Below are 143,568 nucleotides of genomic sequence, written 5' to 3' on the forward strand. Positions count from 1 at the left end.
GGTAGGATTACAGGGCAGGGGTGGACTAAACCCAAGTCAGGGCAGGTGTTACAAGAGAGGAGTTGGAAATAAGAGTGTTCTGGAGGAGGAGGAATTAGAGTTGAGCTGTGCTTGGAGAGTTTGAATTATTTTTCCTGGGAGAAGAACAATCTAGGCTGAGCAAACAACTTAACGCATGGACCCCAAAGAATAAGTCATACTAGGGGAAACAATGCTTTGTTCCCTGGGGTTGAAGCATAGGACAAATGGCGAGGGGACCAAAAAGACTGGGAACATGAGGAGGAGCCCATCCAATGTGATGTCTTTTGAGGGACAAAAGCAGCTTCTTATTGGCAGCATATATCCAGGCTTTGGGCACACCTTCATTTCATTCTCCTGTGGTTTATCTCACCCAAGTGTCAGAAACAAGAGGAATGGCCCTACCACCTTTTCTCGAGAATGAACAAGGGCTTTATGAGATGCTAACAGAAGGATTGCAGCAGTAAAGGATAAAGCCCTGTTTTGGCCATTGTCCCATCATATTTCCAGAAGTTGACGTTATAAGGTCTTCCTTGGGCAGACGCTCCTTCCGTGCTCAGCCCAACATCCCAGACTGTAGGCAGGGTGCCATGGGGTGCACGCCTGTGCTTCTGGAACAGGGCCAGGAAAGAGTAAAGCAGGGGAAGGCTGTCTCTCCCGGGTGCCCAGCAAAGGCCCCTGAGTGTCCAGCGGTTTGATTTGCATGTTTTCTGTGATGTTTGATCTTCTTACACCCATCGCTGGCCAGAGCCTAGAACTTAATGAAAGGAGAAAAAAGAAATCCCTTTTTGGTGGTGGGTTTCACCTTGGTCAGCCCTCAAAAGGGGCACAGATGACAGTCAATACCTGTAAATCACTGGCCTAACCACAAATAAAGTTGGGCCAGAAAACCTGGGTGCAGCTGAGAAGTGATAACCCACCATCAGGGGAAGGTAAAACATACCCTTAAGAGAATTAGGGGGGCTTCCCTGGTGGCGCAGTTGTTGAGGGTCCGCCTACCGATGCAGGGGACACAGGTTCGTGCCCTGGTCCGGGAAGATCCCACATGCTGCGGTGCGGCTGGGCCCGTGAGCCATGGCCGCTGAGCCTGAGTGTCTGGAGCCTGTGCTCCGCAGCGGGAGAGGCCACAACAGTGAGAGGCCCGCATACCGCAAAAAAAAAAAAAAAAGAGAATTAGGCTTTGTCTTCCATTGAATAAAATAAACCTTCCCTTGGGTATCAATTTCTAAAGGTCTCCTTTTTCCTAGGCAAAAAGTGAATTCAAGGGCATCCATCCCCTGAGTGAGCAGATAAAATGAAAACCCAAGCCTTCCCTAGGACTATCACAAACACAGACAGCAAATGAGTTTGAGAGCTCTGTGAAGGCATTTGGGCCAACAGAGATTTTGTGCAGAAAGTATCTGAGGTCTGATTTGTGATGGGCGGTGAGAAGAGGTGAGAGGGTGGGCAGACCAACAAGAAGGTGATGCAAATGGATGGTTGAAAGGGCAGCAAGGCTTGACCAGAACAACATGGGAAAGATAGCGAGGGGAGGGTCTGATCCATTACTGCGGAAGCAGGAAGAGCTATGGGGAGAACCGGCTTTCCTACTGATGGGGACTTGATTTCTGGGTGGCCCCCTTGCCTTCCTCAGCACTAGGCACCCCCACACTCTGCTCAGGTCCCAGTCCTCCTTTGACAGAACACACCCCAAGTCCTTCTTCACTCATTGACAAGTGCCTCTCCTTCCACCCACCCTCCAGGTATCACAGTGGGCAATGGGCTAGACATGGGGCCATGGGGGAGAGCCTGGGAGAATGGCGTCCTCTGGTCCTGGCTGGGATCCTGGTGTCTGCTTTCTCCCGGACTACAGCATAAACCATCCACCCCCGCCCACCCCACCACCTTTGAGACTTGTGCCTGGAGCAGCCTTGTGTGTGGCCATATTCCAGCATGGACATCTGGCTTCCTGGCCCCAGATGGTCATGGAGATGACTCTGTGCTCTGTCCCTCCCACCTGCAGATCCTCCCTCCAGGCCGTGGGTCAGCCTCGGTGGCCTTGTCCCCTGGCTGACTGCTGTCATGTCTCCTCTCCAACCACTGGCTCTGGTCCCATTTCCCTCCAACCCACTGTCCGTGCCCTTTTATCTCAAACTCTGCTCCATTCACATCAGGCCTCTTCTCAAAAGCTCCAGTGGCTCCTCAACACCTGAGAAAGTGAACCTGCTCCAGTGGGGTACGTCTGCTTCACCTGGGACACTTTCAAAACCAGACCCATTTCGTCTGATTGTGAGTCTCTTGTCCAGCACTGAGATGGTCTGCGTGGGATGTGTCCAGCACTGAGATGGTCTAGAGTGGGACCAGACTGGGAAGGATGCAGTCTGGCTTGGGCTGGTCTCTCTCATATTTCCCAGGCTGTATACACCCCCACACTGACCTTGTGAGACAAGTCCTATTGCCTGTTGATGTTCAGAGGAAAAGCGCCAGGTGTGACACTTCTTGCCCCACCAAGACCCATGGGTGTCTCTGCTCCACACACCCTGCAGCCTGCCTTGAACTGGCTGTTAGTTGGGCAGAACTCCATGTTGCCTCCTGCCCTCTCTCCCAGCCCACCTCCTTCCATGCCTGTTTCCTGTGTCATTGATTCCAGAATGAGATGTTCATTTGCTCTTTGAAAATAATATTCAGAACATTTGAACAAACCCCTTCGGCTCAGATGAACCACAGGAGACAGAATGCGAGCTCAGAGCTGTATTTCATTTACAGGAGCCCCACTTTCCCAGAAAGCACCCAGGGCTTCCCAATTGAAATACAGCTTCCTCCCTAATTTCTTTCCACAAGCCCCCTGCCCACTGCCAGCTTGATTTAAGCATTAATTCTGTCCCAAAGTGAGCAGCATCTGTCAATCGTTCTCATTATTTTTCTGCATAATGTTATCATATATAAGGAATTGGCTGAGGGATGCTCATAGCCTAACCGTTACTCACCACAGCACAAGGTCTAGAAGCCCAGCCAGAGTATGTGCTATAGAGTCAGGTGTCTGCTGCATTCTTGGAGTGATTGTGGTGTGATTTCTTCTCTCCCAGGGAGAACAAAACTCAACCAGATGCCCATGATAATGCTTCCTTATTATTATTTTTTCTCCACGACCCAAAGCAATCTAGTATAATGGAGGGGGGTCCCTTGCTGTTGTGGGGAGGATGTGAAGTAACTCAGTTCACAGGCTGAACAATATCAATGCACGACTTCAACAGCATAAATGTGAAGTGTTCTCAAAACGCTTGGGTACTCTCCTGACTCAGCTACTTTCAGTGATGACAGCCCCAGGAAGCCTGCTGGTATTAATAAGATGAACTGGAGGTGATTTGAGGTCCTAGGAAGGTCTAGCCTATGTCTATAGCTCAGTTAGTGTCATTATCAAAAAAAAAAAAGTGCAATACCTTGTAGTTTTCCAGTTCTAGTTTGTGTAGAATGTTCTCAGCCACTGCACTCTGGGTGATTATCTCTAAAACTACCAGCAGTATGTCTACACACTGCTTCTTCTCAAGATGTGTTATCAAGACAAAGAGAACAAGTGAACTGACCCAGCATCTTAAGCACCAAGGAGAGCTCCGGGGACCTTCTGGGCCGGGGTTTGAGTGGAGCGTCAAGCACCAGCCTAGGACCACTGCAGACCTGCCCTGCACCTCAGCGTCTCCTGAACCTTCTCACCTCTGCTTCCTGCTTTGCCATCTTTGACCGCAAGCCTGGAAAATCACCGCCTCGAAGGCAAGAGATTTTCCTGCCTCATTTCTGCCAAGTTCAAAGCTGAATATTTAGGGAATGCAGAGAGAGCTGTGGAGAAGAGAGAACATAAAGTACTGGGTGCAGACAGATCAGAGGGGAGAGGGGTCCTTTCCAATTCAGGTACTCACATGCCAAAGGTGAGTTCAGGGAGAGATGAAAGGAAGAGCCCACTGGATCACGAGGCAAAGTCGCCCAAAGCTTCTCTTGCCAGGAACGGCGGCTCCCTTCCCCTCACCAATGCAGCAGACATTTACGGGGACACTACAGATGCTGTAGGGTGAACTCTCCATCAGGAGGTGTGGGGCTTCCGGGAAGACGTGAACCAGAAATAAGGAATCACAGACGCAAAAGAAGGAAAAAAGAGGCAACTCTCTGCCTTTGCAACTGCCCTCTGTGCAGGGGGTTATGTATTTAGAATTCCCCTTTTTTCTATGTTTTATTACCACATGTAATCCTGACAGCTGCTTCACCTTTATCTGGCAACCCTAAACCAAAGCAAAACACTATTCTGGGCACGGTCACTTTAAAACGAAGTCACTTCTTTCAAAGGCCAGCTGGGCTTCCAGATGCCTCAGAATTAAAAGTTGATGCCCCCACCAGACTTCTGTCACCAAACCCCCCAGATTATATGGGGGGAGGGGAAACCTGAAACTTCCTTCTGGATTTACCCCTCCCAGCCTCCAGCTCCTCACTCTTTTTAGGTGCAGATACAGGACAGGGAAAAATGGGGCTGGACTCAATCCTAGTGACCACACCTCACTCTGGTCTCCCAGTGCTCTGGGCTGAATTCTGTCTCCCAAGTTCACACACGATGAAGTCCTAACTAACCTCCAGGATGCCAGGATGATACCTTATTTAGAAATAGGATCACCTAAGCTATGATAAGTTAAACTGAGGTCATCCTGGAGCAGGGTGAGGCCCTAATCCAATAGGACTGGTACCTTATAAAATGGGGAAATTTGGACACAAAATCACACACAAGGAGATGCCATGTGAAGACTGGAGTGATGTTTCCACAAGCCAAGGAACAACCAGAAGCCAGGACAGAGGCCTGGGATGTCCTTTTCCAGAGCTTTCTGAGGGAGCATGGCCCTGACAACCCCTTGATTTTAGACTTTCAGCCTCCAGAATGCTGAGACAATAAATTTCTTTTGTTCCAGACCACTCAGTTTGTGTTACTTTGTTCCAGCAGGCAATAACCCAGGTTAAAAAGTAAAAGCCAAGAGAGATTGGTTCAAGATGGCAGAGTAGAAGGACGTGCTCCCACTCCCTCTTGCAAGAGCACCAGAATCACAATTAACTGCTGAACAATCAACAAAAGGAAGACACTGGAACTCACCAAAGAAGATACCCCACATCCAAAGACAAAGGAGAAGCCACAATGAGATGGTAGGAGGGGTGCAATCACAATAAAATCAAATCCCATAACGGCTGGGTGGGTGACTCACAAACTGGAGAACACTTATACCACAGAAGTCTACCCACTGGAGTGAAGGGTCTGAGTCCCACATCAGGCTTCCCAACCTGGGGGTCTGGCAATGGGAGGAGGAATTCCTAGAGAATCAGACTTTGAAGGCTAGAGGGATTTGATTGCAGGAATTTGACAGGACTAGGGGGAACAGACTCTCCAGTTTTGGAGGGCACACATGAAGTAGTATGCACATCGGTACCCAAGGGAAGAAGTGACCACATAGGAGACTGAACCAGACCTACCTGCTAGTGTTGGAGGGTCTCCTGCAGAGGCGGGGGTGGCTATGTCTCACCATGAGGACAAGGACACTGGCAGCAGAAGTTCTAGGAAGTACTCCTTGGTGTGAGCCCTCCCAAAGTCCACCACTAAACCCAACAAAGAGACAAGATAGGCTCCAGTATTGGGTCGCCTCAGGCCAAACAACCAACAGGGAGGGAACACAGCCCCACCCATCAGCACACAAGCAGATTAAAGTTTTACTGAGCTCTGCCCACCACAGCAACAGTCAGCTCTAACCACCACCAGTCCCTCCCATCAGGAAACTTGCACAAGCCTCTTAGATAGGCTCATCCACGAGAGGGCAGACAGCAGAAGCAAGAAGAACTACAATCCTGCAGCCTGTGGAAAAAAACCACTTTCACAGAAAGGTAGACAAGATGAAAGGCAGAGAGCTATGTACCAGATGAAGGAACAAGATAAAAACCCAGAAAAAACACTAAGTGAAATACAGGTAGGCAAACTTCTAGAAAAAGAATTCAGAATAATGATAGTGAAGATGATCCAAGACCTTGGAAAAAGAATACAGGCAAAAATTGAGAAGATGCAAGAAATGTTTAACAAAGATTTAGAAGAATTAAAGAACAAGCAAACAGAGATGAACAATACAATAACTGAAATGAAAAATACACTGGAAGGAATCAATAGCAGAATAACTGAGGCAGAAGAATAGATAAGTGACCTGGAAGACAGAATGGTGGAATTCACTGCCACAGAACAGAATAAAGAAACAAGAATGAAAAGAAATGGAAACAGCCTAAGAGGCAACTGGGCCAACATTAAATGCAACAACATTCACATTATAGGGGTCCCAGAAGGAGAAGAGAGAGAGAAAGGACCCGAGAAAATATTTGAAGAAATTATAGTCAAAAACTTCCCTAACATGGGAAAGAAAATAGCCACCCAAGTCCAGGAAGCACAGAGAGTCTCACACAGGATAAACCCAAGGGGAAACAAGCCAAGACACATAGTAATCAAATAAACAAAAATTAAAGAGAAAGAAAAATTATTGAAAGCAACAAGGAAAAAATGACAAATAAAATACAAGGGAACTCCCATAAAATTAACAGCTGATTTCTCAGCAGAAACTCTACAAGCCAGAAGAGAGTAGCATGATATATTTAAAGTGATGAAAGGGACGAACCTACAACCAAGATTACTCTACCTGGCAAGGATCTCCTTCAGATTTGATTGAGAAATCAAAAGCTTTACAGACAAGTAAAAGCTAAGAGAATTCAGCACCACCAAACCAGCTTTAAAACAAATGCTAAAGGAACTTCTCTAAGTGAAAAACACAAGAGAAGAAAAAGACCTACAAAAACAAACCCAAAACAATGAAGAAAATGGTAATAGGAGCATACATATCGACAATTACCTTAAATATGAATGGATTAAATGCTCCAAACAAAAGACACAGGCTCACTGAATGGATACAAAAGCAAGACCTATATATATGCTGTCTACAAGAGACCCACTTCAGACCTAGGGACACATACAGACTGAAAGAGAGGGGATGAAAAAATATATCCCATGCAAATGGAAATCAAAGAAAGCTGGAGTAGCAATACTCATATCAGATAAAATAGACTCTAAAATAAAGAATGTTACAAGAGACAAGGAACGATACTACATAATGATCAAGGGATCACTCCAAGAAGAAGATATAACAATTATAAATAAATATGCACCCAACATAGGAGCACCTCAATACATAAGGCAACTGCTAACAGCTATAAAAAAGGAAATCGACAGTAACACAATAACGATGGGGGACTTTAACGCCTCACTTACATCAATGGACAGATCATCCAAACAGAAAATTAATAAGGAAACACAAGCTTTAAATAACACAATAGACCAGATAGATTTAATTGTTATTTATATTATAGTCCATCACAAAACAGCAGATTAGACTTTCTTCCCAAGTGCACACAGAACATTCTCCAGGATAGATCAAATCTTGGGTCACAAATCAAGCCTCAGTAAATTTAAGAAGATTGAAATCATATCAAGCAATTTTTCTGACAATAATGCTATGAGATTAGAAATCAATTATAGGGAAAAAATGTAAAAAACACAAACACATGGAGGCTAAACAATACGTTACTAAATAACCAAGAGATCACTCAAGAAATCAAAGAGGAAATCAAAAAATACCGAGAGACAAATGACAATGAAAACACGACGATCCAAAACCTATGGGATGCAGCAAAAGCAGTTCTAAGAGGGAAGTTTATAGCAATACAAGCCTACCTCAAGAAATAAGAAAAATCTCAAATAAACAATCTAAGGTTACACCTAAAGGAGCTAGAGAAAGAACAAACAAAACCCAAAGTTAGCAGAAAGAAGGAAATCATAAAGATCAGAGCAGAAATAAATGAAATAGAAACAAGGAAAACAACAGCAAAGATCAATAAAACTAAAAGCTGGTTCTTTGAGAAGATAAACATAATTGATAAACCTTTAGCCAGACTCATCAAGAAAAAGAGGGAGAGGACTCAAATCAATAAAATTAGAAATGAAAAAGTAGAAGTTACAACAGACACCACAGAATTGCAAAGCACCCTAAGAGACTACTACAGGCAACTCTATGCCAATAAAATGGACAACCTGGAAGAAATGGATAAATTCTTAGAAAGGTATAATCTTACAAGACTGAACCAGGAAGAAATAGAAAATATGAACAGACCAATCACAAGTAATGAAATTGAAACTGTGATTAAAAATCTTCCAACACACAAAAGTCCACGACCAGATGGCTTCACAGGTGAATTCTATCAAACATTTAGAGAAGTGCTAACACCCATCCTTCTCCACTTTTCCAAAAAATTTCAGAGGAAGGAACACTCCCAAACTCATTCTATGAGGCCACCATCACCCTGATACCAAAACCAGACAAAGATAGATACTACAAAAAAAGAAAATTACAGACCAATATCACTGATGATGTAGATGCAGAAATCCTCAACAAAATACTAGCAAACAGAATCCAACAACACATTAAAAGGATCATACACCATGATCAAGTGGGATTTATCCCAGGGATGCAAGGATTCTTCAATATACGTAAATCAATTAATGTGATACACCACATTAACAAATTGAAGAATAAAAACCATATAATCATCTCAATAGATGCAGCAAAAGCTTTTGACAAAATTCAACACCTATTTATGATAAAAACTCTCCAGAAAGTGGAGGCAGAGGGAACTTATCTCAACATAATAAGGGTCATATATGACAACCCCACAGCAAACATCATTCTCAATGGTGAAAAACTGAAAGCATTTCCTCTAAGATCAGGAACAAGAGAAGGATGTCCAATCCCACCACTGTTATTCAACATAGTTTTGGAAGGCCTAGCCATGGCAATAAGAGAAGAAAAAGAAATAAAAGTAATACAAATTGGAAAAGAAGAAGTAAAACTCACACTGTTTGCAGATTACATGGTGTTATACCTAGAGAATCCTAAAGATGCTACCAGAAAACTACTAGTGCTAATCAGTGAATTTGGTAAAGTAGCAGGATACAAAATTAATGCACAGAAATCTCTTTCATTCCTATACACTAATGATGAAAAATCTGAAAGAGAAATTAAGAAAACACTCCCATTTACAATTGCAACAAAAAGAATAAAGTACCTAGGAATAAACCTACCTAGGGAGACAAAAGACTGGTATGCAGAAAACTGTAAGACACTGATGAAAGAAATTAAAGACGATACAAGCAGATGGAGAGATATACCATGTTCTTGGATTGGAAGAATCAATATTGTGAAAATAGCTATACTACCAAAGCAATCTACAGATTCAATGCAATCCCTATAAAATTATCAATGGCATTTTTTACAGAACTAGAGCAAAAAATCTTAAAATTTGTATGGAGGCATAAAAGACCCTGAATAATTAAAGCAGCCTTAAGGGAAAAAATCGGAGCTGGAGGAATCATACTCCCTGAAATCAGACTATACTACAAAGCTACAGTAATCAAGACAATATGGTATTGGCACAAAAACAGAAATAGAGATCAATGGAACAGGATAGAAAGCCCAGAGATAAACCCATGCACCTATGGTCAACTATGGTCAACTATCTATGACAGAGGAGGCAAGGATATACAATGGAGAAAAGTCAGTCTATTCAATAAGTGGTGCTGGGAAAACTGGACAGCTACGTGTAAAAGAATGAAATTAGAACACTACCTAACACCATACACAAAAATAAACTCAAAATGGATTAGAGACCTAAATGTAAGACTGGACACTATAAAACTCTTAGAGGAAAACCTAGGAAGAACACTCTTTGACATAAATCACAGCAAGATATCTTTTGATCCACCTCCTAGAGTAAAGGAAATAAAAAACAAAAATAAAGAAATGGGACCTGGTGAATCTTAAAACCTTTTGCAAAGCAAAGGAAACTACAAAGTAGATGAAAAGACAACCCTCAGAATGGGAGAAAATATTTGCAAACTAATCAACGGAGAAAGGATTAATCTCCAAAATATATAAACAGCTCATTCAGCTGAATATTAAAAAAAAAAAACAAACAACCCAGTACAAAAATGGGCAGAAGACCTAAATAGACATTTCTCCAAAGAAGACATACAGATGGCCAAGAAGCACATGAAACGCTGCTCAACATCACTAATTATTAGAGAAATGAAAATCAAAACTACAATGAGGTATCCCCTCACACCAGTTAGAATGAGCATCATCAGAAAATCTGCAAACAACAAATGCTGGAGAGGGTGTGGAGAAAAGGGAACACTCTTGCACTGTTGGTGGTAAATTGATACAGCCACTATGGAGAACAGTATTGAGGTTCCTTAAAAAACTAAAAATAGAATTACCGTATGACCCAGCAATCCCACTACTGGGCATATATCCAGAGAAAACCATAATTCAAAAAGACACATGCACCCTAATGTTCATTGCAGCACTATTTACAATAGCCAGGTCATGGAAGCAACCTAAATGCCCATCGACAGAGGAATGGATAAAGAAGATGTGGTATATATATACAATGAAATATTACTCAGCCATAAAAAGGAACGAAATTGGGTCATTTGTAGAGATGTGGATGAATCTAGAGACTGTCATACAGAGTGAAGTAAGTCAGAAAGAGAAAAACAAATATCATATATTAACACATATATGTGGAATGTAGAAAAATGGTGCAGATGAACTGGTTTGCAGGGCAGAAATTGAGACACAGATGTACAGAACAAATGTATGGACACCAAGGGGGGAAAGCGGCAGGGGGGTGGTGGTGGTGTCATGAATTGGGAAATTGAACGGGGAAAGGGGAGCCTGCACTTTACTGCCTGGGATGCCGCCGGTGATGCAACCATTGTCTCCTGACAGAGCTGGTGTTTTAAGGAAGACTGTACGGTCAGTCATGGAAGCCAACCAGTGACAGACCAGATGTGTTGGAGAAGCAACACCCAGTCTATTAAAAGTTACCCTCTGCAGAAAGAAGGTCAACTTTAACTCCCCTAAAGCAGGGTTTCTCCGTGTCGGCATTGTTAACATTTGGGTTGGATCATTCTTTGCCATCCTGTACCTGACAAAGGTGTGGCAGCATCTCTGGCCTCCACATGCCAGATGCCAGTAGCACCTCTCCTCTAATTGTGACAACCAACAATGTCTCCAGGCAGCGTCTCTGTAGACCAGGAGACTTGTAGGATCTAGAATCCTGTGGTCTTTTTCAGCCTGGGTGGTTCGTTGAGTTGCTTTTGTGGTGGACAAGTGTTCATCTTTGCTGAATTGACTTCCTCTTGAGGGAAGTGATGTGGGCCCTTAGTTCCCTGTAAACATCTTTCCCTGCCCTCCCTACAGTTAGTGGTGACGGTTGCTGAAGAAACCTTGTGTCACAGGCCATGTCTCTCCAATACTCCGAGAGGGGGAAACATCTTCAGCCTCCCTCCAGCACCAAAAGGTTTCTGCTGGGCTTACACATTTGGACACCCATCATGGTCAGCTCTGCCAAATGTATTCAGCTATACTGAGACCCCATATTTATGTCCTTGGCTTCAGTTCAAAGGCAAGGGCTATACACACTAGCAAATGGACTCTAAAATCCCAATTTCCCTCTCTCACTGGTGAGAAAATTGAATTTATTTTGATGGCATCCAGGCTGTTGATTTGTTTATATCAGTTAAATGACCAAAGTGGTATTGTTTTTTCTGCTTGTTAAAGACAGTTATGTATCCCATTCATCAATGTGTCTCAGGGCATTAAGCCCCTCACAGACTGAGAAGAGGGTCTCCCTGGGGAGTCCTTGGTCACCACAGCCATCTGCAGGCTCACAGCCTCAGAAGCCCACGGAGGCTCCCAGGGTGAGAGAGGAGCAAATGCAAAGGCACCGCTCCGAGAGGAGACGGAGTGGAAGCGCATCTGTCCCCGCTGTGCTGGATGAGGCAACACGTAAATCACCTGTGGGTCCTGCAGTGGGCACAGGGTGTGGGCGGGGGAGGGGTGCCACCTACACTCCGGAGCTAATTAGGGGGGAAGGATGCTCATTCGAACTTGAAAGGAATCCTCTACCCCCTGCTTCCAATCGTTGGCACATCTGCATCCTTGAATGTGTTTTCCTTCTCAGAAAAGATGGCCGAGACCTCGTTTCGCCAACTCTGCAGACCTTCAGCTGGGGTCCTGAGGTGCAGGTCAGCTCTTTTGTGTTGCCTAATCCCTGGGACCCCAGCTCCCTGCCCCCTTCTCTTCTGTCTTCCTGAGGCTGGATGTTGGCCTTGGCAATGGATGTACCTAAAGAGGGGCCAGGAAACTTAGCAGCTGGTGAACTGTGCTGCAGAGATGTTTCTGGAGGTCTGTGAGGCCATGGCTGGAGGTGGGCAGATGGGGTGAGGTACTGGGTTCAGCTCGGCCCCACCCCCTAGGCTAGGGGTCCTGCACAAGCCAGGCGAGCTCCTGGTATCTTGGGACAGCTGATGGTGCATAGGACTTTGGCAGTGTGTTCAAGGGATCCCCAACACTGAGACCACAGCAGGTGTGTGGACAGGCGCTGTCCGAAGAGGAACGCTCTGGGCTGATAGTGTGATTTCCTGAAAAAAGAAGACGGCCTTAATTAAGGTCCCTGCTTTCTCAGACTCAACCAGAGAGCCTGCAGCCCTGGGAGCAGGGAAACCTCTGCCGCTGAGGCAAGGGCATCCTCTTTTAATCCACATCAGTGGAGCAAGGCTCATGCCCACCACCAGAGCAGAGTGCAGCCTGCATCCCCTGAAGGTGAGGACAGGCTTTTCAACCTGGGCGCTGTGGACATCTGGGTCTGACCGTTGCTTTGGGGGCCATCCAGTGTGTTGTAAGATGCTTAGCAACATCCTGGCTTCTACCCACCAGAGTCCAGGAGCAACCCCTCTGCAGCGTGACACCAAAAATGTCTCCAGACATTGCCAGATGTTCCCTGGGGGGGTAAGACTGCCCCTGATGAAGAACCGCTGGGCTGGTGGCAGGGCCTGATCTGAGCCCGTCTTCTGTCTCTGTGAACTACGCGTGCTCTGTGTGTCCCCTGGCTCAAGGATGGGGGCCCTTCCTTGGCACAGATAGGCACAAATATAAGCTTTGTGCCTCTTTTCCTCTCGGGGGCAGTTGAAATCTCTGCAGGTGTGAGCTGGATTCAGACCATCCACAAAAGCGCAATGGGGAACCCCCAGCCTGCTTTTGGGGGTAATTGTGGTCTCGGGTACAGTGCTGTGGGACTGTCCCCGTTGGCACAGACTCGGCTACAAGCAGCCCAGGACCCACACCCGGAGACCCGGAAACGTTTTCTTTGTGGTTGAACTGGGAAAGAATTGGTTTGGAAATAATGAATATACAGGGGGGAAATCTTAGAATATGTGAACCATGACATAGACATGAATACCCATATTCTTAGAGTAAGTTTCATATAATACTGTTAAAAAATAAATAAATAAACAAATAGCATTTAGAAAAAGTCATTCTGAGGTCACGGCCTGAACTAATGGTGATTCTTTTGTCTCTTTTTTTTCATATTATGTTTTCTTTTTTTAATAGCAACATCAGAGTACTAAATATACAAAGCAAAGTTGATATAGGTGCTGCATTGACAATATTTTCCAAATTACATAGTCTTGAAATACAGAAACAACTTAAAAAAATCTGGAATAAAAGTTCACCTGTATGGAAATCACACCCAGCCCCCCAACCCCCACCCCAATATATCATGTAATTTCTGTTTATTAACATAATTATGGGATGCATTTAAAGAAAAACACAACAATAAACTACAATAATTTGTTTCAGGAAGATGATATATAAATATGTCTATAAGGACAGCTGAGGCATAGATATATATGTATAACACTTAGAGAGAGAGGCTTCTGTTTTTCTGTGGAAAAATAACAAGTGATCCATGTAAAAGTATAAATAAACAGTAAACAGTTTATTGTATCAGAAAATAATTTAGGAAAATCAAAATAAACCCAGTGTTTCTATACATGAGTGGGAGGAGGGGAGGAAAATAAAGTTCTAAAACATTCAACTTAACAGCTGTGAAAATGAGCCAGGGTGGCCATCACCATTGACCTTCTTGTCCTGTGGTTCAGGTTCATGGTTTGTGAGTTTCCTAGTTCCACGGGTGAGCTGGGGAAGAAGAGGGAGAAATGGGTCCATGTTTAAATGTATGTACTTAGACCTGGTGAATTCAAGTGTGGTTCAATTACACGAGGGGTATCGCAAAGAACATGGAGCCTTCTGGTTCTCAGGTCTTTGACCCTCAGATAGATGCCCCATGTGAAGAATCCAGCCAAGAGTTTGGATGTTTCTCTGAGTATTGTGTGTATACCCCCCAAACACCCAGATGTGCCCAGGGATCCATGCTTGATGATGGATGTGAAAACAAAACATCCAAATGGTTGACTGCATTTTCCACTTAGTCACAGAGGCATTCTCATGATCAGCAAGGACTTGAGTCCATGACAAGTCAAACCGGCAAAGATGTGCTCAAATGCGAATTGGACTAACTTTTTAAAAAACGTACATTGGAGCCAGCTAGGTCAACCGTGCTTACCATGGACAGATCTCTGCGACTTGCTGTCTCTCGCTCAGCCCTTCATGAACAGGTTCCACTGAATTAGACAGTAACTGAAGGGCTTCCGATGTTTCCCTTCTGTTTGGTTATTGATATTTTCTAAATGTTTTCAGTAAACATTTATTCCTTTTGAAAAAAATATAAAAGACTTTGGAAAGATAATCAATGTGTAGTCTCACATTTCCTCCAATGTCCAGTTTAATGTGTTCTGGGTCTAAGTCATGTTCAAGGGTTTAACTCATGTTCAACAGTGCATGTGTAGAGAGACAGAACATCAGTTAATCTCTTGTCGATCCATGTATCAATCACGAGTTAAGTAAACTTAACAAAGTCATTCAAGGTCAGGTGAGGCTTGGCTGTTGTTCTGTTTTCCTTTAAATAATTTTAGCTAAAGGTTAAGTGTGTTCTGGGCTCCATCGCCCACCATCTTTTTTCTCCAAGGGAGGCAAGAGGAAGAAAGGATTACAATGGGTTTGCCCAAAAAAGGCAGAAAAGAAAAAAAAAAAAACACAACACTCTCTAGTTTTTAAGAAACCAATTATCCAGAATCCCAAACTGATTACAATATTTTCCCGAAATCTCAACGTTTCATTCCCAAACTTTGCAAGTTCCCACATCTCCTCTCCCCACTACTGGAGAACATCTCAGGGAGCAGCAAATGCCATGGACAGTGCTCATCTTCCCACCAAGCAGAACACGTATGCATCTCTGAAACCTTTGCTGAACCCCAAGTCATTCCATGTCATCTTGTGCTGGGAATTCATCAAAGGATCAAATTTATGGTCAGTCGACTGAGAACCGATTTTGTTCAAGTCCTTTCACCCTTCTGGCTTCAGAGGAAGCAACCCAAATACACATGAAAAGCAAAAGAACAAAAGTAATGAAACAAAATGTGTTTTCTGTAGGACATGACAGTTCAACTCAAGGCGTGTGTGGCCACAGGTGGGCTCTGTAAAGCGTGCTGACTTTTCAAAACCAGCCACCCATCCCTGTCTTTAAGGCCCTTGACTGGCAGTTGTGCTTGTATGTGGAAATGGCACAATACTTAACAGTGCCTTAGAAATCTCTCCTTTCCAGAACTTTCATGTCAGTTCATGTCTACTTGCTGTAAGTTCATCATGAAAAAAATACTCACGTTGCCTTGTAGACCTTAAGTTGTAGGCAGTCACAACAACACTTGATGTTAGAAATCCATAAGCCTAAGGGAGAGATAATACAGAGTCCAGCCTAAAATAGCCTTTGGAGGCAGAGGGAGAGAGTTCTTTCTGGTGGTAGCGACTGCCACACGAAACCTTGTCAAGAACGATGCTATTGGTTCACTGCTCTACTGCTATGTGGATTCCAGCAACCTAAAACTTCAGAAAAAACCCTCTCTCCTACTCCAATTAATCCCCCAAAGGCTGGAAATTGGGTTTGGGGTGTCACAATGGCTTTGAAAGTGTCCCTTTTGGCTTGGGACAATGGTGGTCGTTCTTGTAGTTTCCTGCATGGTGACTTGAAACAATTGTATCGGGGGTCCTCAGAGTGTTCCCCATCCCAGACTTTTAGTGGCAACAAGTCTTCGTGGTACATGATGATGCCCAAAACTAGAACTTAAGATTCATTTCTCCCATGAAAAAAGTTCTCCCCACTTCTCTGGAAGCAATAACTTGCCACAGTCAGTAAGACTGGCGTGAACTGCCAGTTCACCAATCCCAAAGCTACAAACATCAACACTGAAGAATCTACTGCAGAATTTCAAAAGTCCGACAGAACCCCACCAGTGTGGACAGTCCACATACGAATGAAGCTTCTGGGGAGTTATTTGGTGTTGCAAATATTTGGGTGTTGATAAGAATCCAGGTCTCCAGGGGATTTTATTTTTAAGACAGAAACCACCTAGGAAAAAATAATTAACTTTATGAAGAAGGGTTTCCTACAACCTGACCTTCTCTGCGACCATTCCATGACTCAGCAGATATTTTACTTTGAGATTCAAGATAGGAGCAAGAGTTAATTCAGCCCCAGGGGATGTCTTAGCAACCCTCTGGGCTTATTCTATTAACCCATTCAATTTATGCGCTCCATGGTACATGTGTGTTCTGATTCCTACCTACATGGAAGAGATAACAGGGCCATTTACAGGTTCACTGACCCTTCCCCCACTACTCACCAGCTATTTACACTCCCCCCACCCTAAGTGCTTATAAAGCTTTGTGTCCCTGATGGCAGGGCTGGCCCAGTTTATACCCCCCTCTTAAGCTGAGGCTGTTCCATATAAGACTTAGATTTATGGATTCATTCAAAACTACCCTCTTGATGCTACGCCCAGTAACTCTTGGAGCATTTAACAGGGAAACCATCAAGTGGGAAACGCAATGGGGCTCCTGGAAGGATTGATGTTAGCATTCCAGCTCCAACACAGACACATATTATAACCCAGATGACCATTCTCTTCAGTTGCCTTTACAGTTGGGTGTGGGCCATGCGTTTACAAGTGTGAAGTGTGGACTTGTCACTGTCGTGGTGTCTGGGAATGCATGGAGAGAAGGCCCTCGCCCCCAACCCCGCTCTGTCCATGTACTACTGCCTTCAAGAGCCCACACAAGCATCTCACCTGCCTTCTCCTTGCCCTTTCATATTCTTGGCCCCGTTGTGTGCACAGCTTTCTCATCAGTGCAGACTAGCTGTTGAACCTACTCAACTACAGTGAAGCAGAGTGGAAGGGGGTACGTGTGAGCCCACCCCCTACCCTGGGAGGCTGGCTGCTCTGGTGGGGCTGCTCCCCTGACAAAGTGCAAATGTTACAGCTGCCCCTTTGGCATAAAGAGAGACTGGCCCATAGTTAAATTTCTTACTTGCATGCTCACATGATGACCGATTTGAACTCTGGAGTTTAGCTATAGTAGGCTTGCTGGCTGGTATCTTTCTAGAATCATTTGCGGTCCAAAGAACTCAATCTTTCTGTTTGTTTAGTGGGTGGGGTGATCTAAAAATATTGCTTCTCTCCCTACACCTCTATTTAGACCACTCTTTACATTCAAATTCAAACTCGAAACCCAGAAATGCAAAACTGCCCAACCATGCCTTACAGTTTTTGGAATGAAGGGCTGGAAGCATATTTCAAAATGGCAATCAATCATTTAAGACCTGGATGGAAGCCCCAGTAATAACGCTGAGTGTAACTAACACAGAGATCTTGGCTCAGAGTAGGCGAAAAAGCACAAGTTGGGAAGAATAATCAAAGATTCTCAGATGGTGAGAGTTTGGCTCATTTATGTAGGCTGTGCTATTTACATTGGAAAACAAACAAACTATCAAAAAACAGTACGGCATAGGAAATTGACAAACTGCACCGAAGTAACCACTCCAAAATTACATGAATCATAGCGTGTTTTGGAATAAAAGCAGATGTTGTTTAAGAAGTATGTTACTGAATATGTTCTGTATTGAGGTTGAACTTTGGAAAAGGCAGCTGCCTTCTCTAATGAGGAGGGGTGGCTCTCCCTGGGGCCCCTGGTGTCCAGTGCGCCTCCTCTTTGTCCTTGAATTCCTTTGTCCTCCTTGAGACCTGGTTGACCTAATGGTGACTTGACAACCTAGGGATGGGGAGGGGACCTGGGAGAGAGGGGGACAGCCATCCAGGAGGAGACCCAGTTCATCACCTGGGTGACATACCTCATCCTGGTCCCATCTCTCTGTTTCCCCTGCCGTGTCACTCCTTGCTAGAATGACTGAGGGGTGGAAGAGCTTGTCATGACTAGGACATCTTATTCCTTGGCACTGCATTTTTATCCAGGAAATAAGAGTAAGGCGTTCTTGCTCCCTCAATCTCAGACCGACCTTCAGGAAGCAAGTGATGATTTCCCAGTTGGAAATGATGGCCAGATGAAGAAACCCAGACAACTCCCATTTCTCTTTCTTACTTTCCTATCATTCTGCTCTGCTGCCTTCCTATCACTCATCGTTCTATCGAAATTATTGTTTGCTCTGTGTCAATTGTCTTCCTCTATCTGGCACAGAAAGTAAAACCCACAGGGGCAGGACCATGTCCATCTTGCTCCTCACTGATCACCAACATGGCAGAAGATCAACAAGTCTTTGCTGAATAAGCAGATGGATGGATTTTCAGCTAATTGCAGGAGGCACAAAGAGATGTTTCTCTCCTAAGTGCATATAGGAGTAGTGCCTTCTTAAAGAACCCCCATGCTGCAGCAAGAATGACAGCTGAATCTCAACAGAACTCAGTATCTTTTCCCATCCTAACTTGTGCAATAGCTCCTTGGAAGAGCCAGGGAAAGAGAGCCCAGTGGAATGTCGAGACTCACTTAGGCTGAGATCTCCCTGATGGAAGAGTGTCAAAATGTAGACAAAGAAAAAGTGTGTACGCATGCCGTTTTGAAATGAAAGGTATGAGAAGATCCAGCCTGACCATAAAAGAGCTGCTGGTCCCAGCCCTGAACCTCAGCCCTGGTTCCTCTTATTATCTTCCAAGATAAGCATCTTGAGCTACTGATCATGCTGAACCATCTGGGAGAAGAAGCGAAAGAGATGGAATATCTCTATGGGCAATAGAGTCAGATAGAGACCACACAGGGCAAAAGGGTCTATTTTCTATTGTGTCCATTTCATGAGCTAACACATGGGAGTGGACATCCACACACAGAATTCCTGAAGACCAAAACCTGTAAGGAAAGTTCTGATTGATGTTGAAATGTGGCCGAGAAAGAGTAACAAACTTGTCCGAAGTAAGAATGTTTGAAGAGGGCAAGGTCCCTGCAGTAATTACTGAATTCCTGGTGGTCAAATTCAGAGAGGTGGCGGGATCTGCTGATGAGTGTAGGCTTCTAAGTTTAAAATGTTCCGTGGAGGACTGAGATGAATGTCTGGGAGTTGAAGGCAACCCAAGAAGTCCACCCGCACTCAGGACTGGGAAGGACTGGAAACACTTCGGAGAAAACATGGCTTCCTAAGTGGCCTCTCCTTTGACACTGCTGGACTCTGAGTCTGGTAGGAAAAGGTCAGGAGGCTTTCCTGATCTTGCCTGGAGCATCTTCCCCATGGCACTCAGAACTTGTAAACGAAAGGAATTACACTTGTTATTTCAACCAGATAAAAATGGCGTCAAGTACACACAGAAGTGATTAAGCCTAAAGATAGACTTGACCACACAGCAGAGAGTTCCTGAAAGCCAAGCCCTGTTGTTTTAAAAGTTTTAAGAGTCGATAGGTAGGCAAGGGACAGAGGTGATGTGCTGCCCAGGGGCTGATGATTGTGGGGTTTCAGACTCCCTGAGGGGATAAGATGGAGGTGGACACGTCTTTGTGGACCTCACCAAACAATATGGTGAGTACCTTCCTTTGAATACCTTTCTTGAAGAAGAAAAAAAAAAAAAGCTAAAGCAAATGTAAGAACTGGGGCCCTGGGGCCTAAGAAGTTACAGCTCTGAGGTTGATCACAGAGGGATCGCTGATGGATTCTGAAATCCAAGGAGCCTAGAAGAGGGAACACTGACTGACCCAGGACAACACCCCAGGGCTGAGGAAGGGTGGCCGGGTCATACTCATCAGACACAGATACATGCAATGCTTGGACACGTGTACACGGGGCCTGATTCAGGAAAAATACCACATTGTATTGTTTCATAGACTTGACTGTGGGTGGAGCTGAGTTTTGTAAGCCTGCTCACTTTCATTTGTTATCTCTTTGTATAGAGATCATGTTTCCAGGTAACCATTAAAAAAATAAAATAAAACATCTCTACACACACTTCCTCAATCATCATGAAATGGTAGCTTTCCCCAAAGTGGATTTGTCTTGACAGATGTTAGACTTCCCGGTGGGGAACTGCAAGTGTGGCTTGTCTGGTGGTCGTATGTGTGTCCCCCAGCCCTGCCCTGGGTGCAAGCCAAGGGGCGTGTGTGTGTGTGTGTGTGTGTGTGTGTGTGTGTGTGTGTGTGTGTGTGTGTTGGGGGCGGGAGGGGGTCGTTATTCTCAGGTTCCTTGCAAAGCTCGGTACCACCTGGTGCTCAGGCATCCCGAGGGCAGCCTGAGGTCCGGGGAAAGGGCCGAGCTGCAGTCAGAGGCGACGCAGTAGTCGCTGAGCTGCATCCCTGCAGGAATTCCAGGCTCTGCTGTCAGTGGTAGAACAGGCCCCTCAGCCACCACCTTCGTCTCAGAGCATCTGACACAGAGCGGCAGGTCCCTCGGCCCTGAAGGATGCTGACAGCCCTCAGCTGGTGCTCACAGCACGCTGTGCTCGCCTGAGTCAGGAAGGCCCCAGAGCCGCCCTCCAGTGGGAGAGTGACCTGAGGATAATGAGAGGTGTGAGCTGGATGCCGGGTAGAGAGTGGAGCGCAGGCTGTGCAGTGAGTCTAGAGCCTGGAGGCGATGGATGTCAGGGATGGATGTTTGCTGCGTCCTGTTCAAGCTTTGCGGGGAGATGGGAAGTGACAAAACGAAAACCAGAAATCCTACTTTTGGAGCAGTTATCACCAATACCGATCTTAATGGGTGTGACAAAAATGAGGTTTTCCCTCCACTGGCATCATTTTACTCTGCCATATTTCAAAAGGTACCAAAGCCAACTTTTCAAGCACATTTCAAGGTGTTGCAGAGGGAGCCTGGTGGAAGAATCAGGTCACCGGCCTGACCAATAAGTGGGAGGGCGGTGGGGGGAGTTAGTTCCCTGCCTGCCAACCTGGTCTGTGGCATTGCAAGCCCTACTGGTGAAATCACTCATAGGAGACAGGCCATGTGCACCGAACCTGGGGTCCCCAGAAGGAGGACACGCCCTCTGTCTAACTGGGAAGCACAAAGCCCAGATAGACACCCCCATCCCTTACAGTGCCCCCCACTAACCACACGATGGGGCATCAGGGCGCCTTTGTAAGGTGAGGGCTGGCAGGGAGTGTTTTCAGTGAAGTGTGTGGTTGGGATCCTCTGTAAGGAGACTCCTGTCTGGGCCCCTATTTCCACTGGGAGGCTCCACAGTAGGATTCTTGATGGTGGAGCACACAGGTTGACCAAGGGAGCCGACAAGAGACAGCATCTTTGCCACCATCCGCACCAAAATTTAAAGTCACTCGTGGGCTCAAGAAAGAGCAGGTGACCTCTGAGTGCCAACATGTGGGAAGAAATGCGGAGCACACTGGCGCTCCTTGCCAAACGAGCGGGGAGCTCACATATTTCTGAGTTCTGCTCTGACATATGCACACACATTACAAGGATCTACTCCTTTAATTTTTGCAACTGGAAAATTTCTTTAATTCGGTCTATGCCTGTATCACACAAAGATGGCCAAGATCCACCAGCCCCCACCAATCTGACGCTCAGGCCCATCTGTAGGTGGCTGGCCACACACGTGTGCACATGGCTATTAGGTAGCTTCTTCAAACAATTCAATGAAAAAAGATCGCATTTATGTGTATATAGATTACGTATATGTATGGATGTATACAAAACCATGGCATTCTTCGTTCTGGCCCAAGATAATAAATCACACATCGCGCCACTCACCAAACGCCTAGCAAACGCAGGACCTGCCATTCAAGGGCCAGTTGGCGTGCATCAAGGCCACCTGGCACGGATGGCAGTGGGACACCAGGTCACCAGGAAGAAGACGCTCGCTCGCGGAACTGCATTTCCGATATATGCATATATATGTGCGTACGTGTGTGTGTATGCACATGTATGCCTGTGTGTGTTTGCGAAGTAGAAAACACCAGTTCGTTCTGTTCATACTAAGCATGTTAAAGAAATCAGATTTTGTGACCGAGAACACATTTTTTCTTTAAAAAGGAACATTGAAGGTCTTCAAAAATTGCTACAGTACAAAAAAGGGGTGTGTGTGTGTGTGTGTGTGTGTGTGTGTGTGTCTTTATATATTTATATATGTACATTAACCAGAAAGAGCAGCTCTGTCGGAAGAGATGCCCGCTCCTGTTTTCTGTAAGATTTCTCCTCGCGGTTTGCTTGGCGTCGGCTTTGTCACCAAGTCTCTCGGGTCAGTACATGGCACATAATGGTATTATTGGCACAGGTTCAAAATCGCAGTACAAATCCCAGCTTCCGGTGTGTCCTCCTGCCCTTTCTCTGTCTCCAGCTCTTTCTCTTGGACCATCTTCTTTCTGTTCCCCAAAGAAGCTCTCGGAGAAGGCAGTTCCCCATAGGCGTCGGCATTTTTATAAAAATATATTTGGCCTATAGCGTCCTGCTCTGTGAGTTCCCCACCGGCAAACAGAAGTGGTAGGTGTGGGGACACTCCCCTTAGATAGTTTAGTTTTAGGTTTTGTGTTTTTTTGTAATTTGTAATTTTTTTTTTTTTTTTTACAGGTTCACCAACGGAATCCTGCATGGAAAGAAAACAAGGAGAGATTAAATGGCAGCGAGCTGAGGGCAGGAGGTGTCTACGCAACTCCTCTGAGCCTCGGTCACCGAGACCCAGGTGCACAGCTCCCTGGCTAATGACACTCAAGTGTCCTGGGGATGCCAAGGCTGTCTCACTGGACGTGGTCACCAGGGGCTGGTACACATGCTAGGAATCCCGGGGGGAACCTCGTGTTAACTACGGTAACTGATGGAGTGGTCCTCCTGCCTATGTGGGAGGGGGTCTGGGCTTCACAAGAGGGTGCCAGGCCCACCCCCAGCATTAACTTACAAGGGGTGTGGCACCCCAGGCCTGCAGGTGACTGAATGCATCCAGCATCCTGCTCGCTCCCTTTCAGCTCCCACCACCACAGGCAGAGGGACCGCCAGCTCCACAGAGGGGCTAATGGGAAGCAATGGAGTCCCTTTCAATCCACTGCTCAGCTGGACGCTCGCTGAGGCTGGGACTCAGGAGAGGCTAATGGATTGCGTCAGAAAAACCACCTCCCGGATCTCCCCAAGAGGTGATCCTGCTGGAGACAGAAAGAACGTGAACCACCATGCTTGCAGGCCAGGTCAGAGGGCTGCAAAGAAGCCAGTGGCTCTTGCCCAGCCTGGGGTGCCACCTCGGAAAATGGGGACGCCAGAGTCATCCTACCTCAGTGACAGACCCCGAAGTCAGCATCCCCCAGGGACTCAGAGAACTACAGCCATCCCAGGCACGGCCAGGTGAGTCGGGACGCCCCACGGCTCGGGCCGGAGGGGCTTTGGCTCAAAGCTGCAGCTCCATTATGAGGATGGGGCCATGCCTCTCTCTGCTGTCACTCAGAGCCCTCACCTGCACCCACACTGCAGGAAACGCGGACCCTCAAATGGTATAAAGAAGAAGGTCATGGCACCCTTCTTGGAAAGAGACTAGGGGGTAGGGTTCTTTCTCCTGAATCAAATAAGCCCCCTGGGTGATCCTCGACAGGACAGAGGGCTGAAGGGCATCCAGGTGGGGGGACACACCTGCAGCCCGCAGGAGAGCATCTGGTCAGCACTGACTCCGTCATCTTCTCCAAGGGCATTGGCATGCCAAAGTCTATTCCACGTGGGGAGGGGGTGGCAGTGCCCATTCCCTCTCCAGGACCCCTCCCAGTCTGGACGAGGAAGGCAGGGCCCCTGCTCATCACCTTGCCTTGCCTTTTACCTCTAAATGACACCTGTTTGGGCAACTCCAGGAGACCAACATGGGGCATCTACTCATCTCCTGTGGGATGGCCTGCCCTGCTGTGAGCAGGGGTGTCATCGCGTGTGATGAAACGGACATCCCGTCAGATGTGTGCTGGACCACTCTCGGCAGCATTATTCCAGCTGTGCCCTGGCTCCTCCCGCCCCCTCCGCTTTCTAGGATTTGGGGGTGGGAGGTGGTTAAAACAGAGAGGAATGTCCCTCTTGTATGTCTGTTTTCTAATCTTTTTTTTTTGCGGTACGCGGGCCTTCCACTGCTGTGGCCTCTCCCGTTGCGGAGCACAGGCTCTGCACGCGCAGTCCCAGAGGCCATGGCTCATGGGCCCAGCCGCTCTGCGGCATGTGGGATCTTCCAGGACCGGGCACGAACCCGTGTCCCCTGCATCGGCAGGCGGACTCTCAACCACTGCGCCACCAGGGAAGCCCCTTTCTAATCTTCTGAAAGTTAAAAAAATGTGGAGACAAATCCTATGTGATACCCCCTTATATGTGGTCCCTAGAGTAGTCATGGAGATGAAGAGTGGAATGCTGGGTGTTAGAGGCTGGAGGAGTTAGTGTTTAAGGGAGACAGAAAATCAGTTTGGGAAAATGAAGAGTTCTGGAGACGGATGGTGGTGATGGCTGTGCAAAGCAATTGTGAATGTACTTAATGCCAGAGAATTGTCCTGTTACAAACAGTTAAAATGATCAATTTTATGTTCTGTATATTTTACTACAATTTTAAAATTTTTAAAAATACATTGAAAAAATATGGGGACACCAAAAGCTGGGCCTAGTGACCATTTGCCCAGTCCTGGGACAGTCTCCGGCTTGAGCTGCTGCCCGCTGTCCCAGCAGCAGGATGACCACTACGCCCCTCTCCACCCTCAGGAGGGTCCAGGGTGGGGCTGTGAGCCACAGGGCCTCCTTCCCTAAGAAGGAAGGTTTCCTTGAGAACTGTAGCCTGGGGCTGCTCTCCTGTCCTTTCTTGTGACCTTAACCAGACAGATCAAGGGAGGTGCCGCTTCTGCTCCTTCCCTGGGGCTAGTGTCTCCTAGGGGTTTTTCCAAACAGATAGTATCTGCCACTTAAAAGTCTTCAGTGCTTCTACAGTGTCTCCTCAGATTCTTCAGGACGAGGTCCCGCCCCCTCTCCCCCCATCCCTCCCTCTCCCTCTCCCTCTCCCCCTTCCGGGTGGCACCCTGGCCTCAAATCGCACATCTCCTACCTGAAGTCCCCCAAGTTTCTGCTGACGGTCACCTCCCTGGGGAGGCCTTTGCGGATACCCTCTCCTTTCCTAAACATGTTCTCTGTTTCATTTCTGTTAAAGCATCGGTTCTATGGCTCCGTAGGCACAGGACGACCTGCACTAGTTTGTATCTGAGCATGTATATGTCACATATCACCCAAGTGTCACAGGGTGCCTGCCAGGTCCACCTAGGTTTGCCCAGGTGACAGCTTGGAGCCTGGCCTGGGGAGAAAAATCAACACTGGATGAAACTCAGAGAAGAGGCATCTCTGTGAAAGGAGCTTTGTCCTTATACCCTTATCTGCCTGGAATGTCCTTCACATGTTGCCTGTCTGGGAGGATGGATGGAGGGGCTCCTGGGCCACCTGGGGGCCAAGCCTCTTCCAAACCTTCCAGCATCTGCTTCTATCTGGCATCTCAGGATGAAAAAAAAGGAAAGAGAGAGAGAGAGAGAGAGAGAGAGAGAGAGAGAGAGAGAGAGAGAGAGAGAGGGAGCGATGGGTCCAACTCTGCGCCTTGAGTTGCCATTGGAACAGCAGTGCTGGCTTCCTGCAGAGGTGACTGTCCCCTGCAAGAAGAAGGAGGGGTCTGAGGCTACCTGGCCATCTTCCAGGCCTGCCCTACATTCCAGCTGAAACCGGGCTGCTACTCAGCTCGTGGAGGAGGGCTCGGGTTTTTCTGCTCCAAAGGCTCAGAGCAAGAGCCTCTCAGCCTGGCAATAACCCTGGAAGGGGTGGGAGGGGGAGGTGCGTCCTGCTTGGAGAAGGGCACCGGCGAGGTTGTGTACCCGGCGAGGGTGTGCATGCAAGACTCTGGGCCAGAAAGCAAAGCTGTGGCTGCCGAGAGATCTGAGCGATCGGATCCGGGATGAATTCTGACTTGGGAGAAACCAGTGCCCTCTGCTGCCCAGAAGGGGATGCTCGGCTCCTGGGCACCCCTGGGCTGCGAACCACACAGGGGGTCCTGGGCTTAAAGATCAGCATCAGCTTTTGCAGAACAAAGAGAGCAGGCAGAAGGCAGCAAGGCCTCCTGGAGCGTGGAGCCTCTAGTTAGTTTCTCCACTTCCCGAAAAAAGCTCCTTCCCCACCGGTTTCCTTGGTGCTGGTTCTCAGCTTGGGGAGAGGATGGTTTCCAGGAGGGTCCGGATGTTGCTTTGAAGAAAATGTTCCTCTGATTTACAGAAGCTGGATATTCTGTTAATGTATTTTTTAGAACACAGTGGGAAGGCTCAGGTGCGTTTCTTGTGTTTTTTTTTTTTATTAGTTATATCTTTGGCGTGTTTTTGAAAATAATAATAACACATGATTTATTTCTCACTTGCTTCAGATGCAAGAGCTTTTATGACTTGTCAGGCTGGGTTCGGAATGAAGTGGCCTTGGCAGACGGAAAGATCTGAACACTGATGAGGTTTCCTGAAGTTTACTCGCTACGTGAAAAATGACAGGAAATTAGCCCAAGAGCCAATGAAAGGTGTGTGTCCAAGGTCCCTTTCCTCGGAGCAGGAAAGGCCACCTCATTTTGTCTTGTCCAGAGCGTTCAATCAGGCTCCACCACGGAGGGGGTTTGAAGCAAGGGTTTGCCGGAATCTCTCGTAGAGGTTGAATCTAGACAAACAGGCTTAACTTCTGCCTAGGCTGGGTCACCCGTGTGCACAAGCCCCAGCACTGGGCGGGGCTCAGGTCCCAGCTGTACGCGTGGGTTAGCGTGCACACGCAAGACGGTGCGGCAACAAACTGCTGTAGCATCATTAAAAATGCATTTGGAGAGGCTTAACAGTTATGCAAGAGATAAATATCTCCGCTGGCTCTTAAACCTTAATTGAATGTTTTAGTATTAATTGCTATTTATTTAAGGGACAATAAGAACCCCAGTAAATCTGAACCGTCTTCCTGGCTCTTCACCACTCCATCTTCATGTCCAGGCACTAATTGTAAGCATCAGGGATACTTTGAATCCAAATGCTTTCCTCCCAGTGAGTGATAAACAGTCCGTCCGAGACACAGCGAAGGGATGTGGAAGCATTTATCAAGGACTAACCAGGCTGCTCGCGGGGTCTTCCTGGTCCGTGTCTGCGGGAGGAGATGGCTGGAGGCAGCTGTTGCCCCGAGTCTGCAGGCACGATGTCTGAGCGTGGCCAAGCTCCCAGTAAGTCCCGTCGCCTCTTCTCACCTCCCCAAACTGCCCACCTGAGATCCACGTGAGTGGGTTGAACTCTTCCAACACAGAGGTGCCCCCTCCTGTAGATGGGGGTGGTCCTGAAATAGCTCCTCGGGCGGAGCTGGGAAGTGGGGTCCAGACACCTTCTGGAGAACATGGTCCCCGGGGCCATCTAGGGTGGCACGTGGGGAGAGCCCACCCCAATCCTTCTGTGTCCCATGCTGCTGGAGACAGAAACAGGCTAATGGGACAGGAAGGTCTTCTGGAGCAAAGACGTGAAGAAAAGCACTTTTCCCCCCAGTCTGATTTTCTTTTAAAGCCGGGGAGGTGGCTCCAATATTCCGATGTGAATGAGGAGGTCCTCGGCCCAGGCGTTTGGAGGCTCGGGGGCTGGCCTCCCACCTGCAATGCCCCTGCCCTGCAGAGTCAGGCTGAGTGTCCCCAGCAGGGATGCCAAGGCAGCTGGAAAGCCCACCCTCATCTCCCACAACCCAAGCCTCTTCCCACTTGGGGTCGGGCCGGGGACAGAATGGGGCAGAGGCGTCCACGGGGGATGGCAGTCAAGGCTCTCTGACCTGTGGTCGGAGCATGGCCCTGGAGCCAGGTGACCTGGGGTCACGTGGCCCTACCACTTACAACCTGCCTGCCCTCAGGCAAGTCACCTCCCCTCGCCGGGCCTCAGTTTCCTCTGTAAGATGCACTGCTGAGAAGACCGAATGAGTCTCTAGACATCAAGAGTGCTCCAGTGAGCTGCCATGTGAATGTCCCATTAGGGAACTGTCCCCACCCCGCCCCAGGTTGGTGCTACCTGGAGTGGAAGGCATGTCCACCTCCAGGGCCGCAGGCCTGCAGCTCTCGGAGGAAGAGAGCAGAGGTCTTTGATGCGCACGGCTGGCATCTCCCAGGTCAATGCCTTATGCGTTTATGCATTTTTGAAATCCCTACAGAGATGCTGGTGCCCACCTGGCCGCCCTGCAGAGGCCTCATCAGGCAGGCAGGAACTCCGCAGCTAACGGGCAGGCTCCCCATCGCTGGCCTGGTCAGAACTCCAAACGGAGCTCACCCGTGGCCTTAATGAGGAATCATATCCAGGCAAAGTCACAAATTTCTTGTGGATGAGCCATGCCCAGGGCATCTGGCCCTTGAATGCTGGGGACAGACCTCCTCTCACCTGCCTCACCTGCACATCTCGGCAAAGGCCTTTGGGTGGGGAGGGTCACTTTCCCTTTTAATCTCATCATAATCCTTCATCCACCAGCTGAACACAGAGCTAAGTGGATCATTTTGGCTTTGGGACAGGAAGTGAGGGCGGCAGATTTGATTTGGAGCAAAGATGCAATTCACTAGGGCTGGGATTAGGAACGGATTGATTCACACCTGCTTCTCAAAGCAGCTGGGCCCCCCGGACCCCAGCTAAGTGTTGCAAGCAGAGCCTCTGAGGGTCCCATGTGCACCCCAAGAAGACACCACCCTCGCCCCAGGCCCTCCCCTGACTCTGACAAGGGCATTTTCCGCTCAGTCCCCGTATCAGAGGATGAGCAAAAGTAAGGAAAAAAAATTTTTAAATATCAATAAGCCTAGAAATTGGGTTCCCTACTCCTGGCAGGGATCTGACATCACACTTAGAAGGAATATCTGGGGGGAAAAAGATGCTCTCTGTGGATAAGCAGATGTCATCCTTTGAAAAACCTATAACATCAGAAGAGAAAATGATAAAAAACCAAAAACCCTGGTCGCCTCTATTGACTGTGCATCCAGAATGTGCAGTCACGGGGTGAGATGCTCTTCCCCCAGCAGCGCGCGGGTTTGGGAGGTTCGGCACAGAAGAAAGCAATTTAACGTGAGCATCAAAGTCAATATCATTGAAAGCAAACCAAATGTTCCTATCCAGCAGAGCGTGGAAAACTCATCCTGTTTTGGTACCTGTCCCTGGCTTCAAATTAGTAGATGTCTCAACTCTTCACTTTCTTTCTTTACCATTGTCTTTCTTATCTCTTATACTTATATTTCAAAATTGTATTTTAATTCCACTCTGTGTTCTCCCACCTCTCCCCGCCATGTAAAGATGTGATGATGGAGGCGTGACGTCTGCCCACTTGGCTGGGGCCCTGAGCTCTTCTCATTGCGGGAAATGAGAGGTATACTTGTAGCTCGTTTCCAGAACCGGTGTTCCCTGCCCTACAGGCCATCCTAGGGGGTGGAACGGCACTGACGGAAATGGGCAGGGTGCCAAGCAGGGGGTTCCTGAGTCTGTTACTCCCTTCCACCAGGACATGGGGCATTTCTAACGAGTGCAGCAGAGAGACCACAATCCCAACCCTCTGGTTTGCATCCAGAACGGTGATGCCCTTGGAATTTCACCTGCCATGTCCAGAAGGGCTCCCAGCTATCCCAGAGGCGAGACGGGGGTGGGAAAGGGGAGGTCAAGGGAAAACCAATCAAGGTCCAATAAAAGAGGTACGTACCATAAAACAGACACATGGCGTCTGCCCTGCCCCCAGGAGGTAAAAAAGCCTTCGGCCAGTCAGCAGGAGATTTCAAACCATTTCTCAGACACAAAGGCCACAGGAATAAGATGCCGATCAGAAGAAGAGGGTCTGCAGTAAGCAGAAAAACGGGCTCACCAGGGCTGGTACATAACACCTGACAACCAGGTCGGCTCAGACCTGTGGCAGAAAACTGGCTTCTCGAGTCGAAAAGAATCCCAGGAAGGTGATGCTCGGCCTGGACCCACTGGCCTCCCCTCCCCACGCTGCCCAGGGCTCCCTTCTACCCTGGAAGGCCTCGGAGGACACGCAGCCTGAGGGATCCACACATGGGAGGAATCTGGTGCTGAGACCCACGGTGGTACCATCTCCAGATTTCAGCGTTTGATTTCCAGGACAAGGCAAAGCTCAGGGTCTCTGCCTCTGAGGGCAGAGATTCTACCCACTTTACTGCACATTCTAGAGAGGGCAGGGCCTGATGACTAAAACGCGCACCCCCCCTGCCACCAGGTGTTTCATCCCCTTTGAGACCGAGCTACCATTTTCCAAGGCCAGTGAGACCCAACAGAGCATCGCCTTCAGCCCCAGGGCAAGAACCTGTTCCATCCAGCGCTTCCACACCAGCCAGCTATGCCCACCCTGCACGTGGACAGGGCTCTCCTATGACATAGGGGCAGAGAGAGACACAGCGAAACACCAAGACCCATCCACTCCCTTCCCCCTCTTCCCCCAAAGCCTGAAGCACTGGTTGGCCGGGATTTACATCCAGACAGGCACACACGCATTCAGTGAAATGGTTTGAAAATCCTTTTGCCAATTCTTTGTGAACTCGTCCTTCTGGAAGGCTGGAGTGCAACCCACGAGCTCCCCAAATGCTGTCGGGTAAAAGCAAAGTCATTTAGAAGGATGGTCCTGAGGTTTCTGCTCTCTGAGGTTTCTCCACCCTCCTCCTCTGGGGAGGGAGCATCTCAGATAGACAATACGGCAGAGTCTGGTGTGGAGACACAAGGAGAGGAGAAGCAGAAGGTGTTTAAGGAACACCCACTCGCTCTCCAGGACAGGACAAAGTGACATTAGCTACGGGTACAACAGCTGAAGGTCCCCCCGAGTCTCCTCGACCTGGGTTCCGGGAGAAGCCCCGTAGGGCACCTTGGGCAGTGTCCCCAGCCGCCACTCCCGCCACTGACTGTGGGCCCCTCAAGTCAGCCTGGTGTCCTGCTCATTTCTTCCTAAGATCTCTAAGTTATCGGAGAATTCTTTTTTCTTTTAATTTACAAAATGATTCATGAGTGTGTGCTCCCTTTAAAAAAAAAATAGCTATTGATGTTTTAATCTAATTCCGGATAAACCTTCAGAAGCTGACTCAAGGGTTTCTTAAATATTCCCAGGGATGGTTTTAGAGGCATGTCTTCTTTGAGGGATTACATATGATTCATAAAAAGGAGTGTTTAATAACCGGGAGTCTGGTTGGTATTTGATATCTTTGCGAGATTTGCTGCTGACATTTTAGCGATGGGGGTTCAGAGATATTGACCGGGGAGGGGACCGATCGTGATTTGTTGACATTTGGGAGGCTTGAGACTGCGAGGCTGGCTTTGGATTCTGCACCATAACGCCCGCTCAGCCTCCGCCATGCGGGATCCAGGGCCGGGTAAGACAAGTCCGTCCACCAAGCGCAGGGGTCTGGAAGTGAACCCTGGGGGCTGGATGTCTTAGCACCATTTTACGTCTACTGTGCCCCTCTGGTCTCATCTCAGCAAACTTAGCTGCCTGCGTTTGCTTGGACCATCACAAAGAGATGGGAAGGCCGCCTGACACAGATGAACAGCCCCTGCATCCCCAGGAGGGGACAGCGGCCGGGTCTGGCCCAAGCCTGTGCTTACCGGTTCCCGTTAAACGTGGATTTGTACTCCCCGGCTGGGTGCAGCGTCTCGTCGGTGTACACGGGCACAGACGCCCGGACACACTCGTGTGAACACTGGAGGGTTTCGTTATAGGCCGTGAAGATGTCCAGGCTGCTGGGCACCCGGGCGGTCGTGAAGTCCGTCAGGTTCTGGCAGCTCTCCTCCTGATGGTTTGCCTTCCGCTGGTGGCTGTTCCTACGAGGGTTCCCGCTCTGGGCGCAGCTGGAGGAGAGAGGAGTCAGGGTGGGGGTGGGGGGATGGGCAGACGCCGAGACCCACAAACACCTCCGGCGCTTACACTTGGAACCTTTATCTCCAGGCATGAATTATACATCATTTAATATTAAATGGTAATTCCTGGCCTCTTCAGAAAGATCAACCACAATCAAGCGATCAGCTCTTTTTTCAAAAAATAAAAATAAAATAAAATTTGAGTTTTAAATGCGGCCATTATTGCTGGGAGGATTAGAAGGTAAGGGGTTGACCTGTGTTATCGGAGAGCGGAGGCCTGGTTTGGCCAAAGAATGTCAGCTTGGGCAGAGGCGCTGACTCAGTTTCCCCAGGAACACCTGGATGGGATGGAAACTGTGATGGGTGCCCATGGGGAAAGCCATGTGCACGGGTCGGGGTGGCCATCGTTCATTTGGAATGGACCATGCAATTATCTTTGGGGAGAGTTAAAACTGGGGAACCCTTATCCTCAGCCCCTCCTCTGCCCAGGCTCACAAGTCGGAAATGAAACTGGACCATCGGGATCGATGGAGAGAACTGTGCTTTGTGCCCCGGGAAGTACCCACCTTAATTCCCTGTTCTTCTGGACCACAGAGGCTTCCAGACGCTGTGTAGACCAGACACGGGGGTCCCACCCTTGTTGGCCAAGGGATTTGATGGAGAAGGTACGCAGGGACCCCTCCCGACCCCCGGAGGGGCAAGTTCACAAGGATGGAAGGAAGCGCTATCCCCACAGAGGAGGGAAGAGAGGAGGAGACGGGGGGCGCCTCATCAGGACACCAGTTCTCCTCCTTTCCCCCCCTTCACGCTCAGAGCCTGTGCGAAGCGAGGGGGCTCTGCAAGGGGCGGGAATGTGAGCCCGTCTCCCCATACATTGTGTTAACTTCCTGCCTTGTCTTCCCAATGAGAGGAATCCTGATTGCTGGTGGGGAAGATCCACCCATAAATGGAGGTAAGAAGATGGATGTGAAAGCCAGGGGACACCCCCAAGGTCATGGAACCACTCATCCACCGCCCTGAGCTGTCCTTCCCAAAGGACTCTTTGAGGGTTTGCTGTAAACCCAAAAGTGTGGGCAAACCAAGAGGAAGCTTGCCTGCCTATTACAAAGTCACAAAGTCCGAGGACTCCTCTGGGGGAGGGGCTTTCCCTCACCAAGATGGCCAGCGGGACTGGACCCGCTAAACATCCCTGTGGTCCAGGGCTCCGGAGCCCCTTCTCTGGACAGCCAGCCTTGCCCAAGATGCCCTGTTGGGAGCTCACAGTTATCCTTGTCATCTGCCCCAGAAAATGCCCCGGGTCCTGGGACTGCCGGCCATCAGGAGCGTCAAGGCCTCGCTGGTCTGTTCTGGGTGATGCCACTCCCCTCCCCACCCTCTCTAATCCTGGAGACTGGCTTTCTCTTGCATTTCCATGCATTTCTGTTACCTGGAGGCTGCAGGTAACAGAAGGATGGGAGGGCAGCTCCCTCCCATCAGCCTGTCTGACTTCCTACCACTGGTCAGCAGGGGGTGATTTGGGCGTATGACTCTACAAGGGCCGTTCAGCTTTGATGTTAACAGGAGCCTCGTTTGCTGGAGGAGTGACTGCAGGCAGACAGGGGCCTGGGAGGCATGCGAGCAGCAGGGTTAGCCAGAAGCTCCCTGATTTTCCCAGGGGTGTAGCAGGTGTGTACACCCAGCCAAGGCCAACCTCAAAGTAGGCCAATTTCCAGGAGGAAATAGGCAAAGACAGGCCGCCTGGAGCAAAGCAGTAACCTAGTTCAGCAGACACAGAACGGCTGTGAGAAGAAGGCAGGAGAAAGAGACCAGGACAGCCCAGGACAAGGAGGGGCAGGCAGGGACCCCACCCAGGCTGCTGGTGGGAAATAAGGATAAACTGCGCTGGGAGGGTGACATTCAAAGGTGCACTGGGATCCAAGGGATGGGCTTTGGGAACAGGACACCTGCTGCCTGAGGAACTAAGTCAAGGAGGCCGGGCTCGTGTCCTGCTGCAGAGAAAGCCACCAGAAGGGCAGTGTCAGGGAGCGACACCCTCACCAGCCAGCCAAGTTGCCCGGGGCAAAGGTGAGCGGGGTTTAGCGGATCAGGAGCTGCATGCTGTTCTCCATCCCAAACAGAGAAACAATTCCCTGGGCTGTGAACCGAGATCGCGTTTGAAAAGTAAGGACTTTTCTGTGCGTGCTTCCCCGGGGACCCCTACTGATCCCCGTTTCCAGGCCAGAAGGGCCGAGGATCCTTACCAGTTTTTTAAGACAAGAGTTGTAATCAGAGCAGCTATGACCATGATGAGGGAGACGGTGATGGTGATGATCTGATGGACCGCCAAACCTGGAAACAGAGAAAGGGGGAGGGGGGCAATGAAACCAGGGGCATGAGATGAAGGGGCCCAGGAAGGGGGGTGTGGCGACCTGTCCCATCAACCCGGCTCTGAATCCCGGGTCCCATCTTGTGCACACACCCTGGCAGGGGGCCCACGTTGACAGGGCCTGCCACATGCTGTGGGTACCGGGGCTGCTCTCACCTGGAGCCCAGGAAGGGAAGCCCCAGCCTGGCCTCTCTCAGTCCCTGAGCTATGACCCGGCCCCTGGGCAGCTGTGTCCTTTCTTGCACCTGCCGAGCCCTTCACCTGGCACAGGTAAGCACTGTCACCCCTCCTTTCTCTCCTCCCAACCTGGGTAAGTTCTGCTCCTCAAGTCTGGGCACCAGGGCAGCTGGCCTGCAAGTGGGAGCAGAGTTTGGCCAGACCCAGGAGGAGCCAGGATGGCCCAGGATTTACTGGGAAGGTGGGGAAGAGAGACATGTATGTTGACACCCTTATAGACTCAGGCACTTGGATCACTGGGGAGCATCTTCCCCTTTCTAGAACACTTTCCAAGAGGTTCACTGCCAGATGAGCTTCCAGGGAATAAAAGATCCAGGCCCAGCCGCAGATGCTTCCCGAAGTCCCAGAAGAGGATCTGCAGTCTGGCCTCGCGGCTCCGTCTCCACTTGTGTGTGTATATACGTGGTGGGGGGAGGGGACAGGGGAAATGGCAGGACAGGGACAGCAGGACTGGCCACTCCAGAAGCAGCCAGAGCCCTGACCGAGAGCTGTCTGCAAACCCCACACGAGGACCAGGATGGTAGAGGACAGGAATTCTCTCCTCTGCCCCCCTCCTCCTGTATCATCTTTCATCAACCACAGATGCAGAGGGAGAGAGAAAAGACAGGCCGATAACACCTCTGGTCCCCTCCCTGGCTAGTTTCCTGACAATTCATCTGTTACATCCTTTCTGGGACGTGGACACTAGGGTTGAATCTGCTGGTCAGTGAGGGACACTTGAAAGGTCCAGGGCTCTGGCCCCACCCTCCTCCCGTCAGCAAGAACCACGCCTGAGGAGCTGGGGGCTAAAGGCTGTGAGGGGCTCTGCAGAGACCCCTGCAAGTGGCAGCACCCTGCCTCCTGGGAGTGCTGACTCCCCATGTTCTTTCACCTCCGCCATTTGAGCGTCTGTCTCTCTCCACTCCAGACATCCATGTGCAGAGGCCTACCCATCACACTTGAGAACCCGGCGTGTCCTGGGGTGAGAACACCGCATGTGCATGGTCCAGTGTGGAGGGTTTCAGAGTGTAAGATTCTTCTGGCGGTCTCTCAAGGACACAGTCTCACAAACAGGTGTTACGTCTCTACCGAATATGATCCTCATGGGGGGAATTGTTAATAAATGATTCAAAGTTGGCATGACCAGAAAACAAGCCTTCTCTTCCTGGCGGCCTCTCTTCCAGGCTATTTCTGTTTGTCCCAAGGAATTCCCTTCCTGAGTCCGCAGGATAGGCACCACTTGGAAAACGAGAAAAATCCATGAATGCCATGGGCCTCCCTTCATTCATTCTTTTATGCATTGATTCAAGAATAATTTACTGAGCACCTATTGCATGCCAGTCAGTGACAGTTTTGACTAACTCAGCCATGGTGTCCACCCTCAGGAACAGATTCTCCGGTGCACATTTTTTTAAGTGGCAATGTTCACTGTTGCTTCTGGCCAATGGCTTCCCATGCACTTGTGCCCAATATGTGGCATGTACTATAAATTTCTGAGCCGGCTTGCCTTCCCTCTAGGACTGCCAAATCAGCTTGCCAGTGGGGCTGAAAGCTAGTTATGCCAATAGGGACCACCCTCAATCTCACCATGAAGTGCCCAGCTGCCTCAGTAATCTCTATGTATTCACCAGCTTCCCTGAGACCCAACTCAGACTTTGTCGGCAGAGGGAGGTTGAAATGGATGTCCAGTTTAACGGACAACCAGGAAAGATGCCTGCTCGGTCTTCCCTCACCCTCCATCTACACAATCCTTCTGGTCCAGTCAAGAGATGGCCATGCTGTCACGAAGAGTACGTGCTCATCCTGTGTCTGTGCTTCCTGTGATGAGAAGGAGGCTGATGATGGTGATGGTGATGGTGATGATGATGGTAGTGATGTTGATGATGGTGGTGATGATTATTATGATGATAATGAAAGTGGTGATGATGATAATGGTGATGGTGCTGTTGCTGATGGTGATATTGATGATGGAGTTGGTGATAGTGGTGATGTTGAGAAAGTGGTGATGATGGTGATGATGGTGATGATGGTGGTGGTGATGATGATGGTGATGATGGTTGATGGTGGTGATGATGGTGATGATGATGATGGTGATGATGGTTGATGGTGGTGACGATGGTGATGATGGTGGTGGTGATGATGGTTGATGGTGGTGATGATGGTGGTGGTGATGATGGTTGATGGTGGTGATGATGGTGATGATGGTGATGATGGTGATGGTGATGATGGTTGATGGTGGTGATGATGGTGATGGTGATGATGGTGATGATGCTTGATGGTGGTGATGATGGTGATGATGATGGTGGTGATGGGTTGATGGTGATGATGATGATGATGATGGTGATGGTGATGATGGTGATGATGGTGATGATGGTGGTGGTGATGATGATGGTGATGATGGTTGATTGTGGTGATGATGGTGATGGTGATGATGGTGATGATGCTTGATGGTGGTGATGATGGTGATGATAATGGTGGTGATGATGGTTGATGGTGGTGATGATGGTGATGATGGTGGTGGTGATGATGGTTGATGGTGGTGACGATGGTGATGATGATGGCAATGACAATACTGATAGTGATTATAATGATGAAAGTGGTGATGATGTTGCTGATGGTGATGATGATAATGGTGATGGTGCTGTTGCTGATAGTGATGATGGAAATGGTGATGGTAATGGTGGTGGTAGTGATGATGGTGGTGATACTGATGGTGATAATGAAGGTGATCGTGATCATATTGATGTTGGTAGTGATGATGGTGATCACAAGTATGCTCAACAAGTATTAGCAATTGTCAGGTGTGTGTTATCCCATTTATTCCTGGCAACAACCCTCAGAGGCAGATACAATCATCATAAATTATGGAAGTGAAAATCATCTGGGCAAGCTTGTGTAAATTCCTTGGGTCATATAGAATGTGCTGGTCCCAAAGCCCATACTAAGAGCAGTAGTATTGTATGATTTTGAGCTCAGACTTTGCTCATCTCAGTTTGGGCTTTGATCTGGGGTCCTTGCATCTTCCAAGAGAGAGGCTGGCACCTCTACCCTCTATATTCTTGAGGAGAATAATCTTCTAAATTATGGAGGCTGGTGCTTGAGCCTAACCACCCCTTCCATGGATCGATCTCTTAAGGAGTGCTCCAGGCTCATTCCAAAAGCCTCTCAGCCATCTTGGCAGGTCACACCCCCAAACTCCATGGCAAGAACTAAACCATTGTTTCTTGGGCTAAACATGCCATCTTCTAGGTCGGAACAATCAACATCTATGGAGTGTAAACGAGCACACTGAATGGGAATGAGCCGACAGGAGTAGTAGGGATTTGTCCAAATTCAGGCCAAGCCCAGCTAGAGGCACTGAGAGTTCCCTTGGAAGAGCAGGGCACTCTGTGGTCCATGCTCTAATGTCTGCAGGGCCAGAGAAGGCCCCAGGCCATCACCAGATTTTTGACCTCACATCATGTTACCCAGGGAATTCTTCTGTTGAGTTGAGTATTTGCAGTGACCAAAGTCCTTGGAAGGGAAGTGTTCCATGAACAGCTGTATCTTAGATGTTTAATTCTCTCCCACTCCCTCTGTGGGTGAGGATGGGAAAGCATTGATTCTCTCCTTCTGGTGGATGAAAGAAACTGAGGCCCAGAGCAGAAGACAGTTGGCTCAAGGGACCCCCTCACTGACAACTGCAAGAATAGAAGACCAGCCCTTTGCCTGAGGTTCTCATGAACCTTTGAGGCCCTTAAGAAAGAGCCAAATCTTCACCATCTTTATATCCACCCCTACATGCCCGCCCCACCACACACATAATGCCTGACACAGTACCTTACAAGAGTAGCTGTGTGGCATATTATTAAATTGATACCTGAAAAGTAGAGAGTAAAAAACTAGGGGAGCAGGGAGAAAGGTAATGACATAATTCCAATATCTGCCTTGTTCTGGAGGTCCTCCTCCTGCCTTCTGTGTGAAATTTCTCCATAGGACTTGCCAAGTTAAAATTTGGAAAAAAAATGATATGTAGGTTAATAACCAGCTAGGATCATCTGGGCAGAAATACAAGAATAATATAACAGCTATGCTCTCTAGAAAGACTTCTCTACGCCTGTCTTCACACCCATGATCAATTTAATCCACTGCCTATCCTGCAGAGCCAGGACACAAGGCAATTCTCTACACTGGAGTTCCAGGGAAAAATCAAACATCGAACTACAGACGAACAAATCTGTAACCACATTCTTGGTAACAAAACTGGTTAGAGGCAAACTCCTTACTGCTCCTCACGTACTTTTCTTGCAAAGCAAACAAACAGCCTTGTGCTTCCACTCCTGGCCCATGTGTTTTGATGGGTCACTGGGCCCCAGACATAAGGAATCGATGGCTACAAGAAGACCCCACAGACCCCACAGTCATGATGGTTGAACAAGGACCGGGTCTTCATGTGGTAAGAACGATATTTGTAGGAAGCAGATTGGAAGATGGAAACCCCGTAGGGATGTCTCATCCTTTTCCTCTCTTTGGGAGGTCACTCCTAAGAAGATAATAGAACCACTCATGAGAAGTTGGGTAGTGTGTCAAGCATCTGTCCTATCCTTCAGGCCTCCCCAAATGCCAGAAGTTGTTTCCCCATCTTTGTAAGTCCCTTAAGTTTGTGTGGATCCCGGGTAGGCAAACCTTGACATGAAGCGCCAGATAGTAAATATTTTAGGCTTTGCGGGTAGTATGGTTTCTGTTGCAACTTCTCAACCCTGCGTAAGAGAAGCCGTGGGTCATAGGCACACCAATAAGCATAGCTGTGTGCCAATAACACTTTATTCACAAAAACAAGCAATGGCCAGATTTGGCTCATGGGCTATAGTTTGCAGACCCTGATTTAGGTGAATAGCTGAAGGTGGTGTGGCTGATCAACTGAATAGAAGTATAGAATCTATTTTGAATGGTTGGCTGAAGTCGGGACTCAAACTCCCAACTTTTGGTTCTGTAGAACCTTCCTGCTCTACAATCAAAGGTCTACAGTCTTCTGAGACCTTCACTGGCCACTGTCAAGGTAATTTCAAAGACAGCCAAGCCTCTGTCTTATCAAGTGGGTCCGTAACAACCAGCAGTGGGCAGTTTCGCCCTACTGGGTATGTCCATGTGAAGCCAGCTTGAGAATAGATCACTCTGTGTGATACTTAATAACAGGATTCTTGATTTTTTGGAGAGTGAAGATCAGTGAGAATCTTACCAAATGAGCCCCTCCAATGGCCCTCAGAAATAATTCAGTTATGTGTCTATCTCAATTTTTCCATTAAGGTTGAAAAGAAACATCATTGTGTAAAACACAGTAAGGACTTACTGTAGAGCACAGGGAACTTCTACTCTGTACTCTGTAATGACCTATATGGGAAAAGAATCTAAAAAAGAGTGGATATACATATATGTATAACTGACTCACTTTGCTGTACAGCAGAAACTAACACAACATTGTAAATCAACTATGCTCCAATAAAAATTTATTTAAAAAAATGTTCAGATCATAGAATCCTTGCATTGAGAGAGACCTTACCCACTGGTCTACGGACAGGGCTTGCCCTGCCACAAATGGGACTGTTCTTAAGACGGCATCCTCCGAACTTCTCTTCTTCTTGAATGATTTCTCTCAACACTCACACCTTCAACACGCACACCAGTTGTTCCCTCTGGTCAGGTCTTTGGTGCTCATTAAATAACCCAGACAGGAACATCTGTGCCATAAGCCTTACTGATCCTGGGCAAGGCCATCCTCAGACAGCCTTGTGCCAGCTGTTGGGTGGGCTGTGATTGGGTTGACAAGGTGGATACGTTAAGGGAACGTGCACTCTAGACCTTAGAAAGGGGAAAAGACAACCCACTTTCTCCTCTCCACCTTCCAAGGTCAATACTGAATTAATCTTCAAACTCTTTGCCATTCAGACATGGTTCCAGAGCACAGAGCAAGCTGTGTGGGGAGTCTTGCTTCCCTGTCCTGACAGGTGTGATTGTTCCTGCTAATTCAGGGGTTCTTTCTGCTCCTGGTAATTGCCACTGTATACTAATGTGCTAGGAATCAGCTGCCATGCAGATAATGAAAAGTTATACCCAGAATAATGGATGACGACAGATGGATTACCAAGCGCTGCATCAATCAATAGGGCTTTTACGGTTATATTTGTGGTGGTTTGTAATAAGATCAGGCCCTGAAGACTGATGGGGAAATTGGTAATCCATCTCTGGTCTGGATGAATTTCTTACTAAATGGAGCCGAATTAACTGTCCATGTGAGGAACCAACCACTGCAGGACCTTCCCTCTAGTCCTGGAGGGGTGGCGTGGGCTCATCTGGTGGTAGGTACCCTTGGATGGAGGGAGGAACAAGAGCCTGGAATTGAGGCAAAGAGATGGCATTTCTGGGTTTATAGTGGCTCATGTACAAAGCAGGGCTCTTGTGCGCCTGCATTATGGAAACAAAGACCCATTGACAAATGCATCCAAGAATGTCTGTCTCCAGGGGTTGGACAGGTGACAGTGATGACAGTGACAGGTGACAGCAATGCCAATTCCACTGCAAAGAGACCATTCCTTTTCCACAAACACTGCAAAATGCTGACTGCACAGGACGTCTTTGACAAATGGTCTCTGGGAACATGGTGAAGCTCTCAGCATCCATGGCGGGACAGGCGAGAGGCCGGCCCCATTTTCTTGAGGAAGAGGCACCCCAAGGATGAGGGGCTCTTTCTGAGGCAGTCGGCCACCTGGGGGGTGGGGGGCAGGCTGTTGAGGGAAAATGTACCTTCTAAAACTGGGGCGTTCACAGAAATACAAGGACACCTGCTTGGTGGCGGGGTCACGAAGACACCATTTTTGGAGTGACCCTGAAGAGCCTTCCACGGGGTGAGTGATGGACATGCTTGAAGCCAAGACTCTGCTGAGATGATGTGTCGACCCATTGGAAGTCCCTCCAGCCTAGGGCAGGACGTCAGTGGAGAGAACACAGGCTCACCCAGGAAACAGCTGGGCTGACACCTCAAGGAATCACCCCATAAGGACCTCAGAGCCAGGCTGCCACCATGGTCCTCAGCCAGAGATGTCTGAACATGTCAGAAGGCACAGGGGATGGGGGTGGTCCCACTGGCATCTAGTGGGTAGAGATCAAAGATGCCGGCAGACATCCTACAATGCACAGGATGGCCCCATAAGAAAGAAAGATCTGGACCCAAACATCAAAGGTGCTGAGGCTGTCTGCTAACAGGAGAAATGCATGAACAACAAGAAACGGGTGTCCACTCCTCAAACCCACGTCGCACCATCTGAACTGACTTCCCCGGACACCATCATTGAGGTAGCATGAGGTTGGTGGGTCAGACACATCCGGAGATGACACCCTCTGTGGCTGTGATGTGAGAAATATGGTCCTTTCCCTGGTATGACCCCTCTTCTCCCTCCAGCCCCATCCTCACTAATAGCAGGGATGGGGCTAAGGGCAGGGGTGCAGGACTGACTCATGGGCCACCGAGCCAATCCATGCAGTGAAGTGACTCTTGTTGGCAGTGATGCCACCCCTGGTTCTCAATGAATTAGTTCACATGTAGCTCAGCACCACCGCATGAAGTGGGCACAAAAATGCTCCCCGTTTCCACAGGGAGGTTGCACAGTGCAGCCTGGGAGGTCTCCAAGGCCACTCTCAGGTTCAATAATTCCCTAGAAGGACCCACAGCATTGAACAAAGCTGTTATACTCCAGGTACGGTTTATTACAGTTAAAGGCTACAGATTAAAGTCAGCAATGGGAAGAGTCCAGGAGAGACCAGGAGCTTCCAGTCATCCTGCCAGTGGAGGCATGGACAGCACTGATTCCTCCCAGTGACCACGGTGACAACATGCCTGGGGTATGGCTGGCCAGTGAAGATCCCCTGAGCCTGGCTGTCCAGATTCTTGGCTGGCGCTTGGTCACGTCCACATGGCTGACTTCCCACATGTGGCTGGCCTTGGTTTCCAGCCCGTCCAGAGGTCAGCTGACACAGTAGCCCAAGGCCCCCACCGTAAATCCCCTTATTAGCATAGACTGTGTGCCCTGTCCAAGGTCCCAGGTAAACAAAGACCCTCTTATCAGGCAGGACATTCCAAGGGTTGAGAGGTGACCTCCCAGGAGGTGGGGTCAAGAAATTTCCTTTGAGGGCTTCCCTGGTGGCGGTGGTTAAGAATCTGCCTGCTAATGCAGGGGACGTGGGTTCGAGCCCTGCTCTGGGAAGATCCCACATACCATGGAGCAACTAAGCCCGTGTGCCACAACTACTGAGCCTGCGCTCTAGAGCCCACGAGCCGCAACTACTGAGCCCACGTGCTGCATCTACTGAAGCCTGTGTGCCTAGAGCCTGTGCTTGGCAACAAGAGAAGCCACCACAAGGAGAAGCCCGCGCACCGCAACGAAGAGCAGCCTCCCCCCACCGCCGCAAATAGAGAAAGCCTGCGTGCAGCAATGAAGACCCAACACAGCCAAAACTAATAAATTAAAATAAATAAATTAAAAAAAAAAGAAATTTCCTTTGAGCAAGCTTAACCCTTTATGCACACACAGCCGAGACTCAGCAAACACGGGACTCGAACCCAAGCAGGCTTTCTTCGGGCCTGTGCTTTAGCTGCTCCCCTGAATAGCCCACTGGAGCACCGCTGTCCTTTCTCTGCATGCACTGGCCAGTGGCCGTGGAACCATGGTCCTGGGATGATGACATGCACTCTGCTCTCTGCAGCCTCCAAAAGGGACTTGACGTTGGATAACGTCTCCTGACATTAGCCTCAACTAACGCTGTCCCATCCCTGGGTTGGCCACATCTGGGGGCAAGTTCCTCAGTTGAGAACTTCCTTTGCTTTGGAGACTTGAACTTGAGAACCCAGTGCTGCAGATGAGGAGACGGAGGGAGACTGAGGCCTACCACGGTCACACGGCAGCCAAATCTAGACCCCAGCGGATGCATCCAGCTACCTTCACTCTTCTCAGCACCGTCTTCTCAGCCAAATCCCAGCTCTGTCCCTCCTCAACCTGAAGGGCAAGCTCTGCCCATTCAGACCTGGGATCTTAGGGAGGGTGGGGTGCGGGGCACAGAGAGCTTGGGAGACCCCACTCACAAGCAGCAGGGTTTGCTCCACGTTATGGGAGCAATATGTGTCCTCCCATATGTGTCCCCCCACTCCAAATGCAGATGTTGAAGCCCTGATCCCCACTGCCCTAGAACATGACCTTGTTTGGAAATAGGGTCGTTGCAGCTGTAATTCGTTAAGATGCGGTCATGCTGGAGGAGGGTGGCCCCTAATCCAGTATGACTGGAGTCCTTGTCAACAGGGGAAATTTGGACACAGACACACACAGGGAGGAGACCGGAGTGATGCTGCCACAAGCCAGGAGAGAGCCCAGGACGGATGCTTCCCCAGCTCCTTCAGAGGGAGCACGGCCCTGCCAACACTGGCCTCAACTTCCGGCCTCCAGAACAGTGAGAGGATAAACTCTGCTGTTTAAACACCCCCAGGCTGTGAGACAGTATCATGGGGGCCCCAGGAAGCTACTACACCTTCTGAGCCTTGTGACACTCAGGCACGCCAGGGGGTCACTTAGGGTCGGGAGGCCCAGAGCCTCCCCTGCATTTGTAAAATCTCGATCCCCTCACAGCTGACTCCAGAGCCACAGTCTCCTTTTCTTTCTTTTGCCTCCCTCACCCTACACCCTTCAGCCAGTCCCCCGACTGGGCCATCACACGGGGAGGTGGCCGTGCACTCAGAGGCACGGTCTTAACCGCACACTTCACCAGTCTCAAGACAGCCGACACTGGGACACGTGATTTGGTCTCTCTGTAGTGGATTGAACAGTGTCCCCCCAGAATCCACGTCCGCCCAGAACCTCAGAATAAAACCTTATTTGGAAATCGGGTCTTTACAGATTTAATGAATTACTTAAGGATCTGGAGATGATGTTATCCTAGATCCAGGGCGGGCCCTCAAAGCAATGCCTGGTTATCCCTTATAAGGCATACAGGAGAAGAGGACACAGAGAGAACAGGGAAGAAATCCACGTGAAGATGGAAGCAGAGGCCAGAGGGATGCGGCCATAAGCCGAGGGACTGCAGGCACCTAGAGCTGGAGCAACAAGGAGGATCCTCCCTGGATCCTCTGGAGGGAGCGCAGCCCTGAAGACACCTTGCCATTGGCTCCTGGGCTCCAGACCTTTGAGAACACATTTGTATAACTTTATACCCCCAGCCTGTGCCCCAGGACACGGACACACTCGCTTTGCCTCAGTTTCCTCATCTGCAAAAAGATCCCAGGGAAGGTTTATTCGGGGGATACAGGCAGTCATTAACTGCTCTCTCCTTAAGGGCAGGCATCCTCCTTGTGCAACTGTGAGGCTGGTCCTGGACAGCCCTGCTTCTTCTCTCCCCTATGGCAACAAATTCCCTCTGGAGATGGTGTTAAATGCAGATCCTGACTCAGCCGGCCTCCCACCCAAGGGGCTGAGATCCTGCATCTCACCTGCTCCTGGGGCCGCTGATGCTACATTCAGCGTAGCAAGGCCTTGGAGCAGAGGTCAGAAAACTGGGCCACATTCTGCCCACTGACTGACATTGTAAATAAAGTTTTATTGGCACAAAGCCACATCCATTCATTTACATGTTGTCTAAGGCTGCCTTTGTGCTACAAAGGCAGAGTTGAGTGGTGTGGCCCAAAAGCCTAAAATATTTTCTGTGTAGCCCTTTATGGGAAAGTTTGGGACCCCTGCCCTAGGGGACAGCACCAGAGTGCATGTGGCATGACTGGAGGGGTGGGTGGGCAGCTAGAGAGAGTGAGGGGTGACTTCTGTTACCCTGCCCACCCTTTTCTCATGTGCCTCTCCTACTGCATGACCACATGGGTCAGAGGGTAGAGCCATAGGGTCGCACCTTTCAGCAAGTGGCAAAGGCTCGGGAGGGTTTCTGAACTGGATTTAATGGCTATGCACGTGGGTCACCCATGGAAGCCAGGCCCCATCCATCTGGCTGCTCAGTTGGTCTCCGATTCAGTGGGCAGCAGCAACCAGGGCTGAAGGGGGCCCAAAAAATGGGTCCCCAGCCTGGGGCCCTGGCCACCCCGGACATGGGGGTCAGATCTGCTCATTAACGGCAGCATTGTTTCTGGCAAAAAGGCCAGTCCCCGAGGGAAATGCAAACCACGCAGAGGGGATGGAGTCCTGAACTTCCAGGCAGTGTGCACATCGGGGCGTCTTAAGTGTGTCACCGTCCCCACCTCTCCCGTGTTGTTTGCTGATCCCCCCCAGAACGTGGAGGCTCATATAGGTACACACGTGCACACGCACACAGGGCCTGCACACTCACACGCGCGCGCACACACACGCTGAATTCGTTGCTCATCCCATTGAAGAACAGAAGCAGCTGATACTCAGCTTTGAGCTCAGTAGCCAAAATGGAAATGACCCATTTCCTTCGCAGAACTCCCAACAGCATTTGAATATTTCAACAAAGGATGGCAGGCTGGGGAGGGGCGTCTTGCGGGGGACAGCCAGTGGTATTGCCTGATGCTAAGGAGAGGTGGCGCGGCGGGGTGGGGGGCAGGGGGCAGTGGAGGGACACACACGGTGCCCCACCAGCCAGCGCTTCCGAGAGCACAGGACCTTCTGCTGTCAGAGAGGCATGGTCCTGGGCCCCCGGCAGCTGGAGCTCTGGGTCCCACGTGTCAGCTGCAAAGTCTGTGACTAGATTACTCGCCATCAGAACCAGCACCCACCATCAGGACGGAGTCTATATTTAGCCCATAGAACGGTGAATGGCTCAAACCTCTAGGCAAAGAGTGAGGCCTGCCCACCTACCCCCCGGAGCCACCCTCACGATGCCACCTGCACGTTCCCATTTTGCAGACCTGCGCTGCCAGGGCTCCGGACCAGGAGGTGGCGCACAGAAGGTGTGTGGAGGATAGTGGCACACATCCTGGTGATCGTGACCTCGGAGTCTGGGCAGAGGCTCAGGCTGCCTTCCTGCTACAGGAGAGGGCTGGGCCTGCCGGCTCAGAGCGTGGCCCAGAACAGACTCCCTACAAACGTGCCCCAAATAAACAGGAGGACCAGCGCTGCATCCGCACCAGAAAGCCCCAGGGCGCCGGGAAAGGTGGGAGGGATAAATTAGGAGTTTGGGATTAACATACACACGCTACTATACATAAAAGAGATAACCAACAAGGACCTACTGTATAGCACAGGGAACTCTACTCAATATTTTGTAATAACCTATAAGGGAAAAGAATCTGAAAAAGATTATATATATATATATATATATATACACTTTGCTGTACACCTGAAACTAACACAACATTGTAAATCAACTATACTTCAATAAATAAATAAATAAAAGCCCCAGGATGTTCAGAGATACCACAGCCTGGTTCCCACTCACCGTCCAGTCCTAGAGGCTTTAGTTCCACTAATCTTTTTATTTAAGGCTCTCTTTTAGAACACATTCCCTGTGCCCCAGACACCTCTCCAAATCAGACAGATGAGGGCCCAGACTGTGGGGTATTTACCTCCCTGTGGTGTGTGACCTTGTCCCCTCTCCATTTTCAGTGATGTTTCAGCGTGTTGACCGTGGCCCAGGGCACACACGCCTGTCTGATGGCTCCATCCGAGAGGAGCAGACCTAAGCGTGGCTCCGCAGTCAACAGGCAGATACCAGGCGAAGGACAGAGTGAGTGATTCTGGGATGCCGGCTGAGTACTGGAGGGGGATTCAGCAATCTCAGGCAGAAGACCCCTCGCAGGTCGGTGTGTCACAGGTAAAGACAATCATGGGACAGCGACAGGTGTAATAATGAACTCCACCACGTTTGGACCTGGCTGGACTTGCATTCCGACCTCAGCTCTGGAGCTTCGAGCTTCCTACCTTCGGAATTGCTCTGAAGGTTGCGGATGACCCACTAGCCTGGTGCCCCCTGCAGTGCAGGTGCCGCCGCTGCTCCTGGCCCAGGGTCTCAGGTACAGGAAAGAGCGTGTCTGGGGCTTGGCTCTGAGAACATGATTTCAGATGGAAGCTGCCTGCTGATTCCTGTATCCTCCAGGGTCACTCATGAGAACGCCTTCTGCGCTCAGGCCGTCGGGGGCTGGGGGAACGCTGTCATCAAGCAGTGGCACGTGATGTGCCCTTTGATGAGCGAGGCGGGATTGGGCCACGACTCTGTGCTTTGCCTGCAGGACCTCAGACGGCCACCCATCATTTCCCTGGTCCCACGCAGGCCCTGAACGTCCCCCAATGAGACAGGATTGAAGGGTGACACCTCATCTGCAGACGGTCCCTGCTAGATAGGGAAGTGACACATGTACATTCAGGGGCTCTTTATTGAGGACCTACTGTGCGCAGGCACTGGGCTAGACACTAAGTTGCAGCTGGGGACAAAAGCAGGTGTGTCCCCACCCTGTGCACACTGCAGTCAGAGACCGAGGGGGCAAGTGCCACCCAACACACTCAGAAATAACGGTGCATTGTTCTGTGACAAAGGCTCCAATGACAAGAGGTACCGTGAGGGCCTATTATGAGCCAATCCAGGAAGGCACAGAAAGGGTCCCCAAGAGACTGAGACCCTCAGACTAGTCCCCTGGCTGTGATGTCACCATGGTGGCCCCAAGTGTTCCTCCCTCCCTCCATCTTTGTCACTTGGAGTGCTCCTGTCACCCCCAGCCCCTGATATGGTGACCTGCCCCAGCTCTCCTCTGGGCTGGGCCAGTGATGCAGCAGAGGCTGGACATGGGTTTATGTGCAAGGCTGGACATGGGTTTATTTATTTTTTTTGCGGTACACGGGCCTCTCACTGTTGTGGCCTCTCCCGTTGCAGAGCACAGGCTCCGGACGCGCAGGCTCAGCAGCCATGGCTCACGGGCCCAGCCGCTCCACGGCATGTGGGATCCTCCTGGAGCGGGGCACGAACCCGCGTCCCCTGCATCGGCAGGCGGACTCTCAACCACTGCGCCACCAGGGAAGCCCTGGACATGGGTTTATGTGCGAGGCTGGCTCCTTTGCATGTTATTGTTGCCATGGGAATATGCCCAGGACACCACTGGGGGATGGGACACAGGTGGAGCAGAGCTGACAGCCTCAATCCTGGGATGGAAGCCAGCCCAGATCAGCAGACAGAGCAACCCCAGCCATGTGCACGAACCCCAGGAATTTCCTGGTATGGTTGCATTCCCTGAGGTTTGGTGCTGTTTGTTATGTGGCATCTCTAGAGCCATGGCTAGCTGATACACTAGGTGAAGAGGGAAGGGGATGGTTCTTCCTGGGAAAGAGGAGGAACTGCATGGGTGAAGGTCAGAGTGGGACTTCCTGGGAGGCCTTGTGGCAGGAGTGATGCGCGGGATTACAGCTCCCTGAGGGGTGTGGTTGTTTCCAGTCCAGAGCTCAGAGAACCAGTCATCTGAGATGCGGCATCTGATGCTCGCAGACTTATTCACTGTGGTCACGTCCCCGACAACTCCTTATACATGAGCCTCAGGCTCTCCCTTCATGAACGCCAGGCTCTGACACACAGGATGAAGGGTGAGGACCTGGGAGGATTGGTTGGATTTGCTTGGTAGAGAGAAGGGTGAAGGAGGGGGCCGTGGACTTCCTTAAGGCAGCCCACCTGAAGGGACCACCCTGCCTCCCCAAAGGCTCTTCTCCGGGTTCAAAAAAAATAAGAATTCTGTGCGTGCAGCTTAGGCCCCTCCTAGAGATCTGTGATGCACAGGTTCGAGCATCCTCCGCAAAAGAAGCCGATTTCAGAAAGCTGGTTTAACCCAGCCTTCCCCAGATGCTGAGGAAACTAAGTACCCATGGAGCTCCACAGAACGTGGGCGCAGGAGAGGAGCACGCACCCCGTCGTGTGGTTCTGCTGCTTCCGCTCACTTGCTGCTGCACCCTCGGCTGTCAACGAACGTTTGCGGATGGAGACAAGGAACTCAATGTGGGAATCGCTGATCCAGGGGGGACGATCTTTGTTGCCTAATCTTGGCTGGGACAAGCTTCTGCTTTGGAGATTAAAAAGCCAGAGAAGAGCTGTCCGGGATTCCTGTCCACGACAAACCCGCCCAGAGCATCTGGAGCACAGGGTCCCAGGCTCCGAGCCAGGCAGCCGTACATCAGCCCTGGCTGAGCTGCTTTCCGCTTGCTTCCCCTGGTTTGGGGCCCTGCCTTGGCCACTGCTCTGTTTCTACACTGAGAGTCATCCCATTGATGTAGGGAACAAAACCCCATCTGTGACAGCCTTTCTGCGAGTTCTAAGCCAAACTTTCAGGGTTAGACTGAGCCTGAGGGGCAGGGTGGGAAGGTCTGGCCCAGTCTCCATGGAGCACTGTGCTAAGTTTGCAAACAGAGCCCAGCCCGGAGGCCCAGTTGGCTGTCAGGTCTACCTTCAAAGTCCACTGACAGTGTCATCGGAGCCAGCAGGAGAGAGATGGTTATCCCCAGGTTCCATTAAAACCTCTTTGTAGCCAGAAAGTTTGGGGAAATTCCAATGCAATTTTGATGGGGGCGGTGGGGGGTATTAGAGAACAGGGGAAAGGCATGCACTCCCAGCACCAGCTGCCCACTTTTGAAAGGCTTCTCAGTGGGGAATACCCTTAAATCCAAATAGCTGCGGCTGCAGTCTTTACGCTGCTAACTACCATTCTGTTAAAACAATAAACAAAGAGCCACATTTAAAGGCCCCCATACCACCATCTCCACCCAACAGCCCCACCTGGCCCTCCCGCTGACCTCAGGTGGTGGTCTGATGCCCCTCGTCCCACCAGGATGGGAGCAGTCCATGCCTGTAGTATACTGCAGGGAGGGGCACTAGGAGAGAACCACACCCACCCAAGGCAGGGCCACCTGCCAGTCCTGCTGGGAAGCACCTGGCCCAGGTCGGGCTAGGCCTCCCTCTGCATCTTGCCTCTCTGAGGTTGCTGCAAGGTCAGGACATAAAAGGTCCAGGCAGTGATGGCTTTGGGACCAGTCCCCGTGATGCCAGGGGAGCAGGGAGGAAGGCCTGATGGTGGGAGGCCCAGGAGAGGGGAGGAAGAAGGAAACCGATGGGAAAACAGCGGTTCTTTGCTTTGCTCTGGGGTCCCTGCAACATTCCAACTCATGTTCTCAAGACAGCCTTTCAAAGCACAAGCCTGAGACCCCATCAGAGAGAACAAGCAGAAACAGAAAAATGTTCAAGTTCAGTCTGTGAAGTCAGAAGCCAGGAATTTCCTGAGAGTTCAGAGAACAGAAAAGGCATTATCCTCCCACCCCCCCAGATGACAGCTGTTTGGAGTCAAGGAGGCATCTGTGGGCTACAGACATAACAGAGGCTGAAACCTTCCAAGGAGGATGGCCTTCCAGAAAGATGGTAACCCGGCTTCCAGTCTCATAATTGCAACCTTGCTGCCCGAGGAACAGCCTCTAAGCAGGGGTCTGCAGACTCTTCCTGCAAAGGGCCAGATGTTAAAGTTTAGGCTTCGTGGCCCGTATAGTCCGCACTGCAACCATTCACCTCTGCCACTGTAGCTCAGAAGCTGCCACAGACCAACGCAAGCAAACAGGTGGGGCTGTGTCCAACGAAAAAGTGGACACTGACATTCACGTTTCAGATAATATCCACATATTATGAAATAATAACTTTTTGATTTTTTCCCAACCATTCAAATGTGTTTTAAAAAAACGTTCTTAACTCCTGTAACGTACAAAAGCAGAAAACAGGTAGGGTTTGGTCCACAGGCTGTAGTTTGGCAACCTCTAGTCTAAAGCTTCAAATGATCTCTATAGCTTTTCGGATACAATGTCCAGCATCTAACACAAGATTACCAGACACAGTAGGGGATAGGACCCAATGCACAAAAATCAAGAGAGAAAAACAAAATAACAGACAGAAAAAGTAGTCTCCTAGAATAGCCAGGTTTTGTAGCACCACATTTCAAATAACAGTGACTAATCTCTTATTAAAGAAAACAGATTACAAGACGGAGCATTTCAAGAGAGAACTGGGTAAATACTAATATCTTATATATAAAAAATGCATATGAATAATTTATATATTTATGTACAAATAATACATACGAATTTTTTGGAAGAAAACAGAATATACTCCTGCTAATTCCTATGTGATTGACCTTGGGCAGTTCTTGCTTCCTTTTGGGGTCCTAGATTCCCCATCTGTGTAGCGGGGAACTAGGCCTACATTGTGGGCCCTATCCAAATGTTCTTCTGAGCCTTGACATTGTACCTTCTAGGGGGTCGAGAAGGACGAATAAGGAGGCTTTGGGGTCCCCACTTCTGTTCACACTGTACTGCTCCCTTTCAACCTGTTCTCCATACTGGAGATAGTAGATTTCACTAAAAAGCACTTTGAAAATTTTGGGTTGATTAGTGCACGAGGGCCTTTGCAGAAGCAAAGAAGTAAGATTCTGTGAAAGGAGGAGATGCATGATCTTCAAAGGCAGGGATGGGATGATCAGAAAAGGCCATGGAAAAGGACCTGTTGGGTGGTCAGAACGAAGGCCATGTGGCTAAGGAGCCCCCAGGTCATTGTTGGCAGGAAGTCTGTGCAAAGGGCATGAGGAGCCCTGGGCAGAACGGAACCCACTGGTACCCCTGCATCGGGATGTGCCGCCCCCAGCTTTGCAAGGTCTCCCTCTACCCTGAGACCTAGCCTTTGTCTCATGCCTTGAATTCCACCCTTTAGCTCCTGGTCTTTGACAGGCAAACCCTCCTTGGAAGACTGAACCATTCAGGTGACTGTGATTGGGTAGGGCATGGGGAGTGTGGGAGGTCAAGGTCTTTTCTTAGCAACACAAGGGATTCAGAGAAGCAAGAAAGTCCCGGGTCCTGATGAACCTGGTGATGTCGAGAAGCTGAGGAAGGATGGGGGCCGACGCTCATGGAGAGCTCCACGCCAGGAATTGCACCAGGCTCCTTCCTACTTAGCCAGGGTAGACTCTACCACATGACAGTCAGTCCTCCTTGTTTAGCACCTGCTATGTGCCAGGTGGACCGCTTAGTCCTCCCTGCTCTGCAGAATGGCGAATACAGGGCACACAGAGATTGCATGGGAGCCCTCCCTGGCCAACCCTGGCAGGTCTCAGCACTCTGATTGCCGTCTCTACACTGACCGTGCTGTGGCATCCTCTCTTACCAAGACCCCTCACCTTCTACATGCTTGCCTCTGCTGGGATCTCCCTGGGGAAGTTCTGAGCCCCTCATGCACAAACCAAACCTGTCCCTTCCTTGCCCATCCATCTCGGTGGACGATCTCAGTGTCTTCTGTCCCTCTCCCTCCTGCCTGCCCCTCCTTTGGTCACTGACACACTGTGGCTTTACCTCCCGTGTATCTGATGGAGCCTCCTCCGCCCACTGAGCCCTGCACTTTGCCTGGTGGCTTCCCTGGCTAACTTGCCCTTTCTCCCTGCGGGCACTGATCACCATCCAGCAGGACAGCAGCAAGTGCGGGCGGGAGTAGGTCTGTTCGCATTAGGGGCCGGCGGGCGGCCGAGTCCAGAAACTAGGGCCCCCGTCCAGCCCCACAGCCACTGTGTCCACAGTCGCCCATGCACTCCGCTTCTGCCCAGGCCAGGCTGGCGTGTCAGGGCCCAGGGACCGGCCCTTACCACACAGGAAGTGGGAACACAGTTTTTAGAGAGCAGGGATGCTTTTCCCTTGGGTTTTGTTTCAACTGCCTTCCATCCTCCTGGGGAAATACCGTCCTCTGGGCTGCCCACGAGCCTGCTCTGCTTTTCAGAGGAAAAGGCCAAGTCCAGTGTAAAGCTGGGGTACAGACACCCCAGACAGACGGGCGCAGCCGTGAGTGTGAGCCGTGTCCAGACTGACACACCCTGGCGGTGGGCTGGCCCCCGCCCCCTGGCTCCTGCCCACACCCCCTGGAGAGAGTGCTGCACCCCAGGCCCGTCACGCGACCTGATTTCTGGAACTGAATGGAATCAGAACACTCGTTCACGGCTGCCCTACGTACTGCGCTGGACAAAGCCGGCAAAGTCCTTCTCTCTCTCTCTCTCTCTGTGTCTCTCAGAAGGTCAGACCCCTCCCTCACTTCCTTTTGGTCCAATCAGACTTGACAGCAGGGGTCCTCTCACAGTGACGGGGGACGAGGCTTTTCACAGGAGGTTTGAGACTCCCTGCGTCCCCTCACCCTTCACCACGGCACGTGCCCCACTTCAGCCACCCCCAGGGACCCGCTACAAAGGATGGGGCAGATGCCTCCGCCCATCAACACGACAGCTGCCACGTGCGCCGTCCACTCCAGGTTTACTGGAAAACCACTTTAGAAGTTACAAGGATGATGAGGTCAGCTGTCGGGTCCCTTTGGTCACCTCCCGTCTCCATCTTTAGCACAAAAGCCTGGAGGGCAGTGAGGCCACCGGGCAGCCCTGCCCTGATGGCTTGACGTGCGTCCACGCCTCCAGCGTGTCCCCCTGGTGCACGCGGGTGCACGCACGGGCAGACAGGTGCACACACGCACAACACGCATGAATCAAAGTTAACAGGATTGAAACAACAGAGCCCTTCGGGCTGCACTGTGTGTGGTGGTGGGTGCCTGGAATGTGACACAGGTTGAGAAACGGTGCTACAGGCTGAATGGCGCCCCCCTTAAAAGATAGGGTGAGCTCTGAGCCCCCAGGGCCTTGGAATGAGACCTTATTCGGAAACAGAGTCGTGACAGATGTAATCAGCTACGAGGACACACTGAAGGAGCAGAGTGGCCTCTGATCCAATGTGACGGGTGCCCTTACGACAACAGGCGAGGACGCACAAAGACACACAGAGAGAAAACGGCCACGTGACCACAGAGGCAGCGATCAAGCATTTCGGCTCTGAGCCGAGAGTCACCTGGGAGTGCAAGAGCCAGGATCCTCCCTTAGGGCGCTCGCAGAGAGCACGGCCCTGCCATCACCTCGATCTTGATCTCGGCCTCGGGGCTCTGAGAGTCCGTCTCTGCTGTTTGACGCCTCCCTCGCCCCAGCCCGGTCTGTGGTGCTTTGTCACGGCAGTCACAAGAAACTAACGCAAACAGTGAAGGCTGGATTCTGGGCTCAGGCAGCCACGTGTCCACGGAAGGGGCTTCTGGAAAGAGGCCCGGGATGGACCTGATACAGACATGCTCGTCTGCTGGCAGCACGGAGCAAGCCCCTGCTACCCTTGGCCTCATATGCAGACCCTCCGTCCCAGCAGCACAGTGACCACAGGGACACAGCCCCTCCCGACATGGCACGGGGTGACCCAAGGCCACCAGCTACCTCATCAACCGACTCCCAATGCGGGGAGGCAATTTCTCGAGCTGGGGAGCACTTCTGGAAGCCAAGCTGTGACCAACCAAACGAACAGGCAAAGCAAATTCTGGGGTTCATTCCGTTCAACCACTACCACCCAAGCCGGGTGCCCTCTGAGCTGCAAAAGAAGGGAATTCAGTGGAAATAGTTAATACCAAATGCGCCAATTTCCATCTGAAGCCACAAAGCCTATTTTCAGTCACGGTGTGAAATCAGCTTGCTGGCAGACTTGGAGCGGTCAGTGTAGGACAGTTTGGGTCCTTCCGCAGGGGACGGTGATGAGCTACCATTTGTGGGGTCATGGCTGCATGCCAGGAGCTGGGAGGCCATAACACATAGTAGTGCTGCTTCTTACAACAAAGTACTCTTACAGAGCAGGTGTAGTGGGTTGAACAGTGCCACCCAAAGGTATATCTAATTCCTAAATACCTCTGAATGTGACCTTATTTGGAAATAGTCTTTGCGGTTGTAATTGGTTAAGGATCTCTATCACCCTGGACTTAGGGTGGGCCCTAATCCAACGACAGCCATCCTTAGTAAAGAAAGGAGAGGGAGATTTGGGACAACAGAGGCACAAGGAAGAAGCCATGTGAAGACAGACGCAGAGATTGGAGAGATGTAGCCACAAGCCAAGGACCGCCTGGAACCCCCAGCAACTGGAAGAGGCAGGAAGGCTCCTCCTCTGGAGGCTCCGGAGGGAGCCCAGCCCTGCCCACACCTTGATTTAGGACTTCCGGCCTCCAGAGCTGTGGAATGGTACTCTTCTGTTTATTTTAAGGCCCCGGTTTGTGGTGACTTGTCACAGCAGGCTCTGCTGTCCTCGCTCTGTGAGGAGGGAAGGGAGCTGGTCCCAGTTGCCAGTGGCCTGGTCCATGAGAGAGCCCGTGTTCAGACTCAGCTCAGAGTGATTTCAAAATCCATACTCTCTCCACAGGTCCTCAAGTCCCAGCCGAACACCGAGCAGGCCATTCGCCCAGCAGCAGAGGGGCACGGGGCAAGGATTTTATCTAAGAGAATGAATTTCCCAGGACCCGGAGGCCTCTGCTGCTGGACTCCCCCTAAGATGCACGGATGACCCGCCTACTCTGGACTCGGAACCAAAAGGAAAAGGGAGGGAGGCTCACACTTTTCAGAGGCAGCGTTTCATCCCCCATCCTCTGCGCTCCACCCAGGCGCTCTGGGAGCTCCAAGACATGCATAATTCATTCCTGGGCGTAAACCAATCCTGAGACACACAGCTCACTGGCAGTGGGCGGGTCCCGGCAGAAGGAGGAGGGGCCCCCAGTGGGGACCCCCCTCACACCCCTTTCTCAGGGTTGCACTTTATTATTTCCTAATCAAAACACCAGACCTGTACCTGATGTCAAAGATGCAGGGCCGGGGCTGCAATGCCACAAAAGGCGTGGAGAGAAGCCTAAGTTTCAAAATAGGAGAGAAAACAAAGAAGCCAGAACACCTGCTCCCAGCTCGGAAGGAGGCCGAATCGTCCCTGAGCTGTTTCCGTACATGTGAGCTAAGCGGAGGCCCCGGAACAATTAATTTAGGAAATTGTCATCCTAGACTCCAACCAACTCCAGACCTTGAAGGGTCTCTGACGACCGTTTGTTATCATTACACATTGTTATTGAGCCTGATTGCCTGTGATTATTCTGATTATTTCAATTCCAGCAGCAGAGGGGAAAGGCAGCTGCAGGTTCCACTGGGATTGCCTCCTTTTTTCCTTCCAAGGAGACTCTGAAGTGTTCTTCCCTGATGTGATGGCAGCAGCTCAAGGTGGGGAGACGGGGTCCGGATCCCCAGGCTCCACCCAGGTCCACCTCCCCTGAAGTGCCCGTGACCCACGTGTCCTCTCTGCTTTCCCACCACGTCATGGTAGCACCTCCACCCTCGGGCAAACCACTGCGCTTGGCCTGAGGCTGCGATCTGTCTTTGTGTGGGCACAGTGTGTGTGCACGCGCGTGTGTGCCGGTGCACGCGTGCCTGTGTGCACTGCAGGCCTCTGGCTGGGCACACCAGCGTGCACGACGCGTGTGCACACACGTGCCTGTATTTGCATTCAGATCCGCACTCCCCTCTCTGCGCAGCTGGGGCAGGCCTGCGGCCATCTCCAAGGGCCCTCAGCACGACGCTTTCTGATAGAGTTCAATAATTGCTCCGCTGATTGATTCATTGACCTTGGACAAACCACTTAAATTCTCAGCCTTCTCATCCGCCAGAGGAGAAAATGTGTGAGAGTCCTTTAAAAAGCCTTATATAGATATAAGGATTATACTGGGGGCTGGGAATGGGAAGAATGGCTACAGCCAGCAACTGGGAGCCAAGGCTCCTTCTGGGTCTAAACCCACATGCACGTAACTGGCCTGGACAAAGTGACCGAGGTCCTCAAAGAGCCCATTTGGTCCACACGCTCTGCTGTTCCTCGAGGACACAGTGGCGTTGACTGGAAGCCGTGTGTCTCTGCACTGTCCTCTCCCCCACTCTGCCCAGCCTGTCCAGACAGATCCCATATAAGACAGTCAATCGCTTCACCTCCCATTCCGAGCTGCAGTCCAGCCTCCAGAGCGCTCGGGGGACTGTCCAGCACGCTGCAGCCCCGCCTTCTCCTGTAATTATACCATCAAGACTGAATCAGCACACGAGCATTATTGAAATCAGGAGGCCAATTATTCCCAAATCAATTTTGAGTAGGTAAGTCAGGAATTGTTCTTGGCGAGACCTTCTATAGATGGGGTTGAGCCAACCTGAACCTTCCCTATGCAAATCTGCCCCAGCTGCCCAGAGCACTTAAAGGGTCAGGTCAACACCTAAAAGACAAACTCATTGGGGAGGAGTGGGTGGAGGAAGAGTTAGAGGGAACCATTCGGGCCCACCTATCCCGAGCTCCCTTCAAGGCCTCAGCATTTGCCCGATGGCCTGCTGCTAACGAATGAATGAGCGAATACATAGACACATGGGAGGATGGGTACGTGGGGAGAGCAGGCACAGATACCTGCGGTTTCCATAACGTTTGTTTTCCCTGTTTTTCCGCCCTTGCTGAGCCCTCTTCCCCTTATTCCCTACAACCTCAGACACCATCTCACGGCCCCATCACGGTCCTCCTCCCCCAGCCCTGCCTCCGCCCCACCACACACAAGTTCCTGGCGAAGCAGTGCTGGGTTTCCGACCTTTTCTTGCACCACCTCTGTTCTATGCCCTGCTGCCCCAGGGACTCTGATGACGTTCTGATAACCCAATAGTAAGAAGCCCAAATGACCCCATGGGTCCCGCAGCAGAGAACACATTTCTTCTTTAACAATAGCCTCTCATACCTGGCCTGGGGCAGATGTCACTGGGGACAGGGACCACACGGCAACTGCCGTGGAGCCACATTTCAGGACCCCCGAGTCACATTCTGGAGGCAACTATGGAACTAGTATGGGGTCTCCGGGCACATGGGACCTGAGGGGCATCTCCCAGAACAGGCCAGCACACCGATCTACCTTTTCAGGTAACTGGAAACTAGAATATGGCCCAGAGGGACAGTCGTCTTTCCCATCACTGCCTCTCACCTTTTGTTTGTTTTTTCCTACAAGGATGCAGTTACCAAAGGAAACAACTCATGTGGGAATGGCCTCTGAAGTCCAGGGCTTTTAGAAAAGAGTAAAAGTATTGTCCCTGGCTGTGCTTTGACTGGGGATGGGTCACAGTGTGCCCCGTTACGCCTTATGTTGATTCCAATGGCAGGAACTTTTTTTCTTGTCTGCTTCTGTGTGAACATATGCAGGGAGAGGCCTGGGGAGGAACTGCAAAAGGTGATAGGCTTTTAGATTGAGTTATTTATTTTACTTTGCATTTTGAAACAATTTCAAACTTAGAGGAAAGGCTGCGAGGACAGGACAGATACCTATGTGCCTTGTGCCCAGAGGCCCCAGCCAGCTTTGCTGATGGTCCCGGCACGATCCGGTCCTGGACCACACACCCCGTTTGGTTTTGGCTTGCGTCTCGTCTCCTTCAGTTGGGAACAATTTCTCAGTCTTTCCTAGACTTTTGCGACCTTGGCATTTTGGAAGCTAACAGAAAGAGCAGGCATTTTTTGGCATGTGATTTTGATTCGCCCGACGTCTCCTCCTGAGTGGCAGATCTGGCGGGGGGGTGGGTCAGGGGGAATCACAAAGTGAGGCTGTGTGCTCCGTGACTCCTATCTGCCAGAGCAGAAGTTCCACGTGTCCCCTCCCTGGTGGGGCAACTAGGACCACTGGGCCTAGATGGCGTCCGCCAAGCATCTTCATTTCAAAGTTACTTCTTCCCCTTTGTGAAAATAAGCATTTTCTGGGAGACAATTTGAGATGGAAAGTCCCATTGTTCTCCCAACTTCTACCCACCCTTTTTATGGTCCGTCGATGTTTCTTGCCTGTATTAATTATTACTGTGAAGGTGACAATTGTTTAATTCTGTCATTCCTTCTGCCTTTATTAGGTGGCATCCTACCGTCAAGAAGAGGGGTCTCCTCTCTCAATTTCTTTATCCACTCAGTCACCCCTACTTTATTCAACTGGTTATGCCATCATTTCTTATTTTGTGCCCAACATTGTTGCAGATTCGGTCAGTGGAAGCCCCTTCAAGCTGGCTTCTCCATCCTTCAGACACATCCCCGTAGCTCGCTGGGCACTTCCTTACCCTCTGGCACAAGGTGTTCCAGGCCTGACTTGTCCCTTCCCTGCCCCAGCCCTGGAATCAGCCATCTCTTCCAGGAGCCCTTGCCCTTCAATAGAGATTCAGGCCAGGGTCTTGCTGCTCCTGGGGCCCCTTAGCTGGGGAGTCAAGAAACATCTTCATGAACACGGGGGAAACCATGAGTTTGCACCAACCCCTCCACAGTGAGTTGAATAGCGCCCCCCATTCCTACCTACCCAGAACCTCAGAATGCGACCTTATTTGGAATAGTGTCTTTGAAGATGTGATTAAGTTAAGATGAGGTCATACTGGGAAGGGGTGGGGGCCCTACATTCAGTGACTGGTGTCCTTATAAGAAGGGGACATACAGACACACATGAGGAGATAACGCCAAGGGAAGACAGGGGCAGAGATTGGAGGGATGTGGCCACAAGCCAAGGAACAGCGGGAGCCCCCAGAGCCTGGACAAAGCCAAGAAAGATCATCCCCCAGAACCTCTGGGGGGAGCTCAGCCCTGCTGACACCTTGATCGCAGACTTCTGGCCTCCAGAACTGGGAGAGAATGAACGTCCCCTGTTTTAAGCCCCTGTCCCAGTCTGTGGCACTTTGTTGCAGAATCCCCAGAAAACCAACACACCCTCCAAATGCAACCCACACCTTCAGATCATCCTCACTTTCCCGCTTTCCTTATCTGTGCCTCCTCTTCCCCAGGAGAAACTGGGCTCCCAGCACATGCTTGCCTGTCTACTTAGCTCCATCCCGTGCAGGAGGCCATCTCTCAACCCCGCCAGTCACTGCCCTGCTCTGACATCCCCTTGAATGGCCTCAGCCACGTGCATTGGCAGAAGGACTTCCCTTTATTTGTGGTTGTAGAGTCTGACGGCAACTCTGCGGTTAGAACCTCCAGAAAGCCTTTCTGTTTCCCATGCTTCCGACGAAGGTCGGGGCCAGAAGCAGGACACCCTTGTCCTCACCCTGTATGAAGCCGTCAGGTTTTGTTTGTTTTTTTTAATTTTTAAAAAGTTGTGATAAAAATACACATAACAAAATTTATCTTCACCCTCTTCAAGCGCACAGCTCAGTGGCATTAAGCACATTCGTGCTGTTGTGCAACCATCCATCACCAGAATTTTCTTATCTTCTCAAACTAAAACTCTGTCGCCATTAAACACTGACTCCCCATCTCTCTCCCCCAGCCCCTGGCCCCCAGCCTTCTATTCTCTGTCTCTATGAGTTTAATGACTCTAGGGAAGCCGCGTAAGTGGAATCGCACACGATTCGTCTTCTTGGGACTGGCTTATTTCACTGAGCGCAGTGTCCGCAGGGTTCATCCGTATTGTAGCAGGCGTCCTTCCTTTTATAAGGCTGGATAACATTCCACTGCACAGAGGGACCACTCTGTTTATCTGGTCATCCATCCATGGCCACTTGAGTTGCTTTTACTTTTCGACTGCTGTGAACCATACTGCTGTGGACATGGGTGGACAAATAGGTCTTTGAGTCCCTGCTCTCAATTCTTTGGGGTCTCTGCCCCATCAGATCCTGTTCACCTTCCAAGTTGAAGGGATCTGTGCTCTGCATGGGGACGCCCACGCTGGCGGAGGGTCTGCATTAGGGGATCCCTACGCCCCAGTAGATATCCAGGTGCCAAGGACGCAGGAAGAGATGCTGGACTCTGGTGGGGAGGCAGAAGGAAATGTACCTTTGACCAAATACACAACTCAGAGTCAGAGATGAGCGCCGCCGTGAGTCTTCGTGCTGTGAGGAACAGAAGTCACGTGTACAGAGGAGGCTGCTGCCTCCCTCCCCATCCTTAGATGGCTTTCTTCTTTTAAAAATATGCTCTGAGGGTCATTTCTGTGCAGTGAGAGAACACGGAAAATACCAACAACTCGTGTGAAATACCAGCCAAGATGACTCAGTAAGAAAAAATAAAATGCAAATTGATCTCTGCCTCTTGGGAACTGATTTAAGAATCTGCTCAAAATCAAATTAACTTTTTGACTTATTTCCCCAGAAAGCTCAGGAGGCAGCAATGAGACCTCAGGTGAACACTCACCCGGGAAACACAGGGGTGTCGGGTGATGGAGTCACCTGCTCTCCAGGGCCTGTCACCTGGCTGTCGCGTGTACGGAGGGGAGAGGCTGTGCCGGGATGGACCGGTTCCCCAAAGCTGGCAGGACCCAAGCCCGTGGCCAAGCAAGATCCATTTGCTTGACGGGCACCTCGGCTGGTCCCCTGTGTCATTCAGCTCCCGGTGTGTACCAGCAGTCTCAGGCTGGTGATGATGGAGAATCTGTCCAGCCACAGGGTTTTCGTGCAGGTCCTGCCCATCTTCGCTTCCCCTGCATCCCTGCACCGGCACCCCGACCTGGCCTCCTGATCCGGCGTCTCTCCTGAACACAGCAGCCAGAGTAAACCATGAGAACAGAGGTTGGATCTCGTCGCTCTAACCCTCCAGGGCTCCTCCTGGTCTCCGGATCCCGGGGAAGTGCTGCCTGTGGTCTGAACGTCCTGCTCTTCCCCTCCGTCCTGCACACTCTGCCCCCCTCCCCACGCACTGGCTCTTCCACCTCTCCGAGGACCCCGTGCTGGTCCCATGCAGCCCCCAGGGCTCGCCCCTTCCACTTCTGCCTGGCGACCCCTAACCACTGCACCCCTCCCCAGCCACACTGACCCCCCATCGGAAGGACATTCTTCTTCTGTAAACCTAGCCTCGGTGTCCGGTGTCCTGCATGCTCACCGTGGTTTGCAATCATGCATTTGGGTGAATTCCTGTATAATCCCCCTTCCCGCCTAAGGAGAGCAGGGCCCCACCTCTCCAGGGCCCGCCACCAGGCTTGTGCATAGTAGGTCCACAAGATCTGATTCTTGGTGAATAAAGTCTGTGCTCCCTGTTGGCTTTGACCTTCTTCTACTCCGGGGCAGATGTCCTGGCTCCAGGCCATCCTAAGTATGACGCTGCAGTGATTCTAGGACCCTGGTGTTGGGTCTAACTGCACCTCTGATAGAGGACAAGGAGAGAAACACCACTTTTAGGGGGAAGGAGTAAAATCTGTCCTCAGTACTGGGTGAAACCAGGGCTAGGAGCTCTTGTGTCCTCAGGCGGGCTCCCTGCACATAGCAGGGGTCTAACCAGCTCTTGGGACGCGGGTTCTGGGTTACCCCCAAACACACACGGCACCCCCGACCTCGAGTTCACGGCTTCCTCTTTTGGCCTCTGGGGAGAATTATATTGAGGTGGCTGGCATTTCTTTCCTTCTTCCCAAGCCCAGGAAAATGGGCTTCGGGGGGCCGGGACCCAGCAGCCTGGACCTGACTCCATGCGGCGAGCTGACAGCCATGTTGGCAACCGTGTAAAGAGAGAACAAAGCGCCCGCCCCTGCCAGGTCCAGGTCATCATCAATATTTGCAATTTATGGGCTTGGCCAGGGCGCTGGGCAGAGGCCAGGAGCAGGCAGGCCTCCCGCCTTACCCCAACCTGTGGCTCTGCCTTCCAGCCCCTCCCCGCCGGTGCCTGGGCTCCGACCAGAGACCCGGGGGCCCACGTGCTCCATCCACTTCCCGGCGGTAACTACAGGCTGCTAAGGGACAGGCGCCTCTCAAGAAGCAGCTCAGACCATCCCCACTTTGCAACGATGCAAAAACGGGTAATAACCCCATTTTCCCAACACCTGCACCACTTGGGCCTACCTGGCCTATCCTTTCCTTCCCAGGATGCTGGATCAAGTGAGGCTCCCGCCCGACAAGGGCCTGCAAACGAGCCCTCACAGGACAAACCACCCAGGCCTTGTTCCACACCCAGGACCTCTGGGACACCTGTGTCTCCCCAGAGACCTAGGCGGATCCCACCTGAGCTCTGCACCCCAAATTCAGAGGGGCTCCCCCGCCTGCACCCCCAGTGCACACGGCTAGGGGGCAGAGGGCTGAGCGACAGGGGCGCGCTCTTCATTAAAAAAATCCTCTAGGAGATCGATTTTTAAAAAATTGACTGGAGGAGGGAAGAATAAATTCGGAGTTTGGGATTGACATGTACACACTACTGTATATATAATAGATAACCAACGAGGACCTACTGTATAGCACAGGGACGTCTACTCGATATTTTGCAATAACCCATAAGGAAAAAGAATACATATATATGTATTTGCTATACACTTGAAACTAACGCGAGATTGTAAATCAACTATTCTTCAATAAAAAATATTTTAAAACAGGGCAAAAAAATCCCGTTCGTTTACTTATTTGATAGATACTGTGGAGCTCGGTGGGTGCAATTACTCTCGATATGTTATATAGGGTGAAAAAAGAAAGCGCTTATCAGGGCTCTGCTCGGAAGGGGCTGGGGGCTCACTGGGGAGGGAGGGCCTCGTTCCAGTCTTCTTTTGCAGTAATTTCTGCAGCACAACAGGGAAGGCGACCTGAGCACAGAGGGAAGGAAGAGATTACTTCTGGCCACACGGGATTAGAGAGAGATTTGTGGGAGGGGAGTGTTTGGGGCCAGTGGCTCTGGAACAGGGCAAGTACCGGAAGCAGAGGTAAGGCCCTGGGAAGGAGAAGGGTCCCTAGAGGCCATGTGCGGAGGTGACCACAGCCTTGAGCCCGGTTAGGGAGCATGGACTTTTCTCGTATACGGTGAGGAGCCATCGATGATTCCTGAGCAGGGGAGTGGCAACGTCAGCTCTGGCCGCTGCGTGCAGACTGTGAAATGTATGGAATAAACCCCCTTATAGTTCCTCCCGTGTGCCAGGCGTGTTCTGAGCACTTTCCAAGTATTAACTCCTGTCGTCCTCACAACACCATGAAGCAGGCATTTTTTGTATCCCAGTTTCACAGGTGAGAAAGGTGAGGCACAGAGCAGTCAGGCATTAGAACAAGGACGCAGCAGAGCTGGTTTTCAGACTTGAGGAGGCTTGGCCCTCTTCTCCTAAGTTCTGGTTCCCTAGATTGGCTGGGGGTGGCCAGGGCAGAAGACAGAGAATCAGGGCCTTTAGGAAACAGATCAGGCAGAGCCAGCCACTGACACAGAGGCACTGGGCGGCCGGCCCCCCAGCACTACACGCCTGCCTTGGAGCACCTCCCGGGCCGTCTGCAGGCAGGGTGTGTGGCGGGCGACAGACTCCTCTAAGGCAGAGCCCCAACCCTGGGTCCCCAGCCAGGACCCTGCGTGCCTTACCCCATCCCTTCTGGGAATCGCCCATCCCCCTCTCCCAGAAGTGACAGTCAGGACGGGAGACAGGCTGTCATCTAGTCTGAAGTGATTTGAGCCCAGACTGCTCCTCTTGGCTTCTCCATCTAGCAGTAAGGACCCCTGGGTCCCGCCGGAGGCCTGGGGGGGAGCCCCACATCCACTGACCAGCTGAGCTCCCTTCACCCGCCCAGTGAAGACAGGCAGCAGCTCAGACAGCACACGTGGACAAGCCGACTTGTGACGGGGACACGGAGGGAGGTGGGGAGGTGCGCTTGAGGGCCCTGGGGACAGAGGACGCCCCTGGACCTTGGAACCTGCGCAGAAGGAGGTGAGAAAGTTGACCCCTTCCCCACCCCACCCCCACCTCTGGCTCCTCCTCAGGGCTGCCTCCTTCCTTCCTCCCAAGAACGCCCACCGAGAGCTCATGCACTGTATGGGGCGTCACCCCTGTGGGTCCCTCTGTCCAGTGGGACGTGAACTGAGATCACATGACAGCAGGGCTGTCGTTCGTTCATTGCCCAAGGACGTCGGGCTGGGTCCCCAGGCAGCTGGGGAAAGGGATGGTGTTTCCCAAAGCTGATGCAGGGGTGTTGCTATGTCGGGGTGCGGGGGCTTTCCTGCCCCTCTCATGCACCTTTAGACCCTTCCCTCCCTTTCCTCAGATGCTCTAACTGCCTTTGCTGGGACCTCCCAGGGCCTGCACCTCCTGGGGAAGCAGCAGAAGCTGCATTTGGGCTGCAGAGTGGGCAGCTGAGAAGGGGCTTCCCAAGAACGTCGGAATAGGTCAGGAGGAGGGGAGAGGCCAGGGCCCCACGAGGGGGGATGGCGGGGAGGAAGGCTTAGCCAGGCTTGGCCAAGGGATGGCTGACTCCATACGTGTGCGTGCTCAAAGGTCCAGGGTGCTGGGAACAGCAGGCCTTTGGGGCCAAGCAGTCTGCGACTGTCACAGACTCCTTGATTTCTTTTAGTCTCTATTTCCTAATCTGTGCGATAGACTCCAAAGAGTTGTTGAGAAGATTGAAGGAGATAAAGCCCGGGGTAGTGCAGTGCATTACAATAACATCCCTAAAGCCTAGAATCCTGACTCCATCCCTTATAGGCTGTGTGACCTTGGGCAAGTCACTTAACCTCTCTGTGCTTCTGTTTTGCCACTGCCGAATAAGGAGCAGAGGAGTGTCTGTCTCCCAGAACTGCTGTGCCTCTTACAAGATTGAATTCAAGCCAAGCACTTAGAACCTGGCTCTTGGTGGGTATGAGATACATCTAATTCTTAAGAGTGAAGGCAGGAGTTGCAAATTGACTCCCTTCCTTCATTTCCTGGGGCTCAACTCATGTGTTGCTTTCTTCTAAGGAGGTGCAGCATCCCAGCTGGCACCTTTCTTCCTCCCCCGCCAGAACAAGTGCCTGGGGTTCAGGAGGTTTGCGGGTCTGTACATGGATGTTCATGGTCATGGTTGAAAGGGCCTTTTGCAAATTGCTCCCGTTTTTCCCTGGGCTGAGCCCAGTCGACACTTGGACCTGATGGGTTATAAATGCAGCTAACTGGAGCACTGGCAAGGCCCGGCTCGTGCGGCCCAGCCCTCGCGTGAACAGCTCCGTTCGGCTCTCCCCCCGTCTCCTTTGATCCACACTTTGTAAGGGCATCTTGCCCTAGAATTATGAGCACAGAAATCAGAGCAAGAATCTTCCGCCTTCTATTTCTGGCTCTGACACAGACGATGGCGTGTGGGCAGATCACAACACCAGAATCTTCTCTGGCATCTGGGAAATAGCACAAGTCACAGTGGCCTTGTCCGGCCCTTGCCCTGCCACCAATGGGGGCTGGGGGAGGCTCATCCCGGACCACTGTGGGGCAGCTCAGGACGCCCTGGAACTTCCCCACAGGTCATGCCCAGTGGATTTCCTGTGCTTGGGAACAGGATTAGCTCTCCTTGCTCCGTTCTTCCGGAACAATGCGAACAGGCTTCTCGGAACAGGGAAGGCAGCTGCTCAGTTGTACATGGTTCCCACTGGACTAGTCACGTGCTTCACGAGGACGGGGGCAGAGACTATTCCGACGACTATAAAGGCCCCATAGCACAGAGCCAGGCACTCGATATATTCTGGTTGGTTGAATGAATAATTTATTGAATGAAAGAATGAGCAAATGGGATTCGCCTGGGCATTTTCTCCCTACTGGTTGACCCGCTTCTACACCCAAGATCTGGAGACGGTGGTTCTCAGGGCAGCTGGGACCTTGGGCAAGCGCAGACCCACATCTCCCTAGTGGAGGCAGTCCGAAGGGCGCATTTCATGTCCGTAAAAAAATAACTCAAGTGAAAACCCTGAGCCAAGCCCCGTGGGGCCCTGCTGCCTCCCAAGGGCCTCCTGAGAACGCAGGGGAGATGATGACGGCACACTGTAACTCACCCAGAGTTCCAGCATCCGTTACCCACGTGCCGAGGGAGGCCTGGCACAGAGGTCACCCCATTTTACATGTGTGCACACAGAGGCCCAGGGCCCCAGGCCCACCCCGGGTCCTGCAGGGGCCAGGGAGCTATCTCAGTCCTGGGCTGCTTCTACGAAGCTGCTCTATACCTGCTGGCATCGGGCACCGTGGGGCACCCGGGGTGGGGGTGATGCTCTTGTTTATAGAAAGTTCTAGCATCGATGAGGCTGTCTGTGGGCAGAGCGTAATTCGGAGTGGACTCCTTGAGGACCTCCAGCCATGCATGGCACAATGTCCTGGGCTCCAGGACTCAGGTGACAGCCGGTGGACCAGAGCACTGGCGGAAGCAGAATTGCCAGGCAGGGAAGCTTCCCTCCAGCATCTGTGTGCTACTCCTCCCCCCCACCTCCTCCTGGGAGGCTGGGCCTTGCCCAGATCGGCCACGTGACGCCCTAGCAGGGTCCTAAGATGAGATGGCATAGGGTCCCCTGGACCTGCACAGCCTCTTCGGTACACTCTGACCCCAAGGGTCCTCCATCACCATGCAGCCCCCTTCCTCAGCCTCTCTGGGGAAGAGGGGGACACAGCTGTCCCCAAACCTGTGTGTTAAGGGCCCTCTGAGCAGAGGTTCTGGCTGAAGGGCTTGTCCTTGTACCCTGGGAGGCTGTGGAAATGCACCTCATTGGCCCCGAGAGGGAAGGCAAGCTCACATCGCTCCCTCCCAGTGGGCCTTTCTCCCTAGAGGGCACGTCCCACGGCCATCCCAAGGCTCTGGGAGCTCCCTCTCTGTTACCTTCACAGCTGAGATTAGGAGGGGATGCCTTCGCCTCCAGGGAGGGGTCTTGGAGGATGGGCAGCGTGGAGGGGATGCTGCTGGCGATGGACATCCCAGACCCCTTCATGGTGAATGCAGAGAACCCTGGCCCCCTAGGATGGATCGGACCCAAGAAAAAGTGGGGAGCAGGGCACCATCCCAGAGCCTGGCTTCGGCTTCTCTCTAGAAGCTGCCAGCCTAAGATGCTACCATGTGAGCACCTCTGCCTTTGTCCCAGGGCGGCCTGCAGAAGCTGGTCCTTCTGGAAATCCATGCAAACAGCACCCCGTGTCAGAGTGAGCTTGCCCCGTGGGCCTCCATATGCCACCAGCCAAGCTTTGGGGTCACAGTCCCTTAAACCACCTGCTTCTTCCTCCTTCTCAAGCTGACCTGACAAGACGACTGGCTGACCAGGCCCACGGCCCCTCGGTCTGCCTGCCCTGCCCTGTACTTTTCTTTTCCTCTCCTTCAGCTTTACTGAGGTATCATTGACAAATTTAAATATATTTAAAGTGTACAACAAGATGCTTCGATATCCTGTACTTTTCTTAGCTCTCGGAGGGCACTTAAAATGCCAAGATGAGGCGCAGCTCTTCCCTGGAGATGACATCTTGAAAGACTCTGAGCAAATGTCAGCTCTTCCAGTTACTTCAAAACACAACAATAAAATGTTCTCATGGTAAAAGCATCTGCAGTCTCCTTTAAATTTCGGAAGCTGAATCTATGAGTGAGACTAAGAAGAGATACCCAAGGGAGAAGGACATACTTTCTCCTTGGAGGAAAAGGAGGGGTGCAGGCAAAGTTTGATCCAGCCAGGGAGGGGACGTGACCTGCTTAAGGACCAAGCGTCAGAGGGGGGCTGGAGTGTCTGTTCTTCTCTGTGCAAATTTGGATGCCCAGCTCCACCCCGCCCCTGACAGGTGCTCCAGAAATCCCTGTTGCTTCAGGAGGATGGGGCTGCCTCCATCTGGCAGGTGTGGGCTCAGCACCGCAGGACAGAAAGGGCTGGTGATTTCCTCCTGCGGACGTGCGTCCTCCCCTCTGGCTCTGGCCTGAAAGGCGGGCCTCAGGCTCTGTGGTGCCACCTGCAGCTGCAGAACGGGGAGGCCCCGCATCATTTCTGCTGTCTGGACCAGCGGGAAACACGCACACCTTCCGGGAACTGACATATCCAGCAGGGGAAACAGCGGCTGGTGTTTTTGCTTGTCTTTAAAAATGTGTAAGAATGAGACGAGATCAAGAGGAAGTTAAGTGTTTTCCCATCATCCCGCTTCTTCTCTAGGTGAGCTGCAGATTAATCCCAGCTTCTGGAACAGCTGTGCCAAGCTCACTGCCTAGAATTCTCTTTCAGTGTCTTCTAGGGCTCTTTTTCCCCCAAAGCCAAAGTCAACAACAAAAGCAACCTCTACAAGAACCTCTGCCCTAAACACGCTGCAGACATGTCTCTCTTCCTCCCTGTTCCTCCTCTGATAGGACGCTAAATAATCCACGTGTGGTCGAGGAAAACTTCCAGAAACTTCTGTTCTCAGGGATGAAGAGCCCCTTCCCTCCGCAGCCATCTTACCAAACACTCCCTCCTCAAGGATTTGCTCTCATAGGGCTACACAGACAGGAGAGAGGAGCTGTATTCGGTTGACAATGGGGGGCAGAAAGCAGGGGGTACTTTTATGGGTTGAACTTTGTGCCCCCACGAAAGATGCTGAAGGTCTAACCCTGAGAACCTGGGAACGTGACCTTATTTGGAAAAAGGGTCTTTGCAGATGTAATCAAATTAAAGATCTCAAGATGAGATCCTCCTGGATTATCTGGGTGGGCCCTAAACCCAATGACAAGCATTTTGAGTGGACTTATGTCCCTCACAAAAGCTATGTTGGAGTCCTAACCCGCAGGACCTCAGAATGTTCCCTTATTTGGAAACAGGACTTTTCAGGGGTGATCAAGTTAAAGTAATGCCCAGCCCTCATGCTCCAGCTGGACCACCCAAGTGCCCCGGTGAGCACAGTGACACACCCATGGGGACACAGACCCTGTCGAGGGTTCCTCCCGCTCTGACTGGCTCCCTTGACACAAGAAAATGGAGATCTCGTCAGTGTTGAGGTCAGGAGCCAGGCCATTTACTCATTACTGGAGGTGCTGCTTACACGTGGGAAGCCGAGATGGCTGAGTGTATTAATTAAGGATCCGTCTCTAGTGTTGATGCATAATTCATTTCAATGATTTTCTTCCCCAGGACACAAAAGAACAACGGGCTCCAAGCTGGCCAGGTCAAGAGGGGCCGGAGACTGGGGGCAGCACCCTTGGGTTCCGCAGGCCCCGTGACCATCAGGGGCTGACGGGGAGATTGACGGGGGTCCTCAGGACAGAGGCGACAGGCCCAGCGAGCCTGGTTCTGATGACAGAGAGACCACAGGACGGTGGGCTGCGGGAGGAGAGGGTCCCGGGCCCAAGGTGGAGAGGAAAACTCCATGAGGAGATATGGCACGAGATGGACGTTTCCAGGAAAGTTGCTTCTGTAGCAGAGCTGGTGCTGAAATCCGTGTTTCAGGGGAGTTGAGTGAGTTCACTGGGATGGGGGACTCAGTCTCACGGCCACGAGGAAGTGACGCCTGGAATGAGCTGCATGTGGGCCCTCCCCTAGTCAGGCCTCCAGATGAGCACCTGGCCCGGGTGTAGGAGGTAACCAGGAGCCTCAGAGCAGTTAGACCTCTGCTCCCAGCTTGACACCTCTGGAGCCCAGAGCCCATGAGACCCCAAGCAGAGGACCCAGTGAAGGACCCACAGAAACTGACAAGTAGGTGGTGTTAAGCCCCTGAACTTGCAGACTTTGTTACACAGCACAGCTGACTCTTACAGCCTGGAAACTGGGATGCCTGTAAGTGGGTTTGTACGAGTGAGTGCATAAACAAATGACCATCGGGGGGATGGGTCCAGGTGGGCCATCAGACATGAGGCCCATCCTTCCATGGCCAGTGGTGCCCTTGCCTTAGCCCATTCAGAGAGAAACATCAAGCCCCTGGAAACTTCCATCTTGGGCCACATCTCCTCATGGAGATTTCCTCTCCACCTTGTGCCCCGGACCCACTCCTCCCCTAGGAAACTCCTGAGGGACCGGACCCCAGGAGGCCTCCTCTCCCCCCACCACCCTCCCAGCTGCCAGGTTCTTAACTCAGGAGCAGAGAGGTGCCGGTCCACCTCGGGGGGATGGACAGGGATTTTATGTGTCTTGATGGTGATCAAGATTCCAAGGATAAACTGCAGATGGGAAGAACTGATATCTGGGGATCTGGCCAGAAGGACGGTGGGCACGAGACTTCAGGATATCCCAGGAATGTAAAGCCTCCCTGCCCGCCTCCACCTGCTCCAGGTGGGGCTCTGCCTTGCATGGCGCCCACCCCATGGAAGGTCATGGCAGTGGCAGAGGGTAGACCAGAGCGTGTTCATTGCCTGGATGCTTCGGTTTTCCTAATAATGGAGTGGAGGCACCAGCCCATCCTCAGCTGCCTGCCGAGAAGCCAGAGGAGCTGAGATGCTGCTGGCCTTGCATCTGGCCGCCCTCGACGGCTCACTGTCTCCTGAGCCTCTGGAAACAGTGCCCAGTCTGATATCCATGGATGTGTCAGCCGTCCACTGGCCAGAAGTGCACCCCAGGCTTGCCAAGCAGGCAGCTGACCACTGACCACTGTTTTGAATGCAGCCCCAGCCCTGGGCCTGGGGTCCACACACCCTGAATGTCCACCCAAGTACGGGGACAGAATGTGATTTCCAATAAAGCCTGGGCCTCAGAGGGAAGAGTGAGGGACTCGTTTCTGAGTCTGGGTCTGAGTCTCAGCCAGGAGCAGGGCCAGTCCTGGTGTGGATTAGAGAAGAATGCTAAAAGGTGCACTCCAGATGGCCATTCTGTGGCTGGCAGGGCCTCCAGCCTCGGGCAAGACTCTCACGGAGGAGAAACTGACCCTTACGCCTGGAAGGGGCTGACGTTTTCATGGGCTTCGGGGTGGAAGGCAGCAGAAAGAGCCCGGGATGTTGTGTGAACTTGGTGATGTTTTCCCAAGAACCGGTTTGACTGGGCAGGTGGAGGCTGCAAGGCCCTGGTAGAGGGGATGCAGGAGTTGGTACAGGGTGGCAGCTGGGATGTACTCTTCCACGTCTGCTGACCCGCAACCTAACCAGGTGAGGACACAGAGGTTACCTCACCAGGTGAGGGGCCACAGGTGGGGTCCGGGTCATTGCCAATGTCAGTGTGGACAGAAGCTGGCTTGCACATGTGGGGGTCGTTCTCCCGTGGCTGCTGTTGGAACTTAGAGAAACCTGCTCCAAACCTGCTCTTGACCAGGACTCCCACATCCTCCCCACCTCCCTGCACGGGCTGCAGCCCTCTGCCCCGCTTCTGCTCTTCCCACACTCAGCCTCACTCCTGCCACGTGGCCTCCGCACTTGCCCCTGGAAGGCTCGGGCCCACATCTCCTACCCTCCAGACACCTCCTTCCCACCAGCTCACGTGCCCCACCTCCATCCGGGCTGATCTCTGTGTGCACCTGCCCACCGTCTGTCCACGCCTGAGGGGGCAGAGCCTCCTCTTCACGCCCCTCAGGGCCACTTCCCACTCGCCCTGGCGCAGGTTCTCAAGTTAAAAGAGGGGGCGTCCATCATTGGGAAAAGCAGGGCTTCCTAGACCTGCCTTCCCCTCATCACCTCCGCTCTCTCTACCGAAGTCCAACTCATCCGCCCTCTCCACTGAGCACAGACGTTGGCCTCCAGCCACCAAGGCCAGCCCCTCGTCCTTTAAGGACTTTGCCTCCACAGTATCTGTTCTCTCCCCACCGTGAGTTTTCATTCTCTGCCGGACCATTTCCGCGGGCAGGCAGTATGCCTGAACGCTCCCTCATCACAAACAGCAAAACAAGACAGCAAAGGCCTGTGTCACCTCCGTGGTCCTCTCCCCTCCACTCTCCCCCTTCCCTCGCAGCCTGGACTGCGCAAAATCTCCAGCTCCACCCTCCGCCTCTGCTTGTTCACCGCCCGCCCCCATCCGCTCCACCGGGGCATCTTCTCACCAAGCCTCCAGCAGTCCACCCCTGACACAGGACAAGGGTGACGCTCCCTTGGTTCTCACCTCCCTGGCCTCCCAGGAGCTCTGACACTGGACCACATTCTCCTCCCCCTCTCTCTCCTTCTCTCCCTCCTCCCTCCCCCCTCCCCCTTCCTCCTCCCTCTCCCCCTCCCCCTTCCTCCTCCCTCCCCTCCCCCCCTCCCCCTTCCTCCTCCCTCTCCCCGCCTCCAGGCGTCCACTTACCACCGTCCTGCCCCCCTCCCCTCCACCTCCTCCTCTTCCTGACACTTCCTGGACTCCCCAGGGCCCTGTGTCCATCCCCGTCTCACGCGATCCACACTCCCTCCAGGTGATCCCAACCCTCCGCACCCGGACATCAGAGGGCTTTGAGCCTCCACCCCAGGCCAGACCTTCCCCAGCTGCAAACTCACAAGCCCAGAAATCCGCAGACGTCCCCACCCGGACAGCACACACAGCAGCTTGACCTCGACACGGCTAAAGCGGCCGACATTCTCTTCCAATCTGTGCCCGCCCACGCTGCCCCGTCTCAGTCAAAGGCACCACTTTCAGTTGAAGACACGAGTTGCTCAGACCCAACACTTGGAGGCCTTCCAGGTTGTTCTCTCTCCTCACTTCCCCGTCCGATTCTTCAGTAAGTCCACCCACCGCCAGCCTCCCCTCTCCACTGGGCTGCCTCCATCACCCGCACTCCTGTCCTTCCCCTATGGTTGCCCTCCAGGAGCTTCTGCGGGACTACGGCACTCTGTTCACCCCATTACACTCAGGATAAAACCCAGAGCCCTTACGGTCGCCCCCAAGCACCTCGCAACCTCGCCCCAGCCACCACTCTTACCTCCCCGACTCCAATTCGTATGACCCGCCCACCAGAGCCCTTCTGTCACTCATCACATCACACGGTTTCCTTTGCCTACACCTTCCATTTCCCCGCCATTCCCTCCTTCTCATCATTTGGGTCCTTGGGTGGGGAGGCCTGCCTCCCCGGCCACACTCACCCACCCACCTCGTGTGCATCGTCCTCGCACACGTTCGTACATGGGGTTTCCTTATTTGTGTTTTTACATGTGTCTGTCTGCTGCCCCTGGAGGGGACAAAGACCGTGTGTGTGCTGTCTTCTGATGTCACTGCAGAGCCTGGAACATAGTAGGTGCTCAGTAAACACTTGAACTGAATGAACAAGTGAGTGAATGATGATCTACAGGGATGAGGCCACTGGGACCTCAAGCATTTTGATCTCTGACTTGTCTGTGAAGCTCAGTTTATACAAAAGGAAACTTGCTCCAAGCCCCAGTGGCTCCCAGGGCCTCTGGGCAGCTCTGGCCTCGTGGGGGAGGGTCAGTGAGGGTTGGGCTAATGCTCTCCCCCTGCAGGCCTGCCTACCTCTCCAGCAATGCCAGGACTGGGGGCAGATGAAAAAATCTGCAATTTTCCCTGCCTCTGCAGGAGAAAATCCCCAGGCACTGCCAACCCCAGCCAGAGCTAATGAAAGCTCCTCCCACTGTAGTGGGTTCAATGGCAGACCCCCCCCCCAAAGATAGCCATGTCCTAATCCCTGGAACCTGTCAATATGACCTTATTTAGAAAAAGGACCTTTGCAGATGTAATTACATTAAGGGTCTCAATATGAGACTATCCTGGATTATCAGGGTGGACCCTGAATACAATGGCGGGTGTCCTTACAAGAAGAGACACAGACACAGAAGGAATAAGCCATCTGAGGACAAGGCCGAGATTAGAGGGATGTGGCAACAAGCCAAGGACACCGGAGTGCCCAGCAGCTGGAAGAGGAAGGAAGGATGCTCTCCTAGAGCCTATGGAGGGAGCCCAGCCCTGCCCACACCTTCATTTTGGTCCTCTGGCCTCTGGAACTGGGAGAGAATGACCTTCTGTGGTTTTAAGCCCCCCAGTTCGGGGTGCTTTGTTGCTGCAGCCCCAGGACACTCACACACAGAAGAAAGCTTCTATGTGCGGCACGCAGGTGAGGGCGAGGCCCAGGGAGGCCTAGGACTGCAGCCGGGATTCTCGGGGGGCAGGGGCATCTTGGAATGTGGGGACACATTTGGTTGTCACGATGACTGGCATCAGCTGAGTAAGGCTGCGATGTCACCCGCCCTGCAGTGCGGGGGACAGACGTGCTCCCCCGGAGACGGCCCTCTGTCCTGTGTGACTGCGAACGTCCTGCCACACATTCAGGCACATTCTGAATGCTCTGAACCCGGAGACCCTCCTTCGCCTCCACGTACAGACCCAGAGTATTCTTTACATGATTTTAAGGAGCACCGAAGTTTCCCAGAATGCAACCACCACGCACATCAAAAGGAAGCTGTATTATTTTTGTCCCCAAGGTTGCAGAGAGCGGCTCACCATTTCAGAAAGTCACGTGCCCTCAAGGCCCAGAAGACACCAGTCTCAGCTCGTGTTGGCATCATGTTCCTGGTGCTGCCCCAGGGCCGGGGAGGAGGGTGCCTTTGACCACCTCCTTACGCTTCCCAGTGAAGATGTGCACAGACCAGCCTTTATCATAAGTAACCTTCCTCTGTGTTGGCTCTAAATCACACGCAGGGCACCACTCGAGTGTTTAGAACCACTGCTTTCGGCAGGCTGTATTTTCTATGAAAAGGTAGGCGCGTTGGAAGTGAGTTAAGGGAGCATTTGCAAATGTGTATTCGGAACTCGGGCTGCGCGTCTGGATGGTCAGGGGACCTGCCCTAGAGCCCCGGCATTCTCCTGCTCTCTGGCACCCCCCTCCCAGCCCAGCTTTCTCCAGCTGCCTCTGTCCTCCGGGGTGGCCCCTCCCGCCCCGTCCCCACAGAGGATGCCGGTGCCCTCCTTCATGCTGATGGGGGATAGAGAAGAGGACCCAGGTGTGCGTCTCTCAGGGGCTCTGCCCTCGGCCCAAGGACACACCCGTGGAGTCCTGGCCAGGGCCCTAGCTGCTGGCCTTTCTGGGCAGCGTGTGAAAGCACACCGTGTTTTCACATCTGACCCTTCCACGCCCCCGGCCTAGGCTTTGCTGGTGGAGACCCCCCGCTCCGGGAGCTTCTTGAAGGCCCAAGAGGACAGGGAAGGTTCTTTCATCACTGGACCTCACACATGGCCCAGACAGTGCAAGCAAATAAGACAATCGGCTTCCTCTCGGACTTAGGACCCCTGTCCCCACCTCACTCAGGATGTCCTGAAGCTTCAGGCAACAGGGGTGTGTGGTGGGGAGGGTCCCCCCAGAGTCATGGAAAGGGCCCTGGCCTGGGGGTGAGGAGAGCTGGGTGGGGGTCCACCTGCCCCCTGACTCCTGATGGCTGAGCCTCCCTCAGCATCAGCACCACCCCCTGCCCCCCAGGCCAGTTTTGAGAACGTGGAGCATGGCAAGTCCTTCCTGGGCTACTTATTGGGGGAGGGTTGTGTTCCAGGGGGGTCTGGAGAGAAGCAGGCTGTCCTCGTGCAAAGGATGCCCCAGCTCATGACCTCCCGTTGGTGTGACGCCCCCCAAAACACACACGGGGCTGCCGATGTGGCTCCTTAGGGGGTTCTGCTGGGTCTCCGGGGTAGGTCTGATTGCTGAAATCCTTCCAGGGCAGAGAAGGGTCACAGAAGAGCTAGAACAATTCTGCTGGGTGCCTGCCCATCCTCATCCTAATACCTTCGGGGAGCATTTGAAGGACACAAAATAAGTAGCACGTTCCCAGCGCTGGCGCCATTCCGACCCCCAAGGTAGCCACAAGAGGAGGTGGACTCCATCATCAGCTCTGCCCCGGCACTGCCGCAAGCTCCGCGCTCCACCGGGGTCAACACGGTCAAGTCTCAGGATGGCCTCGCAAGGTGGAAAGCATTTCCCAGTTGTGCAGGCAGGGAAGCCGGGACTCCCCGAGGCCACGTGCATAGTCGAGGACATGCCACTGGCCCGCAGGCGGGCCTCCAGGGCCTGGGGCAGGTCCCGTCAAGGCAGGGGCTCTCCCCACCAGCCCCAGCTTTGTCCCCCACACAGCTCCCCAGACGGACTCGGCATCCCTGCTGCCAAAGGAAACTTCTGGAAAGGGAAGCCGCATCCTCTATTATCACTGATCCTCACATCCTAACCACAGACTTCAGGGCAGAGAGTCGCTGAGCCCCATCGAAAGCAAAGACCAGAGGTCCGGTCTTTCTTCCCGTCTGACCGTGTGGCACGTCCATCACCCGGCAGGCGGGGCTGAGTCTCCGGAACTGGGCAGGGAGCTCTGGGGAGCCCTGACCTTCACTGGGAACCTACCTGCTGCAGAGGTGACGGCACTGTTTCCTCCTCAGGTATAATCACTTGGGCCCTTTCACGTTAGTCACTGTAACCCAGGACCACTCCTGGGCAGGGGCGGGGGACAGAACGGGTGACGTCTCACCCCAAACAGAGGCTCTGAAACCCCATGGCCAGCAACCACCCTGATGACCCCAGAGCCTGCCTGCGCCCGGGAACTGCTGGGCCCACTGCCTGGCCCCCCGGCTGGCAGGCAGGCTGTTGACGCTGTAAGCGGGGAATGCCAAAGCTCTCCAGGGCTCTCCTTTCACTGATGACAAAACAGGAGGGAAACAGCACCAAGGCCGTTCTTCTGGTGCTCCACAGAAGGACACACGCCTCTCACGCTGCTGTATCGGTTCAGAGCTGGACCAGGGACCCCAAGGGTTTTCTCTTCCAGATCCTGTTCTAGAGGTGAGAACACAGTCCCGGGCTCCCTCTACCAGGCAGGCCTCTGGGCTTCCAGCAGCGCTGGCCTCCCTGGCCTCTGCCCCTGTTCACCCTCCCCGTCCATCAGGACTCTCCTCGTTCGCCCCTCCTCCCCCGTCTGTGTTTCCAGAACAACACCTGAGCTATCACGGCCTGCGTGGTGTTTGTGACACTTCCTCTCACGCCCTTAACTGTCATCTGTCTATTGTGCCCTTCCCTGTCGGGCTTTCCCAGAGAGATTTTTCAGCTCCTTGTAAAGAGGGCACAGGGATGGGTTTTCCTGGCCCCTCCCCGCCCCAAGGTGCAGCATTTAATGTCAACTAAGGAGTGGATGGTTCGCTGTGCAATCGATCAGAAGCCAGAAACTCTGAGACCAGTTCTCTTAACATAGTCAAATAAAAATTCTAAAAAGGATGCTCTGTCTAATATTTAATTTCAACACTTAAAATCATTCCCTGTGAGTGGATGAAACCATATACCACCGTATATCAAAAGCATCTGTGAACGCGGTTCCCGTGGAGGGGAGATGCATCCTGCAGGGGTGTATCTCCTGCAGCCTCCCAGGCCCTGGATCACGGGCAGCCCCACCGGCACCCTTAGAGGACACTGGTTTCCAGATTGAGGAGGCATCAATTCAGGTCTCTTCCGGCATCTTCCGAGGGCCTGGGGAGGACCACAGCCCAGGGTGGGTGGAGGGTCACCGCTCACAGGTAGAAAGCACAGGAGGACGGCCACCATGGTTTGGGATAAGAATTAAAGAAACTTCCCAATCCCGAAGTGCTCTTAGAAGGGGAATGAGGCCCTGAGGGAAACAAAGAGCTTAAGAAGCACTAAATGCAGTACGTTGGAGCAGGAAGCATGTGAAGGGAATCAAAGGAAGCCGGTGATGGAGTCGTCTCCAGGAGAATCCGAGGCCGGCTTTAATGAGTCAGCCCATTTATCCACTTGGTGTGAACACAGCTTTGCTCAGCAAAGGCAGGGGAGCGCTCAGGGAGGCTGGACAGGTCCCGGCGCCATCAGCGGACACACACGATCCCGCCTGTGGCCAGGACAGTCACCCTCCAGAACCAGAGCTGACACTAGCCACACCGGACCCATACGGGAAGTCCCGGTGAAGACCCCGAAGACCAGCCTCGCCGTCTGCAGCGTTTAGGATGTTGAGGAAAAGCTCCACAAGCTCACTTGTTCGTTGATGCTCTTGTCCCAATTAAGCCACTCGAAATTGTGAAGTTCGTGAGTCATTGCTTCAAATATCTTTAAATTAAGGACGGATTCATTTCCCTGGCAGCAAACACCCAGCAAGTTAATTAAAAGGGGCTCAGCATTTAAACCGCCACCGCAGCTTTAAACAGAAGGGGAGGAACGTGTCTCTCTCCGTTACGTCTGCTTCTCTCTCCCTTCCCCTCCGATCCCGGCATTTAGAAACTACTCCATCACCATGGGACTTGATCCCAAGGTCTCCCCGCTTCCAGTTCAGGTCATCTGACCAGCAGGGTGAGAGAAGACGACACCAGCCCGTCCCACCAAGAGGACACTGAAGGCCCCCTGGTGACAAGGACAAAGGAACCTGGAAATCATCCTTGGAAACGCGTGAGTGGATTCCAGTGTAAAAATTACCAGACAGAACTGGGAGGACATCTGAGCCATCGCATCCTTGAGCTGCTGGGTGTCACAGATCTGTGACTGATCCAGATGGGGACACATCTCGAATGACAATGGGGACCTGGGCCCTCCTGGGCAGTGCACCTTCCCGGAGTTGTGAACACAGGCAGGTGGGGAAAGCGTCAGATGTGTCTGTGCAGGCAGGAGCCGGGGGCCAGCAGACAGGGTGGAGGAACGTCAGGTCTGGAAAATCTTTACTGAGCGCTAACTGCAGGTCAAATGCCCAGGAGATCCCGCAGGGGGCAAACGCGGGGACTGAAACCAGCTGGCTTAAACTGCCCACAGCTCCCTTGACGAGGTTTAAGATTAAAGCCCAGGAAATGACTTTCCGTTTTTCCGTTTTTCTCCTGGGAGACACTGTAATTCCAGACTCAGAATACGACCAGCAAGAGAGCTGTCACTGGAGAGCAGCGCTCCACTGTGGTGAGCCCTCTTTTCCGGACCTCAGGCGAAGTGCTGACCGTCTGACGCTCTGCCTCTGCCAGCACCGTGTGAGGCTGCAGCTCAGTGCCTTGGTGAACCTGAGCCGGGTGACTTTCCACCCCAAGCAGTTCCTGGCTAAGCGTCAACTACACCTCCGCTCGGAGCACCAAGGCCAGGGGTGAGAGTGTGGGACCTCATCAAATGACGTCACCACGGAGCAGTAAGCCCGTGACAGCAAATCATCACAAGGACAATAATCATCATTGTCATCACCATCACCACCATCACCAGTACCACCAGCACCATCATCTCCATCATCATAATTACCACCGTCTACACCATCTCCATCAAAACCATCATCATCACCATCACCAGCATCATCACCATCACCAGCATCATCATCACCATCATCATCACCATCACCAGCATCAGCATCATCACTTCCATCATCACCACCAGCACCATCACCACCATTATTTCCAGCACCATCATCATCATCTCTATCATCATCACCACCACCATCATCATTATCGTATTAGCAGCAGCAAACATGTCCTCAGGGACTATGATGTGCCAGGCACTGAGCACCTGGTATGTACTATCTCACTGAATCTTTACAACATTATGAGATTTTTAATTCTGTAATTCCCACTGAGGCACAGAGATAAGAAGGAAGCTGCCCAAGTTCACGCAGCTAATACAAATGAAGCTAGGAATTGGCACGCAGGCTGTGGCACTCTCAACTACCACACTAAAACTAGGAGAGATTTCCCAACCGCTGTACATGGAGCGTGACTCCTGCTCCACGTCAAGTGGGCCCTTAGGCAATTCCAGCAGCTTTTCCATATAATGTTAGCTCCTGACAGATTTCAGAGTGCCCCAAATCACCAGCCACCTGCCCTTTCTACACCCACCAATGCCTGTGCTATGGACAGACAGGAATGTTTAGACATTCCCCTTCTAAACGTTTCTCTACAGAAGCAAAAATAAAACAACTTCCCAAACCTGATTCCAAAGACACTTCTTTTGACCACAGAATTGACTTATCAAATTCTTCATATCACTTCCTAAAGCCTTCATTCCAGACTTTGGGGCACCCTCCAGCTGTGAGTGGGCAAATCTGGGCCTGTTTGTCCTTGACGCCTGTAACCCTCTCCTCAGAGTCACTCTTGCTGGGTATAAAAACATCTGGCGCGGATAGAGGATTCTTAGTTGCCAGGCACCGTGTTTTGTACTTGGGGTTGATTTACTGAGACTTCACAGCAACCATTTAGGAGAGATATTTCTAAACTTTCATAAATGAAGAAAATGTAGCCAACAGAGAAGAGAACTTTCCCAGGGTCAGCCAGCTACATGCAGCAGAGCCCAGATTCACATGCAGATCTGCAGCCTGGAAGCACGTACCGCTCACCGTGGTGCGCAAGGCCCCCCAGACCACAGCTCTGGGATCCCCAAGACCACCCTTGCTGCCTTAAATGCTGTCGGAGAAGGGTGAGTAGTAGTCATACTCCGAGTTGGGGGGCCTAGGTCTACATCTGCTAACCAGGGGGATCTGCAGGACCCCGGCCTGGGCTCTCAATGCCCTGGGGCTTGGATCACTTATGTAGGACCAGCTGAGCTTTGATGAGCCCGGTTACGGGAATCAGCATTTCCTCTCTTTCCTTGCCTTGAACTCGAAACTGAGGACCACTGGCTGCCCCTACTCAGCATCCAGCATCACTTCCCAGAATGAACATTTCTCTGCATTAGAAACAAACACACATACCTTCCCCCTTTTAAATTTGTTGTGCTAAACAAATTAATCTAGCAGCAGATTATATCATGAAGAACCATAAATCTTTTCCAAGATAAGCATCTGTCAAGCTGGATTAGCAATATCCAATGTACTATGAATTAATTTGCTAAGCCTTATAATGCTATCCCGGGCATTTAACGTTAGTAATAACAAATGTAATTTGGAAGAAATGGGAACTCGTTTTCTCATCCATGTCTATATAGTAAGTGACGTAGGCAGAGGAGATGACAATAAATGAACGCACCACTAGATTCTATTATGATGATGGCTTGCGAGTTTATCGAGGTAAAAACGAATGCTTTGTAAGCTGCTCTTGGGCGCCTGGCATGGAGAAGATGAATGGCAGGGTCTGTGTGCCTCTAGACCCCAGAAGGGGGCTATGTGGAAGACAGCTGAGGCACAGCCCCGCAGACCCTCTCCCGTGACACCCCCAAGCTCACAGCCTCCGTCCCTCCAGCCCGGCCCCCGGCCCCTGGCGTTGAGGTGGAGCTTGGCTTTGCTTCCACAGATATGTTGCTCTCAAGGGAAGAATCACGCAGAATAAAAAACCGCAGTTCTCTTATCCAGGTGAAGGAAGGAAGTAGGTCATGGAACAAAGGCCACCCACTCCCTGGAAACCTGTCCAACTACTGACCATACCCTGCCTGTCGGCCGGGATACAGAATGTGGTGCGCACACGGAGTGCAAGGGACAGCATGGCAACCTGGCTGCGGAGGGACCCTGGCGAGCAGCTCTCTCTGTCCTCCGGGTTCTGTAGAGGATCCGTGTCAGGTCCAAACCCTGAGGAAGTGGAGAAGCAAGCCGGGGGTGGAGGAGGCTGCATGGTGCCCCCACCCCTTTGGGCTCATGTCCTGGAACTTGCATCCTGTTTTGCAAGTCAGCAGATACTGCTGCTAGTCTAGGATGTGCAGGCATGGACACAATCTGTAAACCTGGGAGTCATGGCGGGGCATGGGGCTATGGCTTGTTCACAGAAGCCAAGGATGCTGGCAGTGGGTGGGAACATGGGGGTCCAGGATTCTGGCTGTCCCCTGGCCGGCCTGAAGCTGGGTACATGCAGGGGGCCTACCAGCGAAGGGACAAGCTTTGGCCTGGGAGATTTTCAAGGGCTACTCCTTGCGAAGCAATTGGAGGAGTTACAGGAGGAGAAGGAACAACAAAACGACGTTGCAGCAAGATATTCCAAAGCCAAGAAATGCTAGTTGTCTACACACACCTAGAATAACACGGGCAGGAGAACCAAAGCCATCTGTCAGATCTCCATCCTCCAAACACCTCCTAACCCATCTTCAGGGACAAGACACCCCCCACCTGAGTCAGTGCGCAAAGCCTCAGCTAACACCACAGGAGGCTCCTCCTGCTACACGGCCTCCGGCTCTCCTGCTGTTTAAGGTAATTGCTAATTCTAGGCCAGTCTGACCGCTGCCCCTCCTTAGGGCCATACCCTTGAGGGTTTTTGAAGACACCACATACCCTGTCTCTATCAGCAGATGTGCCCACACCTAACTCCCAGGCTGGCCCAGGAGCTGAAGTTCTGCCATTCAGGAAGATGTTTCCCTGTGTCCGGTGGGGCTCAGACACCCCTACACGGGCAGGGTGGGTACAGTGCCCACTTCAGGGCCACCTCTAGGGAGAGACCCTCTCCCTGCTCCCTTCCAGCAGCTAGAAGAGCCTGGCCCTTCCTTGCAGAGCACAGCCCAGATTTGTCAGGACATATACACGTGCAAGTTCACAGATACACAGCGCCCCATCTTCCCGTGAGGGGCTATGGCTTTAGGTTCCCTGCTGGGAAATGAAGAGTCTCACAAAACGGCATCACCCAGGCACAGCTCAGCATCCCTCCTAAGCCACACCCCCCCCAAAATATCCCCCCGACCCAGCACCAACCAGAAAAGAGGTGGGCGTACCTGAGGTCTCCCCCAGAACCCGCGGGGGCTTGCTGACTTTGCCACTGTCTCTGCTGGGGCTGGTGGAAGGCTCCGTTGTGCTTACCCCAACCGGTTTCCCACTCCTGGGGTCCAGGGGCTCCGTGAGCCCCTGAGTCTGCAGTGTCACGGAGGTGGCCGTGGTGGCGGTGGCGGTGGCAGTGGCCACAGCTGTCTTCCGTGTTTGGAAGATGGAGACCGTGGTGGGGCCATAAACGCCTGGAAATGCATTGGATTCCGGGGCCGCCTCCTCCCCCGTGGGCCCCCAGGCAATGAACTCCGTCTCCGTGGTGGGCCTGCTGCCTTGGAAGTCAAAGCTGTTGAAGGCGGGCCCCTGCAGGTGCCTCTTCCCCCGCCGCAGGAGGGCCTGCTGGTCCGTGGGAGCTCCGCTGCCCCCCGCAGAGGAGGAGGGGCCCAGGGAAGGGCTGGATTTGGCAGCAGCTGGGGGCTTGGCCAGACCCCCTTTGGGCCCCAGAGCGGCCACCTGGTCCCTGGGTCTGTGCGCCCGTCGGGCCCGGGGACTCAGCATCTGCCCGTGACTGTGACCACGCTCCAAGCGGGGCGGCCGGGGGCTCCACACGGGCGCTGGGACCCGGGCGGGCTGTCCGCTCTTAAAACTCCACAAGCGGGGCGGCCGGTGGGGCAGCCGGGGCAGCAGCCGGAACTCGGGGCCCGGGCCCAGGGACTCACACGCGGGCAGATCCAGGGCGAGCTGAAACATGGCTATAAGGATCCAAGCATGGCTTCCTAGAGAGCAGCCGGGCCAGCGGATGAACATGGAACTGCGTGGGAGAGAGAGAAAAGCATCAGTGGGGGGGCCTCTGCCTGGGGGGCGCTCTCCACCCCCCACCAGGACGAGGAAATGCTCTTCTTGTAATGAGCGCTAATCCCAGCTTCCAAAGGGGAATGAAACCCTTCGTTAGTTCACTTCAAAGGCCGACTCGAGCGCGGTCTGTTAGCATCTTAGCAGCACAGGCCGAACCACACGCGCTCAGGACCCGGCTTCACCTCCAAAGAGCTTGCCTGCACGTGGCCGGCTGAGGACAAAGCGTCCGCTTACAGGAGGGAAACCGAGTCTCCAAAGCCCACGTCTGTCAGCTGAAGAGATGACCTCACGGGCCTTCCATCCCCGCTTTGCTCTGACCCTTAATAAAACAGAGGCGCCAAGAGGGGAGGGAACGGCAGGGCTGGGACGTGGTCCACACCCGGGGTCCAAGGCCCGGGCAGGCTGGAACGTGGTCCACACCCTGGGTCCAAGGCCCGGGCACTTCCCTCCAGGTCACAGACGTTCGCGGTCCGAGGTGGGTGATGCTAAGCCTGCAGCCTGCGGTCCTGAGGTCTGGAGGGACAGGGGTTTCAGCCTGTGGGGCTTCATGTGGAGCAGGGTCCCAGCATCTACTGCTCCGGGCCAGGTCCCGCGCTCTGCCAGCCCCACCCTCTGCCGCCTCGTATCTCAGTTGAATGTGCCGATTTGAAAGCAGGCTCGTGGCCTCAGATGCCGTTACACATACACGGGGAAAGCTGCTGGTCTGTGCCCTCCTCTGGATCTCGCTCAGGAAAAGACATGCTGCGGGGAAGCTGAGAGTCCATCAGGGCGCCCACTCTGCCCAAGTGCTCGTTCTGCCGATACTTTTCTCCCATGCAGGTCCTCTGTCCTCTACCTGTCCTCTACCTCCTCAGCACAGGGAGGCTGGGGAGGGCACACCCGCACGGCCTGGCGAGGGCAGCGAGGCTGAGCGCGCCCCGGGCCTGGCAAGGATAGAGCCAGGGGAGGATGCAGTGCACGTGGAGGGGGGTGGGACCCAGGCCCCGCGCCCTGCCACCGGCTTAGGTAACTGAGGACCTGGGACAGGCGCCCTTCAAAGCCAGAGCTCGTCAGCAAGGCCACGTCTAGAAATTGACACGAAGCCAGAGCTCAGGGATGGTCGCAGGTGGGGGTGGGAGAGCATGTGTGTTGCACTGAGTCGTCAGCCCAGAAACACTGTAGAACCAGGCCTGGGGAAGCGGAGTTTGGAAGGTTTTCTTCCAAGGGTGTCACGTGACTTTAAAAGGGACTGAATCAGTCCGTGTCTGTGTGAGTGTGTCCACGTGCCTGGGGCTGACTTTTCCCTCACTGACACTTAGGAACGTGCTGTCCCCCCAGCATGTTGAAAGGAAGAAACTTGTATTAATGAGCGCTAATTGCCGAAAAGGACACATCCTCAAATAATAAGGCCCCAGTTTTTCAATCAGAACGCGAGTGCTTGGCTGCAGAAATTAGGAACTGCTCATTATGCTAATGCGTCCGCGCCAAGAGGCTGCCGGCGTGCGGTCTCTGCACGGCCAGCCCTGCGTGCTGCAGGGTCCGGGCCAGCCTCGCTGCACACGGAGATTCAGGTCAGCGCGAGGTGCCCCCGGCGCACGCCAAGGGCGGCTCCTCTGTGGCCACAGGTGGCCCAGGGAGGGGGATGCTTTCGAAGCTCAAGTTCTCCCACCTCTCTATGCATTTGCACGCGAGTCCAGCCCTCAGGGAAATGAGATGCTGCTTCCAACAGGTGTGGTGCCTCGGCCTGGAGGGCACCACTGGTCACCAGCAGGTACCACAAGGCACTGCTGAGCACCCCCACGCCTCACCAGGTTTCACCATGCCCCCCTAGGCACCCCCATGCCTCACCGTGTCCTCCTAGGCTTCACCAGGTCCCACCACCTCACCAGGCCTAACCAGATCCCACCAGACCCCACCAGTTACTGCCAGGAACCCCCAGACCTCACCAGGTATTATCAGGTTTCACCAGGTAGGAACAGGTCCCACTAGGCACCCCCATGCCTCACCGTGTCCTCCCAGGCTTCACCAGGTCCCACCACCTCACCAGGCCTAACCAGATCCCACCAGACCCCACCAGGTACTACCAGGAACCCCCAGACCTCACCAGGTATTATCAGGTTTCACCAGGTAGGAACAGGTCCCACTAGGCACCACCAGACCTCACCAGGCCCCCCCCCCGGTACCACTAGGCCTCAACAGGCACCCCCAGGCCTCACCATGTACCCCCAGGCTTCACAGGGCACCACAGGTCTCCCTATACCCCACCACCTCACCAGGTCCCACCATACCCCACCAGTCACCACTAGGCTCCACCAGGTACTACCAGGAACCCTCAGGCCTCCCCAGGTACCTGCAGACTTCACCAGGCCTCACCAGGCACTCCCAGGTACCACAGTCACATCAGGCCTCACCAGGCCCCAACAGGCATTACTGGACTCCACCAGGTAGTACGAGGCTCTGCCAGGCAGGCTGAGTGAACGGTAGTCACACACACACCTGCCTGCCGCCGCCACCACCACCTGGAGCGGCATCGCCCCAGGAAATTACAACAGGGCCTGTGCCTGCCCGCCCCGCACAACTTCACATGCAGGGTATTTCTGCCATTTTCCACCAATCGTGAGCTGTAATTGGTTACCATGGAAACCCTTCTCTTTCCACGCCCCCCAGCTGTTATGCAGAGAAGCCAACCCGTGGCAACAGTGGGGAGAGCTAGATTTGTTTTTCCTCTTCAAGTCCATTTTCTTTCCTTTTGAACGGGTAGATTTGTTCACAGAGGGAAATACAGAGGCAGGTGAACAGGTCAGGACACAGGCTCCACCCACACCCAGGAGCCAGGAAATGCGGGGCCTGGGCGGGGGAGCAGAGAGAGACCCTCCCATAGGGAGGTCGGGGACCGATTCCAGGGCCTGCAGGGGACCCATCATTGGTCTCTCTACAGGGGCCAAAGGCCCCAAACCTTCTGCTCTGTCACCAGGCCTGCTGCCTCTGTGTGCAATCTGGACCTTCCTGGACTCCTGTGTGGGACCCCCTGGGGTGAAGACGCATCTTGGCGTGAGAGGATTCAGACACATCTGCGAGGACCGTGTGAGGGGCAGCCAGTGACCTCTGTCCTCATCCCTCCAGCTAGTCCTGAAACCAGGCAGGACCCCAGGAACACTCTGCAGGGTCCCTCTGACACTGCTAAGCACAGGGCTGGGAAGCCCCCAACTCCACACTCATTTCACGGTTAAGAGGTTCTTGGAGGACCACTCACAGATCCTCTCACCCAGGAAGGCATCCACAGTGCCATCAGCCATTTTTCAAGATGGCAGAGGACCCCACACATCTGCAGGGGAGGCCCTCAGAGCCACTAACCATCAGAGCCAGCGGGTAACCCGCCAAGGAGGCCAGGCCATGGCGCAGGCCGAGTGCGGCCGGCTTCCCCAAAACCCTGGGGCATCCACAGACGCCTTACGGAAGTGCCACCGCTTCAGCCCCACGAGGATGGCTACAAGCAAACAGAGGGACAACTCCGAGTGCTGGCGAGGATGTGGGAAGACTGCAAGTCTCGGGCATTGTTGGTGGGAATGTGAAATGGTGCAGCCATCAGTTTGGAAGTTCCTCAACGTGGACCCAGAAATTCCACTCTTGGGTGCAGAAACGCATACACGAATGTTCACAGAAGCATTATTCCTAACAGAGGAAACTGGAAACAATCTCCGTGTCCATCAGCTGATGAGTGGGTAAAGAAGGGTGGTCCAGCCCTACAGTGGAACGTTATTTGGAAAGAAGTGCTGATACACGTTACCACGTGGATGGACCCTGAAAACGTCACGAAGAAGCCAGTCACAAAAGGCTACAGGCTGTACGATTCCGTTTACAAAAAATGCCCAGAAGCAGTCGATCCACAGGGACAGAAAGTAGATTGGTGGCTGCCGGGGGCTGGGGGCGGGGGGGTAGGGAGTGACTGCTAATGGTCACAGGGTTTCCTTTAGGGGTGATAAGAGTGTTCTGGAATTAATGGTGGGGACAGTTGCACAACCTTGTGAATACATTAAAAACACTGACCTCTACACTTCAAAGACGTGGATTTCAGGGTATGCAGTTTGGATCTGAAGAAGTGGATGTGTGCCGGGGTAGCAGGTAGACAGACCTGGGGCACGCTGCATCGCGTCCTAATCCCGTTCCCTGTCCCTGGCAGGTGGGAGGAAAGAAAGGATGCTGGGGCCACAGCCGGCCTCGGCAATGGACATGCGGTGGAGACTTTAGATTCGTCCACACGATCCTTGCTGGAGTGCCCGGCTGCCGCGTCTACACCCTGTGACACACGGGCCCCGGAAGGCTCCCCCTCGGCAGCGTCCCAGCCTAGACTTTCAAATGAAGAACAAAGGCTCCCAGCCACCCCCCACCCCACCTGATTGCTCCCAAATTGGGAACTACTGCTCCATCCCACTTTATTTTCTAGTTGGCAGGCTTTTTGCTTCTCTCCCTTTTAAACTTTTATTGAAATCCTTTTCCCCCAAGAACAGCTTAATAAGATTCAGCAAATTGAGATTCAATTTGATACCTTCTGTATATTTTCTTCACTGAAGAAAATCACTGTCAATTAAGGGAGACAAAGACATCCCTTCCACTTAAGGGTGCGCTTTTCTCCGAGCAAGGAGTTTGCAGGGCTGCCTTCTGCAAGCAGCTGGCATCCGCTTGCCAGAGCACTGGGGCTGGGCCAGAAGTTTATGCAGGAGTCTGCACGGCCCAGAGGCCATCCCGGAACCTCCAGGACAGGGCAGAACCTGAGCGGTATCCGACAGGTGGCCAGCCTGTCCCAGCCCTGCCACTAGCAGTGACAAGCACCCCATGTACAACCCCAGCACTGATGACTGAGGAAGACCCTCACCCGTGATGTCTCTCTTGGGCTTGCCATCAGCTTGTTCGGGGGACAAGCCACAGTGGGAACAATTCTGTTTGACGTTGGTCTGAGCATGGGCTTGTTGCTTCCACTCCGCAAGCCCCAGGTTCCCAGCCTCATACGAGGTGGTTGGAGCAGGTGGCACTGAGGTCTCCTCATCTTCTAAGAAGAACCGTGCATCTATGATCAATAACGGATAGGGTACAGCCTGAAATGACTCCGAGGACGCAGGCGGGACGACACAGATGTGCTTCCTCCAGCACAGAGCTGGCTCTGGGGGAGTCCGTGTTCCTAGGTGGACATCATCAACCCCTACAGACATGGGCATCCCTTCACCTGGGGCCCCTGCTGAGTCTACCTGCCCCTCCTCAGCATGAGCCTGTGTCCAGAAGCCTCTTGATCCCACCCCGCTTCTGTTGGTTTGTTTGTTTAAATAAGCTTTTCTTTTTAGAGCAGTTTTAGATTCATAAAAAAATTGCACAAGGGCACCGAGAGGTCCTGTGTACTCTTCTCCCAGATGCCTCGATGTGAACATCCCACATCACATGGTGAGTTTGTCAAAACTTAGGGAAAGCACAGGTCCATGATCATGAACCAAATTCCATACTGCATTAGGGTTTCACCAGTTCTCTCTTCCAGCATCCCACATGGCATTAGTCATCACGTCTCCTCGGGATCCTCCGGGCTGTGACGGATGCTCGGACATGCCTTCTCTCGATGACCTTGTCAGTTTTCAGGAGGACAGATCAAGTAGTTTGTAGGCTGTCTCTCTACTGGGATTTGTCTGGTGTTTTTCTCATGGTTAGACTGGGGTGATGGGTTCTTGGGAGGAACTTCAGAGGTGCAGCCCTCCTGTCACATGGTATTGGGGTCCTGATGTCAACATGACCCACCTCTGCTGATGACCTCAGCCACCTGTGGTGTCCTGTCTGCCAGCTGTCTCGACTGAAAAGTGATGACCCTCCCCTTTCTGCACGCTCATCTTAGGAAGCAGGACCCCAAGCACAGCACACACTCTGGGGGGAAAACCCACTTTGTATTTAACTCCTCAAACCTCACCAGTTTTGCAGTCAAGCCATGGAATGGGACAAATCTAAGGAAGCCACTGTCCCAAGCGAAGAGGATGGTGGGTGACAGGCAGGACTTCCCCTTCCTTTCAGACCTACGTTCCAAGCGTGCTCGGGGTGTGGGCTGGCAGCGAGAAGCTGGGGTGCTCCAGCTGCGGGATCTGCACTCAGGGAGCTGGAGGGAAGAAGTCATGAGATTTGCTCTCAGGACGTTCAGAGGTGCCCCGTCTCCTAGAGCCTGACAGGGTGACGCTGCTCTTCACGAAGCCCAGAGAGCAAGGGGTGGCAGGCTTGGGGTCCGGGATGGATGGAGGAGGCAGCAAGCCTTCTGAGAACAAATCCTGGACCCCCAAAGCTGCAACTAAGGGGAGATGGCGGCCACACTCAACTCTGACCTTTGGGCAAAGTGAAACTCCCAGTAGGTGAGCCTTTGTTTCACCACCACGTCTTCTCCTGACAGAAGGCACATCCCACCAGTAAGAGACATTCGGTTCTACATGAGAAGGGAGAGCTTGGTGCCCGGTGGGGGAAAGGTCCTGGTATCCCTGATTCCGTGTTGCCCCAAGGTCTCTGCCCTGGAGAGAGCGGGACGCGGCTTTCCAACACCATGAGATATTCATCTCCCCACACCCTCTGTACAGGACCCTCTGGTGCCCAGGAGCACTTGGGGGGCCTCCTTCCAACCCATGTCCCCCAGCCCCCCATCATCAACAGGACAGTGCAGCAGGGGCTCTGGCTACATCTCAGGAGCAGAGACCCGCCCTCCCCTCTCACGGACACGGGTGGCTCAGCCTCTATCCCCCAGCACCAGCTCAGGAAGGGAGCAGAGCACGCGCTCTCTTCTGGAAAGCAGTAACTGGTTCAATTTTCCTAGTGAAACAAACGCAGCTGTGAGTCACTCGAACGGTGCTCCCAGCCCGATGTCACCGTGATGTCCTGTAGAAGCGGCTCCACACTTGGCCCCGGGACTCGCGGGGATGAAAGCATCGCTCCCTTTCAGGAGAGGCGCTCTGGGCGCCTAGGTTTTGGTCACCCGCGGCCCCAGTGGATGTCGGGCGCACACGTGGTTTCTGACACAGAGAAGGAGCGGTTCAGGAAAGAAACCTCCAACGTGACCAGATGTCTCTGGCTACCCTCCTTCCCGGAACGTGGGGTCAGCCCCGGGGGCGGGGGTCCTCTTGACACCCTCCTACTCCTGGGTGCAGTGGGTGAAGCACAGGCACACCGGTCTCCTGACGGACCCCTTTGTCCTGGAGCATCTGTGGGTGGGTGTCTTCATCCCAAACCCTCATGGCCCAGGTGTGGACAACAAGAGACCCACAAGTGAAGGGGCCTGGCTGGGGTCACCACGAGTCCAGGACTCAGGGACTTAAGATCTCTGTGCTCAGAAACTAGGTCCCAACACCCCTAGACCTGTGGGGACAGGGACACGCTAGAAAAAGCAGAGCAAGGACAGACCCTCTATAACCCATAACCACGGTGACTCCACTCCCTGGACAGTCTGCACAGAGGCTCCGCCCACGGGGAGGCGGCTGGGTGGGCGCTGGACCTGAGCAGGTGGGATCCACGCCCCTCCCAACCTCATCCAGCCCCCAGGGCCCTGCAGGTCCTGGGGAATTACTTCATAAGCTCTTGCAGAAGACAAGAAGCCCTGGCATGTCAGTGACGCTGTACAGTCCACACAGTGCGTTCACACCATCGATGCTCGCACAGGGGGCATCGTGCCCCCACGGGACGTTCGGCAAGGTCTGGAGACGTTCTGGTCGTCAGCAGCTGGGGATGGAGGCACTGCTGCTGGCATCTCGTGGGCAGAGCCAGGGAAGCTGCAAAACATCCATGTGCGCAGGACAGGCCTCCACAGACTTATCCAGCCCCAAAGGTCCACAGGGCTGAAGCCGAGAAACACTCCTGCACACGGATGGTCTGCTCCTCCTGGGGCCTGCTGAGGTGGGAATGACCATCTCTATCCCCAGGAGGAGAGAGACTTGGAGATGACTCATCCACACAGCCTCCAGAAGCGGCCTTGTGTGGTGGTGACCTCGGGGGCTCAGAGCTGGCTACTTCACTTCCAACCTGCTAGCCGCGTGAGCTTGGGCAATCAGTGGAACCTATCTGAGCCTCAGTTTCCCCACCTGTAAAATGGGCTGAACGTGGGTACCCACACCACAGTGTGTCACGGGGACTCCATGGTGAGTGCTTTAGGCTCGGCTCCCAGCCGTGGTCCCTCCACTCCCCCCGTGGCTGTGGACAGCACCCAGGGGCCCATCTTCCCTCCCCAGGAGCTCCAGAGTGGAGCGTCTGCAGAACTGGGAGCACGGGGGCTGGTGCTCACAGGCTTCACAGGTGCTTGGAGGAGACTGAAGGATAGCAACGTGCTGGCATTCTGGTTGCCTGGGCAACGCGCCCGCGAGCATTCCGGAGGAGTGAAGTGGTGACAAGAGGTGGGTGGGTAGCCTTGTGGGTGGGAACGCTCTCTCCCCGGGAGTGGGGAGCAGGGCTTCTGCGTGTCTGATGCTACAGCCCCTGCCGACGTGGCCAGGTCCCCACTGCCCTCTTGCAGCCCTGCTGCTGCGGGACAGCAGATAGGCCATCCAGGAACGGCAGCCCCCAGCCACCAAAGTGCCCCCAGCCCAGCTGGTCCTCTGAGAGGCTCAGCTACTGACCCCCCAACGTGGTGTCTGTTCCCTCTCTGGGCAGCACCCAAGATGTGACCAGCAGCTGCCCCAGCGGCTGAGCAGCCTCCTTGGGTCTGCCAGCCCGCCTTGCCAGGTACCCTGGGCCATCCTTCCCATGCTTCCTCTGCAGGTGGGGGCAAAGGTCTGAGACAGACCCCCAGCATGAGCTGGTCCGTCCCGGGGTCAAGCCTGTCTTCTGCATATCTCTCTGGGCAAAGGCAAACAGACATGAGCTGGGCGAGAAACTATCCCTGCCAGCAAAGCCAACTCAGAACAAGGTCTAGAAGACCCTGGAAAGGCAAAGTCAATTCTGCAAATTCCAGCCAGTGGTTCTCAGCCCAGGCCTCCCATGAGAACCACCTGGTTGGGGGAAAGGATGGTTACAAAACTCTGAGCCTCAGCTCCACCGCAGCAGGCCCACTAATCAGCATCTTTAGGTAGGAGGCCCAGCATCAGTAACGTTTTAGGAAGCTCCCCAGAGGCGTCCAGGGTTGAGAGCTGAGGAACGTCTCCTGTCCCTCACTGGGACCCAGTTTAATCCTATTTTATGTCCATTTTTAACAAGAGATATAGGATGGGTTCGGTGGGGCAGAAGGGATGCTATAGACCAGTGACCCTTCAGCACACAGGTCCCGGGTACCATGTGCCAGGGCTGTCAGGCCGGGAAGATGCTCACGGGAAAGTTCTTACACAATCACGTGAAGAGATAAGGGCCACGGCACAAATGCATATTTATGGAAACAGAGCTGATCATGGACAGAAAGGGCTGAACAGAGCCGATCATGGACAGAAAGCGCTGAACAGAGCCGATCATGGACAGAAAGGGCTGAACAGAGCCGATCATGGACAGAAAGGGCTGAACAGAGCCGATCATGGACAGAAAGCGCTGAACAGAGCCGATCATGGACAGAAAGGGCTGAACAGAGCCGGTCATGGACAGAAAGGGCTGAACAGAGCCGATCATGGACAGAAAGGGCTGAACAGAGCCGATCATGGACAGAAAGCGCTGAACAGAGCCGATCATGGACAGAAAGGGCTGAACAGAGCCGATCATGGACAGAAAGGGCTGAACAGAGCCGATCATGGACAGAAAGGGCTGAACAGAGCCGATCATGGACAGAAAGGGCTGAACAGAGCCGGTCATGGACAGAAAGGGCTGAACAGAGCCGATCATGGACAGAAAGGGCTGAACAGAGCCGGTCATGGACAGAAAGGGCTGAACAGAGCCGGTCATGGACAGAAAGGGCTGAACAGAGCCGATCATGGAAGAAAGGGCTGAACAGAGCCGATCATGGACAGAAAGGGCTGAACAGAGCCGGTCATGGACAGAAAGCGCTGAACAGAGCCGATCATGGACAGAAAGGGCTGAACAGAGCCGATCATGGACAGAAAGGGCTGAACAGAGCCGATCATGGACAGAAAGGGCTGAACAGAGCCGATCATGGACAGAAAGGGCTGAACAGAGCCGGTCATGGACAGAAAGGGCTGAACAGAGCCGATCATGGACAGAAAGGGCTGAACAGAGCCGATCATGGACAGAAAGGGCTGAACAGAGCCGGTCATGGACAGAAAGGGCTGAACAGAGCCGATCATGGACAGAAAGGGCTGAACAGAGCCGGTCATGGACAGAAAGGGCTGAACAGAGCCGATCATGGACAGAAAGGGCTGAACAGAGCCGATCATGGACAGAAAGGGCTGAACAGAGCCGATCATGGACAGAAAGGGCTGAACAGAGCCGGTCATGGACAGAAAGGGCTGAACAGAGCCGATCATGGACAGAAAGGGCTGAACAGAGCCGGTCATGGACAGAAAGGGCTGAACAGAGCCGATCATGGAAGAAAGGGCTGAACAGAGCCGATCATGGACAGAAAGGGCTGAACAGAGCCGATCATGGACAGAAAGGGCTGAACAGAGCCGATCATGGAAGAAAGGGCAGAGCGGGTGCCAGAACCATCGCCACATGGACAAACGCCAGCTCTGCGTGGGGCTCTGGGCTTAGCGCTCGACACGAATTGTCCCATGCGGCTCGCACGGTAACCCTCTGAGAAGGACGGCTGTTACTCTCATCTTGCAGAAGAAAAAAAAGAACAAAAATAGTAGCTGTGTTTTTCTCTGGAAAGAAGTCTCTTAAAAATACAACTGAAAGCAGCTGATGCTGAAGGAGATAAATATTCAGCCCCGGAGGGAAGCTGGTTCTGGGAAGGATGTGTTCCTCCAAGGTTTCAGGTTTTGAGAACTGTCCCATTGCCTCTCTGGCACTGGGAAACATGCATCCCCCGTAGAGAACATTCCGTGTAATCTCAGACACCGCTCCTGCTGAGAGATGGCTCGCTACTGATAGCCTTGTCCCTAAAAAGTGGACTCGAGAAGAAATGACGCAGCTTCCAAAGCACCCAATGAAGTTCCTCTTTCTCACGGGAAATGTCTATTTCAGTTTGTGTTGCTCTTGTTACATCGTATTTACGAAGCTCGTTACATGTGCCCGGCACTCTGTGAGCCAACCAAGAAGGGTGGAGAACAGTGGAGGCATCGCTGCTTCTCAGCGTCTCAGAAGCAGGGCTGTCGTGGGATCTGCAGGGATAACGAAAGGATGCCCTGATGGAGGTGGGGAGGGCGGGGTGTAGGGAAGGAAGAGCGAGATGGCTGAGGGAGAGCTCTGGGGTCAGGCGGATTGGGGCCGGAAGCCCAGCTCTCCATCGCCCGCTCACCCAGCGTATGGGCTCCTCTGGACACTGTCTCCTGAGGTGCTCATGTGCTCATCTTGTGCGAGCGGGAGGGGCGGGGGGGATGACACTGACAAGACGCTGGCAGAGCTCTCGGCAAAGCGCCCGGCTACGTGGCTTAGGAGTCAAGAGGAGGCTGGACTCAGGCCTCAGGAGGCAAAGGCAGAGGAGCTGTGTGTCCAGGGAGAAAGAGTGGTGGACCTCCAGAGGAGCCCCAGGGACCAGCTCAGGCTGTGACCCCCTAGTTCTCTCCAGTGGTCTCCAGGCCAAGCCTGCCCATCTCTGGCCTCCAGAACCCCCGGGACCGTCCCTTAGGGAAAGCTGGGACCACTGCTCAGAAGGGCTCAGTGTGGCTGAAGCATGGTGGGTCCCTGAATATCAGAAGATGAGCGATGAGGAAGACAAAATCGATAGTTTAAGAGTCTGGAGCGGGCGTTATGAAGGAGGTGCAATTACAGAAGAACCTGGAGAGGTCCGGAACCTCGCAGGAGGCTCCGGTGTTGGACCAGGTGCATCACACAGAGGAAGGATGACGACTGGCCCCTGCAGCTGATGGGGGCGGGGGGAGGGCAGATGACCTTGAAGGTCCTCCGGAGTCTAGTCTGTGAAGGGCAGACTGCAGGGAGGAGGGAGAAGGAGGGTCCTCCTCACACAGTCAGAAGCAGACCCAGCCCACTTGAGGGGACCCAGGGAGCCCAGTCCTCAGGCAGCAGTCTCCACGCCTGGCTGCAACCACGTTACTGTCTTCAGTCTTTTGTACCTGAGTGTAAATGAGGCTGAGATGAAACGGGGCCTTTGCAGGGGATGGAGGGACCCATACGGTGGCCTGCACGGGGTACAGGGTCCTGAGAGGGAGCCTGGGGGGCAGGGGATGGTTGCGTCTGTGGATAGGGGAGAAAGAAAATGGTAACTTGGAAACGAGCCGGCACTGCCAGAAGTCCATGAAGTCATCTGTGCAAACCCTACAATGTAGGTCACGGTTCTGTCTCCACTACAGCAAGTTCCTGTGTCCCCATCAGGAGGGGACTTGCCAAGAACAGAGGCTCTGCTGCCGATACCCCACCCTTGCCCAACCCCACCGAGAGGGGGAGCGCCTAGACCCAAGTCCCACTGGGCTGCGGGCGAGGCCATGGGAAGCGCCGGGCGTGATGCTGGACAGCCAGGAGCCGAGCCCCAACCACACCCCCCGAGAGAGGCAACCCCACTCCGCCACGTTACCCGCGAGGGGATGTACGTTTCGGAGGTATCGGCGCACCTGCCCCAGGTAACCAGCCAGTGGGCGGTGCCTCGGGGACCTGGCCCACCCTGCGGCCACCTGGCCTCACCTCCCCCAGGGCCTGGGTGCAGGGTGAGGAGGCCAGGCTCCAGCCAACCACGCGGGAAGACAGAGCCGGGGGACATCCTGCCTGACGGACACCTCTGCTCTAACCACCGCCATCCACAGCTTCCCAGCTTCAGACTGAACACAAACGGTGACGGGGAACTCACTACCTCCACAGAGCACTGAGCGGGTGTAGGGCGGGGGCTTGGGTAGAGAGCCTCCCCGGGTCATTTCCACCTCCCACCCCAGCTGTCCTGCTGGGAATCAGGACTCGTCCAACCCCCGAGAGGCACTCCACGTGCAGGCCACACAAGCCTGGACCACACGCGCATGCACGCACATGGACACACACAGACACACACGGACACACAGGTGAACATGCGTCCCCAGCCATCCCTTTTCCAGTTCACCCAATGTCCCCTCCTGTGGCCCAGCTGTGAAACCCGCCATCCCAGGTTTCTCGCCTGAATCCCCAAGTCGAGTGTCCAGAGCTCGGCTGCAAACACAATGTGGCATAAGGCTGATGGGGCAGCCACCACTGGCAAGGGGACATTTGGGGAAATTCTTCCCAGAAGAACCCAGCAGAGCTGAGTGTCAAGCTTGGCAGACGGGCTCTGCCATCACCAGCTGCCTACGGCCGCCCCGCAAGCAATGTCTCCCCTTGGGGTCAACCTCCCCCCTCCCCGAGGCCCTGTTATAGGCCGAACTGTGTCCCCCCCCAAATTCATACATTGAAGGCCTGACCCCAGTATCTCAGAATGTGACTGTATTTGGAGATGTGATCTTTAAAGAGGTAATTAAGGTCAAATTAAGTTACAGGTGTGTGATCTTTAACTTTTTTTTTTTTTTTTTTTTTTTTTTTTGCGGTACGCGGGCCTCTCACTGCTGTGGCCTCTCCCGTTGCGGAGCACAGGCTCCGGACGCGCAGGCTCAGCGGCCATGGCTCACGGGCCCAGCCGCTCCGCGGCCTGTGGGATCTTCCCGGACTGGGGCACGAACCCGCGTCCCCTGCATCGGCAGGCGGACTCTCAACCACTGCGCCACCAGGGAAGCCCGAGGTGTGTGATCTTAATTCTACATGACTCCTGTCCTCAGAAGAAGAGATCAGGACGCAGACACACGCAGAGGGACAACCATATAAAGACATGGGGAGACGACAGCCATCTATACGCCAAGGAGAGAGGCTTCAGGAGAACCAGCCCCGCCCAAACCTCCAGGACTGGGAGAGGACAAAGGTCTGCGGTGGCTGTTGGGGCGACCTGAGCTGACCAGGACAGGGACCTCTCTCTCTTGCTGCTCCCGCCCGGAGGGCTCAGAGCTCAGTGCCTGCGGCGGGTCCTCATTGTCACTCTCTCCTGGGGATCCAGCACCATGGTTCCAGATACTGTCCCCGCAGGGGTCACTCACAAGCACAGCCCCACCTCACAGATCTGGACTCAGCACAGCGCCTGCTAAGCCCCTGCCCACCTCAAAACGGCACACCCATCAGCGCAGCCAGGGGGCACTGCCGTTTACCAGGTAGCACAGCCAGAACTCTGTCCTCAGAGCCCGCCGCCCCTCCCCCCAACCAAACATGTGCTCAGCGGGTCCTGCCCATCCCTCCCTCCCACGCAGGGGTTCTCAGCTTCCGCACATGGACATCTGGGCTGGACCACTGTTTGTGGGAGGTGCTGTCCCGGGCACTGCTGTCCTCCATCCAGAAGATGAAAATGGCACCCCAAAGCTGTGACAAGCATTCTTGACATGGTCACATGTGCCCTGGGGTCGCAGGTGCCTAACACAGGTAGGCAACTCCCTCTCTCGGTTCCCCGGCGCCCAGTGCATGTGTGGCCAGCCTCATCTGGAGAAAGAAGGGCCCCTCTGCAGCTGGTGGGAGTGGGGGCTCTGGCGCTCCTGAGGGTGTCCTCCGGGCCATCGCCTCCCACCGCCTCGAGGAAGCCATCCACGACTACCTCCCACCTTCCTCTCTCCCGAGTTTCCTCTGAAGCTCAGAGTCCATCTCCCCCAGTGCCTGCCCATGGCAACCGGTGACCACTGCCTGCCCTCCAGCCCCAGCCCATTAAGTGGGTCTCTGCATCCCGGCAGCATCACAGAGGCTTCTTGGGTTTCTTCAGACACTTTCTCCCCACGAAATGGGAGAGGAACATGACCCCACCGACCTCCCAGAGTCGTGATGAGGGAGGAAAACTGCAGCCTGAGGTGGACGCTTATTGAATTTGATTCTTATTTAATATTAGTTATGCTTTAATACTAATGTTAACTGGGCTTGTTAGTTTTTGTTTTCATCCAATGATTGCACAACCCTTGATTACACAGCTACAGTGATGGGCGCTGGGGATCTGGAAACAAAGAGACAGTGCCCCCACCCTCTCTGATCAGTGCACACCTTAGGGCCTGGCTCCCAAATGCACGTTCATTCATTCACTCATTGATGGAGCAAACAAATAAATGAATGGATGAATGAATCAGGAGCTTGCAGTCCACTTGGGAAAACAAGGGTTTTACCTGACAGATAACCCAGAGGCAAGGCAGTCAACCTGTTGGGCAGATTCAGCTCTGTCTGGATGAACCTGGAGGGCTGCTCAGAGGAGGTGACAGGTCTCTAATGCCGTTCAACGTTTACCAGGGAGGGGAGATGAGGAGAACAGAAGGAATGCCACGGCTTGACCTCTGGGGTCCACTCGGGAAGGCCCAACAGCAGTCAGGAGGGCTGCCAAGGAAAGTGCCGGGGGTTGGTGGCCTCCTAGGACCCGTGTCCTTTCAGGGCGTAGAAAACCCCTCTCAACGGTCACCGAGCGCTTCGCCTGGGGCAGCGATGAGGCTGGACTCTTACACTCACAAGCTCAGTCAGTCCCCACGATGACCTGATGATGGAGGGACAGCTGGCCTCCCCAGCCTCAGTTTCCTCATCTGCACATTGGGGGGAGGTGACCTTCCGGGTGCACACGGTTCAGACCCTAGTGGCCCTGGGGCACCACGGCTCTGCTATCTGCCTCATGGGTGTGGAGGGTGAAGAGATGCACTTGGCGAGTGATTCCTGGAGGAGGATTCGGGGAGCCACGTTGAAGCCCTGCGATCCCGCTGAACTCGTGTGGTGGCGGCTCCCAGCCCTGGGGTCCCCGGCGTCTGGCTGCTTTTCTGTTGACCAGGAAACTCCCCTGCTCCCTCGGTTTGTTTTATTCCCAGGCAGCCCTTCCTTGGGACCTGCCCACCAATGCATTGAAAAGTCACCCTGACCGTGAATCACATGGACGCACTTCCCTCCGGCGGCCCATGCCCATCGCCCCCCAGGTGCGGGTCTGGGGTCAGCAGGAGGGAAGGTGATGAGCGAGGACGCGGGGGAGAGGAGAGGGCAGCAACCCGGGCACAGGACAGATGACCCAAGTGCCTGGCAGCCCTCTTCTCAGGAGGGACAAGCGCCAGACATCTCTGGGGTTCACAGTCCAGATGAATCAGGAGACCCGGCACCCCGCCTTCCTCCCTGGATCTCCCTTGGCTGGCCCAAGACTGGTGCCCAGTAACTCCCCAGAGCCCTGCTGTGTGCCCCACCCTCTCAGGGCACGTGGGCAGCCGAGGACCGAGGGGGCAGAGGAATCCGTCCACCCACAGCACCAACCCCTGCTGACCGACCCGCACCGTCCACAGACCCCGGGGGATGAACCCTGCTGCCCAGAGGGGGACCAAGGGAGGTGGCCAGTGGGCCCTGCCCAGCTCCGGCCTGAGAAGGATGGGGGAGGGAGGCATGGATGCTGAGAGCGGCTGGACACTCCCAGCCCTGGGCATGCCCCTGAGGAGGAACAGTTACACAGCCTGGGGACTCTCCCCTTCCACCAGAAATGGTTCAAGGACCTCGAGCGTCCAGAGAACTTGCAAAGTCCCATTTCTCCTTGTGGACTGTGCAGCCTTGGGCAACGGTTTAAGCTCTCAGCATCCCCACCTGTAAAATGGACAGAATGCCTTCGGTGAGGAGTAAATGAAACAAGGTCAATCTGGGACCTGGCCTGGGCACATGCTCCGTAAAAGGGGAGGAGCCCGCCTCTCTCAACCAGGACTGTGTCCAGCTCCCGCCAGGCCTGGCGGTGCAAATGCAAAGAAACAGTGCCATCCTGCACCCGAGGGCCTCCTTGGGGTGCCCGGGGCAGCTCCAGGTTGCAGATCCCTGAGGAGGAGAGGATGCATCCGTGAGGGCAGCCGATGGCTGCTCGCTGGGCCCCCATCCTTAAGACAAGAGGTCATACCCGTCATAAAGGGTTGGAAAGCTCTGGACACCTTTGCAGACACAGCTCAGCACCCTGCACCCCGGAGGTGAGGGCAGGGTCGTGGCCAGCCCTGCCCAGGGAACAATGACAGGGGCCGGAGCCCGGAACACCGCCTGTGGGGTCTTGTCGGGTACAGTCCCTCCTCGGGCTTCCCGGAGGAATTTGGGCACACTTCTGTCCTTGGGCAGTGGGGAGGCACCCCTTTGACTCTATGCTCCTCCAGGGAAGGGCCAGGTCCTGTTTGTCTCTGTCAGGCAGCAGGAATTACATCCATGAGTCCGCAGGGGTGCACTGGGTGCCACCAGTGCCCAGAGCTGGGGAGGTTCTGTGTTACAACCTGGGGCAGCGGTGAAAGCCGGATGCTGCCCTCGGGCCAGGCAGCTGCCCTGAGAGAGGCACCCCTCTTCTCATTCGAAGGAAAGGAAGAACAAAGCTCTTCTCTGACTTGCCTCTGCCGGGGGCTCCCATCCCCTCACAGCGATGCTGCCGGCCAGCCCCGTTTCTCCGTCCCTCCTCCACCTTTCAGAGCTGCCCTTCACGGAAGCCCAGCGCTTTGCTGCATGGAGAGCACATGGTCCTTCAAGCTGACGCTGGGCACTCACAGCCCGATCAGGTCTCAAGGCTGAGGACGCTGAAGCTTGAAATCCAGACTCATCCAGGTGCAGCCCCCCCAAAGGAGCAAATCCAAACCCCAGGTCCTGGGGGCTCTGTCCTCATCCTGCATCCTGGTGGCTTCCCGCCGCCACCCCTTTCAGAGGGAATCTGCCGGAGGGTCTGGTGATGGAGGGTCGGTGATGGAGGGTCTGGTCCTAGCCTGCCGTATGTGCAGAATCTGCCGGGAACGCCCTCTACCTTCTGCAAGGAAGGTGGGCTGGGTCTCTGGTCCAGCCCCCACCCGCTCGTGGGGGCTCCGCCAGGCGCCACTCACTCTGCCATCAGCTCGGAAAGCAGGTATTTCAGGTGTAACAAATTGCTTGTTTGGCTGCTAATCGGGCCACCCTTTGGCAAGGGCACACAACTTAACCGCCTCAATCGGTTGAATTCATACTGGGAGCGCTGTTCTGATTTATCGGTAATTGTGTCTGAAACCTCTCTGGGGCAGAAGGATGTCGGTGTGTTTCTCTCTCTCTTTACCCTGCCAGGAGCTGTTCCGGACACCCCGTTCCCTCTACGTGGTCTCGGGAACACCCCATGGAGAACAGAGAGTGTCCTAGACCAGGGCCACTGTGCCAGGTCAGCCAGGAGCCCTAGTCGCCCCCAGACAGATGGGGTGACAAAGGATGGGGACCTCGTCTCCCACCCCACTTGCCAGGGAGCCTCAGACGCCCGTGGGCCTGAGCCCCGACGAGTCGCTCCTCCTCCGATGGGTGTGTGCTGCCTGCGTGCCCACTCTGAGCGGGGGTCCTCGGAGCCTGCAGTGCCTCTGTGCCTCGGTCTCCCCATCTGTGGAGGGGAACGATGCTCTCAGGGACGTCCCTGCACTTTGTGAGTTGATATGATCCCAGTACGCAGGTCATCTCCGCAGCGAGGAAAACAACCAGAGAAAACATAGAATCGGAGCTCTTTTTTTCCCCCAGCATTCTATTCTCAAGTTAATCACTTTGTTTTTAAGTGAGAAGCTACACCTTGAGTGTTTTCACTAAATAAGTCTATGTTTGAATGTATTTTTAAATTTCTCACATGTTGCATTTCACCTAAGGATATCTCTCTCTCTCTCCCTGTTTCTCTCTCTGCCTCTTCCTCTCTGTCTCTCTTTGTCTCCCTCCTTCCCTCCCACCCTCCTCTCCTTTTTGGACCCACAGTCCGCCGACGAGCTAACAGACATCAGCCAGACCAGCTCCCCGTTGGACCCTCCCGGGCCTCGGCCAGCACGTGCCTCCGAGACCCGGGCACGCTGAGCTGGCCCAAGGCCTGACCAGACCGTGGAGGGACCACCTCCTCAGAGCCTGAGAGGGATAGGGGTTAGGCAGCCACGCCGCCGCTCAGACCATGCATACGTGGTCACTCTGAGAGCACGCTGACGCTCCCACGGCTCGGCCAACACCCGGGCCACACGCCGTCGACCCCCAACCAGTCTCCGCACGTCCCACATCCGACCCTACGGGTCTCGCGAGGCCGCTCTCGGGACGCCTCTCCAGCCTTGTCCAGCAGAGCCCAGCCCCACCGCCCTCGTCCCGTTCTCACCACCGCTCCTGCATCCTCTGGCCTAGGCGTGAACGCCTCTTCCTCTGAACACCCTCCTGCATCCCCGGGAAAGGCCGGGTCCAGAGAAACCTTCTCAAGGCACAGCCCTCATCAGTACCCACTTAGAGCGCATCCCTTTTCTTGGCCGGGGGCCCCTGAGGCTCTGAGTTTTGTCCTGGTCTGTACCCCAGCCCCCCTAATGCCCAGCACACAAGCATCAGGTGGGTGAATAGATGGATGGATGGATGGATGGACAGCACCCGTGTTGGTCCCTCTGTGGGATGCCTCCCTCCGTTTTCTGTCTGCACTGACCACCCCGGTCCTGGGGGTGAATGACAGCCCCCTCCTCTGAATGAGAGCCACATTCATCCCATGATTCAGTTCAGCATTTCACAGCTGTGGCCCAAGTGGTTACAACCCACACATGAACGTCCTCTTTTCTTAAAGAGGCCTTAGTTATGGGGGACAGAAACTCCTGCTATCATCCCTTCAAACTTCGTCTGCTCTCTGCCCCACCTGGTACCATTTAACCCTTGACCCCCACCATCCGATGATAAACGCAGATAAGATGTTAGGCCCTTCATTTCCAATCAAAAAGGAAACCAAGACTCAGGTCCACCACATAAACCCCAGGGGTTCCGGCCCCCATCCAGAGACTGCCCATCAGGCTGCCCCCACCCAGGGTGACCTCACAGGGGGCATGATGTGTTATGGCTCGACTGGTGCATTGAGGCTGACGGAAGGTGTGCTGGTGTTTCGATGCTTTTCCACGTTGGGTTTAAGGGAAACCTATTTCTGAATTTCAGCTGAGACAACAGATAATTTGGGGAGAGACTGCAAAAATGATCCATGGCTTCCCCAAATTCCCCCAGGATTCTGCTGTATGGTGAGCGAGTGCCCACATGGATGTCATGAGGTTTCTAAGCACTCCATCCTACATCCTCACTCTGATCGTGGCTCTAAAAGTCAAATATCTTTTCCATGTTTGTTGCGTGGATTCTACAAAGAGAGAGAGAGAAGAGAGACAGACAGACATTCATCAGTCTTTCAGGAAGAAGATGCCAAGCTAAAGGTTCTGGAGGGAGGGACCAGGAATCCTTGGTCTTGTCACCATCCATGTTCTCGGTTCTGATACACCCTGGGTGGGGGCTTCCTAGCAGGGGATCTGGTTCCCGGATGACAGGCAGCTGCCCTGATCAGCTCAGGGCAGGGCGTGGGCAGCAAGGATACCGGTCCAGCTTAGGGACACTATCTCTGTCTACCCTGATCCCGCTGCAGAAGCAGAGACTACCTTCTGCTTGAACACTGAAATCCTAAAAGCAGGGCTGATACAGCCAGTGAGTCACACTGAGGGACCACAGGGATTGGTGGATGCTGGAAGGCCAAGGGGACACACAGACCAAGGGGTTCACCTTGCCCAGAGCCAAAGGCTGTGGCCAGTGGTCCTGACTGCAGCTGGGAAGAGCAGATAAAACATTCCAGAAGGATGGTCTTTCCACGTTCGCATCTAAGTGAATCTCCTTTTTTATCTGCTGGCTTTGAGATGGGCAGAATAGCAGCGAGGGGATAAATTCCTACTGGTGCCTCCTGACCAGAAAGGCTCAGTGGGGACCTGGCCCAGCTTACCTGCTCCCTCAGCATCGGCGAGGGATCTAGGAGGATTGGGGTTTATCATTTCATTTACTTACTGAGGCCGATTAACTGTGCGTGGGGCACTCTTTTGGAAATGGGGTTATGCCGGGGGCACAAAGGAATTAAGGGTTCACACTCTCAGGGAAGAAAGAAACCTTGACCCCAGCCCTGCTCAAGGTTCCAGGTGCGGGGAGGGAGATGGTCATCAAGGTAGGAATCTGGTCCGTGAAGCCCAACAGTCCTGGGCTGAAGGCCAGCTCAGCTGCTCGCTTCCTGGGCCAACAACACAGCCTTCATGCAGCTCCCCTCTGTGAGCCTCAGTGTCATCATCTGTAAGTTGCAAAGGACAGAAGGTGCCTGGTAGGGTTTCCGAATGAACAGGGATGATGGATGCAATGTCTCCAGCACACGGCAGGAGCTCAGTGCGACAGGGCTGCTGCATAGGCTGAATGGTGCTCCCCCAAAAGACATGTCCGCCTCCCAGCACCCTGAACCTGAGCACGTGGCCGTATTTGGAAAAGGGGTCCTTGCAGATGTGATAAGTTAAAGACCTGGAGATGAGGTCACCCTGGACTAGCTGGGTGGACCCTAAATACAGTGACAGGTACCCTCGTAAGAGAAAGGCAGCGGGAGATTTGGGGTGAGGAGAAGGCCATGTGGAAATGGAGGGATATGACCACCAGCCCAGGAATGCGCGGGAGCACTAAGAGCTGGAAGGGGCAGGAAAGCTCTCCCTTAGAGCCTCGGGGGGTAGCACGGCCCTGTGCACACCTTGATTCCAGACCTCTGGCCTCTAGAACTGGGAAAGGATATATTTCTGTGGTTCTGAGCTCCCTAGTCTGTGGTTATAGCAGCCCCAGGACACTCACACAGGTGTGATCACTTGATAAGGGGGCACTGAATGGAGGAGACCCTCCCTACCAAGAGTTTTAAGGAGGAAGTAAACATGAGGCTAAATTGTTTCATCGCTTCAGCAACTATCAACCGTCAGCTACTTGACACGTGCTTTTGGGGTAAAGACCCCAGAGGGGCAGAAAAGGTGCTGAGATCCAGGCTACAGTTTGGGTTTCCCTGGGAAAACAGGAGGCAATCCCTAAAGGGAGGGGTTCTATTAACTGTGGTGTGTGTTTCAATGGCTGCCTGGGTCCCTGTGTCTGTCCCCTGACCCTTCCTGCCATCTCCAGCCTGGCAAACAGACCTTCAGCCCTGTAGCCTCAGGTTGACCAGATGGCTGATGGCGGCCACCCACAGCACCTGCCCCTGCAGTGGGGGGAATGCTGGGGTTGGGGGGCAAGGGGAGGCCCCACAGTGCACGTTAAGAAGGCACCAGGGTGCGGTCTTCATCCCACCTGTCCGTCCCCTGCCTGGGGAGGGGGCTGCAGCCCCAGAGTTCCTGGTCTCGGGAAGGAGCGCCTGCCAGCAGCATCTTGAAGACGGAGATGCCGCGTCTGGTCTTGTCAGCATTATTAGTTAGGATCGTGGCTGCCACCAAGCTCCCACAAATCGTGAAACACAAATTGTTAGCAGCTTGAAGACCGTGTGCAAATAAACCCCGGCAGCGAGGCATTAAAAGATCCCCTAAATAAGCGTCTTCACGCAAGGCAGTGAGGTGGGAGCTCGTTTATACCCTTTTCTGCTCGACACTTGTTCCATCAAAGGAAGCCTCATGCAGCCTGTGGAGGGGCTGTGCAGGCAGCACTTAGAATGCAGAGATCTGCTGATGTTTCCTACGGAATTAGACACATGGAACCACTCTTTCATTTTATGATTGAATTGGGTAATGTATTGATGGTACGGGAAGAATCAAGGTTATGTCCTTGTTTTTCATGATTTATGGGCTGCGAGCATTTCGCAGCTCCTTCTTCTGGACACAACCACGCTAACACAGGCCTTCGGAACCCAGGAAGATGGGCTGTCACACAGACGTGGGACTGCGGTGGACAGGCTCTCGGTCACTATCACACCCTGCAGAGAAGGCCTGCTAAGAGGGGACACTCCAGCAGCAGGAGGCTGGCTTGGTCATTCTGCCTTTTCCCCCCTGCCATGATGACGTACAGTGACAGAATGTTGAAGACAATTGCCTGGGACCAGGTCTGAGTCCATCTCCAAGGCCACCAAGGAGCCCTGCTCTCCCCAGGAAGAACCTGGCTGGCTCTCCAGGGGCAGGTGAGCTCACGAGATTGTCGGATCCCACCTCTGGCTGGCTCTCCAGGGGCAGGTGAGCTCACGAGATGGTCTGATCCCACCTCTGTTCAATCGCTGTACCTGCTTTGCCTTTACTAGCTGCCCTTAGACAAGCTGACATCCCTGTGCCTCAGCCTTCCCATCTGTGAAATGGAGAGATGCCTGACTATCTCCGATGGTTAGGACGCAGCTCTATTTGGAAGCAAGTGATGAGCCCCAGGTGCCTGCGAAACCTTCTCATCCCAGGATTCTACCCAGGAAAGGCAATGTGTCTGGAATGTCTAAGAAGCAGGAGGGAAAGAACTTCCTGAAATCAGGACATACGGGGCATTTGTTCACGTTGCTGCCTCCCCTCCCCTCCCCTCCCCTCCCCTCCCCTCCCCTCCCCTCCCCTCCCCTCCCTTCCCCTCTCCTCCCCCTCCTCTCCCCCCTCTCCTCCTCTCCCCTCCCCTCCCCTCTCCTCTCCTCCCCTCCCCTCCCCTCCCCTCCCTGCTTCTCCAGCCCCTCCAACCCCACCCTCTGCCTCCCACAGGCAGGCCCCTGAGCTGCCTTGGGTCTTGCTCCCCTGAACTCTGCCTCCTGCCACTCATTAAGCTGATGGCTGGGAAAGCCGTGCTCACAGGGGTGGCGGGCAGCTCCCTCGCCCCAGGCGCGAAGCGGTCTCCTGGCCCACTCCTTCCCACCCGCCCTGTGAACTCTTAAACCTGCAAGAAATGCTGAGCCAGGAGCAAATAAACGGAGAACAGTTTCCACTGAGGACAATTACCAGCTCTTTAACAGCTGCCCCCGAATAGCCGGGATGCACTCCCCACCCTGCACACGTGGAAGGCAGCCCATTTTCTGAACCCTGGAGCTTTGCAGAGACAGGAAACTAAATCTGTCCACTGAGCCCGGCCAGCCCAGCCCTTGCACACCCAAGGGCCCCATCCTCCCTGGCGTTATGGGCTGCTCCCCTGGGCTCCCCGCCCACCCCGCATGCCCTCCTTGGGCCCCCAGCCCTGTGCATCGCGCTCTCCTGACCCTTCTCAGAGGCACCTGTCCAGGTCCCACCTGGGGCTTTCCCAGGCAGGGATGGCCCTTCCTGCCCCTGTGGCCCCATCTGTACCCACTCCAGAGCTGGCACAAGGCAGGGACCTCAAATGGCAGCGAAATGAATGAGACAAACGGTGAGTGACAACTTCATCTCGTCCTGAGTCTCATGGTGATTTTGCAGCTGAGGCCGGAAGATGTGCAAAAGCTGCGGGCACCCAGTACAGGAAGCCCCGTCCCCCAAAATGCACCGAGAAGCCATTTCCCACATCTCTTTGCTCTCCTAAGTTCGTGGAGTCACTCTGCCTTCCGCACACACCAAGGTCACAGAAGATCCACTGAAACGGAACCGACAGGCTCCGAGGCTCTCAGAGTGGGTCCCTGGCGAGTGGCACCAGCATCACCTGGGAACTGGTAAGAAATGCAAATTCTCAGGCCCCAGGCCAGACCCACGCAAGCAGAGACGCTGGACCTAGGAATCTGTTTTCACAAGCCCTCCAGGGATGCGGGTTCCGAGCTCTGCGGCCGAGTGGGAATGCCAGCGGCCCTTCACGGAACAAGGGCTGCAGGCAGGCACTGTGCACGGCACTGTAAAGGCCTTAATTTAATCCTCTTGTGTCCCTGAAGGACAGATGCTGTTACTAACCCCCTTCTACAGATAATGGGAATGAGGCACAGAGAGGGTGATTAATGCACCTAAGGCCACACAGCAGGTAAGAGTCCAGATTTGAGCCATCTGACTCTTACAATTAATGCAGAACCGGGTCTCTGGCAGGCGGTGTAGGTGGAGCCCACACACCGCACACCGGGCTTCACAAGGCAGAGGGGACCTGGCTTGACAAGGGGAGCTTGACAACGATGCAACCTTACTCCTTACAAAACCATCATCATCATCACACCCCCGTCCAAAGCCCTGTGAAGGCTCAGCATGGCTCTGGGTGCTGTGCGGGTAGGGATACAGGAAATACACAAGGCACCTTGGGTTTGAAATCATACAAAACCAGGAAGATGCTCTGCAGGCACCCAGGAGCCACCCGGGAGAGGAAGCTGGGAAGGGGCCTCTGACAGCCAGGGCTGGGGCAGCGGGGACAGGAGTTGGCCTCTGAGGGCTGGTGTGGCCTCAAGCCTGGAGAGCAGAGGAAAGGTGGCCCAGGTGCAGGTGCAGGTGAGGGTGGATCTGGGCGGGGTCGAGGGAGGGAACTACACGGTGAAGGTGGAAGCAGGACAGGTGGCCAGGCTGGACCGGGGCACGGGCGGAGCATCCCCGAGCAGGGAGAGGCCACTGTAGCAACGACAACCTCAGTAGACAATGGGTCACCGTTCACAGAGACCCTCATCAACCAGCCTCACATCCCTGCAACACCAGCACCTCCACGACCACGATCGTAAGACAAAAGCTTCCTGCACGTTTAGCATCTCCGAATCCACGGCACCACAGCCCTCATGGGCCATGGTGTTACCCACGGACCCTCAGCCAGACTCCCTAGATCGATCCCAGCCCTGGCCCCTCCTGGCTGTGTGGCCTTAAGAATTTACCCTCTCTGTGCCTCAATGACGTAGGTCATCACAGGGGTGCTGAGGACTGACCAGCATGGTGTCCAGCACTCAGCAGGCTGAGAGATGCTGTCACCACGGCTACTGTCACCCTCATCATTTTGCAGGTGGGGAGATCCGGGCAGAGACCCTGATAGACTTGCCCGGAGCCACGAGCTGACAGTGTCCCCCCTCTGGTCTGTCAGATCCCAAGCACACGGCTTCCTGGCCGTGGCCTGCCTCTCCTCTGCAGGGGACACAGCCAGAGGTGCCAATTCAGGATGTGGCATTTCTAGGGAGGCCTCTTCTCCACACCCATGCTGGGACGCAGCGATTTCTCAGAATGAGGAGCTTCTGCCCCAGGATCGCCTCTGTGCAGCCATGTCCCCTCTGCCCCAGCTGACTTGTCCGGTGAGGAGTGAGCAGAAACGCCTGGAGCAGCCCAGCCTCGGGCCATCCCCAAAGGCCCTGGCGCCTCTTCCTGGAGGCCTGCCAGAGGGGCAGGCATGGCTGCATCCCGCCCTGACTCTGGCAGGCGCTTGGCCTCCTCTCCTTGGCCTGTGGCTGGCAGACGGGGATGCCACCAGCGTGGCCCAGCGGACACCCCTCTCTGTTGCAGTCTGTGGCAATTTTGCACACTGTCCGCGGTGCTGAAAACACGAGCCTCCAAGGGGCTTTACCAAACAGTGCGGGCATTCAGCGGGCTGCCGGTTAACAGTGGGCGTTTCATCAAAACGTCTGAAATAACACTTGACGTTTGTCCAGTCTAGACAAAGGGATTTTGTATGAGTTTGGCTGTTTAATCTAAAAACTGCACCTGTCTCTTTGATTTATTTAATTCTTCCCCTCAGGATTTTAAGCCAATAACGGGTGCTGGAAAACACTCCATTTCAAACAGAACTTGCTCAGAAGTTTATCTTCACAATGTTTCCAAATCCACCCGAATTCTAATGTCACAGACCTATTATTTAGCTCATATGCTGTATACGTTATAAGACACTAGACTATAATCCTGCAGAGAAAGGCTCCATTTCTACTCCCCTTCAGCCGAAAGTCCATATAAAAACACAGCTAGAAAGATGCTTGTGCTGGAACCCAAGCTCCTAAGTAGCAATGCTACAGTGACTTTGCGTTCTTACTGGGGTAGAAACAACTTTTATTGGTCTAGGTATAAAAACTCCAGTGCACCTGAAAATACAGCTGTAATTCTCCATCCCCAGGTGGCCGTCTCTGCCTGGCATGTGTACCGGCCTTGAGGATGGCTTTGCAAGGGAGTGAAATGGACAGTGGGGCCTGGATGGTGGCCAGAACCAGGCCCAGCAGGGTGATGCCTCCATGCAGTCCCGTGATGGTCATTCACACACGAGCATCTACTGAGGAGAAGGCCGTGGGCCCAGCAGACCCACAACTGAACTCCTTCCTAGATTTTGCCTTCCAAGGGGGTACAGTGGGATAAACAGCACACCCCAAATTCATGTCCACCTGGAACCTCAGCATGTGACCTTATTTAGAAATATGGTCTTTGAAGACGTAATTAAGATGAGGTCATGCCGTATTATGGTGGACCAAAATCCAATGACTGGTGTGATGTGTAACTTTATGTCAGCTTGTCTTGGCCAAGGGGTTTTGGCTAAATGTTATTCTGAGTGTGTCTCGGGGGTGCGGTTTCTGGGTGAGATTACTATTTGGATCAGTAGACTGAGTAAAGCAGATTGCCCTCCCAGCTGTGGGTGGGCCTCATCCAATCAGTTGAAGATCTGAATAAGACAAAAGGGCTGAGTAGGAAGGATCTCTTTCTACCTGACCTCTTTGGGCTGGGACGTCAGGCTTTTCCTGCCTTGGGACTTGAACTAAAACCTTAGTTCTTCTCTGGGTCTCAAGCCTGCTGGCTTTTGGACTGGAACTTACACCATCGGCACTCCTGGGTCTCCAGCTGGCCGAATGCAGATCTTGGGATGCGTCAGGTTCCAGAGTCACGTAAGCCAGTTCCTTATAATAAATCTCTTTTTATGTGTGCGTATATATATATGTATATTCTTTTTGTTCTGCTTCTCTGGAGAACACCAACACAACAGGTATCTTCATAAGAAGAAGGTGAAGGCACACAGAGACACAGACAAAAGTAAGCCAGGCTAAGACAAAGGCTGAGATTGGAGTGACGCAGCCACAAGCCAAGGAATGTTAAAGATGGTCAGAAACTGGAAGAGGCGAGGAAGGATCCTTCCCTAGGGCCTTCCGAGGGAGCGTGGCCCTGCCGACACCTTGGTCTTTGACCTCTGGCCTCCAGAACTTTGATACAATAAACTCCTGTTGTTTAAAAGCCCCGCCTTTGGGGTCCTTTGTTATGGCAGCCCCCCAAAAACGAATCAGCTGGTGTCACGTATGATCTGAGGTCCCTACCAAAGGGTCCAAGACATGAGGGTCTTTCATTCATTCATTCACTGACCCATCAAATATGTATTGAATGTCTGCTCTTTGAACGTCTCTGTTCTGGAGTCTGGGGACACAGGATACAACTCTCTGACCTCGTGGGGTTTACATTCTAGGGATAGGAGACAGGCAAAACACAAATCGAGTAAGTGCTACGGTGGACCAGACAGTGAAGAGGGCTGCTGAGAAATGACTGCGTCAGGAAGTGCAGTACAGAACACTCAGGGTGCTGTCCGAAGTCAGGTGGTGTACCTTTAAGACTGGGGGGAGCTGTGGATTCATGGCATAGAGCTGTCCCCCAGGGTCCTAGTCAGCAGCTTGTTCTTGGCCTTCAGGGGTGAAACAGGTATGGGTGTGCACACTTGACCTCAGATACCTGCTGTGTGTCTTTGGGCAAGTTACCGAACCTCTCTGAGAATTAGTTTTCTCAGCTGTTAAAAGGGGATGATGATAGGGTTGTTGTGAGTATGAGATGTTTCAAGGTAGGTACACCTTGCCCATGGTCCTATTATGTCCGCAAATGTCAGCGATTATTTGGAACCCCCGGCAGAGCAATTTACCACAGTGGTGGACCATCCTCATGGTCTCTGCCTCCTGGTGTCCATGCCTTATATAATTCACTCCCATGAGTGTGGGTAGGACCTGGGACTCCCCTCTAACCAACAGAAAGCAGGAAAGGCGGAGATATCGCTTCCGGGATAGCATCACTTAAGATTCTAACATCCCTCTTGCTAAGGGACGCTCCCTCTCACTGGCTTTGAAGAAGCCAGCTGCCACGTTGCAGGCTACCACATGGAGAGGGCCACAGGGTGAAGGGTCGACAGCCAGCAAGAAATGGAGCCCTCGGTCAGGCACTCTTCAAGGAGCTGCAACAGCCAGGGGCTGGACAGTGGGTCCTTCCCCAGCTGAGCCTCAGAAGAGACCACAGCCCCAGCCTACAGTTGACGACAGCCTTGCCCAGAGCCCCGCTAAGCCAGGCCAGGCTCCAGACCCACAGAAAGTGGGAAATCGTACATATGAATTGTTTTAAGCCACTGGGTTTGTGGTGCTTTGTTATGCAGTCATGGATAACTAATACAAACACTGCTCATCTTCAGAAACAGGCCGGGCCCTGCAGTGCACAAAGCTGGACCAGATTCGCTGATGTGAGTGACACACACACTTTCTGTTCCAGGCACCTGTCTATGTGATTCACAAATACACACTCTTCCTCAACTGAACCTGCAAAAATCCCATGAATTGGAGGTCACAGGGAAGATTCTTAAGGGAAAATTTGATGTGGCCCCTAGTGCTGGAGAAAGGGTCATCCCTGTACATGTTGCAGGAGGTGCTTCAGTCGTTCCACTGGGGGCTGCCGAAGCCACCGCTTACTGGTTCCCTGCACTGATCCACACTCACCAAGCCCCTACAGGAAGAAAACCCTCTATTCACGAGAACAACGGAAGTACCACACTCCACATTTACATCTTATATTTGGCCATGCAGCGTGGCTTGAGGGGTCTTAGTTCCCTGACCAGGGATCAAACCCAGGGCTCTGGCACTGGAAGCTTGGAGTCCTAACCACTAGACAGCCAGGGAATTCTCTAATATTTCTTCTTAAAATGAGTGAATTGGCATTCTGATTTGAACCAGTAGTTAGCTCCAAGGACCACCATGAACAGAGGAAAAAAAGTGGTTCATTTTCATCATTTATGGGATGGATGTATTTACTATTGGCTCTTAATGACCCGAACATGTACTCACACATACATTTTTTTTTCATGTCGTTTTCACTGGGAACATTAGCTGGTTCCTTCTTATGAGGCCAGTCTCTTCCACCCCATGTGAATCTCCGCCGACCGACTTGAAAAGAGGCTCCTGCAAACCACAGCTTCACGCCCACTGCAGGCCAGCTTTGGTTTCAGATGTTAGGTTTTAGGGCTTTTTTCCCTTTTTAATCCTTCTTTCCCTTCTGAATCCCCTCTCTGTCCTCCACTTGGCAAAGCAGAGTGGGTCAGGAGAGGGTGGGGTCCCCACCCCCTCTGGGACCCCACCCTCTCTTCCCATCCTCTTCCCATCCCCTCTGGGAATAGAAGAGAAAAGCCACTGACCATCTCCCGTGGAGACCCTCCTCTATTTGAACAGCTCACTTACTACAAATAAAAGCAATTAATCTCAGCAGCTGGCTCGACAGGGGCTGCACACCAGGCAGCCTCTCTGTTAGGGGAAGCAGGGGTGTGAGGTCAGAGTCCTCAGCCTTTGGGAGCCCAACAAGCTAGAACGCGCCTGAGATCACAGCCCACCCCGACTGTCTACTGGGGTCTCCCCTCTGCACCGTCCCTGCCACCTGCCACTCAGCCCGGGCTTACACGCCTCTTCTAGCGGGGAGCTCACTCTCTCCATGAGCGGGTGATTGCATCACTGGACGCCTCCTGCAACAATGACGTCATTGTTTACCTTGAACTAATCTCAGCCACCCTGGGACTCCTGCCCACGTTTCCGTCCAGTCACAGGGTCCACACATGCTCCTAAACAGCCCTGCTGACTGGGAAGCTCAGCTCACACAGCACAGGTCCCCTCCTGACTCTCCCAAGCCTTCCCTCCTCCTAGATGAACACACTGCTCCAACGTGCCCATGTGTTCCGTCCATCTATCACTCACCCGTCCACGACTGGGTCAGCCAACCCTGTGCAGACACCCGCCGAGGATGCGCCAGGCCTGTGCTGGGGGCTGGGACCCAGCAGGGGTGAGACTGACAGAGCTCTGCTCTCCTGGAGCATCTGTCCCAGTAGAAGGAACCAGAGGGTCAACGAGGCCACGTTAGGTGGTCCCCAATATCCTACAAACACGGAACTGTGGGATGGGGTCTTGCGGGGTGGGCTTGGACACGGACGGCCAGGGACATATGTCGGGACAGAGGTCTGGGGGTGAGAACAAACAAGCCAAAGCAAACGCTGGGTATTGGGACCCTCCAGATGGTCGCTTCTACTTCTGGAAAGTTCTCTCCATGGTTTTGGGTGGGACAGGCTCAGCCTGGTCATCTCTGTGATGGAACAGGAAGGAGGGTGGTGGGCATGGGTCAGGGTCTCTGCAGTCACCTTCTGATCTGCCCCCCGAGTGTGGGCAAGACCACCAGCAGGGCTGCCTCTTTGCAGGTGGAGCCTGACACCGTCTTCTCCACGAAGGGCCGGGACAGGTGGGCGGGGCTGGGAGGGCATGGCGGTCGGTCCCAAGAAGCCAGGATGAGTCAAGAAAACAAAAGTGAGCTGGTGCTTCTGCAGGTGGAGACTTTCACCACCTCCCTCCCTTCCCCACCAAAATCGAGCCCCAGCCCCAGGGCTGGGCAAAGGCCTGACCTCCTCACACCCAACAGACAGCAGCCCACAGGGCAGTTTTGCCCAGTGCTCTTTTTTTTTTTTTAACTTCTGGAGGCAACACCACTGCATCTATATCACCCACTCTTAGCAAATTCAATAACGCAATACCCCCACTGGCATCTAGAGGCTAAAATCCTCACGTTGCCCTTTTTGTGGTGCCTGGCCCTTGGCGAGACACTGGAAGACAAGGCCTGTTTGAGGGCTGTGTCATCCCTGAAACCCGATGACAGACGCACAGGGGACCCAACGATCCCCGGTCTCCCTCCCTCGGCCCATCTGTCCCACCCCCAGATCAATGTCCAGGGAGTCTCTGGGCTGCAGTTCCCAAGAAACTGCCTTCCTTCTTCCTTCTGATGTGTGTGTTATTTGAAGGCGGACTTCACAGGGTCCCTTTACTGTCTCTGAGAAGGGCTGGTGCAGAAGTTGACCTCAGGGACCCCAGGAGGACAGAAGCGAGGGTCAGTCTCACCAGCCAGCTGGACCGGAAACTTCACATACGACGGTGACGCAACAAGACCCATCTCGGGAGCCAGTAGCCTCTTCTGGAATTCTTTGCCAAAGTTTGAATTTGTCGTAAATAAACTCAATTTTCACTCCCTTCACACAAATCATCTTTTTTTGGAACTGGTTTAAAAAAAAAAAAGAAAAAAAAAAGAAAAACCACGAGCAAGTGCATAGGAGATGAGGGAATTGGAGGAGTGTGACTAATACACAGGCACCAAAATGAAACGAGGCAAACACACGGTGCCCACTGATCTCTGCAGCACGAGAACCAGGCGGCAAAGGGTCCTCTCCTGAAAGAGGCTGAGCGTCCTAAGGCCACAGAGGCGGAGGGGGAGCAGCGAGTGACCGACAGGGCTGCTGTCCCTGGGCAAGGACACAAGCTTCCTCTCCAGTGCAAGTGTCTGAGTCCCTGCAGGAAACGAGGCAGCTTTGATGCTGTTTCTTGCAGCAACTTCACTGGACACCCCAGGACGTCCTGCTGATTCAAGGAGAAACCACTCTCCATCTGTCTTTCTGCCCAGAAGGCCTTCAGGGCAACATTTAACTGGCTTTGGCCACACCACTGTCCACAGTGGGATTATGTGGGACCCTCAGACCCCGGTGTAAGGCACGCTGTGTAGTAAAGGATTTAACCATGACCAAAGAGGTCTGCCCTTTGCCTATGGCCACTGGGAGGTGGGTCCAGGCCCTGGGAATGTCCTGCCTGATAAGAGTGTCTGTGTTTTCCTGGGGGCTTGGCCACCAAACAGTCTAACAGTCTGATCTGGGGGGTGGGGGGAGGTTGGGCCTCACAGTGTCTGCTTGACCTCCCAGGGGACTGGAGACTGAGGTCAGCCACGTGGGCAGTCAACCAGGTGTATGTGACCGAGCCCCAGAGAAAACATGGGACACCAAGACTCAGGTGAGCTTCCCTGGGGGACAACACTCCACGTGCACTGTCACACACTGTCACCGGGAAAGCGAGATGTCCTGACTCACGGGGAAGGGACAGCTGGGAGCCTGTGTTTGGTTCCTTCCTGCACTCCACCCATGCATCTCTTCCCGGGGCTGATTTTAATCTGAATCCTTTCCCTGTAATAAACCTTAACTGTGAGTATAAGAGCTTTTCTGAGTTCTGGGACAGCCTCTAGCAAATTACTGAACCTGAGGTTGGTACTGAGGACCCCCAAATGCTTCAGTTGGTGTTGGAAGTGGGAGTGGTCCTGGGGCCCCCAAACACCAGACCCCATGTAGGAAGTGACAGTGATCCAGGGGATAGCTCCCTCTGACTCTGCATAAGCATGCTCCCATCACTGGCTCCTGAGGGGCTCAGGAGAGGGACGGGGGCTGGAGAGGAGGGCACGGCATGAGCTCTGGGTCCCGCCCCCTCCCTCCCGTCCTGACGCTCTGACATCTGGGCCTCAGGGGGAAGGGAGAGCGTTCTCCAGCCTGCAGGAGATGCTGGAGCCAGCACCCCAGACAACGTCTCCATGGCCACATGGCAACATGATTCACGCCCTGTGCAGAATCTGTGTTTGAAAACGCTGAATGTCAAGAAGGAAGAGCAGAAGTAGGCAACGAGACAGAAATAGGCACATGCAGATGAAAGGAGGCTTTTGTTTGCACAGAACTTTCTGCCAGAGACCCCGAAATATGGAGATGGGAGGCAGAGGAGGGTGTAGCCTGCTTACTCCACCCTGTCCCCTGTGCAGTCAGAACTGGGGCTCTGCAATCTTCTCCTCAAACCTGAGCTCCAGACCAGTGTCCAAGAGCTTCTGCCCACTGTGTGCAAAGCCCCGGCCAGCTGCCCTTCTGGTCAGAAAGTACACCCTTGTGTCTGACTTCAGTCCTTCACTCCACTGCCAGCACCTCTGCTTTCCCTCTGACCTCTGACCTCACAGCAGGGATCAGCACACTGTTTCTGGAAAAGCCCAGAGAGCAAGTGATTAAGGCTTGTGGGCTGGGTAGGGGTCTCTGGCACAAGCACTCAATCCTGTTCTTTGTAGCACAAAAGCAATCACAGACAATACACAGGTGAGTGGGTGTGGTCATGTGCCAATAAAACTTTATTTATAAAATCAGGCAGCAGTGGGATACGGCCCTCAGACTGTCGTTTGCTGGCCCCTGACCTACATAATAGCTCCTAAAGCCCAAAGGTTCTCACTGAATCCTCTCTCCAGTGTGCTCTCCCTGCCCACTGTCCTGAGCTGCAACCCAAGCTCTCAGCCTGTTTGTAATCTCCAGGACTAGGGCAGCCAGATTTAGCAAATGAAAATACAGGATACCCAGCTGCATTTGCATTTCAGAAGATCAACAGCTCTTTCTTAGTATAAGGATATCTTGTGTAAAACTTGGGACATACTTATACCAAAAACGTGTTTGTTGTTTGTCTGAAACTCAAACATAACTAGGCATCCTGTATTTTATCTGGCTGCCCTATGTGGCGGCAATGCAGTTCAATGCAGTCCATGAAAGCCCCAAATTCTCTGCTCCTGACTCAGGAGTGGAGCCTCTCCTGAACCACTAATTCTGAGAAAGCCTTAGGAGAGGGAAGGAGAGAAAGGATGAAAGAAGGGGATGGGGAGAAGACAGACAGGAGGAGTGGGGCAGGGGGAAGAAAACTGGACATCCAGGGCACCTCGTTACCTAAGTCATTTGTATCAGTCAGCTACACTGCGTAACAAACTGCACCTGTACTACAAACTTAGCAGCTTGAAACACCACAGAACCTCAGTTCTGTGGGTCTGAGTCCAGAGTGGCGTGGCTGGTCCCCTGCTCAGAGCTGCACAGCTCACATCACACTGACAAGCTGCATCTCCTTCTGGAGACCCCGGGGAAGGGTCCACTTCTGAGGTCACTCAGGCAGCCAGCAGAATCCAGTCCCCATGGTTACAGGACTGAGGTCCCCGTTTCCTTGATGGGTGGCCCTCTCCATATCCACACCACGTCACAGCCTTCTACTGGTTCGAATCTCCCTGCTCCCCTGCTGCAGCTCTCCATCTTTCTGTCTCAGCATCTAGGGGCACGTGTGGTCACACTGGAGCCACTTGGATAATCCAGGATAATCTCCCTGTTTTAGGATCAACTGATTAGTGACCTTAATTACCTCTGCAAAGTCCCCTTTGTGTTCAGGTGGCATATTCAGGGCAAAGCATCGCATCATGGTCACAGACCAGGACCTGCTTGGGAGCCACAATTCTCTCCCATCGCCCACTGAGACATACACCACTGGGGATCCCGTAATGCACCAGACAGACATGGCCTCTTCCCTGGAAATGGTCTTGGAGAGAGCTGGCATTTGCAATGGAAGCACCCCTACCCTGGGTTCCGGTCCCCGGAAATGGCTGCTTTGGGGCTATCTGAGGAGTTTCTGCCAGACATTCTGCTCCCAGACTTTCAGGCTTACCATCATCAGAAGCACAGTGCAGGGTCCCAAACAGAAACAGACTATATCCCAACACCATATGGGCAAAGCTCCTACAGAAACAGTCTTCCATCCCTGTAGAGCCCCCAAGGCTGGAACATCTGACTGTGTGTGGCCCTGTGGCTCCTGGAGGTTCGGCTGTTCCATTTTTGTTCAATGTGTGTGTTCAATGTTCATGCTCCAGTGATTTGGGGTCCAGTAGCCTTGGTAACATTTGGAAGACAAAAGGTCCATCCATGGAAGGTCCGAGTGACCCCGACTGCCCCCACCACCCAGTACAGACATGGGCTCCACGACAACCCCCCATCATGGTCCACACCCAGGAGACAGCCAGTACTTAGCTTAAATTACACGTCCTAACAATTCCCAAGCAGCTCAGAGAGCCTCAAGCCACAGAAACCAGGGATGGTGGCTGAGAGGTTCTGAAAGGCTCCACCAAATGGGGAAGGACAGTGCTCTGGAGAGCTCACTTCCGAAAGTATCAACCTTGCTGCAGCACCTGCGTGCAAGTGGGAGGTCTGCACTGCAGGTCCCCACTTAGACCATCACGATGAAAGCAGGCTCTAACCAGCTTCCCTGTGAAACTCTGTGTTCCCATTAATTACATTTTCTGGTTACCCACGGATTCAATTTTGTTCTGTCTGCAGATCTACAAAAGCAGGAAAAATAATGGGCCAATACCTTTTAGATTTAGAAGCATGGCTAACAAGGTTTCCATGTCATCATGCCAACGTCCTTGGATGAACGAGGATATGACGTGAGCACAGACTCGGGAGGGCATTTGGAGAAGGACTGCAGGGCCTGGGAGAGGTCCTTCTCCTCCACCTCCTGGGCTGTGATGGGGAAAGGCGGGCCTGTCCTGAGCCCTCGGCCCCGCACCTGTTCGATGGGAAGACCCAGGGGTTCCGACGCTCCGACGGGCATGAGTGTTAAGAAAGACGGTGCGTTCATGCTACGTGATACATCGTGACCTCCTGGTAACAGTCGCCTGCTATTGCTATTTTTTATGAAGGCTGTCATCCTCGTATCCATATCATCATCACCATTATGCTTTGGACCTCAGTTTCTTCCACTTTAAAATGAGCGAAAGCACCCAACTTTATTCATGACTGTGAACAAGTGAAATGATGCATGGGATGTGTGATGCAAACTCTAAAATACCAGCAAGTGTTACTATTACCATCACCTCCACTGAGGAGGAATGATGAATAAGGTTCAGGACATTTTCTCAAATGATCTCCATGCCAGGACATCCCTTAAAAGATGTTTTCCTAAAACTTAAATCCCCCTATTGACATGGTGGGCTGTGGTTTGCTTTTCCCCTTCCTCCAAAAGGGAGAGGACAAAAGAACATTCTGGTAAACCATGTTCCAGTTAATTTGGGATTGTTCCTGATTCACACTTTTTCTTCACACGTCGCCCAGCAGGTTCTTAGGACTGGAAACCACAGATGGATGAGGTCGGGTGGTGAGACCTTCACCGGGTCGCTTATCAGGGACCTGGGCACTGGACCAGAGGGGTGGCAGTGTCCCAGGAGCCAAGAGCAGAGTGGACATCGCACTTCTGTGCTAGCAAGAGGCAGCTCTCAAGGAAAGGCAACAGGCTCAAGAAGCAGGCTCATCACCGGGGAAACTCCAAGTTCACAGCCCACGGCTGGGTCACAGAGGTCCCACCTAACTGCAGGATCCAGGCTGGCGTCTCACTAAAAGGATAAACGTCGGCTCAGGTGTTTTTCAATAGACCACATGGCTCAGCTCTGAGGTCCAGGAAGAGGGGAAAGCAAAAGCCACCGAGAATAAGATTCATCCCAGGGGCAGCTGCTTTGCTGCTTTAATCCACTCCCCAAATGGCTCATAATCCCTCTTTGGTGTAGAGCTTATAAAAAGCACTGCTTCTCACCCGAGCCCCTGCCCTTAGGGATGTGTCAGGAGTAACGATGAAACAGCTGCTCCGTGCCCAGGGCTCCAGCACTGGGACCACAGGCAAAGCGGAAACCTGGCTGCTCTGTGATGGGGCAGGGGTTGGGGTCGGCTCTGTCACTGGGCAGCCAGGCGCTGGGCTGTGTTTTTCACGCAGTGACCATTCTCCCAGCCCCACCTGGGGCGACAGCCCCATCCTTCACATGAGGAAACTTGGAGGGACCATGGGAACTGCCCAAGACCACACAAGCGGTGCAGCTATTTCCAACCCAGGCAGGTGTGGATGAAACTCATGTTTGGGAAGTGCTGACACGTAGGCACACACCTCAAAGAATCGAAAACAGGGTTTGAAACAGACACTTGTACGCTCACGTTCATAGCAGCACTATTCACAATAGCCAAAGGTGAAACAACCCAAATCACCGCCAGTAAGTGAATGGAAAACAAAATGTCCATCCGTACAATGGAGTATTATTCAGCCATAAAAAGGAATGGAGCACTGACTCAGGCTACGTTTGGATGAGTGAGAGAAGCCAGACGCCAAAGGTCACACACTGTACGATCTCATTTATATGAACTGTCCAGAACAGGCAATTCCATAGAGACCGAAAGCAGATTGGTCGTTGCCAGGGGATGAGGGAGGGGAAATGGGGAGTGACAGCTAATGGGTACCAAGTTTCCCTTTGGAAGATGAAAACAGTTTGGGACTAGCTAGTGGTGATGGTTGTACAATACTGTGTTTGTACTAAACGCCACTGAAATGTACATTTTAAGACAGTTAATTTTGGTATGTGAATTTCACCTCAATTTAAAAAAAAAAAAAAAAAAAAAAAGGGTGTTGGCTGAGTCTGGAACCCTCCTGGTGGCCGAGTCTGGGTCCCTCCTGTGAAATCCAAAGATTCACTGTGGCCACTGACATAAATTCTACCTGCCTGTGACTCAGTAGGACTCGAATTCCTACACAAGAGGGGGTCTTAGAATGATGGGAGGGGCTGAAGGAGATTATGGAGGGGGCTGGTTCGAAGTCCACCCTTCCCATCACCTCTAGGAGCTGCCATGGACATCAGCCCTGGAGGCACCCCGTCTCCCAGGTGGGGACTCCCGGCTTCAGGACACGCACAACACGCAGAACAAGAGAAGGATGTGCTGTGCTCTCTCCAGTGTCCCCCTCCCAGGACTGGGGCTAGACAGCTGGCTGCCCGGGAGTCTGGTCAAGTTCCTTTGCTGACTTTGCAAGACCTTAGAAAAACGGCTTAACCTTGCTCTGCCTCAGTTTACCCATCTGTGAAATAAAGCTAATGATGTCTCCTGACCTTGGAGGGCTGTTGAGAGATTCTGTCAATTAAAGTGTTTGAACTGTTTGGTAGCTGATGGATGAAAAGGGCAAAGATTTGTTAATTGGGGATTTTCACGTCCGCTGATGCCTTACACCCACTCCCCTACACAACACACGCGTACCACACACACCCCACAGACCCAGATACACAAACACACACACACCTCCACATAGACACCCCTACACAACACACACATACACACCACACAGACCCAGATACAAAAACACACACACCTACATGTACACACCCCTACACACATAGAGACACACAAAGACACACAAAACCTAACATACACCCCACAATCATAGACAGACACACACACACCCCACAACACACAGACCCCCGCACACGCCTATATACATACCCCCCACATACACACACCCCACACAGATACACACCTCCACCCACACACCTACACACAAACACCACACACCCCAGCTCTCTCCTTAAGCTACTTTAAGAAGAGGGCCTTCATCTTTACTGCTATGCAGGTTTGGACACACATGTGGGCAAAGGAAGCAGCGACCGCCATGACATTATTTGAGGAGGAACCAATCCCCCAGTCTTCCCTTTCCTACTGGAAATTTTCACCTTGACTCGGCACTGTTGGTTGGTCACCTGGCCCTGCCCACTCCTGGCACCTAGGGGTGGGGGGCCATCCCCACAAAGTCACTGACCCTTAGGTGCCCCCCAGGCCCCTGGCTGTGAAGCACGTGCACCATAAGTGCTCCCTGAGCAACAGCAGCCACCCTGCTCCCTCTGTCTGGACACACCCTCCTCCTCCTTCCAGATGGGGGCCAAGTGCCACCTCCTCCAGGAAGTCTTCCCAGGAGCTCCTGCTTCTTCCTCTCGGCTCCTGCAATTCCACCTGCACCTCTGCTCCCGCCCTGATGAAAAGTCCCTGCAGGGCCGGAGAGGGTCCCTTGTCTTCGTGGCCAGCACATCACAGCACCAGGGGCAGGCCACCATGCCTGCTGAATGAAGGCTGCAGGAGAAACTCTTCCTCGGCCCCGTCAGGCCTGGAGCCAGCCTGAGCTGCAGTCCTGGGGCAGCACACCCTCGGGGCGCCACGTAGTGGCTGGTGCAACAAAAACACAGCCCTGATCTCCCCCGTGACCCTGGGGACGAGAACCTGGGAAACGGATGCCAGCTGCGTGAGCCTGAGCCTCAGGTTTTCCAGAGCATCAGGCTTCTGTGAAGAGACTCCAATTAGCCTGAAAATGCTAAGGGAAGGAGGAGGCTGGGGACAGGGTAGTAACGGGCAGTAAATTAGCCCAGGGCGGGGCTTTCATCAAGGGCATGCCAGCACCCCCCGATACCCGCCCGGTGTGATACCGCAGCACTAGGGGCCGGCGCCTAATGGGGCCATTCCACCAACCTTTTCTGGGATTTTGAAATGTGGTGTCATAAAAATAAACATGCTTACTCTTGTCTTTGCATAATTGGCTCCCTAAAGAATCCTTGCATTCTGAAAGCCACCGTGTCCCTCGGCAGGAAGCACAGCTTTTTTCAGCATCTGGGTACGGTCCTGCATTCTCTCATTACAAAAAAGAGGGGGGTGGGAGGAGTGAGGGAAACAGGCTCCTGGGTGGATCCTTCCCCCTCATCACAATGTGCTCCTTGCTGAGCAGGAGAACATGGTCTTCAGCTGGCCTGGAGGCTGAGGCCTTTGTCACGGTCTGGTCCCACGGTTTCTGGAGGTTCCTTGTAAGTATGCAAGATATAACCCTACGTAGTCACCGATTCTCATTTAGAAAAGTCCGTTTTGTAAACTAGTGGCTGCGCACCGTTGAAGCCCATCGGCCATCCCCGGGTAATTCCTCGCCTAAGACGGCTTTTTGCATCAGTTTGGGGGATTGGATCCACAGGAGAACATTTACTTTCGATCGTGGGTGCAGCCAGGCCAGGAGGACAGTGATGAGACTTGTCCAAGCGAGCTGCGTTATTCAGGTGCTCGAACGGGACCACAAGGGAGCCCAGCAGAGCTTCACCCAAAAAGGTTCGTTTAAGGAAAGAGGATCAGGTGCGACTCACCCTGCTCCATCTCCAAAATCACGGCTAACTCCCAGGACCATCCTTGACCTGCGTGAGGTGACGCTGGCAACCCACCCCCAGTAGGTGGGCGTGGTCCGGAGGTTCTGCAGCCAACACAGCAGACCCAAAAGCTCTGGACCCGCACTGTCTCTTTCCTCTGAAATGATAGCTGTTGTTGGAAGACAGTCCATGAGGGTGGATTTCCCTAAAATGGCATCATTGCCCCACCAGAAGAAAGCACAGGATCCCAGATAAGCACAGCTGCCCCCGTCAGGCTGCCTCAGCTATGCCGGCTGAGTGCAGGAGGATGCTTTGCGGTGGGGAAGCTTTTTGCAGGACCACCTGCCAACCCCCACCCCTCCACCCCCAGGCCACAGGCTGCCTCCGTCCAGCCATGGGAGCCACCCCCAGGCCAGCTAGGAGCCCTTGCTCTAATGAGTCAAGATGTTCCCCTTCACAGTAGCTTTGTACCAAGGCAGAATGGAAAACTTTGTCCTGGTCTTTATCTCGTCAAAATGCGGCACCTTGGGGAGACACAATCGACACTCGGTAAATGTGCATCCCATGAAAAATGAACAAATAAACAATGGCTTATGTGTAGTCAGCTCTTCTCTTCAGAGCGAAGGGAAGGAGCAAATCCAAAGCCAGAGGTGGAATCCCGGATACCTGGCTTGTGCGTTTCCACTAAATGAATAACACGCCAAGGGCTTCTCTGACCCCCACCCCTGCCAAAGCATTTACATGGATGGCTACAAAGTACATGGGGTGGAGAAAGACATGGAAACAATGTTCACAGCAGTGTTATTTGTATCAGCCACAAAGTCGCAACAAGCCAAATGCCCATCAAGACATGAATGGATAAACGAAGTGCGGTATGTCCAAAAAATGGAATGCTACTCGGAAATAAAGAAGCCCACAACGTAGACAGACCTCAAGAACACTATGCTAAGTGAAGAAACCCAGACAAAAGAAGTCTGGTTTTGTTTAGAGGAAATGCTCAGAACAGGCAAATCTATAGAGCCAAAAGTCAGAGGAGGGGTTGCTTGAGGCTGGGGGTAGGAATGGGATTAACTGTGAAGAGTACAAGGGATCTTACTGGGGGGTGGGGATGGGCATGTTCTAAGATGACTACAATGATGGTTGCACACACAGTAAGTTTACTAGAAGTTGAATTGTATACTTAAAATGGGTGAATGTTATGGTACGTAAATTATACCTCAATAAACGCACGCATGCACGCGGTGGTGGGCAATCCTTTTTATCCAGACTTCTAAGTTATGTTAAACCCAGCTTTCTCAGTGTGGTCATTCATTAATTCCCAGTTTAATTTCACAAGAGCTTTCAAGAGAGGCTCCCTTGGATTTGGTGACATATTTATTTTTAATTAGTAAATAGATTGAATAACTGTATCTGTGGCACAGGTATGTTTTCATCAATGACATTTTATGAATTCTTTGCTGCAAAATCATCTCTCACTTAGACTCCAAAACTTTTACCTAAAATTGTGGGTGCCTGAAGGACTTGTAATGTCAGAGTCAGGGCTACATCCACAAAGTGCTGACCTGACATCACAGCATCTGGGTCCTTCTCGGCTTTATGTTTGGTTTAGTTTAAATCTTATTTTGTTTCTCTCAGAAGGGCAGTGTGTGACTTAATCAGGGGAGTGAGAAGGAGATTTTATATAAAACATGGGAGCCATAGGGGACAGTGGGAAGAGCATGCATGGACCCTGGAATCCATGAAACTTGGATTCAAATCTCAGCTCCCCCACTAGCCAGCTGTGTGACCTTGGGCAAATCACTTAACCTCTCTGAGCTTCAGTTTCCTCCTTTGTAAAATGAGAGCAGCAACACCTGCCTTGCAGAGTCGTCATGTGGATCCTGAGGACAGACTGAAGTGGTACAGATTGGCTGGGTCGCTTAGTGCAAAGCCAGGTTACGGAAAGGTCTGGAACTACTGTGTTTCTGGAACTACTCCTAGCTGAACATAAAAGGACAGAAAAAGAGAAGTAACAGGTCTGGTTCATGGGATCTCAGAGGCTCACAGTCAAACCTGACATAGAGTTTCCCACTGCATTACCCAACTTCATTCCACAAGCATTAATAAAGCGCATATGTGCGAACACACACACACACACACTCCAGTTCTTTTATCATAAAGACCAAATGAAGTGAAAACAGCAAAGACACAAGTGAACGCTATGCCTTCACGAACTTGAGGCTCTTGTCTTACCGATCTGTTCTTGTGTTTCCTTGGAGCACGGTCCTGATGCCACCCTATGTGCCAGGGCAGGAAAGTGGGGCTGTCCCCAAAAAGGCTGCACTACTTTCAGAGCTGGCCTGATTTATGTAAGGATCTGGACAGCTCTTCTTATCCAATAATTATGCACCAGGTCATTCATTACTGTCACTGGTAAAGGATCTCATCACATTAGCAACACCGCACGTTCACATGCTGCTGCATTTTGCACGCGGAAAGGTGTGGCAGAATCAAAACAGCAAATTTGGTGATTTTTTTACCCCTTTCCCCATTTCCATATCACCTGTGACTGTCATTAAATCCAAATACATGGTGCCTAAAGAGGGAACACACACACACACACACACACACACACACACACACACACACTCAGGTGTTAACCTTTGACAGTGAGGTAGAGAATACTAGCTTAATGAAACTTTTTATTTTGAGTTAATTATAGGTTCATAAGTGCTACAAGACATAACACAGAGAAATCCTGGGCACCCTTACTCAGTTCCCCTAGTGGTAACGTCTTACAACACCACAGTACAATGTTATAAGCAAGATACTGACAGGGATGCAGTCAAGACAGAAAGCTTCCCATCACCACAAGGGTCCCTGAGGTTGTCCTGTTATAGCTATTCTCTTCCCTTCTATATCTCACTCTCTCTCTAACTCCTGACAGCTAGGACCGTGTTCTCCATTTCTATAATGTTGCCATTTCAAGAATGCTATGGAATAATCATATAGCATGTAATCCTTGAGGTTGGCTTTTTTTCACTCAGCGTAATTCTCTGGAGGTTCAATGCAAGCCGTTGCATGTACCAATAGTTTCCTCATTTTTAGTGCTGAATACTGTTCCGTGGTGTGAAGGTACCATGATGTGTTTAGCCATTGACCTCCCTTAAGGGCACCTGGAGTGTTTCCAATTTGAGACTTTATTTATAAAGAGAGCTGCTATAGCGGCTTCCCTGGTGGCGCAGTGGTTGAGAGTCCGCCTGCCGATGCAGGGGACACGGGTTCGTGCCCCGGTCCGGGAAGATCCCACATGCCGCGGAGCGGCTGGGTCCGTGAGCCACGACCGCTGAGCCTGCGCGTCTGGAGCCTGTGCTCCGCAATGGGAGAGGCCACAACAGTGAGAGGCCCACGTACCGCAAAAAAAAAAAAAAAAAAAAAAAAAGGAAAGCTGCTATAAACATTCACCTACAAGTTTTTGTGTGAACAGAATTCTTCATTTCTCTGATAAATGCCCCAAAGTGAAATGCTCAACTGTATGACAGCTCATGTTTAATAAGAAACTACCGAAGTGCTTTCTGGAGCGGCTGTAACATTTTACCTTCCCACCAGCAGTGTATGAGGGATCCGGTTTCTCCACATTCTCGCCAGGATTTGGTGTCAATATTTTTAATTTTAACCATTCTGGTAGATGAACAGTAATGTCTCATTATGGTTTCAATTGCATTTGTCTAATGGCCAGTGATGTTGAACATCTTTCCACATGCTTTTTTTTTTACCGTCTAAATACCCTCTTTGGTGCCACACCCCATCATGGCTTTACTTGTTTCTAAATAGATTGTTCCATTTTTTTTACTGAGTTTTGAAAGGTCTTCATGTAGTTTGGATACTAGTTCTTTGACAAATACGTGGTTTGCAGATATTCTCTCCTCCTCCTTCCCCGAAGCTTGTCTTTTCATCCTCATAAAAGTCTTTCACAGAGAGCCGATTTTAAAATTTCGATGAGGTCGAATTTATCAGTTTTTCCTTTTATGGACTGTGCTTTTGGAGTCAAGTCTAAGAACTATTTGTGTAGCCCCATATCCTTCAGGGTTTCTCCTTTTTTTCCCTTAAAGTTTTATAATCACATTTTACATTTAATTGTGTGACCCATTATGGGTTAATTTTGTATAAGGTGAGTTTTTTTTTTTTTTGGCTATGAATGTCTTTTTGTTCCAGTACCATTTGTTGAAAATGCTATCTTTCCTCCACTAAATTTGCACCTTTGTCAAAAATCATCTGTGCGTATCTGTGGGAGTCTATCACTGGATTCTCTGTCCTGCTTCATTTATCTGTATAGCTACCCCTTCATTGATACTACACAGTCTCGATAATGGTAGCTGTATAACGTCTTACAATCAGATAGATGGACCCCTCTCATTTTATTATTCATTTTCAAAACTGTTTCAGTTATTCTACTTCCTTTATGTTTACATAAAATTTTTAGAATTATCTATATGTGCAAATATTTTGCTGGGATTTTGATAAGAATTGTGTTAAACCTCTATATCAATCTGAGAAGTCACATTCATACCATGTTGAGTCTTCCCATCCATGAACATGGTATGTCTCTCCATTTACTTAGACTTTCTTTGATTTCTTCCATCAGCATTGTGTAGTTCTCAACATACAAGTTGTCAGCATAAGTTTCATTAGATTTACACTGAGATATTTCATTTTTTGAGCAATTGTAAATGGTATTGCATTTCTTCATTTCAGTGTCCATGTGTTAACTACTAATAGATAGAAATACGATCCATTTTTGTACATTTATCTTGTATCCTGCAACCTTGCTGAATTCACTTATTAATTTTAAGAGGTTTGTTAACAGATCACGTGAGATGTTTATGTAGACAATGATATCCTCTGCAAATAGGAAAAGTTTCATTTCTTCCTTTCTGTATGTCTTTTATTTCCTTTTCTTCCTGTATCACACTGGCTAGAATTTCCAACATTATGTTGAATAATAGTGGTGAGAGTGGACATCCTTATCTTGTTCCTGGTCTCAGGAGAAAAGTGTCCAGTTTCTCAACATTAAGTGTGAAGTCAGTGGCAGCTTTTTATAGATTTTTTTATCAAGTTGAGGAAGTGCTCCTCTATCGCTTTTTTCTAGGAGTTATCATAGATAGGTGTAGAATTTATCAAACACATATCATCATACGATTTTTCTTTTTTAGCCTTTTCTTATGATAGATTGCACTGATTGATTTCCAAATACTGAACCATCCTTGCATCCATGGAATGAACCCCACTTTGCCATGGTATACACTTCTTTTTATATATTGCTGAATTTGCATATTTGTTAATATTTTGTTAAGGATTTTCTTGGTCTATTTTCACAAACCATATTGGTCCATAGAACTGAGAATGTTAGTTTTTGGGTTTTTTTGTTTGTTTGTTCTTTAATAGCACTTTCCTGCTGCCAGAACTTCTCCACTGAGATCTTCCCTTCCTCCAACCTAAGCATTCTTTTTTAAGGACCAGGGATTCCATGAAATAGCGTGAAAATTCCAGGCAGGGCCCTGGTATACTGTGGCCCATCAATCACTACTGAACTCCTGAGATCCCACTCCTGGAGACACTGGTGATTAGTCCTTCTTCACCCTTCTTTTGCTAGAATCTTCGCAACAGCTGACAAAGCATTATGTCCATTTGAAGAAGCTGCACCATTGGATTTGGTCAAAAGAAGGCATTTGATCTGCAATTCAGTTCCCCCCAAGTTCCCTAAGATTGAATTCAGGGATCTAACAATGAACCTGTGCCCTGCTTAACAATATCTGTGCATTCAAAAAGATTTAGATGAGATCAAGATGGGAGCTTTCTCAGAGCTCAAAGAGCTTACAATTTAATTTAGACAGAGCTCCCAAATTGTGGAATTGTCCCACAATACAAATTCTTTATTTGTATTGTGAAGGAAAGGATGACCGCTCAGGGCACCTCAGCAAAGTACACTCTCTTCACAAATCATGCCCCACTGCCAGGAAGCCATGCCCAGTGCTGAGGCCTTGCACTTAGTAAGTGCCCCATCAGTGTTTTCTGAAGGCACAGGGTGGGCTGGTCAATGCAAGGGTGCTCCCTCCAAATCCCTTCAAGAGCCCTGTCACATCCATGCAGCACTGGTAGGCAGCCCACCAGCCCCGTTGGAATCAGCTTCCTCTCTGCACATCTGTCAGAAGCCAGGTCCTAATGTGGTGTGTTCCAGGCTTCCTCATCCAGACCCTCAGTCTGGTGAACATAGCAAATTCCCTCCTACAGGAGTTTTGTTTAAAACCTGATCTCTTCACCTGGAGTTGGAGCTCCTGATAATAAGTGCTTTGATGCCCACTGGCCCCTAAACTCCCCAAAGACACACCCACTCCACCCACACCACACACATGCACACATACACACACACACCTACTTCTACAAAGTTCCTAAAGGTCTTCATTGAAACCAGGCCTTGGTGATTCACCAACTCTCCTCCTCCCATGGGCCCAAGGTGTCACGGACTCTCAGCATTGGTAACAGATGCTGGGGGGGCGGGGCAGAAGAGAGGATGGAGGCCGCCCCCCTCAGGTCAGGTCCAGTGAATGTGCGCTGCTGGAGCTAGGAGGGGCCACCAAGATGTCTGTCACCCCAGGGTGTGTTCATTCCAGTTGCTGGCTCTGGGGCACATTTCGGAAACATCCCTCCAGGAGGTCAGCTCTCCTTTCTGACAGGTGACACGGCTTCTGAGTTCAGCAAGCCCTTTCACTGGTCTTTCCTCTCCATCACCGGACCCCGGCCTGTGACACCTGTTACAAGCGCCCTCTTCAGTTCTTCAAAAGCGTTTCATTACAGTATGGGACCCCGGCTGGTATGAAGGACCTGCTTGCACAGCCCAGCTCCCTCTCCAGACAGAGGGCCCCTGATGGCAGCAGCCACTGCCCTCCCCTCAGCTCACTGTTCTGCCTCTGGCCCTGGCACTGACCCGGCACAGAGCTGTCATCAGCAAACACCCACTGTTGAATTAGGAGGGCTGCTAGCCAGACTGGCCCTCCTCGGAGCTCTTCCTAATGGAGCAATGGTGCCAATCTCACACACTGGCTGGGGAGGTGGTGGTCTCTAAACATTTACTTTTCTCACTTCTGAATTTCCATAGGAAAACGTCCAATATGACAGCTTCCTACCCACGGGTCCACTGAGCCACTAGAAGTGACTAGTTGAGCAGGAGATGTGCTGTGAAAATAAGCCACACTCCTGATTCCCAAGACTTAGAGCAGCGTAAGAACATAAAATGAATCCTCGTTAGTACAGGTTTAGATTGACTACACCTTGAAATGATATTTTGCATATATTGGAAAAATTAAATATGTCATTCAAGTGGATTTCACCTGTTTTTTTTTTTCTTCTTCTTTTAATGTGGCTACTGGAAATTTTCAAAATACCAATGCGGCCCGTATAGTATTTCTACTGAACAGTGCTAATCTCTACTCCGATAAGAGTATTTTTACCCCTACGCTTATTTCCCCCTCCATTATTGGAGTGAGGGGTCTTTGGGGCAGAATCCCACTCATTTCCTGGTCTGCACGGCATCTGCTCAGGGTCAGGCAGCCCTGGGTGCTCAGGAACTGAGGAATAAACTAAATGAGTGACATGAGTGAACGCAGAGATCAGGGCATTTCTCTACGTTTCACAGACAGTTACAGCAGACGTGTTTTCTGGACTATAGTCATCATGCTGTACATGACATCCAGTACATGACATCCAGTAAATAAATCGGTCCTTCCCAGAACTGATTTATTTTATTACTGGAATTTGTACCTTTGACCCCTTCACCCACTTCACACACCCCCACCCCCACCCCTACCCCTACGCCTGGCAACCACCAACCTGTCACTGCATGGCATATTTGAAAGTTGTTGAGTAGAACTCAAAAGTTCTTGTTTTTTTTTTATTTTTTAATTTTTTTTTAATTGAAGTATAGTTGATTTACAATGTCTTGCTAGTTTCAGGTGTACAGCAGTGATTCAGATATAGATTATAGATATAGATATAGATTTCATTCCTTTTCAGATCTTTTTCCCTTATAAGTTATTACAAAATGCTGAGTATACTTACTTCCCTGTGCTATATAGTAGGTCTTTGCTGATTATCTATTTTATATATAGTAGTGTGTATCTGTTAATCCCAAACTCCTAATTTATCCCTCTCTCCCCCCAAAAAGTTCTTATCTTAAGGAAAAAAATCTGTAACTGTGTAGCGATGGATGTTAACTAGATTTACTGTGCTGCTCATTTCATATGTGTGCAAGTATGGAATCATTATGTTGTTCACCTGAAACTAATATGTTTATGAAAGTCATACCTCAAATTTTTTTTAAAAGCATGCATATTTTATCCAAATACAGTGCAAATTCCATAGCTCACATTTAAGACAGGAGCAGACATGTCAAGGTGTGTATGTGTCACTAACTTTCCTCAACATACTCCACCTGCCCACCTGGACTCATACTGACCAGAACCTTCTCTTTCAGGTGAACTAGCCCTGCCCCTAGTTAGTCCCTAGTAGGTACGTAAACTGTCCCAGTTCCCCAAGAAAGCCGACGGGAGTGGAGACCTCAGCCCACTCTAAGGACAATAAGTTTGCCTTTTGCCCCTGATCTGCACCCCCGTGTCTCCCGGTCCTCCCTTGGTGATACCTTAGTTCCTCCATCCCACTGCTGGACCTGTGCCACCTGCCTTCAAGTTCTCTTCCCTTCTACACCCACCTTTCCTCACAGAAAGTTACAAAGTAGATGTGCTCACTCCTACTGAACTGGTAATAACTGAAAGCGCTCAGTGGGACAGTTTTTCGTGAACATGTCTACATTCCACTTGTGACTAAATCTCAAGCCAAATGAATGAATCTCTAATGGTGGAATTGTGAGCACCAGTAAGTGAGGTTAAAGAAGTTCTATATTTATTGGGGGCAGGACAGAGTCTCAACCTAAGGCCAGCCCCGGCTGGGCATTCCTTTCCTTAGTCTCAGTTTGTAGTCAGGGATGAGTAACCACAAGGGCAAGACTTGTAAAGCAAGGGCACTGTGCCAGGCAGCAAATTGACTCATTCACAGACAGCTCCTGAGCATCGACTAAGCAGCAGCACTCTTCTCAAGAGGTGATGAAGGATGAGACAGTCCCTGCCCTCACGAGCCCACAGTCCACAGATCCTCCCTACTGCCAACGAGGGAGCCTGAGCACAGGTGCACCACTGCCAGCTGAAGACCCTGAGGTGAGACACAGGCCTAAACACCAACTCCTTGGGGAGGGCAGGCAGGGAGGGCTTACTGGCCACACGGTCCAGGTTGCTGTCCATTCAGGGCTGAAAACGGTGGGAGAGCAGATGCAGCGAGCTCTACACGCCAGCCCTCCTTGGCCGGCCACCCGAGAGAAAGTGCACTGAATGGCAGAAGCCCCAGTGAGTGGACAGAACCAGCACGTCAATGGTGGACTGGGAAGGCTGAAGCACAGATGGACCCCGCACGGCTGCCACCCACCTTTTCTTGGGTGGGAGGGGAGAAGGAAAGAAAGTGACAGCCTCTTGCAAAGTGCACGCATGGGATGGAAATGCAAATACACGCCCTAGCCCCTCCTCCCCCAGCCCCCTTGGTGCTGCAGCAGGACCCTATTCTTTGCCCATACACGACACCCTGGTGGTACCCAGGTCAGTGGGCTGGGGCCGACAGGGCGGGATGGATGCCACCGTTCCCACCGCCCTCCACTCCGGCCTCTCTTTGGGTCACGTTGGAGATATTTGCCAACTATGAAGATCCCCACAGATGAATGGTGGGTTTCTGACCTCTCACCATCCACAGGGCCCTTTCCAAAGAGAGAAGCATCACTCACCACCTAGCACTTGCACCTGCTGGGGCACCCAATTAACTCAGCTGCTCCAGAGGCTGCTGGGAAGCAATTCGGTGGCTAGCCCCTGCTCCCGCCTCTGCCCACCAGCAGCAGTAGGGGTGAGTCCTGCACGCTCTTCTGTAACCAGGACCCAAGGGCCCCCAGAGCTCGGACATGGGTGGGCCTCAGCCTCTGACTTTCTATGAACTGAGAGTTAATCCAAGGTATGTAACCACCACTCCCCACTGGGCGGCCTTCTGACTCACTGTCTCCTTAGAATTCCAGGGGGTCTCGGAGAGAGAGAGTCAGGGGGCAGCGGGGTCTGTCTACTCCAGCTGCAGCGAGCCCTCCTCCTGCCTCCCCCTCCTGTCTGACTGGCATCGGGCAGGAGGAACCCTCTCGAGCCAGACTTCAAACATGAAAATCTAGATCAAGGATATATTTGGCTTTCCAAGCTAATCTCTACATCAATTTGGTCTCTACTGAGTTGTAGCCCTTTGAAGAAAACTTGGCAACTAGGTATGGAAAGCAGATGACTCTTACATAACCCCAGGCAGGAGCCCAGGGGCTCTGGGAGGCTCAGCGCTGGCCGGCCGGGTCGGGGTTTCGTGTTCACCCACTTCATCGTGACCCAGGGTGCAGCTCTGACCCACCGTGCTCTGGGCACCCTGTGGTTTTCCTACAAAACAGCCGGGGAAATGAAGGACTGAGGAAGCACCACCAGCCCACACCTGCCAAACACCTTGATGGTGCCTGGGTCAGTGGGCTGGAGACCATAAGGGCGGGACGGGATTCCACCGCTCCCGCTGCCATCTGAGGGACCCCATCTAGGAGGATGCAGGATGTGGTGGGGAAGCAAACTTGCTCCCTCTCCAGGGACCAGGAGACAGGCATCTCAGGGAGCTGTAGAGCTGTCTCTGCTTGCAAGCTACCTTGCCCTGCTTCCCACTTCTGTGCCATCTTTAATGCACAGAAGAAAAGGAAGCAGATGAGTAAAAGAAATCAACCGAAGGGACAGACTGGAAGGAGGCCACTGCCCCCTCCTCTGCTTGGACAGTGGATCCCCTGGGTGGGGGGTGCGTGTGAGGGGAGGGGGCTGTACCCGCGTGGCAGGAAGGATGTGAGTTGCCTCCTAAAATGGTGATTTATTCCAGCAATATTGTCCCGGATGAGTATCACGGCCACTGACACTCAAGGGATTCCAGTGGCAATCAATTTGGTACCAGCAGCTGGAAGTGGGCACGAGTCAGGACTGACGAGGAGGGCAACGTCTGTGCACAGAGCCTCTGACTCCATCCTCTAAAGCCTGGATGCACAGCCCCAGCTGCTGGAGGACTTTACAGGTGGGGATGGGGACAGCCAATCCACTGGGACTGTTCACCGAGGCCGGGGGAGCTGTGAAGTGCCCAGTGAAGGAAGAGAGTCACGTTATGTTGCTATAGACCCACCCCCCAGGCACACCCAGGGCCTTCAGAACAGAAGGGGCGACAGAACCTTAGGCTGGAAGAACAGGCAGAGGGACAGCAAGGGACACAGCCCGGGAGGAGCACGGCACCAGCTAGCCCTTGCCCCCCTGAGGACACCTCAAGGCAAGTGTCTTGCACGCTCCAAGCCCCAAAGGTGCGACGTGGAGGGCCATGGCCTCAGAGGCCACTCACAAGCAGACAGCCAAACTCCAAAATCTGCACGGCTTGCTGAGTAAGCATCCCCTCCAAGCTGCTCCTAGAACGAGCTCTGATGCAGCTGGCCAGGCTCTGGATCCACCTTCAAGAGATACCTTTATCTGAGCTGACAGACGGTATTTTTGGAGCTTTGCTACAACGACCACCAAAAAGGCATAAAAACAGCTCCAAAAGACTCAATCTGTTCCTCCTCCTTGGAAGAAAAGGCTCCACGCACAGCTCATTTCCAACACAGGAGCAAAAATCCAAGCCCAGACTTTGCCTCGCAAGTCAGAGCTGAGAGCCCTCAGGTCCTGCCCAGAACTGCCTTCTGTCACCTGGGCCCCAGGTTCCGTGTTTGCCTGACCTAACCAGGCCCGAAACCGGGCAGCAGGACACCCAGCGTTCACCTGGGGAGCCATGGAGGGGCTTGGGAGCAAAGGTGACGGGCTGTGTTCAAGGAAAAAGCGCATTACCAGGTCTCAAGCAAGCCATCCCTGGCTTTCAGTGACTGTTACCCTGTGCCTGGTGAGACGCAAAAGCACAGACCCTCCAAGCACGGCCCCTTCTCCTGGCCAGGGGATGGCTCGCAGACATGACAGAGCTCTCACCTGTCAGCCTTCCAGAGAGGTGACAGCCCGTCCTCAGAGGCGCATTTGCAGAAAATCTATTGTGCTAACACTGAAGGGAAAAAACCAAAAGGTCAAACTTCAAAATCACCAACAGAACTATTTCCTAAAGCAAAATCCCAAGTAGATCTCATTCAGGGATGCTTTAGAGGAACTGTTTTAGTGAATTTTGAACGCGCAGAGAGGTTTTTTTCTGTGATATTTACTCTCCTCTCTCTTTATCAGAATGTACTAATCTTTCAATCTAGCAAGTTAGTAATAAAAAAAGATGTCAGTTCAAATAACTTGCCGGCAGTCAATCAGGAAGGTAGTGCCAGACAGCAGCTCAGGAGGCATCTGGGAGCTGAAGGTGCACCCCCCCTCCTCCACAGAGCAGGGACTCCTTTGATCTTTCCAAAGGCCCTGGGGTCTGGCTGAGACCCGGGAGGCAGATGGCAAGGCACCTGGAAGGGGTCACCCGGGCAGAGCTGCCCTCGCTTTATTTAGTGTGCATCCCAGAACGGCCGAGCCTACACCTTAGCTAGTCTGAGCACAGGACATCGATTCAGGCAGAGCCAATATCCAACGCAATCCACTTCAGGATTAACCTTTTAAAGCCCAGCCCACTGAACACGACCCGGCCACCAAGACAAGGAATGCCCCTTTCCAGAAAAAACGCCAATGATAACATCTGACAGTTTTCACTAGATGTTTTAAACAGTCTTTACCCCAGGAGTGGGGAATTGCCTCATAAAACAAGGGTAGCTAGGAAACGCTTGGCGGGCTCCGTCCGCTTCCAGTTTCTCAAAATCAGGACGCGCATTTGATTCTCCCTTCAGCTCGCTCCCCCCGAGCTTTTATCGGGTGGCGATGGGGGCGGCTCAGGCACCGGCTCCGGCAAAGACCGGCCCCTTTCTCCCCAACGCAGGAGCGCAGTGCATCCCAGTGGACAAACTCGAGAACGGCACTCTTGCTTTCCCTGCCTCCGCCTGCGTCCTCCTAGGTCTCGGATGCAATCCGGGACCCAAACGCACCAGCTCCGCGGAGCGCCCCCCCGGCAGGAGGGCGATGGCTTGGAGGCATTCTGCCCCGCCAAGGGGACAACTGCCCTGCTGGGTCCCAGACCTCTCGAGGCAGGGGCTGAAACCCGAGCACCACTGGCAGGCAGATAAAGTTTGCCGAAAAGGGTCTCCCTGGGTACCCCCACCGGGTGCTCCGAGCTCGAACGCCCTCTTCCAGCCGGCCCTGGAGTTCGGACACAGACAAGCCCCCGGGGCGCTCCCGGGGTGTTTGCCTGCGGGGGGTGGGGTGCCCGTAGGGAGTGCCCGCCCGCCCTCCCCCAGAGCCCCAGCGCCTCCCGCCCCAGCTGCCCGCCAGCTGTGCGCGCCCGTCGGGCCCGGAGGTCACCGGCAAACAGCTGGATCGGCAGCTGGGAGCCCGGCAGGCCCCTGCTCAGTCAGTCACGGGGCCCCGAGGAAGGGGAAAGGCGGGCGGCGTGGCTATCAGGCTTTGGTTTGCTCCAACTCCGCTTGTCAAGCTCTCGCCGGGAGGCCGGAGCCCTGGCTTTCCCCGGCAGCGCCGGCCCCCGCCCTGGGTCCACGGCCCGCCGCGCCCAGCGGCCCGCGCCTCGCCTGGGCCCCGGGGAGGAGGTGAGCCGGGGCGGCCGGCCAGCACACTGCGCTGCTGGCGCCGGGAGGCGCGGGTGCGCCCAGGCCGGCCCCAGAACCCGGGAAACTGGAATGGGGCGCCCCTGCCCCGACCCGGACGCGCGGAGCCCGGGAGAGCCGGCCGCTCCCGGCGGGGCCACGGGGCTCAGAGCTCCGGACCGGAGCCCGACCCCGCTCCAGGGGCACCGGCTGGCCGTTCGCGGGGAGCGGAGAGGGGGTCCCTTTATTCGTAACACCGAGCAAAGAGCCGCTTCAGCCCGGCTCGGTACCCACGCACCCGCGCGCCCACACGCTCCCCGGCGCCGGCCGGGTCGCTCACCTGAGTCCTAAAAGCTGTTGAATCCACATGGTCACGTTTCGGGGAGCAGAGACTCAGATCTCGCTCGCCCCGGCCATCTGCGCGGCGCCCGCGCCCGCTCGCTTCCGTCCCGCGGCGCCGGTCTCCGGCTTTCGGTCCGCCGCCGCCCGCTGCCCGCCGCCCGCCGCCCGCCGGCCGCGGGGCGCAGAGCGAGTCAGAGCGCGGCCGCGCGGGGCTCCATGCCGGCCGGCGCGCCGCCGCCGTTGGGGCGCATGGTTCAGGCGGGGCGGCCCGCGGGGGCGCACATCCTCCGGCCCGGGCGCGGAGCTCGCGGCCCCCTCCGGGGGCGACCCGGCGAAGGCGGCTGCGAGGCGGGGGCGCCCGCTGCCGGCCCGGAAGGGGCGCGCTCCAGCGCCGCGGCCGCGCGGCGAGGGTCGGGGGAGCGGCGGCTTCGCCCTCCGGGGCGGCGAAGAGGGAGGCGGGCGGCGCCGCCGCGCACGGTGCGTGTCTCGCGGCGCGGCTCTCGCACCGGCCCGAGCCCCGCGCCGAGGGAGCGGCGAGGTCCGGGGGTGCGGGCAGAGGCGACGCTGGCGGCCGCAGGTCCCCTCCGCGCGCCACTGGGCCGGGGGGCTCTGCCGGGGACTCCGCTGCCGCTCGGCGCCGCTCAAGTTGGCCGGGGACTCCGTCTGAGCGCTCGCTCCGCAGACGGCCGCGGCGCGGGAGGCCAGCAGGAGGCGGGCGCGAGAGGCGCGCGGGGCGAGGGCGCCGTGGAGCGCGGGGCGTGGGGACGCGCGGCGCCGGCGCCGCGCCGAGGAGGCGGGCGGGGATCCCGGGGCCCCGCCGCCCGCGCCCACCGCGCCCGCCGCAGAGCCGCCCGCGCCGCTTGGCCGCCTCCCTCCGCGCGTCTGCCTCCCCGCGCGCTCGCCCCCGCCTCCCCAAGCGGGTCCCAACTCCGCCCGCCCGGCCCGGCTCACGTCACCCTCTTCCCCGCCCCTCAAACTGGAGCCCGAGCCCCCTGCCCGGCCCCGGCTGCCGTTCGCCGCCCCGCCTTGCGGTGGCCCACCTCTCCGCACGGGGCTGTGCCCGGCCCTGGTGACGCCGCAGGCGGGGCCTCGGCCGCCCCTTCCCCAGCCCTGGCCTCGTCCCGGTCCCCACCTTGGGAAAGGCTCGAGAGAGGCCGCTGGCTCGGATTGGACCGCCGGGCGCCGCCGGGTGGTGTTGCCACGGTAACCGGAGGGCATGCGAAGCGGTTCGAGGTTCTGACCCGGTTACCGGTGCGCCCAGTGCACCCGGAGAGCTGGTTTTGGGCAGGGGGCGTTCCCGAGGAAGCACTCGGGGGGCGCTTGGGGCGGGGGCTGGGAGAAAAGTTTCCTACTGGCGGAGCTGCGCGGAAAAGGCCGCGGGAGTGTGAAGGAGGCGGGGAGGGTCCGCTGCTCGGGATTCCTCTCTCCCCGCGGCCTGGGCGCGTGCCTCGAAACCTGGCGTAAGAAGTAGCTGTGTCCCTGGTCAGAGCTTCAGGACCTTCTGCCCCCCGCGCAGCCCTGTCGGTCCTGCATCCCGACGCTGCAACAGGCCCCGGGCTGGGCGTCCGGCAGCCCCGGCTCGCCCGACTGCAGCTGCTGCTCGGCCAGGCCCTGGAGGAGGACTCCTGCGAGTTCCAGGGCGCCGCGCCCCAGACTCTTGGCCCCAGGAGTTCCCCTGGGCCTACGTGGTTAGGCTGTACTTGCAAGGCCTTAACTACAGGAGAAGGGGCCCTTGGCGGGGTCCTTGAGAAGTGACTACAGTGAAACTCCTCATTGAAGGCCAGACCTGCTGACTCCGTGGGAAGCCGCGGACAAAGCCGTGCTTTCAACTCTCAGCGCCCTCGAGGGAGGTGCAAAATCAGAGGCCTTAGAAATCAGCTCTTGTGCTGCAAGTGTGGATGTGGGAGTCCCTGGAGGGGAAGCGAGAGGTGTTCTATGCGGGTGCCTCCCCCAGTGAAGCTCTGTAACCGCCCAGCCCACGTGAGAGACCCCCAGTAGCAGGAGAGGCCTCTCTGGGGAGGGCGTTGGGTGCGGGGGGAGCGGTTGTGGGACAGAGCCAGGCCCAGCGCCCCTGGACTCACAGGCAGGCCCTTCATCCCTGAGCCTCTAGGTCCTTGAGAGCGGTAGGGGTCTCCTCCACCCAGGCAGGAGGACAGAGGGAGGCGACCTGCTTCCCCGAAGGAGAGGGGCAGGGGACAGGGAGGTGTGGTGGTCAGATCACAAGTCTTGACCCGGCAGCCCAGGAGCCGCTGTTCACTCACCGTGGGGCCCTGGGCACATTATCAACCTCTCCGGTCCTCAGTTTTCATGTCTGTGAAATGGGTTCCATAGTCCCTTCCACACAGAGGTTTTTGTGGGGGTTAAATGAGATTGCCTCACACACGGTTTCACTATTATTGTCCGAAGAAGCAGCAGGCTGAGTCAGCACTTTGCCTACCTGGCCACTCCTGGCTGGTCTTCCCCTGGAGCCCTCTCTCTCCCTGAGGGCTTTCGGGGGCAGATCCCAGAGGGACGTCCTGGAACAAAGGGCCGAGCCCCTGCAGCTGGGAGAGAAGCGGTGCCCTCACTGCTGCCACCTAGCGGGACGAGGGGGGTTGCTGCACCAGGGAGGCCCTTCCAGGAGCCAGAATAACCCCGGAGAAGGCTGAGGGGCCGGCTGGGCCTGGGGGGACCCCGAGCCCCTCGACTCCAGGTACCCCTCCAGGTACCCCTTCGGCAGCTTTGTGCAAACCCACGGACCTTGTCTCAGAACGTTCTTAAGTGCAGAGACGAAAATACACAGGATTTTTAGGAAACCAAGTGTATTGAAACACATTATCAAAATATTAAAACAGATTTTTGATATAGCAATGTACCTTCTTTTTATCACATAGGGAACGAATCTTCAGACCCAAAACGTGCCACAATTTGGGTGTCCGGACCCCCGGCCGTCATAGTTTGGGCTGCCCACAGCCGTGGTGACACATGAGGCAAAAGGCTGCAGTTTCTGTGTTTAGCGGTCACTGGCGTGTCACAGCACCTCGCTCTGCTGCCTACATTTATAACAAAGAAATGTTGGGTTTCGGATGTGATTTTTTTTTCACCATCCAAGTGAAAAGACTCCTTGAATTCTGCCCACTTAACCCTGGAGGATTCCCCAGACCTCAGGTAGGAACCTCTGGGTTGAGAACACAGTACATATAGGTGTTTTCGGGAAACAGCTGTGAGGCCAAGCAGTGACAGAGTCAGGAGGGGAAGTCACACAGCAGAGGTGCACCAAGGTAGCCCTGGCCGCCTCAACCGCGGGGGGAGGGAGGTTGCCCTCCACCCCACCCACGATGGAAAGTCGGATTTAGGGCAAGGACCCACTCGTTTCTATTACCCTTGGACACTGATCACTCCAACTCCTCCAAAGAGAGCGACCGTCTATTATTCGGTCTGTTTTTATTTTTTCTCTTGATGCGAACATTGTCATTTTTTACAGGCTGAAACATAATAAAACCACGACATATTTCACCATTAAGGTAACTGGTTTCTTGTACTTGGACAGCATCTCATATTTCTGACTAGTTCATTTTTCTCCTCTTTTGGGAATTTGGGAAGGAGAGTATAAGTCATCACACACACACACACACACACACACACACACACACACAGGCCTACCAGCTTCAGCAAGTGCAAAACGGAAGTTTTCAGACGTACCCACTGTGGAAAGATCACCCGATCCCCTACCAGGAGAAATCTGTGCCTGGGAACCTGGAATCACAGGCTGGCCCCGGCCCTCCAGGAGCCCCCTCGCCTCTGCCCTGCCCTATTTTCCCAACAAAGGAGCTGGCTGACCCCCCAGGAGGCCCTCTTTGAAGCTCTCTTAGGCCATTTACCTAATGGCCTTCACAGACTTGACTATTTTTAAAACCCATCCAAAGCCAAATTGAGCTGCCATTTTCCATTTTTCTCCCAAGGAGGTAAATGTGTCTTAAGCATGACATTTGATTAAGTAGCTAAGTTTGTGATTTTAAATGGAAGGGAAATGCTCATTAAAATTATTATGCATTTCTTTAAAGCATTCATACTATCTTCTCTGCACCCCGACCTTACTAGTTTCCCCCACCTATTAAAACGTGCAGTGGGGAGGAGGGGGAGGGGCGGGAGGGAGGAACTCCAAGGCACTTTTCCTTCTCTGGGGAGGGTAAGTGCCCTGACTTTGGAATCCTGCCCTTACCCCCACCCACATCTGAGTTGTTCCCAGGTGGGTCTGCACACAACCGTGAACTCCACCTGAGGGCAAGGGCGAGGCTGCGGGGGTCAGAGGCTAGGAGGGAAGCTGAGACTTCCCCTGACAAAATGACTCGCAGGACAATATTGCAGCACCCCAGGTGGGGCCAGAGGAAATGCCAGGTCTCTACTACCCATCCAAATACACTTGTGTATCTGAAAGAGAAAAAGATGGTCCCTCCCCTTCCTCAGAGCAAGTGATGGGTTCCTACCGC

The 143,568-nt window shown here is 53.0% G+C and overlaps 1 protein-coding gene across 1 annotated transcript; it reads right to left on the bottom strand.

The window, feature by feature from the left end:
- Window positions 1-30,086: 30,086 nt before the first annotated feature.
- Window positions 30,087-87,042, bottom strand: AJAP1 (adherens junctions associated protein 1). The gene is made up of 5 exons (XM_060141992.1): window positions 86,885-87,042; window positions 83,689-84,488; window positions 34,424-34,511; window positions 31,932-32,174; window positions 30,087-30,159 (listed from the first exon to the last, which is right to left on the bottom strand). Exons 1-5 carry the CDS (start codon window positions 87,040-87,042, stop codon window positions 30,087-30,089), a joined length of 1,362 nt encoding a protein of 453 aa, XP_059997975.1.
- Window positions 87,043-143,568: the final 56,526 nt, after the last annotated feature.

Source organism: Lagenorhynchus albirostris, chromosome 2 (genome assembly GCF_949774975.1).
Source record: "Lagenorhynchus albirostris chromosome 2, mLagAlb1.1, whole genome shotgun sequence".
NCBI lineage: Eukaryota > Metazoa > Chordata > Mammalia > Artiodactyla > Delphinidae > Lagenorhynchus > Lagenorhynchus albirostris.

Coding starts and splice junctions, on each gene's coding strand:
- AJAP1 (XM_060141992.1), bottom strand. CDS start 87,042: ATGCCGCTCCAGGTGGTGGTGGCGGCGGCAGGCAGGTGTGTGTGTGAC. Junction 84,489..86,884: donor GTGGTACCTGGGAGTGCCTG/GTGAGGCCTGGT, acceptor TCTCCCACGCAG/TTCCATGTTCATCCGCTGGC. Junction 30,160..31,931: donor TCCACGTTTAACGGGAACCG/GTAAGCACAGGC, acceptor TGCTTACTGCAG/ACCCTCTTCTTCTGATCGGC.